The sequence below is a fragment of the Scomber japonicus genome, chromosome 4 (genome assembly GCF_027409825.1).
Source record: "Scomber japonicus isolate fScoJap1 chromosome 4, fScoJap1.pri, whole genome shotgun sequence".
Taxonomy (NCBI): Eukaryota; Metazoa; Chordata; class Actinopteri; order Scombriformes; family Scombridae; genus Scomber; species Scomber japonicus.
This window is the reverse complement of record NC_070581.1, coordinates 7,393,006-7,537,184: the sequence shown is the minus strand read 5'-3', so window position 1 is coordinate 7,537,184 and position 144,179 is coordinate 7,393,006. Positions and strand designations below refer to the sequence as shown.

The window sequence follows — 144,179 nt, the reverse complement described above, 5'->3', positions numbered from 1 at the left end:
GCTCCTTTAAGCGACTCTAAAAATTATACAACACTGGATGATGCCAGCCATGTTAAAAAAGAGCCATATTTAATTTTCTTACAATCAGTGGATAAAAACAGTTGTCTCCATAAACTAGCTGCACATCTTCACAAGTCAAAGTTTAACAAAATGGCAAAGACTAGTTACATAAGGTCTGAACAATGATTTTTTCTCAAGAACTGACTCTGCTAAATATATGTCAATAGAACTGTTTAATGATTAGTTGCTATATATCAGTGTACCTGCAGAGTTCATAATAGCCTGTAGTTAACTCTGAATAATCTGCCAAATGGCAAATAACATAACCAATACTTAATGCCATAATATGTGAATATTAGTAACTATTTGTGTGTCCCCTTTTTTACTAGGAATGCATCACTACTGCATGACCATTTTTTTATCCGCTAACCATCGGACAAAGTCTACTGTTTTTTAACTGGGAACACAATTAGTTCATGATTGACACAAACTAGACACAGCAGACTTCTGGGGAGAAAAATGTTGTCATCATTCAGAGCATATTTACATTAATATTCACATCCATATGTTATGTTAGTGTGCCTCCAGAGCAGCTCTTTCTAAAAGAAATGTTTGCAAAAATGTTTGCTAAATTTGCTCAAATATCACTTTTCACACTTTGTTGCACCCTGTCTTCTTGCCTTTGTTAAATTTACATGGTTATCATTTGGATTGTAAGGCAACATAGATAATGCGTGTTTTGCACCAACATGCTGTTTTTTACTTTTTAATTGTTATGGAATATGAAACCAGTGTTCACCTCATTCATTATGGTCTGGCAACACCAAACAGCCATTTGGTAGGGTTTACTTTACAGGCAATGGGTGGGAAAGTTAGTTTGTAGCAATTGGATGAGCCTCAGTCAACTGGATCTGCAAAATATTGGCAGGCCTGTCTCTGACTCCCTTGAGACAGAATTAAATGGTTGTATATTCAACACTGTCACCAGGCAAACATGCCGATATTGGGCACAATATGGCATTCAATGATAATGTTTATGTATGTCCAATGCCAACTTTAAAAAAATGTTTGCACTTGGCTAGGGTTATGGAAAGTAGTTACAGTTCATAAAAAGGCAAATGTTAATTGCAGGTCTGTGGCAGGATGTAAAATCCTCCCTCCTGCATTAAACTTTAATGTGCTACATGCTCATTCACAACACCAACCTTCACACATTTACTTTTTACCTTTTTTTTCATTAAAGCCACATTTCCTGTATTTAAACTGGACATAAATTGCGAAGTGTGGATATGGAACATAATTTCTACTAGGGATGCTGGGCTTCTTCCATTCATAAATATTAGATTTAACCCAGAAATTAATGGTTTGCCTACATGGACAACCAAGCGCTCCTCCTTCAATTCGTCTAAACTAAAAGGTATAAACTACCACTGCTTTCAAAAAATGACCCTTATGAAGGTTTTTCTGATCCAACAACATAATTCATCACTGCCTTTCTGATGACCAAAATCATTTAAAAATATATTCATATGACCATTTTCTGGTTTTCCACATCTTTGGGTAAGGTTTGGCAACTAAAACACCTTGGTTAATGCTACGGAAAGATTGTGTGTGGTTAAAAGACAAAAAAAAACAATGTTGTTTGGTAGAGGACAAAATGCAATCAACTGTATGAAAGTCACATGCTTTGTGGTCCCAAACATCCACACCAACCATCTCCTTATGAGGTTTTGCGGTGCTAATAACGTCACCCTACATCGCTCCAGATGGACAGTAGTCATAATATGCACAGCCACAAGAGGTCCTCGTCTGGAAAAATGTAAATGTAGGTTGTTTTAAATGTTTGAATGAAACATGAACATGTAGAAGTATCTTTCCCTCATTGTGCCATCGTGTCCATTTTTGCTATTGCCAGCAGCAAGAAGTACACATATAGTATATATAAGTACTTAATGCATTGAAAGGAAGCAACGGAGCAGCAGAAAGAGTGTGTAACAGTGTGTGAGAGAGAAAGGAATAAGAGTGAGTGAAACACAGCGAGTGAATGAGTTAGTGTGAGCATGTGCTCCTGTGTGTGCGTTTGTGTGTGTGTGTTGAGTGTATGGGTCTGCATGGCCACACACGCGCCTGCTCACGTGAGCATGTAAGACAGCGGGTAAATGTGTATATGATGGTGTGAGAGTTGAATTATTAATCAGAGTGTTTTCTTTCTCTTCTCTGGAGCCAGTGTAGTGTACGTGTGTGTGTGTGTGTGTGTGTGTGTGTGCGTGCGTGCGTGCGTGCATGTTGTTTTTTGCTGCACTTGTAAATGTGTAAAGACATGCATTTGTTTGTGGGTCTGTGTAAACCCTCCTATGTATGTGGGGTAGCACCAGTGCATGTATGTAGATAAATGCGCCCACGTGCATGTGTTTCCAGCAGAAGCTAAATAGATGCTGCAGTGGTCGAGTTAAATATAGAACTACTGAGAGAGAGAGAGAGAGAGAGAAAGAGAGAGAATGAGAGAGGGGGAGAAGAGTTTCCCGGGGGATATCCCTGCCCCCCTCTCTCTATCTCTTTCTCTCCCTGAGATTTCTGTCCGGCTTTTCCCAACCAAACGTACATGTTTTAATTATCAGGCGCTTAATAAATAATTCCAAAGTCACCGGGGTGTTTCTAAAAATACCCTGACAGCTGAATAATGGATTCCTTTGACCCTTCTCAGCATTGTCACTCAGTGTGTGTGTGTAGGAGAGAGAGACAGAGAGGAAGAAAGAGAGAGCGAAAGACACTAAAGCTTGCTGATAAGACATATAAAATAAGGGAAAAATGGAAAGTATCTCTGTTATACATCATCCATAAACGCTTCATTACAGAATAACACACTATATACTCACACCTCAAAAAGGGTGTATTGTTAATTCTCTTTTGTTGCATCAGGCTTTATATTAGACTTTAAAGAGAAAAACAATCTGCATTTTTCTGAAGATGATGATCATGATCATGTTATCGAGAGTGTTTTCATACATACAGTAATTTACTATACAGCTAATTAGACCAGATGTCATTTGAATACATTATTCCTGCAAAATAATATCAATACCCTTTGTGTTCTATCAGTAATTTAGTTTGTTGAGTATTTTTCTGATGTTCTTGGAGTGCTGTGCAGTGACCGAGCATGCCAGTGTTTGTTGTGTTGTTCCAGGACTCATCCACAAGACAGCTGGACGTTGATGGACAGGTTGCTTCCGTGGGGACTGAACCTTTTCCGTCAGTGTTGTCAGCAATTATCAGTTTGGGATTGACTTGTCCAGGTTTTTTAACAACATAACTACAAATTGTTGGAACTACTCTCCACTAAAAAAATAGTCCCTGTAAAAACTGTTACCAGTTAATTATCCAGGATAAAGAGTTGTTCATGAAGATTTTTTTTTTATGTGAATTTCAATGCTATAAACACAGCAATCAATATTCCATTCAACTCCATTATACTGACATAGCAGTCAGAACCTGGGCAAATAAAACCCAAATTAAATGCTTTACTGCTGTCAAAAAATTAAACAAATATTTTCTATTGAGGCTTTTAGACTTCGGTATGTACCATGTCTGCAGTGATAGACACTGCTTCCAGTAAATAGGCACAGCCAAGGTCTGATATAGACAAAGGGTCCTCCCACCTATTCTGCTCTACTTTATTACTAAATAAATAGCCGGCAATCAAAATCAAAGCATTATGACATTCAATAATATACAAACTAAAGTACTGCGGGCTTCATAACTCCCATCAACACTCAAAACCAACTTCATACCCCATTTCTAGAATACTAGCTAAATAAACTTTTACTTTTTTCTCAACATAGATCATGTAGATGCAGTTTAATTACTAGTTTGACTGTCCTAGATATTTAATATATTCAGTAGATATATCTTTTTACAATCATATTTACAACCCTACTTTGCAAACCAGTTCAATGGGATGGTAAACACATTTGTGCAATCAGATTTTACCAATTATTTTCATGTTAGTTTTTTTCTTTTCTAATGGAAATAGTGACCAAAATGAGTCACCTTCATAGATGATTAAGAATTAATAAAAATAAATCTATACGCATGGACAACTATTTAAACAATCCTGGAAATGTTTCTGTATTTTTATTATTCTTGTTTTTTTAGATTTTATGTCAGCATGACTTAGTCCCTTCAATCTGAATCTTTTTTCATAGCCAATGCAAGCATAAAAATAATGTGCCTTGGTGTTTGCTCCCAAAAAAGCGCATCACAGAAGAATAAAACATTGTTACTATAGAATTAAACATTAATTGAAAGAGACTATAGTCAGTGCAGTAAAACCATCACAGAATTAAAAGAAATCCTGGCTAAAAGCTTAAAGCTATAAATTTTAACGTGACCTTCTAAATCATTGTATAGTGTTCAGGGAAAAAAATGCATTATTAAAGCAACAAAGACTGTCCACAGCATGTATTTTTACAGTGATAAATAGTGGGGAAAACAACACTAAAATACTGTGTGCAAAGGTTCTCTCCTGGTTCACTGAGATACTCTTCCTCTAGTTATGAATTAGATGGACTGCCAGAGGGGAACGCTCACTGATCCCTCAGTATATCACAAAACTGCTGCGCGTGGCCCAATGAAAGACGATGCTTGGACTTGTGCGATGACACATTATATGGTTATGTGCAAGCCTCTGTGCGCCTGCCAATCCTCTTTTCAGATACGGGACCAGTGCCAGCAACTTCCTCCTCAGCGGGTGAAGGACACAGGGATGAGCGAGGAAAAGATAAAGGAAGAGGGGAAGAAAGAGGGAAGGTAGCAGAACGAGACACCGTGGTTTTAAGTCCACAGAGAAATTAGTTTGGTGAAAGTATGCAAGGTTAATCATTTGAACTCTAAAGTGTTAATAGTCTACGTGTAAACTTGAGAATAAAAAGCAAGTCGGGACTTGGAGAGAGTGGAGCTCAGCTCACATTCCCCAAATGTAATTAAAGTGGAGCGTTCCCCATAAGACTTGCATTCCCTATGCAATTTGACCTACCACCAGGTACGAGGATAGCACTTTTGTTTTTACCCCGTAGCTATATCTCATAATATGTGTGAGCTGACCATCCCCATTCTCTTGCCTTATTGATATATGATGAATGTGAAATATTAAACAGATAAATCTATTACTTAACACATTACTTCTATCTGCATTTATACTACCTGAATACACCTGTCTTTTGATGTCTAGAAGGCTTTCTTCTTGTTAGCTAACGTAACTAATGGGAAGAATGTCTTCTAGAACCCCTTTAGCTAAGATAGCAGACTGCTATCCTGTCAAGCTGATCCATGTGTTTATATGAAAATTAACAGACAGAAAATATGTTATCAATTTATTATACGTTGTTGCCGTTCATGTTGATACCCATAAGACTCACATTCACTTTGCAATCCAGTTGGTCTGCCATCAGGTACGGGCTCCCAGGAAAATGAAGGCTTGATTTACGACTCAAAGGGAGTGCTTCAAGCGATGCACAACCAAAAGGGGAAGACAATAGCGCTTTTGTTTTCGCCGGAAGCTAATAGTGATATGTTAGGTAGCCAACCTCTTTCTTTTGTCTTATTGCTAATATAATATAATGACACGCTACTTATATCTATGTACGCTACATTTTAGTTGCATTGAGTATACTACCTGAATACACTTATCTTTTAATGTCTAGAAGGCTTTCCTCTCGTAAGCTAATGTAGCTAATGGCAAGAAAGGAAATCCGTTAGCTGAGCTAGCAGCCTTACAGCCACAGAATACTGAATCAGTATCCAGTCAAGCTGATCTACTAGTTCATATGAAAATGGAAAGACAGAAAATATTTTATCACTGTTTCTTTCATTTTGTCAAAACATGAACATGCTACAAACCCAGTTTGCTTTTTTCAACACATACTTTCTATCTGCTTTCATGTCTGCAATATTGACTAAATGAATTAACAAACGCACACTTTTTATCCTAATGTCTTCTTCGTTACCACACCACACATACATTGATGTCAGCCCTTGCTGCAGTTAGGCTACTTGTTTGTGTGAAAAAATAGCATTACTCAAACTGTCTTCAAGGATCAACACTGACGAAAATGGGAGGCGATAGCGGCGCAAACAATAATACAATTTTTAAAATGCTGGGGGGAGGAGGTTAAAAATAGTGCGTTTCCACTTTAATTAATGACAAATATATACATATATATATATATATATATATATACATATATTCAGAATTGACGCACAGAGAGAATGCAGTATACAGTAGGATGAAAAAGTATAACAACAGAATGAATGAGAGGGGGAAACAATGGAGAGCTGCCTACATGCCAAATGGGCCAGTGAACCCTGGCGGCTGCAACATCTCGTAAAGTGCCCCCTCAGCAATACACACATACACACACACACACACACACACACACACACACACCACAGGCTTCATCCCAACTCCAATAAAAGCTCATATTAGTGAGGAGGCCGTCCATTAGAGGGATGGAGGACACCAGGCCAAGGTCTAGACAAAGTAGCAGAGGGAAGGGCAGACCTCAGACAGTTTTATTACATTATAGAGCTGGACATGGTGATCTCTTAATGCAATCATGTTCACACCTTTTCACTCTGCTGATCTGTGTTGGACTTCAGACAGCAGGAGCTTATTTCCACAAGGCAGCCTATGGTTTGAGTAATTTATAAGAGCTTATAATTAAGTTTTAAAGTAAAGACTTTAAACAACCAGGAAGACTTCTATATTTTAAGATGGTCATATGAGTTTTTCAAAAAGGTCAAATGTTTAAACAAATCACCAGATAAGATGTAAAATGACATAATTACATTAAAATTACATTAACAGGCAACACCCTGGTAAAACTAACCTAACCAGGATTTAAAAGTAATACATAAAATATCACATTCTTCTTCTCTTCACAAATGAAAAGAATCAAAAAAGCTAAATAAACTGCACCATTGCTCAGTTTTGTACACTCAGGTTTGCCACTATAGCCTTACTTGGTCTGGTATGACCAGTAGCTTATAGTGGCTAATATTAGCAGACTTTAAATAGACAATGCTGTATATGACTATGTAACTAAGTCAGTTTGCTGACTTTGACTCTTCTCTACTCTGCTACTGCTGTGTTTTAGCATTAAGTATCAATAATGATGATGAAGATGATGATGATGATAATAATAACAATGATAATAATAATAATGTATTCATCAGATCATTAATTAAATTCAGATGTTGACGTGGAAACCACTACAAATAAAGGATGATTATTATTATTATGATAATTATTATTATAGCTATTATTATGATGATAATTATTATCATTACCAATGTTAATTTAATTAGGGAAAATTTGAGCCAAGTCAGAGGACGGGTTCAAAATGTTTCATGTCTGTCTTAAAACAAGTCAGGTAACCAAATGAACATTGAAACAGGTTTTTCTTGCCATGATCATTTCTCCATTTTCATGAAATAAAATGATAAGTAGCAAAAATAATACAATGTAATTTAGCCCTAGAATTGCTGCTTTTATTGCACCAGAATAACTGTAATAATTGCAGTGTTATGAACGTAATTATGCGGTAGAACATAATTTCACCATGTTATTACCAACAAGTATTGCATCCTTTTATAAATAGGCTAAAAATAACATGTTTTTTTCCAATTATAACTCTATTGTGCAGTTGTGAATGGACAGGATGTTTGTGGGTGCGAGCTGGAGAGCCATATAAATATTGAAGTAGTGGGCGAGTAATGGTCAGAAATTCACCAGGAGGGGGGAGGAGTGTGATTAAAAAATAGTGCAGGATTCTACTTCAGATACCTTTTAAATGCATTTTGTACAAAGGGACACATTTAAAAACAGCAAATGTGATTTAAAAAGGGATGAGGAATACTATAATATAGGTTCAAAAATGAATAAAAATGGTTTGAGTTGGAGAAATGAAGTGTACAGACTATGGCAAATATGGAGTGATTTTGGACACAGCATATGACTCTATGTTACAAAAATGACATCACTTTAAATCATGGCAGTTTGTGTGCTGCTGGACACTCAGCATTAGGATGATTTTGAGCTTGATTTTCCTTGATTGGAGATTCATTGATATCAATTGTATGTAGATGCATCAATCTGAATGTTAGAGGAAGCAGTGTGTATCTACATGACTGTGTGTGTGTGTGTGTGTGTGTGTATTGGAAATGCATGTACTGTATTGTAACTCAGAGCATACGCCACAGTGTTGGATGGAGTCATGGCTGTGTCCACAGTCAAGCTGCTCAGGAGGAATACTGTGGAGCCTGAAGCTGCTCCCATCAAAAATACTTCACACACGCTTATACATAGCACATTGATGGTATTTTTAGAGCTCTTATATAATCATTTGTGGCTGTTTGTCTAGAATGAAAAAAGGATCCGTGTGGACATGTAGATAAGAAAGTCTGACAAAATTGTTATGTAATAAGTCTATAAATATCTTTAAGGCACTATAAATAAATTGGCGCACAGTATATTTAACTAGTTGGATCACGAAAGTGTCTTGGCAAAGAATTTCCAACTGTTTTCATTATTCTGATCGACTTTGATGCTTTGTTTCTAACAGCTGACAGGCTGCGAGCGCTCCGATGAAAAGAAATGACAGGAAGTGATGAAGTGAGATGAAAAATGATACAGACATAATAGAGTGTAGCAGCAGTAGCCATCCAGCTCTCTTTCCCCTTCCTTATACGACTCGTTTTTCCCTTTCATTCTTCAGCTCTGTTTGCTCCCACCCGTCCTCCCCTCTCTCTGTTCGATCCCTCTGCTTTCCGCCTTTGAAGTTCCTCCCCTCCAAGTTCAGAATGCAGTGTCTTGAGAGAGTAGAGGGGAGGAAGGAAAAGGGGGAAAAACCCCAACAACTTCAAAGGGCTTTTCTTGGGTTGTGGGAAGGTGGGGGTTATTTTTAGACTGGTGGTGCCCACTTAAACACTTGAGTTGTAAATGGAGGAGGGCAGGTAGAGGAGAGGGCATAGGTAGATTAAGTCACGTGAACTGTTGTTGCTCGGTGCTGTAGAAAGTGTTTTTCTCTCTTATACCTTATACCTACAGTAATTCCTTTTAGGAATTAATGTATCATTGAAAAATTGGATAACCCTATGAAAATTGTCCATGACTTTATCTCAGAAATATAACTGTAGAGCTTGAAATAGCTCACAAGGTGGAAATTATAGTTCTAGATACACCTAAAATATACACAGAGAGGGGTGTTATGGATAATCATAGGGCTGATATAGGCTAGAGGTGCTGACTAGAGGTGTTAGTTAGTATATGTTCTAATGTATCTTCAACACAAATTTAGGGCTGGGTATCATTTCAAAAATGACAATACCAGTACCAAGATACCGATACCAATTGAGTACTTCATTCGATACCCATCATGTGAATAGAAGCATTAAATTACATAAAATGCCACCACTCCTCCACAACTAAATTATTTGATTCATTAAACAAATGCATTTTGAAAGTCTTCAAATGATCAATATTTATTAAATTGAAGAACTCTTGCGTTGATTGGCTATGAGCAAGTCCATGTAAATACAATTGATTGCAGGTATCGTTTGATTGGAGACATTTTCAATACTATTTGGTACTCTATACCTTTAAGGTCTTGGCCGAAAAAAATCGATACCTTAAAGGTATCGAGTACCGATACCCAGCACTACACAAAATCTTTAAAAGCTTATCAAGAAAATGCAAAGTAAACACAATGTGTGGCAGCTATTAAATTGGTAAACAGTGCTTGTATTAGGGGCGTGCGATATATATCATCTAATTGTTGTTTTAAGGATGTGCGAGGTGACTTTATCGAGTATGTCCTTCACTTTGCCAAAAACAATCAAAAACAGCCGTCCTTGCATTCATTGCTGCTCGTCTAAAACAACTCATCTACAAGCTACGAAAGCAATGCATTACATCATGTTGATAGTTTGTAGATCAGTCATGGACCGACTATTTATTCATTGTATTAAGAAGTGCTATATAGGGATAGGTATTGTTGTCAGGATATAAAGTGACCTGAAAATAAGGCTTTGGTCATATTGCCCAGCCCTACCTTGCATACCCCTAGTGTTATACTGAACCGAACTTAAAGATGTAGTGTGTACAATTTGGTGGCATCTAGTGGTTAAGTTGCAGACTGCAACCCCCACCCGCTCCTTCTAAGCATGTAGAAGAACCTATAGCGTCTGCAGGACGGAAAAAGGCACTCTCTAGGGCCAGTGTTTGGTTTGTCCATTCTGGGCTACTGTACAAACAAAATGGCAGGTTTCATGCAGTAAGACCCGCTCCCTAAGTAGATATAAAGGGCTCATTGTGTGTAACCCACCCTAACCCTAAACCTAACCCTCTTATTTTCAGGTGATTATACACTAATTGAAACATACTTGTGAATTTTATACAGAGTCTTCCAAGTCAGTTTGACTACATTCTACACACTGCTCTTTAACAGTTTAAACAAGCAATTTGACCAAATTTACAACTGAACAGACAGAATCAAAGCTGAATGTCTGGGAAGTATGAATGCTGATGTGTTTGCTTACTGACCAGCATACTTAATTGAATCCATCGCTTAGCATAGAAAAAAGTGAAGAAACTGCCCAGTCACTGACAACAAATCTTTAAACTGAGCTGTACAAAATGATTTGATTCAACACAATGATTCTAAATGTCCACCTCTAAAGAGTTACTACAATGTGGGTTCTATTTTTTAGCCATTGCATTTGGTTGAAACTGGCAGTTGGGATGATAATTTTATGAATTGTCTTTATTTTTATTTTGTAAATAATACATTCAACTGACCTGGTCATTTGAACTCTCTTCCTTGTTGCCCTTATGGACCTATTTTAAGCAATGTTACATGTACGCATTCTGAGATCTGAGCAATGTGATGATTATGGTCTTATCATGTCAGGTCTCATCTTGTTGTCTGAACAAATGGCCAAATGTTTTTCTTACTCATAATTATTATAATACCTACATAGTAACATTTATTTTACATTGAAAAACATTTGATTCAGAAAACCTGGTTACCACATGTGTTTTGGGGTGTTGAAGCAAATTGGTGACTCCACATTTGCTTCACCAGATATATTGTACTGTTTTTTTGGAGTTAATAAAAAAGTATTTTAAAAAGGGAAATGATGGTTAATGAGCTGCTCTGAGGCTTTAGTATTTTGCCCATCTGGATTCTTCAAGTAGATCAGCATCCACATTTTCAAAAAAAGCCCACACTCAATAACTTTGAATGGTTTTCATGTAAGACAGGGATACATTCATCAAAAATGTTACCTGATGCTCATTACCCAGTTAATGATTTTATCATCTCTCATCTATGTTAATATCTTGTATGAAGGTCATAAAAGAAGCTAATAATGTGATGATTTCCCACGATGATTACTTCCATAGCTCTTCTATTCTCTCATTACTTACTGTATTATCGTCATTAGATCCTTTCTCATTACACTTTCTCATTACGCCTGCAATCATGTTGTCAGAGGAGCAGTCACATTTTTGTACATCTCAGCTTGAAATACGACTCCTCATATTCACCCCATGTTCTGCCTTTCACAGAGAGGTGGTGACTAATCTCATATCCTCCCTCATCTGTTGCCATGAGTTCACCACCCACCATTTACTTGTGATGGATGGCGAGTCGGTGAAACAGAGGGTCTTCAGAGGGAATCGCTAATGTGACAAGGTTCAGCCATATGACTAATGGAGTTCACTTTAATACACTCAGATCCAACACCTTCAGACCCTAAAAGCACAACATGCCTCTTGTTGAAATTCATTCATGTGTAAAGTGCTCGTTTTTTCTGATATAGGGCACAAACATAAGCAAAATCTACAGGCACAAACATGTATGGTCATCACTAGTACTTTTTTTCATGGCATCAGTGAATCACGCCAAAATATGCTTTCAATGTTAGCTGATACAGATGTGTATCATTTCTGCAGCTGCAGGTGTACTGTACTATACCAGCACATCTGGTTGTGCCATCTGTTAATAGTCAAGTGTAATTATTTAAATTCCTGCTTCTGCTCCACTTCTACATATTTTAAAAGTCTCATTCATATCTAAGTCCAATAAACATAACTGAGCCCATTCAAAATATAAAAAAAATATTTATAGATAGAATTATAGATAAACTAATAGCATATATGAAGAATATATTTGGAACGCGTTTGAGCCATGACCTAGCTAACACATAGATAAATGCTAACATCAACATGCTAACACGCTCCCAAACGTCTTATAGTATCTTAGTTTTTACCATTTAAGCAAAACTAAGCTTTACTAGCTGGTTAACTTAAAGCTAGTTTAGCTGTGAGTAAAAGTAAACCAGCTTTTCTTACAGCTAGGCAGCCAGGCTAATTTGTCATTAGATGTGCAGGTATTTGGTTACAAACCAAGGTACTTTACCTCTGTGGGGTTTTTTTTTTACATTTGTGTTATTACAAATGTCAATGGGACAGAACCTGGACGCCCCAGTTTAACTTTGGCTCTCTATCCTCTGTTTAACATTTCAGCCAGCTATTGTGTTCAAATGCCACCCAACATCCATCAATGTAAATGCACAAATGGCACGCACAACACTTTAAATATTCACAATTGCACACCAATTGAGTTCCAGACATGAAATCTTTTGAGCATGTATTGGACTGAAGCGTAATAATCACAGACTCAGCCAAATCTGTCTGACTTTTCATGTGTATCACAAGTGATGTTGCCCGTGGAAAAGACATGTCTGGTCTGGAATAAAGATTCAGTGTGACGCCTGCCATGTATGTTCCCCATTTCCCAGTGGAGGCCCACTGCTTTACTTACAGCCCCTCAGGCACAGGCTGACTGCTATTTAAACAGTGCTGGTGAGCAAGGGATACGGCATAATCAGCTCCCCAGTGATGCTCACTTTGATGAATGAGCAGAGGTGTAAAGTATAGATTACCGTTTTTGTTGTAGTGTCGAAATTGCATGTATGGATTTCCCTTGAGGGCTTTGTAGTCTGTGTGAAAGTGCCTGTGTGTATGATGTATGTAATGCCTGCTTTTGTTTGTGGATGTGAGAGCATGCATGTGTTTCTGCACATGTTTAAATGTTGTCTCCAGGTGAATAATGTATACAGGGCATATGTGCATGTATTCAATCTTTCTTCTGTCTCTACAATTGGAAAGCTGCTGGCATTCACTGACTCTGCTCGCATCAGCAGTGTTTAAAGCTGCAGTAGGCAACATTTTCAGGTAAAACTACAATGTGATCAGCATTAATCACAAAGTGTGTCTGCAAACAAGTAAATCTGCCCATCCCTGCTAAGTGAGACTTGATAGAGCCACATTATTTACCCAAATTCGATTTGAGTGTTGAGTGCAGACACTTCTCTGCACACAGGAAGTGACTAATGGACAGTAAGCAGTGAAATACAAAGCTGGACTCATCGAGATTATTTAATTTGTCCTCTGCCTGTCTTGTGTTCTCATTTTCCATTCCTTCTCCATATTCTAATTGATGAACTGTTGACTCAAGATGAAATTAGCCTATCAATACTGTTTGGACCTAGCTAAAAATATCAGTAAGCCTGGTGATCAGATATATTTTGTGTAAGTCTTTTGGCCTGATATCTTGTTTATCTTAGTTCTTGATGCTTCTGATTGCCCTAACCATGAGTACAATTACATCCTTCCCACCAGTGTTGTTATCAGTTGAGATCGAAACTGCAGTTGTGATTGCTGTTAACTTGAATTACTTAAGAAAAATGTTTAAGAATTCAAGATTCAGGAGTTCCTTTTTCTGTTAATCGATTTACAACAACTTTGGGTAGAGGTGGGTGAAACACATCATGATTTTTCATAATCATAGTTTTGAATGTAGCTGGTTAGCTAGCAATGTGGCTAAGGAGGTTGACCACTTATCACCTCGGGCAAGATACCTGAACTGCTCCTGTTGGTCAGGTCATGGCCCAAGAGGTAGCTTTCTGGCTTCAGTACGTGAGTATATGAATGGAAGAATGTGCATCAAATAGTAAAGCGATGGATGGATGGATGCCATTTAACTCTGTCCACTGAGCTCTGATTAGACCTGAACTGATTCTCTAAATGGCTGAAACGGCCATCAGTCGGTCCCAGATATCTATGAACCACTGAACAAGTCGGAGATGTGGGTAGCGATTATTATGTAATGATTAAATAATGAAGGAAAAATGACACTGGATATGATGACATTAAATCATCAACATCATTTAATATCCCAGTTTTTCATCTGTTTGTTTTCTTACTTTTAAAGCCTATTAGGGGAAAGAGTTGCTTGCAGACTGTAATCACATACTTAGTGAGACCAGTCACCTTTATTTATGTCCTGTTTAGGGTTACAATGTGGTGTTAATGTCTTTATGGACCCTTTATACTGACAAAATTGCTAAATGTAACTTTCTGGATCCACTCTATTGTTCACTGGTGTAGAAGAGATCAATTAAAAGTACTATACGTACCCTACAACATCTCACTTATACTGTAGGCACTAAAAAAAATAACTGCGCTATCACCATCAAAGGGCATGAAGAAAAAGCTGGAATCACTATGAGATCTGAAGTCTCTCTGCCCTGTTTGGCATCCTTTGGCATAAAACAGACCGACCAACACTGCAAACATTCACTTGCTCTGTGTACATTACTGGCGTCATTTTGACTTTGTGCATTTGCTGCAATCTGAGGCCATCAAAAAGTCCTCTTCCTTGTTACCTCGCTCTATCTTAGTCCAGGATCAATTGTACTATCTCTCTATTTCCTCACCCTTACTTCTTACATCATACTTCATCTCCCTTACTCTCTCTCGTCTTGCCTTTCCTGTCCTATCCTGTCTTTACATCCCACATATTCATCTCCCAAATTCCAATACTTACTATAACCGTCCTTATCCTCTGTGTCCTGCAGGAGTGTGCCTGGTGCTGGGTTGCATGATCTTTCCTGACGGATGGGATGCCGAGGTGATCCGGGACATGTGCGGGGAGCAGGCGGGGAAATACTCCCTGGGCGACTGCTCTGTACGCTGGGCCTACATGCTGGCCATCATGGGCATCCTGGACGCCCTCATCCTCTCCTTCTTGGCCTTTGTCCTGGGCAACCGGCAGACAGACTTCTATCTCGACGACTTGCAGACAGACAACAAAGGTAAGTAAACGATTACTGAAATACAATGCTTTAAAAGTATGACATTATTATTTAGCCTTTAGATTTTATTACTTACCCATTATCCATTCATTTTTCAAATCAGCTCTGATTATGTTTGGTCTGCCATTGATACTTTGTTTGATCAATTTCTGTTCATTGAAGGATAGGTTCACAATTTTTCAAGTCTGTTTTAAACACTAGTCAGGTGTCCATATGATGCCTTGCTAATACTCATATGATGCAAGTTATCAGGGACAAAATCCAAATGGCTTCTGTCTTGCATGGGACACATAGTTTACAATAACTGGCAGATTTATCACTCAAAATTATTTCAAATCTTTGAACCACAAAAACTGATTGATTTTGTTTGGATGAACCTTTACTAGCATATTGTATAAACTGCAGCTAGCTTATTATTTTCAAAATGTGAATCATTTAAAAGTTTCTTAAATATGGACTTAATGTACATGAAATAGTTAAACTTAATTATCCTCATCAGTTTATGATCAATGCTGAAGATAAAGATCATTAGCACTTTTAAAAAATAAAATCATTCTATCATAAACATGCTTTGAGGAAAAGCATACTTGGACAAACAGCACAAGCATAAGACTTATGCTTTATTTATAGTATATTCAAACAATATTTTTCCTGGTTTTAAAAGTGACGCTAGGTTGCTGTAAGCAGTAAGTTAGTTAACCACCAATGCTAACAATTGCAGCTAATGTCACAACAGTCAAGAACACTGTTGTCCGTTCCTTAAAGACTGTGTAAAGTGAATTCAGACATTTTCTTCTAAACACATTAAATATGTCATAAATGTATTTCTGAAAAAGGTGTAAAAAGCATTTCAACCATTTAGATTTGAATTGTGGAGCTAGGCTTCACAAACTGTGTTTCAAGATTTCTGTGTTCAGGATTTAGTGGGCGGGTCTGATTAGCATAAACCCGCCCCTGCTGTTGTAGAGGTATAAATACATTCAGCACACACACTACTACTACTACTACAGTCTACAGTTAGCCAGTTAGCTGAGTTAGCCGCCGAGCTAGCCACCGAGCTAGCAGCCGAGTTAGCTGCCAACACAACAACACACTTTTCTTTGGTATGTCAAACTCAGAACACATATTTATTCTTACTTTACACAGACTTTAAAATTCTGCCCTTATGTTTGGAAAGGTGATGAGAAAAAGCATACAACCCCTTAAACTACTGAGATAGTGAGTATCACGCTTACTAAAGCCCCATTAACACGCTTTAGTACATCAAGAAATCACAAACTTGCTACAAAACCTGCTGTGGCTAATTGTGGTTGCTAAGCTATGATTGGACAACAACTGTTTGGAGGAGGGGTTTAGTAGACATTCAATTCACACTGATGTTTTTTTGTTTTTGTAGTTTTGTAGATATAGGATTAAATTGAAAGAATAGAGCAATTAACTACATTTTTGCACCATGACCATAATCTGCTTTCAGTCAGTGAATACAGTGAATAAAGTAAGAATGACTTGGAAAGGAAAATAAATAAGAGAATAATGTAATAACTCAAAGCTTTCAATGGAGGGTTAGTCAGTCAGTCAATCTTCCTTTTTTTCAGTGGGGCCATTAACACAAACAACATTTGCCCAGTTTAAAAATGACTACACTCAAACCTGACCTCAGTAACTCCAGCCAAATTGCTCTCAGTGCTGTATTCAAGAGTGGGAGAGAGTCCCCCAGAGTGTTTCTGACAGTTTTCATGATGTTGCATCAGGACAGTTGGATCACATTGTTTTAGCTTTATGAAAAAGGAGAAGAGGAGGACAGGAATGGCAGAAGAAGGCGGTGAAGGGGCAAGGGTAAAAGATACAATCCAAAACAATAAAAAGTCTCCTTACATAAGGATTATGTGTTCGACTCTATAAACCCAATGTGCAACAAAACAGAAGGAAACAGAGCGAGGCGGAAAAAGAAAGAGATCTATGACATAAGACATAGTAGTCTGAGAGCTATACAGACAGATAGAGAGCAAGATAGAGTAAAGGAGAGAGGAGGAGTGAGAGGAAGAGACTGAGAGATAAAGAGAGAACAGTGACATAAGATGTCTCAGTTCTCCGACGGTCTATCTCCGTGATGGTTTCCATGGTAACTGGAGATATTCCAGGGTGTGGGCGTGTCTTTCTTTTCTTATCTGATTAACCTCACTGACAGTCTCAGTGATTTTACACATTTAATGCATCTAATGCTTCATCAGCTGTGTGAAGTTCCTTTTTTTTGGTTCCCACTTTCATAGAGATCAACGTCCCTTTAGTTTATTTATATCTACGGGCCATGAGAGCATTTGTTGTCCATAGAAGTGACAAAGGTGAACTAGTAAGCTTCCTGTGAGGAAAGACTATATCAGCATTAAGCTAACAATAAGACAGATATGAATATAAAGTTAAATATTTACAGTGCTGGGCACGCAGATGGTCGAGTGGTTAGAGAGCATGCCACATACGCAGCCGACCCTGGTTCAAATCCCGACCGGAGGTCCTTTGCTGCATGTCACACCCCCTTCTCTCTCCTATGTTTCCTGTCTGTCTACTGCTGAATAAAGGTAACTATGCCAAAAAATAGATATATATTTACAGCGCTACAACATTTTAAGTAGAAATACATACCATGTTTCTTCAAATAAAAGATGGTAGTCAGCAGGGTCCCTGATAATAGTCAGGGGCGTGGTTGGCACAAACAAATGAAGGCTCCAAAAACAGGCTGGGGAATTACAAGGGTGGATAAACTCCTGGTACCTGTTACATAATGTGCATGCAAGTAAAGCATAAATAGTAGTTACCTGGATGTAACTACAGTTCTATGAGTACATGTGTAGCCCCTTAGTCGACCATCAGAGAGAGAGGAGGGGGTGGAGGAGACTTTATATATTTTAGGTAGGAGGATAACAGTGCATATTTTAATAATAATGATGATAGCTACACTACATGAGCATGGGTAACCAGGGTAACTTGGTTAAGGTACAGTTAAGTGTTCTGGGTGGAACTCAAGTGCTAGAATTGTACATGTAGGAGATTACACTTACTTACTTACTTACTTACTTACTTACTCAATGTTATATCAAAAACTTAACACAGCAAATGGAAGCAATAAAACAAGGAAGCCTGACTAAAATATGAGTATATATACAAATCAAACAAAGGGAATCAGAAATAAAGGCCTCTCTCTAATATAAGCCTGCCTTTAATAAAGGCCTGGTATCCTCTACAGTTGAGGTAAATAAAGGCCCTGGCCACTATTTGAGATAATAAGGTGAATCAAAACAAAAAGTATGGAAAAGGTGGACATAAGGTGGACATAGGGAGTGAATGAATGTATTTCTTTCATCAGTAAACGATGACTGAAATGCTTAACTCACACTTACATAATCATATCAATGTTTTGCACAAATATGCACTTTTTCTCTGTGTATGCCAACGCTTTTGTTCTTTTTTTGTCCTTGCAGATTTTGCTGTGTCAAGGGTAAGTTGACTTTTGCTTCAGATATTTTGTGTGCATTGTGTTTGAGGAATACATTACAAGTGCCTGTGCAGCCACATTAGCTGACGGTGCTGGCGGATGTCCCTGTTCGCCACTGGTATTCATCAACTATACCACAGACCATGAACAACATATTATATGGCGACTTATTGCTGAACCTGTACTATACAAGAGTACTTTAGCAGTTTAGTATTGCACTCCTGTAAAGTTGGGGGGTACAGATTTTAGAAAAGTTGTCACCTTAACGGGACTTGAAGTAGAATCCTATTTTTCATTTTTCTCAACAAAAATCAATTCTTATATCCAATTAAAAACCAAAACGTACAATTCATATGTATAAATATGGTATATGTATATACTGTATACCGGTGTGTTATTGACTGATGAATGAAAAATGCAGCAGATCTCAGCTAACATGTCAATTATAGGATTGGAACACTCACACCATGCCATGAGTAACTACAATCATAATTTGGCATGGCATGAGTTTTCCATCCAACAGAATGGAAAAGTTAAAAAGTCTTGTTTACCCCAATGACATGTTGACATGACATGATGATAGTTGAAGACATGTTGTCATCTATCATACTGTGCCTGTGTCATCTTGTTCTATTACTGGCTGAAATATTGAAAACTGATCCACAGGAGGATACAAATAAAAGCATTTGTACACAAAGTAACAGTAAACAATGGCAGTTGGCTCTAATCTCAGGGACACATATGGTACTGTCCAAGACAGCACTTTGAATGTACAAATCACCTTTCAACTTTTAAAGAACTACGCAAATTTGTTGATTATATGCATACGAGTGTCCTTTAAACTTCAAATGTCTGATAGTGAAACAGATTTGTAGTTACTTAATAAATTACCCTGATGACATCACTTGGGTTATTTTGTCAAGCTTGACAAAACCCAAGAGAACACATATTCAAACAGTTTTTACCAAATTAGTAGCACTCCCCATGACTTTTAAATCGATATTAATTTGTAACATTGGTGGAATTCTCCTTACTTATAAACCTTTAAATCTGTTTTTTCCAGATTGAGGTTCGGGACAGAAGAGAGCCACGGTATGGAGTGCAGCGTCTTCACTGAGGACAACTTCTATTCTCTTCTATTCTCTTCTGTCGTCCATCTCTGTCTCTTTCCCTTTCTTCTCCTCTCTACTCTCCAATGATCAGGATATCATCCAATCGCAATGCAGACACCAAGTGTACAGGATTCTGTAAGATGTAAAAAGAAAAACAAATCAAAACACACTGGGATAAACTATATTTTGAAAAAAAAAATTATACAAGGTTGTACAGTGCATTTAACACTCGACTTTCTCAACAAATACCTTTATGATGAAAAAAAAGAGATTGACTGTATTTAAAGTCTTGATTTCTGTGAGAAATTCAATCCTTAAGATGAAGAACCATGATGTCCATCCATGATTTGTCGATGATTTCTTTAAAATCTTGCTATTTGATGACTTTGAGTTTGTGTGTTGTATACATTCATAGCTTGAGAAAGCGGCGGCCGTTTGCTTTCAAGATTATTGATACTCCTCGTGCAGTGACAGAGTCAAGACTCGCAATACAGCAGCAAGTACGTTATTGAACATTAAAAAAAACAACAACACTTCAACAGGGACTCGTATGGCTCTTCATCTAAGCACTTTCAAATGTGAGGAATTTTAAAGGAGTACCCCATTGCAGCTTTACAGAACCTAAACATCTCTGGGAGATTCTCTACTGTACATACTGAACAATGTAAATAACATTACTGCTGACAAAAACAGCCGACAACAAAACCTCATCTGACTCTAATGCATTCGAGTATAGTATTTCTACCCTTTGGTTTCAGTGTTCCTCGTGCAGGAAGAGCATCGGAGTATGTGCAAATCCATTGTGTTTATATGACTCCTCACTCCTGATTTGGTTGGATTAGAAAGACGGGGGTGAAATGGATATCTCAGCTGGATATTCCACAGTAAAGCAGAGCACCGTGAATCAAAGTGATTGTGTACGATCACGATTTTTTTGACACACGAAAAGAAAACACTTCCCCTACACCACCATGGCCTCAAAACAAGCCCGTTATTGTAGTATTTTACCCCACAGTACACTGTAAAAAATTTAATTTCTGAATTGAACTGAATTGCAGTTATCAGACTTTTTTTGTTTGGGTTTTTTTGTGTCCGTGTTCACTCCTTTGTAATAACTCACAAAGCCCTTCTCTAGTGTGCAGTTTACTCCAGTTTATGGTTCCAGCATACAGTGAATCAGTTTACTCTACAGATGTCTTAAGACTGTGCGAATACGGCTGTATGAACTGGCCTTCTCTCAGAGGGAAGCCCCAAGTGCTGCATTGTCTTAAGGTGATGTCACTTATATGCCTCTTTAAATAAGCAATGTTGCTTGCAGTAGTCATAGGAATCATAAGTCACAGCGACAAAATAACAGTGAATAATAATTGAGGCAAAAGTCCTTAAAGAGTTCTAAATGTTGCCTCTCTTACATATTAGTCAGCAGAACATAATGTGACTTTGTGTGCTACCAGTAATTACTTGCAGCCATGCCTGATAGAAATGTTGTCATTATGGGCAGGGCCATAGCCAAGATTTTAGAACATATGAGGACATGAGCATGTCGCCCCCCTCCCCACTACCTAAATTAAAATGGTGAAATTGAAGTATTTTGGACCTCAAGCAAGAAAACTTTTTCTTATTTTTATGTATAGAGTCTCTCGTACTTTTTTTTTTAAGGAGATTTGCTCATCCAAGTCAGATTCAGCGAGCTCTCTTTAAAGGAGCAGTGTATAGGATTAAGTGGCATCTAGTGGTGAAGCCGTAGATTGCAACCAAATTAATACCCCTCTCCCTCTCCTTTCCTTCCAAGCATGTAGGAGAACCTACAGTGGTCGCAAAACTCACAAAAAACGTGACAAGTCCTCTCTAGAGCTAGGTTTTGATTTGTCCTTTCTGGGCTACCGTAGAAACATGGTGGAGGACCCACTTCATATGTAGATATAACGTGCTCATTCTAAGGTAATGAAAACTTGGTTATCATTTTTAGGTGATTATACACTAATTAGAACATACATCTGCTGAGTCTGTTCTGCTTGATGCCACCAAATTCTACACACTGCACCTTTAAACACACAAACTTGCATGTTTCCGTGTGATGAATGCCTCCTGTTCATCATCAGGTTTGCAGATTTATGAGATCGTAGTCATGTTAGGAGGCCTTAACGAAATTGATAATATTAATACAGCTGCTAACAATGTGTGTTAGAGAGCAGGTGATGTCATCCAGTCTTTGCCTTGACAGTGACCTGCATAATCCTGAATAAATTGGCAAGCCTAGATGATGATGATGATGATGATACTGTTAACATACAATAATATTTTCAGGTAGTTGATTGATTTAAATTTTATTTTAGTTCATTTCTATGACATATTTGAACTCCTTTTACATTAAGGTGTTACAATTCCTAGGTTAAATTAGCCTTTTCCCTCTTTCCCCTGTAGCCCTACTGAATAGTTTTGTGCCAATGACGAAATGCTAAATATGGTAAAATTGGCACATTTTTATCATATTTTAAGAACAAATCTGTTCATGTGGGTGGTTCTTGCATGAGGCTTTTTAATTCTAAAATTACTGGAATCAGCCTATAAAATATCCCCTATGAGTTACAGTAACTCTTAAAATTGAAAGGTGTAACTCTCCCGTAGTTGTAACACTGCTAAATCCCAAGAAAAATACAAAGGACATGAGCTGACTGGTATTTACAGTCCTGATTATTGGCTCAAAACAAAAAAACATATTACTTATGTAGTGTTAACATTGTGACATGCAACCAAGACCACACAGATTATTGTTGCTCCAACAGCAATGTACCTTGATGTAGCACTCGAGACAATGGCACTACCAGTGTCATTGGTTATTATGGTAACACCCATGACATGAATTATTGCTGACACATTTATGACAGTGATTATTGCTGCAGCAGTAACATAAAATTCTTGTCATTTCTATAAGACATTTCAAAGATGATAGCCTAGACGTGATTGGCTAGTCATACCTAATGGGTTGCTAGGGCAACCAGTGTGGTAACCAGGGAGATACTATAATTTGTGTTTCCCATTTTCAATCTCTTTATTTGGCTCCATCTATCAAAATATCAAAATACTTGCGGGGGCATTCCTAACTCGGGTTATTGGCGCTGCCGGTACGAGGCCTGTGACTGATCATGGTGATATCGGTGACATAGCTCTAAAGTGTGATTATAACATGTGACTAGCTGCAGTAGCCCTGTAAGACAGAGTCAGCTGCTTTGATCCCTAGCACCATGGGGCCCTTATCCCTCTCAGAGCAGCACTTCAGGCTGACACACTGTAACTGAACCCCCTAACGCGCCAAACCTGGGACGAGTCACTGTGGGAATTAAATTAGTTGTGTAATAACAGCACACCGTTAATTGTTTTCATATGAGAAATGGGCATGCTTTGCCCATTCGGGGTAGAAGGCATGCTCATACTGTAAACCCTGAGAAGTAATTGAATCCATTTTACAGAGAGGTTCAACCACACAAGGTGATCTGTACCCTGTGAGACAGCTACAGCCTCTGACATCTGCAGACACAGCAGTTTATCTAACAGGCAACATCACAAGGAAACATTACACTTTATTATTTTTAACCATGTTATATTTTGTTAGGGATGCACCTTTAACATATTAACTGTGGACAAGTCAAATATTAAAATTAAAATTTCCTACAGATTTTGGCTCAGTAGGTTATTTGTATGGTTTATCGGTGCATCCTTTTCATTATATACAGTACATATAATGAGCAGATAGCTAGATGTGCAGTGTGTTTTATAGAATGGTAGCTAGCTAACTCTCAGGAAGCTGTGTACAAAGTACTGTATTAAAGGCTCATTATGGAAATAATCTACAAACACAAGCAAGTCTAGAAACCGAGGCAACACGTGACATTTTTAGTCAATGCTCTCGTGTGGGGATGAATCTATTGTTAGTGACACATTTCGATTGAATATCTCTACTCTGGTTTTCCAAGCTGGGCCTTTAAGACAATATGAAAACAGCCCTTATGCTGAATCTAATGATGCTGTCCATGCAGGCACTGCGCAGACCTTGTTTAAAATGTGCCCTTGGCCTACATCTATCTCATCTACCATCTTAGGGTAGGAGTGCTGGGCCCTAATTCAAGAAATGTTTCTTTAACCTTGAAGTAACTGCGCAAGTATTAGAAAACAATAGAAATAATTGAAACAGTATCTACAGACCTCATCCATTTGGTATTGCAAGAAATATGTTTTTGCTTTTGATATGTACATGATCATTTGAGAAAATAGTGCCCATGCTGAGATAGCATGGTGATTTTTTATATCTAAAGTTTGCATAAAGCGGGCAGTAATGTCTGGTACAGTATATATTGTGATTTAGACATCTCCTATAGCGTGCAACTCTCATTTGGGAATACTTTCATGGGCCCAGGACATGTTTTACAATACTTCTACAAAGGGTGTCAATGAAAATAAGGCCGAGTGGTCACGTCAGGCTTTCACGCATCATGACCTGTGTGATGATTGGTCTGATCTCCTTTGCAACACCCTGTTCCTGAGGACTTGACGATGAACTGAAAAATACCTTAACAAGGAACTGACAATACCTTAACCCTGATGAGCACATATTTGTACCACTCCAGGTGCCTCTAAGAACTCTTGATTTAATTCAGATGTGGTGCAGAACCAGCAAAACAAGTAGTGATACTGTAGTGTTTTGTACTAAAGACTACATACTCAGACTGAGCTCTGAAGCTAGATGGCTTTTACTGCAGATTTGAGGTCAATTCAGTTTCAAGTCAAACAATTAAAGCTAACAATTTACAATGAATACTCAAGAATATTTCCCCCCTCCCAAATTATTTAACTTGATTTGGGGAAACATTTTGATACTTTGAACTACAATAAAAAAAATAACACTTGATTTTCTTATTTTCAGTTTGTGATTGGACTAAGCTGAATTAACCTCAATACTGAATTGCAGAATCAGACATGAAGAATCAAACACTAATAATAAAAAAAAGGACACAGAGTCGATGAAATTCATTTCCAATCTCTAGCAGCAAACACGTGTTTGTTGACTATGTAAATGTCATTGAGTTGTCAATGATTTCATCATCGTTTTTATCATGCAATATCATGTATAAAGACATAATGTTTGGGGTGGAACGGGGTCAGGGCAAAGATGAATAATGTCCAGTGACTTATGTTATAATAGTTGACTTTCTGTTAACTCCTGAAATGCAGATATTGCCAAAATACCATCAATTATCATGTGTTGACATGGAAAAAAAAAAGAAATAATACATTTTTGTTTTGTAACAAAAGAATGATATACTGATATTTGTCAAGTACTTCTGATGAGATCTTTGTTTTATGTGTTGCTACAGAATTTTTCCTTTCTGTTACGGTTTACTTTCTATGTATTTTTGGTATGATGTATGATGATTGTTGTTCTGTCACATCAGACTTAACATTTCAGATTCAATTTTGACTCACTAATGGATGACTGCTTGTTGAAATCTCAACACCCAAAAATGTATAAAAGTCTATTTATAAAGTTGCTTGATAGTGGACAAGTGGACAGAGTCTGAAAGAGGCTTGTTGCTTTTCATGGATTATGATGACATACTGATTTTGATTTAAAAATTAAAAATGTCTAATTAATTCCTATTTGTGAATAGTATTCCAACTCACCATGATGACAAATTTCTGTTATTGAAACACATTTTGAGAAGGTCGAATAAAGATATTTTACATTCAAAAAAACATCTGTCTGTATCATTGAGAGAGTTCATCATGAACAACAAAAACACTGTTCTGATACATACAGTAGAGGTTTATACAGTACCACATATTGTATAATCACATTGTCTACCAATACAAATCCTGATGCTTGTATCCATCATTGCACAAAGTTGTGTTTGAAACAGGACTATTTATGTAATTAACAGCCAAGCCAGAGCATCCAGTTCTGCTGTTGCGTTGAGGGTGAGTCACAAAACCAAAAATATCACACAGGGCCTCTGCACACAGATGCGCACTAAGAGGGTGGCATTGCCTGAGACCGCCTGTGACTTGGGAATCTTTTCCCAGTAAGTACCTGTAATTCATCAGTGGGTTCATCCTCTGTGTGGTCTGCTGTTAGCAGCTACCACACTGGTTAACCAGCAGTTATTTATTCAATTCTATGTTTTATCCATGTGGAAGTGCAAAGCAGGATGAGACTTTAAGTACCACCAGGCTGGCTCCAACGCTGTACAAAGGTATACTTTTAGAAACCCTAAATGGTTTCACTGCCATTCAGCCTTTAAATATCAGTCGATTCGTCACCAGGGACCCAAAAGTACCATAATTTATGGCTGATTGGGCCACCATGGTACATTGCATCAATCACTTTACTTTTTAATATGCTTTAAGTTTTCACACGGGGAAAATGTACACACATAAAAGTAAAAAGAACACATCTAATAAAATACATCGTTAACAATAATAATGAAAATACAATATTCTTCATTATTAGTCTCATTCTTCAATTTAATAATAAATCATTAAAAAGGAATAGTTGTTAACAAAAATATAGTGCATAAACTTAAAATGTTAGTGTGAGACTCTTTTGTGTGAATCATTTCACTAATAGGCCCACTGTTTTGCACAATGCAGGGGGAAAAAAAGTCTAACTTGTGATATATATCTTCATCTAGCCTTTATTACCATTATTATTCCATGAGTAATGTTCAGCATACAAAACACAGGAATAAGACTCTACAGCTCTGTGAGGCAGTACTTAGGCATAGCACTGTTATGACCTAATGCTAACATCATCATGCTAACATGTTTACAATGAAAATGCTAGCATGCTGATGTTCATTATAATTCTGTTTTAGTTTAGTGTGTTAGCATGCTAACCGTTGCTAAATACCACTAACCACAAAGTACATGTTAAGCTATTGAGAATGCACAACGGATTGTCATGGCACTTTGTGAAATACTCACGTAATGTAATCTATAGATTTGTGTACATGAACACATATTTTCCAGTTTTCTCAGAGTACTCAGTAAGATTTCAGTCGGGACTTGAAAATCGTTCCAAATCCCTGTTAAAAAATAAAGATGTTTTAAGGTCTGGTTATGTTTAGGTACAAAAAAACACCAGTGGAGTTAGTTTGGGTTAGGTAAAGGTCATGTGTTGGGTTAAAATGATCACTTAAATGATACAATTACTAACATTACTTCCTTAAAGTTAGGCAACCTTTGATATGATGACATTATAAACACCATGACAAAAAAATGTCCAGACTTGCAGTTGGAAACAGGAAGTGAACAGCAGTCTGCTGCAGTAAAGACCATTTTTTGCCACCTATCTAGCTAGCCATATACCCAATCCACCACCTCCAAAAAAGGAAATTTGTACCATTTGTAGACATCATAGATGGTGTCAGTCACTCAAACATGGTGCAGGCATGAACTATATCTGCAATTAAAATACATTAGTAATCTCCATGTACACTAATCTATAGATTACATTTTGTGAATATTTCAGAAAGAGTTGTGAGACTGGGTTGGAATGCATAAAAAAAACTGTCTTACAATTATTATGAAGTGGACATGAATGTCTCCACCAAATTTCATGGCAAACATTTAGTAATTTTCTAAAATGTTTATTATATTTCACAAAAAACATAAATATCAACCTCCTGGTGGAGCTATAGTAATACCTGTACTATAGGCTAGAAATCCATTCAGTACTTTTATATTTGAACCAAAGTGGTGGACCAACCAACCAATATTGCCTTCCTTGAAGTCATGGCCAGTTAAAATAAACTCTATGAGTAAGACTCCAAACACCACAAAGAAATAACAGACTCTATAACATAATCTCTCTCTTTTTTTTGTCCTTAATTTTATTGTTAGAAATACATTTAACCAAATTGAATACTTCATAGGCAGGGCTTCCCACTAAACTTTGCAAATGACAGGGTACAGTATTGGGTCATGTTGCTTTGAGAGAGGATCATCTGAATCCTTCACAAAAGTCAAATTACACAATCACAGACTTATTTTTCATCGGGTTGCCATTTAATTTTCATTTTAACTTGACATTAAGTGTAGGCAAGACTGGATTGAGTTAGTATTGAATAAAAATGTCATGTTGATTCAACCAGAACATTAAACAACTGCCCTAGCTTCTCTGAAACCTTTCTTATTATTGTTTGATTGATACATCATTTCAAAATGGAGCAGTTAAAGTTCTTTGTGCAATTATATCAAAATGTATGTTGCTGAAAACACAACCTAGTTAGTTATCTCAGAGGAACTGGTGCAAAGACGAGTAGACCATGACATTTGCAGAAGTAGGTGTTGATCTACAGTAGCAGGTATGTCTTGGTTAGAGAAGGTGCGAAATAAGGCTAATAGAAAAGCTTTTGACCTATGGCTCCTTACCTTGTAACACTGTGTGTGTGTTTGTGTGTGTGTGTGTGTGTGTGTGTGTGTGTGTGTGTGTGTGTCTGTGTGGTCCTTTTCTGCTGCCCTCCAAAGCAGAGACCTACTTGACCTACCACACTCTTACAGTCCAGAGACACAACCTATTTCACTTGTTTACAGCCAACCTACCACAGTCATCCTCTCTCACGGGGTATCTGTTGACTTTGAACCACCACACTGTGTGAAAGTTGGCCATTTATCAAGATATTTAACATTTAACTCCTACAGTTCCAGGATGTGGATGAAAGATGTCTATTAGATGAAATACATTATGAGTATCTAAGTTGTCATGTGGTCTTGGGGCTTATCAGGCAAATCTACTTATCAAAAATAATGAACAAAAGATTTATTTATTTATCAAAACAAGAAGTAATGCAGCAACAATGTATTTTCCACAAAATAGTAAAAAGTTGATTCAATAAACTTACTGTATATGTTAAAACAACAATCTCACAATCCAGCTGTTACATCATGAGTGTATTATGCATATATAATGTGTCCTGAGGCATGAGACATTTGTAGGCCTCCCATTCCCGTCCCGTTTGAACAAGTATGATACAGTATGATGTTAGCTGTGTGGTGTGAAATTCATTTTCAATAATCTGAATTCATGAAGGAGAGCACATCAACAATATTGTGTTCTATATAAAACAGATAACAATTGATAGACCTTTCTAAGCTTTGTTCAATTTAATTTTATGTCACAAACTAAAATGTTACATTGCCATGTCCTCATTCACACTTTACTTCAGACGTTTCATAAAAGCTACACTCCAATCCTAATTCCAGCCAATGACTCATCAAATTTAACTCACTCAGGAGACTTGACTCATCCACTGCAAGCGACTCAATCTATCTCAGGTGGGGAAGTTAACTAAACATTTGCCAAACCAACTACTTAGTCCTCATCCTCGAGGCCTTCCTTCTTGTGAAACTGACACATACTGTATGACAATGATGCTGATAATGCATGAATTTTATCTTGTTCAAGTAAGCACACTGCAACTTCAGTGGATAACTTAAAAAGTAGTAGTGACTTAAAAACCAATGTTATGCTTTAACAGAATCTGTATGTTTTGGTTTTATAGTTGTATTAACATTTATATAGCACTTTTTATCCAAAGCACTTTACAACTTACCTCACACACGCTGATGGCAGCGAGTTACCATGTAAGGTGCTGGCCCAGCCATCGGAAAGAAGTTGGCGTTTAGTGTCTTGCTCAAGGACCTTTCTTCATGTGGACAGGAGGAGCTGGAGATCAAACTACCAATCCAGCCATTAATGGATGACCTGCTGAGTGGAATCAAACAAGGGATATGTGATAACAGTGTAACAGAGAGGGTTTCAAGGATGAGGACTAACTTACAGCAACTTCCCTAACCTCTCCCATGAAGTATATAGGGTGTCCTTCAGTTGGGGCTAAGGTCCTTGATGCTGATCAGCTTATGAAAACACTGCTTGCAATGATGTCTTAGTATAAAACACAGTACTTTGTTGCTTGCGAAAAAGGACCAAAATGTTACATCCACCTAGTTCCACTCATCTAATGTACCTACCTTGTACAGGACCATCTGCACCAACCACTTTGGGAACGCAAGAATGTTGACATTGAACAATTCTGCAAAAACTGTGATTCTGTCCATTGGCAATATTCTTAAAATAATTGCTAGGGAAAGATTGTGGTTATGGCAAATAAATTGTGGTTAAGGTATGGTAAGGGTTAGGTGTTAGAACTCTTCGTTAAGGTTCGGAAAATATGGTGGTTACAGTTAATAAAAAGGCTGGTTTGTGATGGGAAGAAAACTCTCTTCTTCTACATGAAAGTTAGACTCACTGCTCCCCCAATCACCACACCCTTACTTTCTGCCTCACTACAATGAATGTTGGCATTGGTTGTGAGCTGCACTATAAGCTACATTTATACCTACAGGCAAGTTTTCTATACATTTCACCTGATCTGCAAGGGAGAAAACTGGGTCAGGAGCTTCTTGCTGCGTGGCGACACTGCAGACCGCTGAGCCACCGAACACCCTGAAAGTGTTCCTGTGTGACTACATGGTTTGTGGAGATGAGGCAAAGGCAGCGGTTTCCTAGCTGGAGCCCCTCAGCCACCACAAGTTCCTTCCAGTCCCTTGATGTCCAGTTTGTTTTTTCTTTTGTCAGAGCGCAGCGTGTCAAGCCGTTACTGGCTGGAGGCTGTGCGAAAGGAAGGAAGAGAGAGACCACAAACTGTCCTGTGGTTAGTCACACATCCAGCTAAACCAGCTGAGTGTGTGTGTGTGTGTGTGTGCGTGACACAGACACAAGACCCAACAGTTTTCCTCTACAGGGTTTAATTTTTGACATTACACTATCGACACATGCATTCATTCACACCTGGGAATTTTCTGACTTTGCCCTAAATATTTGAGGCATTTTCCCAGATGTCAGACTAGATGTATAATGTATATAAAGCTAAAAATATGGGACAAACGTTCTCAGCAGTGCAGCATTCATATTAATATTGTGGTCATGCTATGTGTACTGCAGCATATGTAAACAGTTAATAACACAAAATATCAAACCATGACACGCTCGTCATTTCCCTTCTGAATATCAGATGTCGCTGGCTTTCCAGTGGGAAAAAGTACTGACAGTCTGCTGCAAATTCCTTGTACCTCCAAAGGTTAAGTTGCTTGGAATGAAAGAAAAAATAGATTTAAAAGTTTGCAGTGTGTTTCATACATTTCTGTTGTGTCAGAATGCAGTTTTGTGATCATTTGGCTCGAACCAATTTCCCTCACACAAGGGACAATGTCAGCACAAAGAGTTGTATTTTGACAATGTCAGCAGTCATAAAAATAGATTTAGCTTTAATAGTCAGCATCTGTGCACATCAGGAGGTGGTGGGTTGATAGAGAGAGGGGGAAGGGGGGAATGTGTATGTTAAAAAGAAAGAAATGAAATGACGGTGCTAGATAGTAAATAGACAAACAAAAAGAAACAATAGAGAAAGATACACTTTTTTTTAAATGAACAAAAAGCTGACAGAGGCCACCACTGAATCAATCAACTATCCTGTTAGAGAACCATTGTTTCACCCACGCAGCCTTACATAGCCAGCAAGGGCCAAGGGTAATATTTAGGGATGCATGGGTACACAGCCAAACTCCAAACACACCTCGCTCTGAAACAAACGTTTTTGGGAGGAAACCAGGGAATTAAACATGTGGACATACTTTCTTTTTTTTCTCTCTCTCTCTGCCCAGTAGAGATGTGAGAGTATAAATATTAGCCAGCATCTACCAGGCCATCACAAGGACTTTATTGGACTTCAAGGAACAGTCACATAAGACTAAACCAAACCTCTTGATAGAGAGTCAGAATTAATGCTTAGAGGATAAGATAACTGATAACTGGGAAAAGAAGATTTGACAGTACCAAATAGTAACTTATTTTTCTTCAATTCATTTTGTTTTTTTACAATGTTACATCCAATAACTAATGTTCATGGATGCTCCCTATCGCTGGAGTTCACTTTATGCCTGTCCTTCATCCTTCTGTTGAGCAATGGATGCACAGAAGCCTCCGCATACCACATAAAAGGTAAGGACTATTCTTGTTTCTCTGTAGATTTATCATTCAAAATCATGTGCATCACATTTGTACGCACAAGCCCAGGCTGGGAACACTACATTTCTGTCCAGGGATCATAAATCAACACTTGGTACCGGCTGACCACGGACTCTGTCCTCTATACCCTGACCTTGCATTGAGCCCCGTGAGGCTCTTCACAGCAGATCAGTGCGTTCCTATTGATACCCCTCTCAAGATGACAGAAGTACCCCATAAGGATAGCTCCTACAGGCTGCAGGAATAGGAGAACTCATCGTGGATGCTAGATTTAGGCATTGATATGCTGACCTCTTGAAGCAGGGCTTTACAGGTCCTGCCATAAGGACAGACATTTAAAGCCTCTGAAATGTTTTGTAGCCTGTAAAATATGTACATATTCACCCAGAGGGCTCAAAGTAGGTTAGACTGTGTAGGTTAAACTGGAAAGGAAAGGAAAACATAAACATCTGGACACAAAAGAGATAGATATATCATTGTGGTTCTCATTTCTTTCACAGGTATCTGTTCATATAAAGACAAGTACTACAAACCAGGAGAGACTTTCTGGAGAGGCTGTGACATGTGCTCTTGTCATGAGTTTGGTTTCTACTGCTTTGCGTGAGTGCATCATTCATTTCAAGTCATATTAATTGATTTCAATTACTGTATATAAAGTTTATGGGCATTCTGTTATTGTGGCTGGTTCTCATAGTCTCACTATTTATCTTCCCTTCTTCTCTCCTTTCAGGCCAATGACGCCCACCTCATGGCCCAGGAAGTGTCGCCGCATCAAGACAGAATGTGGATATATGGTCGTTTATAAAGAAAACCCACTGGTGGAGTGCCGAGCCTACAGCTGGATAGGATGAAAAACTGAGAGACAAAACATTATTATTAAACAGTTTCACAGTAAATATGTAGACAGTGTATAATCTATTTATGGTAGTACATACTATGTATACAGTTGTCAAATATGGGTTCTGGACAGAATCCCCTTGTTGATACTATTGTGATAAATATTAATGAGGACAAGTCAAATCATTTTTGATGCTTGTTGTCTTAGTAGAAACAAGGAGAGTGAAAGAGGGGTATTCTCTTTGTGAAAAGGTCAAATTGTCATAATTTGTATATTGAACCTGTCTGTCACACTTGGTGTTTTTTTACAATTCAAAGCTTGGTAAAGTACTGTGTAGCATGAGTGTACATCATCATCAACATAAGTTATATTTGAGAACAATGTACAGAATATTTCAAATACAGTGTTGCGGTGGTGTATGAATGAAAAGTAATGTATTTGTAATAAAAAAAGCTGATGTCATCTATAGTCTGAATTCTGATTTATGATGTATATAAGGGTAAAAGAACAATAACAGTAGGATTGTATAAATATACCTTTCTTTAATGAAGTTTAGCCATAAAACTAAACCAAAACAAAAACTGGAAATTTGCAATGCCAACAGACTAAATTCAGATATCAAGATTGTCCCTATTTTGTGTGCATGGAAGCTTTTTAAATTGATTAATTTTTTGCCCTCTTGGGGGCAGTAGAACCTGCTGCAAAGTAACACAATAGCAAAAATTTGGCAACTTACATGTCAAGCAGATGCAGAGCAGCATTACCATTCATTTGGAGTCTTGTTTCTGTACACCTGATCAATGAAAGTCAAATAACAACTAAAACATCTGGAGCTTTAGCTTCAACATGCTTCTCTTTGTTCACCAGTTAGTTGTTTTTCTGATGACTGGTATTGGGCAGGTAGCGTACAGTGAGTTTTTCCCAGAAAACAGCTGCTTTGAGCTGAAATACGGTTCATAACAGCAGGGTTTATAGGCTTGAAAACCAAAAGTTCAGCACAGCTGAGAGAAACTGCAGACTTGAGTGATAATACTCTGTGGGATGCCACTTTCACATTACACATAGTCAGTTGATCCATTGTACAAATATTTAAAATAAAGTGCGAGAATGTTCCCTATGTTGTTTATACAGTATAATAGCCACCCTACGGGAGCCACCTCTAATCTAGAGCTTTAACTTGAATACAGCCTTAAAAAAGTAAATAGAATATGGAAGTCCGGTGTTTAGTGGCCTAGTGGTAACATGCATAACATGTAACAGCAATGTCTATATTATTTCAGCTGGGGACCTTTGCTGCCTGTATCTCTACTATTTTATCAAATCAAAACCAAAATTAAAAAATTGACTTGACTTACTTTTGCATTGTAATAAATCTGTTTTATTTTTTCAACTGTTCATTACATGGTATAAAACCTAAGATAAAAGAAAAGCATTAGGTGTTGAAGTTCATTACATGTATACATTTTGTTTTCTCTCATATCATAGCACATTCAATCTTACTGTATAATAGCTGCACTCAGAGTTAGCATCACATTGACAACTTCACACTGGCTAGCAGTGTTAGTGCCCGTTAGTCTAATAAACAATACACCATCATATTCTCCTCAAAAGAGCTGCTACAGTACGAATAAGGCTCAAAGGTCGGGCAGTCTAGCAACCCTGCTAACCTCAGATCTATAGGTGAGGAAACACCTTTGCAGCATAAAGTGCTTAATGGGGCAACAGTGGAGAGAAAAAGACGATGTTCTCTGATGTTGAACACCACATTCCACAAAATCTTACAAATCAGAGTGAGTAAGATACACAAACTATTGTCTAAATACCTCTTTTGCATTCTTTTAGTATAACATTTCAAAGATTCCCTGTGGATTTTAAGCATCACACAGATGGCTGGCACATTCAGAAATTGGCCATGTCCAGTTGCTGAGAGCATCTGTCTGTTAGGACTGCAGATAGGGATGAGGCCTGTGGGGCCTTTAGGAAGTTTTCAGGAGGTCAGCCAAGGGTGGCAGAGGCACTGTGCAGCGGTGGCCCTCCTCTCTGGATGATAATCCAACATGCATAGAAGGAAGTCTGAGAATCCAGAGGCCTCCTCTAACAGGAAGTGATATTTCTCCACCAGGACGTCGTAGAGACCCCAGAACCTCAGAGTTCTGACACGTCGCAGATCACCTGAATGATGGCATATTACACAAGGGTGATCATGAGTAGAAATTAACTCATACATTTACAAAATAATGAATTCTTAAGTGCTAAAAAAAATGTAGGGATTGCCACTGCTGCAGCATTTGGTCATTTTGTGACTGAGTTTCTAAATTAAATGTAATTGCAAAGTACGAAAATCAACCTCTTACCTCTTTGAGTGAAGTAGTCTGCGGAGTATTTGCCAGACAAGGCAACAGCTGGCGAGATTTTACCAAGCAGCTCCATGATCTGGGCTATGTGGTCTGAGAGGGAAGGCATCAGACACACACATTTATAGTATACATTAGCATAAAGTACACCAACAATTACAATAGGGGGCTCAATGCAGCTACAGTGTAATCTCATTTAATCCTGTGTGAGTACTTGTCATGCCCCCTATCAGTGTCAGCACACTGTACTGAACAGTACCTTCCTCCAGGGACAAGGACCCGGCGGCTTTAGGTTCAAACAGCGAGTCTCCAGTGACCAACTCAAAGGCCTGAGTGAAAGCAGGAGAAAATTACAGGGTGAGATGTGTGGCCAAGTGAGTTTATAGGGAAGAGCAACCCTACCACAATGAGCAGTGACTCAACTGATTGTTTTTTTAATTGTGGCACTAACTGTTATAGCCTATGTTGTTCTCAGCATCTACTACTCGATGGATTGCCATGATATTACAGCCAGCCATGGTCCCCAGAGGATGAAACCTACTGCTTTAGTGATTATTTTTCTTTAAGAGGCACTAAGAGATTGACATGTGAGCAAAAATCTTCAACAATGATTGGACGAACCGTGATGGAAATTTACTTTGGACATGCATGCCCCTCTTTAAATTTTCATCTGGCATTAATCATCAAGTCAGCATTTTAATTTTTTCAGTACTTTGTTTTCCGACTAAAACCTGCAAAACTGACATTCCCATCAGCATCCGCTATATGTTTTAATGCTAATTGGCAAGTGTTAGAACACTAGCATGCAAAACTGAGATGGTGATCAGGGGTCAGCTCTATGTTCCCACAGGGTTAGGGTTAGGCTTAGGGTTGTATTTTACAACTGCATCCATTACATTCATCCCCCAAAATTTTCCCCACACTGGTCTGGGTCTACAGCACCCAGGGTCACACGTGAATCTTTTTGGCCAAAGTGGGAAACAAACCCCAGTCTCCAGCATGATAGTCAGGCATCAGCAGGATGGAATAGATAGAACTTCAACATTTAAATGTTTTAAATTTGTGAAATTTGAAAATTCAACTCCATAAGTCCCTGGCTATGCCAATGCTCAAAGCCCATGTGCCGTACTGCATCAGATGGATTGGTCAACCCAATGAGGAGAAAAGCCTGGTCTACCTGATCTTGTGAGCGCAAAAAGACGGCCCTATCAGGACAGCGTTGTGCCCGCCCCAGTGCTTGATTTGTAAATTATTGCTCATGAGGGACTTTCATCTGTAGCCTCACAGAGGTACCAGGAAGTGCTGTGGGAACATAGGGTCTAAATTTTAATAATCTCTTAGAAATGTGGGAACACAGGGCTGTGGGAACACAGGGCTGTGGGAGCATAGAGCTGTGGGAGCATAGAGCTGTGGGAACATAGAGCTGTGGGAACATAGAGCTGTGGGAACATAAAGCTGTGGGAACATAAAGCTGTGGGAACATAAACATGCTCCCGGTGATCATTCTAAACATTATACCTGCTTAACATCAGCGTGTTAGCATTCATTTGGATGTTAGAACATCAGCATTTAGATCACTGCACAGCTATGTCTAAGTAGTCTCACAGAGAAGTTAGCATGGCTGTAGACTCATTGGCTGCATTCAGACATCAAAAAGTTTAACCGGCTCCAGTTTCACTGCATTGACGCAGGGCTGATTTTGGTCTGAATCCCAGCTTAGTTGTTAATTTTTTCTTTGTGGTAGACAGCTACATTTGTATTTCATTGCCATTTCTAATATTACCTGATGTAAGATTTTAGAGATCTAGTGGGGACTCAAAGCCTCAGGCAGCCCTTTAACAGATCTGACCAAAACTCAGTCAGTCCTGACTATGCAACCAAACTTTGTTCAAACACACAGAATGTTATTTTAGATTTTAGTGGAGAGCCTAAAGTTTCCAAAGATGTAAAATGTGTCACGATGAACTTTGGGGAGAAAGGTTATAAAATGATTTAGCAGACATCTGTAATATTTCCATTTAATGAAACAGGGGCAGCATAAAAAAGAGTTTTGGATTTGAATATTTCACTAAGTGTTTCAGTGTAGTTTGTCTCTCACCATACAGGCGACACTCCAGATATCAGCAGGCGGGCCGTACTCAGAACCCAGTAAGACCTCTAGTGAGCGATACTGACGGGTCTGGATCTCCTCACAGAAATGTTTGTACTGGTCACAAAGAGAGAAAGAGAGAGAGAGAGAGAGAGAGAGAGAGAGAGAGAGAGAGAGAGAAAGAGAGAGAAACAAAACAGACGGAAAGGTTTCATTCAGGTCTGTTACAGTATGTGCAATAAATGATGATTTCTAAATATCTGAGATCATGTAGTATACAGTTTATCTTGAAAAAGCAAATCAATTCATTAAAGGTGCAGTGTGTAGAATTTGGTGGCATCTAGTGGAACAGACTTGGCAGAAATGGAATATAATATTCATAATGTTTTAATTAGTGTACGTGTACACTTGGAAGGGGAGGAGGAGGGGATGGGTATTCAATTGGTTGAAATCTGCAACATCACCACTCGATACCACTAAATCCTACCTACTGCTCCTTTAATACGGCTGCTAAAAAATGAAGCTGCATTGGAATCAAGTGATATTGTCTAAATTGATTGAATTTTTTTGATCTCCTGAAAGCAGGGTTTCAAATTAAAGTATTTTGCTGATTGGTCCACAGAGATGCTTGACATCACCTTCAAATACCCTGTAGTAATAAGCTAATGGAGAAGATTGATATTCAGTGCCTTAAAGTCACTAAAAACCTCAATTTCAATTAGTTTATTACTTAGGGCAATGGTCCAACATCAGCACAATGGAATTCTAGTTATTAGATTTCAGTTTTGGAGTGAGTGGGGCTCAGTTGGAAAAAGGTGATGTCACATACTTGCATGCACCAATCAGAATTCTTTGAATGGAACAAGTTTTCAAAGGCTTTAAGATCCTATGAGACCAAAATGTATACCTTGTATAATCCCTCTTGTAGGTCTAGATATGCAAGATTTTACAAATGCCAGATACTATAGGCTAATGTAATATGTCAAAATGAAAGCTCAAATAATGGCTGTATGTAAAGCACAGAACAACTACTGACCACCCAGCAGGAGCTGCCCAGGTCAGCGATCTTCACTCTAATTTCCTTTAAACTGTAGGGGTTCACCTGTTTCTTCTCTGAAAGAAACAACAATAAATAACATATTAGAACATCTAATTGTAACAGAGAAAAACAATAAAATCAACACTATCCAAACATTAGATGGAAATTGTGTCATGTATAGTATATTCATGTACATGAGTTTGCTAGAAAATTCTGTTTTATGAAAAATGCAGATACTGGACAGTTATTTAGTCCATCTCTGAAATGATATAATGTGTTTAATTACATATGGAATGATTATAAATAGATGCTTTATTCTTATTTTCTTCTTGCCTTTTTTATGGTATAACATGCCCTGATTATTGACTGTGCTGCATTTAATGGCACCATCAGTTTCAAGCAATATGAAAAATATATAAAGTATACTGAAAATTCAATATAAGCCCAATATCCTCAAATTGTGTGGCGCAGATTTGGCACAGAAGTATATCTGCTTTGTACACACATTAGTTGAATCGTGTATGGATACAGCTCAGCTGTAAACTGTACAGCTCTGAGACTTCACTCTTAAACAATCTTCAGCATCTGTAGCAATAAAAAAAACAACTGTGCCTGTGGACTTGGCCTCCTTCCCAGTTAGTACAGAGACAGAGGAAAAGTTGCTGCCCCCTGCTGGTACTTTGTGGCACTGCTCCTCCAAACACAGCAGGATGTTCTCTGGCTTGATGTCTGTGTGGATGATTTTACAGTGAGTGTGAAGGTAGTTGAGACCCTGCAGAACCTACACAAAACACAAAACAGTTATGATGATGTTTCTCCTGACCTCTGACTTTATCTATGAAAACTGGACACCAGGGCCTAACACTAATATTTCAATGCAAAAAAAATCATGTTCTACCAGCTACTTTTTCATTTGTGTAAAATTCCATGTTTTTACGACATTAAAAAAATCAATTGCTTACTGTCCATTAAAATCATAGTTTGACATTTTGTAAAATATTTATTTGCTTTCTTGACAAGAGTTACTAGGAAGATGAATACCACTTCAGCATGTGTTAAATGCAGCAAAATGTTTAATAAAATACAGTTTTCCTCACTCAAAATATTTAATACCTGAGTAAGTATTTGTTTGACCCATGGCTGTGGCAGTCCTGGATTTCCAAAACATAGCTGCCAGTCCCTCAGGTCAGGCCCCAGCAGCTCCAGCACCAGGCACATGTCTAACCAGCAGGTATTAAGGTCAAGGTATTGGCCAGCAGTATTAAATACATGATCCAATGCAACACAGTGAGCCAACATTATGCTATCTGCATATTATATGTCTCTCCATGTCTGGAAACAATGTTCTGTTAAAGCTCCTGGAAATTCATGTAGTATCATACTTTGATATTGACTGTCCAACCAAAGTCTTAAGTGCTTGGTTTCAGGTTAAAAGTGCAGGGCCAAGAAATGGCAGCTTGTAAAAAAAGGATACGGATCCCGTTGACCCCGACCAGCTTGAACTCATCTAGCAGCCGAACAATCCTTTGGCTGGAGGGGTGACGGCTCGTAGGACCGCTGGCCTGATGAAAGAGAGAAGAAGAGGTGGAAGAGTGAGTCTATTCTAAACGGCAAAGAAAATATGCAAAATCCAAAGAGATGACAGTAAGACATTGAAGGGGAAAAGCAAGTCACGGGTAACTAACACATCGTAGGAGAGTCAGTTCATCCTGTCCTGCCTGGGTGAAGCCTGGTCCGCTTTTCAGCACCTTCACGGCAACATGCTGACCCAGCCTGCAAACACAGACCTCATATTAGACACCACATCAGAACAGCACATACTACATAGAGTACAGAGGAGTTTAGTCTCTTCTGAATCTATGAAAACTGAGAGTTGGTATCACTAACAGACAATTATCATTATAAAACACAAAGTTTAATGTCTCAGTGTTGAACAAATGGAAGGACTTTGTACGGGACTGTACAAAATGGGGGAAATGGTGGTTATTGTGTATTTGTGTTGATTTTAGTTTGTTAAAGGGAAGGTTCCTCATACAAAACTTACATTTTAGGCTTTTCTTGCAGGATTTATACATTTTTCCAATCACAGTCACTATAGGAAATATGACCATTATGCCAGTTTTGGGAAACTCATACAAAAATACACATTTTTATCAATTCCTTGTTTCCTTTTTCTCTTTAGTCTTAGTAGTAAAAAATAGGCAACAGGTCATATAAAGTTGGCCCATTCTGTGATAAGGGTTTTTTTTTTTTATTTTGTATTCATTTAATTAGAAAATAGAGTGTAGCTGGAATATTGAGCTTTTCTGCCATGAATTTAGAAGTCAATGTTACAATTTTATGCTCATAATGTGCAAAATTGAGGGCCACAGAAAATATTTATAATGCCTGAGAGGCTCCATCTTTTTGAAAAGTGAAATGTAAGATTCACCCCCCTGTCCCCATTTTAATCATTTTCATACAGTCCCTAATTAAGCCTACCTGAGGTCCAGACAGAGCCACACAGTAGAGAAATAGCCCCACCCAAGCTTAGACACCACCTTGTATCTTCTGTTGAATGTGTCACCTATGTGAACAGGGTGGTACCCACCTGAGGAGAAACAAGTATGATACATTAATGACATTTTAATTTAAAGGTAGAATATGTAGAATGAGCAGAATAACGCCATCTAATGTCTCGAGATCGTAGTCGCAACAACCAAAAAGTAATTCCAGCAGTCGGGTTGCCAGGTCCGGTGCCGAGTGCGTCAGTCGATTAGCCAGCGTCATATCAAGTGATGAATCATACAGAGTACCGACTAATTTCGACCAATTAATTTTACAACAGTATTTAACGTTAGCCAGTCTTCAACTGGAAGTCTTTCTTTGAGTGGTGTGTAATCGATTAGCTAGCTAGCTCCCAACTCAAAATGATTGCTTGTTTCTGTAGCCTGATCAGCGTGAGCAGACCAGTCAGTAAACTACATGATAACCCATAATGCATTTCGTTCCTACCCAAGCTGAAATCAGCAGGCTGAAGCAGATTTTATTTTAGCTCTAACTCTGTAAATATACCACTTTATCCACATGTCTAACCTTTTTAGGCGAGAAAGTAGCCCTTTAGATCCACAATGTGACGCTAATTTGTCCGAATAACATCTGCTTAAAGTTTTGTTCCTGCGAATTCGGTGCCACTGAAGTTAGCCGTAGCGACTAACGCACTTCTGGTAATTTTCACAAAATAAAACACCCGTTGCCTTTTATTATTAAGAAAACCATAACGATAGAGTTGGTGCTTTTATTGTTGTACATTGTAACGCCAGTGGGAGTAGCAGTTAAACCTGGGGAGCGTACCTATGTTCCCCGATCGCGGCTAACTCGGTTGCTAGCTCGGCAGCTAACTCGGCTGCTAATTCAGCTGCTAGCTCGGCTGCTAACTCATCTGCTAACTCGGCGGCTAACTCAGCTAACTGGCCAACTGTAGACGGGATCATCCCTATGTTCCCCGGTCACATACAAAGCGGGGAACATAGGACCCGGGAAACATAGGGATGATCCCCTAATGATGTAGCAATACAGTCATACTGCACATCAAATTAAATAGGAGAAACTCCGCTACAAGCACGTCAGTATTACACACACCAAACACAACTCAAACACCAAGCATATTAATGATCAAATATCAAAATCCGAATAGCGTCAGAAAGTCAACCCACTCTCCACATTTCCATTGCTGCCGTTTTGATACTTCATGGTACACAAACAAATAGCATCTCATATGAAAGCTAAGACCCTGCCGAGTACAACAGTACCACTATTATTGCGCTAAAAACTCAGTGAACCAGCAGCCAAAGAATACAAAGGTAAACAACCACTTATTTACAGCGACTAACAGATATTCTGTCTTACCTTCGAAGTTTTGTGATGAAAAGTTGTACTTGAGAGCAAAAAACGCTGGTTTTAGTAAGTCCAACACGGCTCTGCTTGTTTACAACTCCATTTCACCCAGTGCCAGCCTACAGTAGCTGCACCGGAACAACAGACAACCCTGGCAACCCGCAATTCCGGCCGCTAATTGGCTGGTACAGTGTACACAGAACGTGTCAGAACGTCATTGTCGAACCCGTCAAAAATTTACAAATATTAATTCAGACTAATTTTTTTTTTTTATGGAAAAGCAATACTTTCATTCTGTACCCCTCAAAACGCCCCGTGGCTGTATTATTTTTAAAAAATATAGCTTTTAATAAATATTCTACATATTCAACCTTTAAATATCAATTGCAGGGTTGCTCTCTTGATCCTTCAGCCATACAAATTAATGAAATTTAAAACCTTCTTATATAGTTTACATTCTTCATCTGGTATTTAGAGAGCTTACAGAAAGAGGACTAAAATGTGGCATTAATGCTATTTCTGGCATTACAACTTCCTCTAAGCTATAACATGTCTGTAGTGAGTAATACATTCAAATGTGCCAGCAGGACACTGAAAAATGATGATTCATAAGCCTATATCAGTTCCTGGACGTTGTCAGAAATCTTGACATTGAATCTCATACTTCTATTAAAAGTGAACATGATGTAAGCTGCTGTATGATTTATTGCTGTGTCAGGTATCTGTGGTATCACTATCCAGCAGCTTATCTGCTCTTAAGAGGTACGGAGAGCTGCACAGCTGGCAGGTAGGAAAGAGAGAACAGCGACCAAGGTCAGGGTGGCAAGTTGCCAAGAAGATACAGCAAGTTAAAGTGGTGATGAAAGGAGAGAGTATGGCCACAAGGGTCAAGAGAAGCAACTCTTTGCATTTATAGGTCACAAGCCAGAAATATTCATTCATCTGTTTTGCTGTTGTATCTGTTGCCAAAAGTTGTTGTCTAATGAGGGCAGTATACTTGCAAACAGTAATGATACTCCCACCAGCATCAGCTGTATTTTGTGTTATTTGCTACATTACGTTGCACCCTAAACTAAAATGGTAAATATGGTCCACATTATACCTATATATACTATATTTTACTTCTATTGTTGTTTTTGTTATTGCATTTGTACTTTTTTATCATTTATTGTTCTTTATTCTTTTTATTGATCTTCTATTTTTGCTATCCACTTTGCTGCAATAATGTAAATTTCCCCACTGTGGAACTAATAACTACTATCTTATGAGTATGTTGGCATGTTGCTGTTAACATGTAGCACATAGCACCACTGTGGCTGTAAGTATGACCTCATAGTGACTCATGTAGACATTTTTACTTTTAGTTCCTTGATTGAATTTGGATAATAATGTCAAATGGAACTGTGAAGCAACTTGTGATAAGTGGAGTAACTAAAGACAAGCACAAACTTATGTCAAATGTGTGCACTAAGTGGATTTGTATCATGTTTAACATATTCATATGTGTTTATGTCTTGTTTTGAGCAGTGTACTGTAGCTTTAGTTGGAAGAAAAAGGAGAAATTGCAGAATTTAACAGAGGCATGTTCTCTGAGGGGACGGAGAGGCTGACTATAAAAGTTTAGAAACGGTTGCAGCAGTTAATGAGCACATATGCAGATGATGGAGTGAGTTAAGAGACTCTGCTGTACCGTAACAGTATTCTCTGGGGTCTTCAGAGGCCGGGCTGTCCTTTTGATCCAGCTGTTCGTGGCATCCTAGGGCCTCGAAACTATTAGACGACCCAGCTTTACTTCTGTAAAACACACACACACACACACACACACACACACACACACACACAGATGTACATGTATGTGAATCAGTGACAGCATCACTCTGTGGCAGACATCAACAACAGCATGTAGTCTCCTGCCTCTGTATATGTGTGTGTCAGTGTCGAGTTGCCGGGGGCAGCCGGGACACTGGAACTACTTTTAGTAGTTTCTCACAGACTAAAACCTGCAATGGAAACTTGTCCCACTGCCTGGCTTAGAGCGGGCGAGCACCATCGGAAGTTGCACTATTTCTGACTCAGCTGTAAATCATTTTTGAAAGTGTGTTCACGCAACCTGATAACCCTGCATCCCAGCTGCTGTGGATATCTACTGTAGAAGATGGCTGGAAGAGTTTCTGTCACATTCTATCTGAAAATAATGACATCCATTAGAATGTATATTATGTACAGTACTACAGAGTGCTTTTAAAAGAAAAACTGCACATACTTTCTTTTATTCCTGCATAATTTGTAATATAACCACCTGTGAAGGCTTGACACTGTGATAGCCAACCTGAAACTCTAAGCTACCATTTAAGTCACCTCCATGATGCTTAAAATAATGTTGGTGTGCTTTATTTGTGCATTGCTCTGCTAAGCATAACTGCTCCATACTGTAATGCTGCGGCCAGGGGAAAAAAGGTTCATGAGCCAAGCCACATATTGATGAGATTAAGCAAGAATGCAAGGAAATGTAATACTGGTTTCTGGTTTTAAAAAAAACAAACAGAACTTATGTGCGTTCAGGATTTAAACACAGTGTCTCTGAAGTTATATTTTCCAGTATTTAAAGTTAAACAATGTGGGGTTTTTTCTATGTCATGAATAAAAAAGTGTCTATACTCACCTGTGATGCTGTTGAGCAGAAGCTGAGTGGGGACTCCTCTGCATGGTGCTCTTCAGCCTACAGACACAGCAGGTCAGCCAGCCAAGCAAATCAAAAGGCAGGTATGTTGAAGTATTTAAAAAAAGGTGGATATCAGCAGCTTGTAGAGGTAAAATATCTGGTATATAAAAAGTGAAGAGCGAGGCAGTAATAGTAGCAATAGTAAGCAAAACTGCACCTTTAATGTTGCACCACTTGAAAACAGAGTTGAGCGCGGTTGAGAGGTTGTGGGGGTATATGGGATGGGAAGAGGAGGTGGGGTTGATGGTGGGTGGGGGGTCCGGTGGATCTGTCAGGAGGCTGGGAACGGCAGTAGCAGCAGCAGTCAGCAGGGTCTAAACATGGAAATCCCCAGCAGCCTCCTCACTGCGAAGGCTTTACCTGCGTCCATGTGTGATTTATATTCCTCTTTCACTCCTGCTCGCTCTCTCTCTCTCTCTCTCTCTCTCTCTCTCTCTCTCTCTCTCTCTCTCTCTCTCTCTCTCTCTCTCAATTCCTCAATTTCCTTGTCATCTACTGTGGGAAAGCAATGAAAGCAAAGCAGTTATAAGATGAGGGGAGTGTCGCGTGAGGCCAAACAGACTGAGAGAAGAGAGGGAGTGACAGCTGCTGATTTTTTTCCCCCCACTCTGTCTCACAGGGAGTTTGACCCTCAGGCCACAGGGATCACAGATTTCTAAACCTGGCTTTAGAATGGGATCCCCGACCTCCATCATGATATAAAGTATCACAATAAAGGCATGGGAACCAATGTCAAATGAGGAAGGATTTCTCTTTTTTTCTCTTCCTTTCTTACCTGTGATATTTTACCCATTAGCAATTGGGAACTTTGACTTCAAGATATTTCAAAGGAAAGTCACATTCTATGTAATTCTAAATATACACTACAAGTCTCAACATTCACTGCTGGATGTGTGTGAGTGTGTGGTCACGCATGTTCGGAAAACTTTCCACATCCCAAGGACTCTGATTCCCTGCTTTCTGTTGCCAACACCGAGCTGTTAACACTCCTTCTATGACATGGCACAAGATTAACACCCAGCCAAAGGGCTGCTGGGTAATAAAGAGCAGGGTACAAAGAGGGAAAGTGAGATTGGGGTTGAAAGGAGTGAGACTAGGTGAGATGAAACATGCTGTGTGTGTGTGTGTGTGTGTGTGTGTGTGTGTGTGTGTGTCTGGCTTTAATGTGAGAGCAGTTGGCCTTCACCTTTCAGATATCAACGGCCTCTCAACCTCACGTGCATGACTGGAACAGGTTCTTATCAGGGCTCCTTAACAATTTGAACTGAAGCACACTATGAATGAAGTGGTGCACTGAGGGCACTTCAATGTGTTTGAAAATACACATTCAAACTAGTCCAAAGACTAGGCCAAACACATTTGAATTTTAGCATGTGTATTTTTTTTATATTTAAACTAGAACATTTTGCCTACTGCTCATTTGAATGTTCAAGCTTCACTGTGCAGAGTTTGACACATTCATCTGCTGAAGGGTGAACATGTATCTGGTAAGGTGTGTATCTATTTCAGAGGTGTACAAACTATTCCATAAAGGTTCATTCCAACCCAGCAAGAGCACACAGCTTGACTCATTTAATCAGCTGATCTCAGTCTTTAGACAGTTGATTGGTCGTGTGCTCTTGATTGGTTGGAACAGAAACCTGCAGACACATTGAAACTTGAACTCAGTGACTAAACTTTTAAATGATTATGATAAATATTTGGTTCGTCATAGACATTCATTCATGCATTGACATTTCAATGAGGAAGAAGTAAATGTCACTTTAAGAATAGAATTAATTACATCAGATACAAATTACTATTCAAACCAGAGTATTTTTATGTCTTAAAACACATCTGGGGTGGTTAGGCAGGGTGCCAACATGCTCATCAGAGTTAGGTGACTTCATTTATAATGCACATTATTATCAAGATTAATAATGACATAATGCTTTACAAAAACCAAATATAAAGACATATAATGACAAATGACAATGTGAAAAGTGAACAGAGTAACTTTATGGTGATGAACACAGTGAATTGGGTATTAGCATGCTATGCCATAGTTCATCTGCTCTATGGAGCATTTTAGCATCTTTTAGCTTACTGTTTTGGTTTTACATCACATAGGTTTGCTGTTTTGGCTCAGTTTTGCCACTCTTATCCGTATCATCTATAGAAAAACTACCCAAAAGAACAGTGATAAACTCTAAGTTACCTGCACAGCACCAAATGGCAGACAGACAAACTAAATCAGCAAATTTCCAGTGAAGATTGTGAAAGAGACAGTTACAGAGTGAGGTAAGGTGATAGAGCCCAAAACGGAGCTAAAAGGAGAGTGAATACTGGACTTACATTTATCAACTCCAAATAATGCTAATGTTGCTTCGTAACCGCTGGATGTGTGAATAGACAACTGTTGCTAGCAATATTGCCATATCAAATATATATACGGTAATTTAATAATATGTCAAACTTGTTCGCTGCCCCCAAGTGGCCAAAAAAACCCCACTGCAGGTTTAATATATAGACTTAAAAATGTCCACCTATCCTTTAAAAGTCAAACGTGTAAGAATAAGCAACACAGATATAGAAGACTGAGAAATAGCAGGTGGTCCAGCAGGTCCAAAAGCCAAAAATAAATAGGGTGTTTGAGATGGGGTTCATATTAGAGAGGGTGTTCCATAATGTAACAGCCAACAGCTTTACACTGTGTCAGAAGACTCCAGGAAGCAGAAGGAGGCTTAGTTTGAAAGCTTTAGTGACTTAAATGGGGATCAGCTGATTGAATGCCTTAAAAGCAAACAATAAAAGCAGCACAGACAACGAGCCAATACACACACCACATTACAACCCTGCAACGAGTCTGATTTTTGTGAAGCTTTTAATGTGTTTGTGTGAATTCAACTACAGTGAACCATCGTTTGTGAGACTGCAGTGTAACATTTTAATAAAGCAACATCTCTGATACAAAGACTCAAAGACAACTTTACACATTCAGCTGTTGTAGTGCACAGCATTAGTATTTGCATGTTTGTTTGTTTTTTTTTGTAATCCATCCTCCTGTGTCCTGTTATTGCCAAGTAATGTTGGCTGAAGCTGAAAGGCCTGTGCTTGCTGTTACTGTTCTCTATTTACAGAGATGTAATAAGGCACTTCCCTCAGGAGCAGGAAGCATGCATGTGTGTGTGTGTGTTTTTTTTTGTTTGTGTGTTGTGGACAGACATGAAAACAGCACCTGCATGGATCTAGATCATTGGGTTAGTAGGGGATAAATATCATATACACATGCTTATATGACCATTTCTGAAAATCTGAAATTCATACTAATATTTTGTGATATAACCCGACATTTATTATAAGTTCTTCATGTTGTTAGTGTTGGAGGAGCAGCACACACACACACACACACACACACACACACACACACACACACACACACACACACACACTCTCCCTGACCTTCACATTGGCCTATCTGACCCTCCAACCCCTGTCCACCCTACACTGAAACGTGGCCTGCATTCATTTGCTGTGATGCTGCTGCTAATTTAAGAAACATGCACACGCTGAGCCTGCTTGTGTGACGTTTAACGGTTGGATGCACACACACACACACACACACACACACACACACACACACACACAAACACACACTTAATACTTTCAAGGCTGGGTAAGATTTCACAAATTAGAGACTTTATCACCTGCCAGTCACAAGAAGAAGGAAAACCGCACAGTCGTCACTTGATACACACACTGACCGAATGAATGTTTAGCAATCACTTTGCGGTTTAACTGATACTAATGATACTTTTAACTCTTGTCTCCGGCCAGATCAGCACATGGAGATTGTTTTGTTTTGGGATGCCGACATCTAGAAGGCCCGTGCATATATAGGTATGGCATTACCAGTTGTGTAGCTGTGTGTGACAGGTGTTCACACTCCCACATTTACAGACCACTGAGAGAGAGGAGGTCCAAATATGGAGTCTGTAGCCTGGCTCACTGATGATAGAAGTAGAAAAAGTAGTAGAACAGTAGAAGTATAAAGTTAATACACATTGGAGACACAACTCTTTTTAAATGGTCTTGTTTTATGGAAGTCGTAGCAGGAAAAACACAGGTATAACTAATTAATATTGGCTGCATTCCATTTAGCTGCATGCTGGCTCGCTGACACACCTACTGTACAAGGACCGAAGCTATTCATTAAAGTTATTATCTACACCTCTGCTCTCCCCTCGTTTGACAAGTCAAATTGTCTGCTGTATTATTCTTTTATCTTTTTCTTTTCTTTCGCCGGCATTGTCATGCAACAGCAACTATGCCGTCCCTCACTATGCACTCTCTCTCTCTCTCTCTCACAGCCAGTCAGTCACTTTGTTTTGACCTCTTAAAGACCTTTCTCAAACAAACTAATGACTGCGCTCCATCTACTGTAGCTGTATTGGTTGCAAGGTTCAGGTATTGTGTATGCTGTCTCGCTGGCATTTAAATTGACTGGAGCTATTTATTGTTCGAGAACCGCATTCAGCACTCACACTATTATCGTCACTCTTTATTTTGTCAGTGTATTAGAATGTATTATGGAAAGTCAATGGGAGAAATGTTTGAAAGTTACCTCGAAAAGTGCTGAAGCATACTTCATAGACAATTGGCCCATGTACAAATGCTTAATATATTAAAACATGGGAGCAATAGTGCCACCATGTGGTCAGTTATTGTGTGTTTTACATTTTGGCTAATAACTATCAACTGATATAGGTCAAGCTGAATTCCATCAGAAAGTTTTTTTTATTTTGTAAACACATTTTTGTTTTACTTTCGTTGGTGAATATTTCATCTAATCTTCACTAAACATGGAATATACAATATTCAAATGACCCCGAATAAAATGTTTTGGGTATCACTTACCATTTGTGTGGCGGCTGTAGCTCAGGATGGAGAACGTCATAAGAACGGAGAACGGTCATCCACTTATCGGAAGATCGTCGGTTCATTCCTGGCTCCTCCGTTCCACATGCTGATGTGTCCTTGAGCAAGATACTTAATCCAAACTGCTCCCAGTGAATATTAGTCTCCCTCTGATGAGCATGTTGGCACCCTGCCATCAGTGTGTGTGAATAGGTGAATGTGACTTATAGTGTAAAAGCACTATTAGTCAAATACATACATAAATACTTTCCTTGCCATCAGAATGATTTTCAGAATCCAATGCACAATGTAATAGCAAAACTACTTCAGACATTCATTAACATTGGGACCACTTTATTGCATCACATCACATTAAGTTGTTGTTAGGTTCATCCTATCAATTAGTTAGAGAGTGCTAAAGTCAGGATTACTTAAGAACAGTATGTATCTACAGGAAAAATGAAAAAAAAACATCTGAACTGAGTCCTGCATATTATGCTAGTAAGCCACTAGTAACACTCATGTGCATGGCAAAGAATGGTCATCACTTTCTCTGATGTGCATGGTGATCGCTTGCAAAACTTACATTGGAGACTGAAACTGTATCAGAATTTTACAACAGCTGACTGTAAATTTGATTTTGACTTATGATAACTCACAACTATCTTGAGAGTAGATAGACAAACACCAATAGGTACAAAAATAACAAAGGCTCTTGTTTTTTTTTTCTGAAAAAACCAACCGAACAAAAAAATATAAACAAACTTCCCAAACAGATTTAACATCCGATTGGGAAGGCCATGAATGTTTCTTTATCTGAAAATACTAAGCAACAACATATGTAACAAAATAAATAAACAATAAATTAAATTACAAAAAAACTAATAAAAGACAGGGAGCGTAGGCACCTTTGTTTCATAGTCATTTTGTCTGATCTGATTTAAGTCTTGAAAGACCTGAAAAGGAAAAATTGATAGAAAAAGATAAGAAGTGCAGCGTTCCTCTGCTGTTACACTGTTCAGATATGGCATCCATGTAAGACTCCAAAATATAAACTGAAATTAAAGCTTTAAATCAGGGCATAGCTGTTTTGTTAGCAAAACATGTGGATTCAGCTGTTTAGTGAGGAATTGATAACTAGCAGCAATTCTGCTCTAACAACCATCCAGTGGATGCAGCAGTTTCCACTATTTCTTTCAGCCTAGACAGGGCTCTAACATTGAGTGGACATAGGCATTTTTACAGAGAGTGCATTTGCAGGTGGAGCTGAAATGACTGAGTTCACTGCAGTCAAGTGACTGTGACTTCATCTTCATGTGAGTAAGGGTTGCATGAAAAGTCAAACATAAAGAGTATATTTAGTAGAGACAATACAATAGCTGAAAAAACTAAGATTCTCCAAAATGTCTTAGCGATATGGAGGATCAAACCTGCCAGACTTACCAGAATAAATAAATGAATAACAGAATAACTGACAAAACATACATTATGTACACAAGACCAAGTGTCTACAGCCATGCTAGCAGCTATGTGATGCTTACTTTGGTATAGAGTTGCTTTGTCAGTGACACATTGACAATGCTAACATACTGATGTTTAGCAGGTATATTGTTTACCATGATCACAATCTTAGCAAAACATGTTTGTGTTCTAACATGAGCTAGTTAAGGTTTAAATGGCTTAAACATCAGCAGTGTTTTCATCAATGCAAAATTTCAATACACACAAATGCATATGTTACATAAGTAAAGCTGAGACTGTTGGGAATGTCATTGTCAATTGTAATTTTGACCTGCTGATGGCACTAATAGAAAAGGGGATTGCTAAAATTATTAAAATTAATCTTGGGTGGAACATTGTGAGCATTATCTTCCATAAGCGCTAGCATGGCTAAATACAAATACATATATAAAATGCGCAAATAGACAAATGACAATAAACAAATAAATGTGTAGTGACTTATTTACACATTATTTATTTTACAGTCACCCCAGAATTTACACTGTTTTTATAGTATTTTTTTAAAGACAACCTGGTTCCTTGACTCCCCTTAACTTCCATACTTAAGGACTTTTTTTTTAAGTGGCAGCAAAGGATAACATAAGAACTGTAGTATTCATTTACTGCCATATTTTTCAGTTCCTTTCTGCATTTGATTTATTCATTCATTCATTTATACATTTACTTATTTCCAAGTATTTGCAGGCAGGCTTGGTCTTGCATTAACAATAAGGTCATGTGTTTTTTTACTGAGCTGGATTAGATTATAATAGTGTTAATTTTTTGTCTAGATATGGTTTATTATGTGTAGCTTTTACTTCCATGGTACTGTTATAAGGACGGATCAGTTTAAAAAACAGCTATAGGAACCTTTGCTAAATGGTCTTGGGGACAAATATATTAAACAACATTTTTTACAATTGTTTAAAAAATGTATAAACATCTGCAAAATATTAGCTAATCAACAGAAACACTCACGATTGCAGTAGGTCAACATGAGAAAGCAGGTATTCATGTATGTACTAATAAAAATCAACACTTTTACAAAACACTGGTTTTCAGTTCCAACTACATGAGGCAGCATCTATAAATAACAGTTAAAGGACAACTGGTGGTGAAAAGCTGAAAAAAATTAAAAAAGAAAGCCTGTCCTGGTGAAACTGTTTACACAAATCTACAAACTGTCCAATAACAGCTAATTGAACTCACATAGAGTAAGACTCAGAAGAACGATTTAAGGAAGCTAGAAGCAGAATGAAAAAACATCCTTCAGATACGATGAGCGGCGATTCAAGCCTCCACAGCACTTTGTCAGAATCTATTTGTCCCTTGTGTAAGACTTTGACATCATGTGGTAGAAAACTTCACAGCGGTCCATGTTAAAGTTCAAGTCCTCCTTTTTTTTCCCTTTTCCTCCATGTTCACCGTTTGCTCATCCAGCCCACCTACGTTTCTCATGCGTCCGCAGAAGGCTAATAACTGTAGCTGTAAACTTGCAGGAATGTTCTGTGCAGTTTGTCAAGGAAATCTTTGAATCCATCAAGACAGAGTCAGAGGAAAAACAAAATTATTATTTTTTTTATCTTATGTCTCCCTTTAATTTGAATTCAACAAAACAGGAAATCCCTTTGCGAAAGATAAACGTTCAGAGGAGGTTCCTTTGTTTTGATGTGCTTGATTTCACATGTTTCCCCCCTCAGAGCAGTGTCCTTTTACTCCCAGTGTTAGACCTGTGGAAATTTCAAGGGAGTCTTACGTCCTGGACACGGGACAGGGAACATGGCCAGTGTCAGCAATCCTCATCAGATTATATCTAAATCTGTCAAAATGACAGCGAAATCACATTATGTGCCACAATGATCCTTTGTCTTCAGTGTAGAAAGAAAGAACGTTTTTTTCCTCCAGGAGACAGGACCTTTTCCCATTTATGTCTTTAAATTTAACGGAAAAATCCATTCCTTTCTCGAGGGTCATAGGTCTGTGACTTTGTTTTCTACAGCAGCAGCAATCTGTTGGAGCCTGTAGCCGAGCTGCATCTTCTGGGCTGTGGGGTCTTCTTCCAGAGCTGTGATAATCTGACAGAGGATGAAAGGGGGTGGATGAAAAATGTTGCATATTTATTTAAATAGGCTTTCAAGGAATAATGAATGAGCGGAAGGAGGATTTGGGGGTCATCTATGTAACTGACTGTTCCCTAACCTGGTTGTCCTATCATAGCCTAGCAACTGTAACTAAGATTTCTCAACATGCTCAAGCTGTGTGCATGTTAGAGTGATATTCAGCATTTTATTACCTTTCAAAAACCAAAAATATAAGGCATCGATTAAATTGTGTGTTTAACTAGATTACTAACACTGACCAAGAATCCCATAACTGCATTAGTTTGTGGGGGGGGGGGCTCGGTCATGACTCTTTTTCCTCTGTGTGGGAACCTGTCCTAGAAACTATAAGAGTTAAGATTAGTGTTAGTGTTAGTTTATTAGATTTGTGGGAAGTTGACACTCTAGCATCCTCAACCACTTTTACCAGAGATACAGTGTTACCTTCGCCAAACACATTACTTCATCCTAAAAGCATTTTCTCCTGAGACATACTGCTTGAAAATACTAATGATTATGTAAGCAGTCAAACAAGGTTATATTAAAGTAAAATAACAGTCCTTCTTACATTTGTTTCTCACGATGTTCTCATTACAAGGACATAAGGGAAAAAGAAATGTCTTCTACATGGAACATCAGCTGGTGAAGATAGTGACTTTTTGCCTTGGGCATGTAGCTTTTAGCACAGTACCATTTAGTAAATATTTTATATGTATAGCCCAATATCACAAATAACAGCATAGCCATAAAATACATATTTAAGACCTCTTCACAAGATTCTTGTTTTTAAAACGTGTCAGCTGTCACATTGAAAAGTCAGTCAGAGATACCTTTTTCAACCAACTCTTAGGCTAACATGCAAGCTAGCTATGTTTAGTCATTTCAGATGGTACATTTGAATGAATTGAATTGATGGTAAATTTGCTACTGTTATCATCAAGGCTGGATTAGTTTCACCCGGGTTAGCTGGGCTAGGGTTAGCCTCCCCATAATCTCCTCTTCTTCATTTTTAGCCTTTTTGAAAAAGCTACTTATCTTCTGGACATCTTCTTTGTATTGTGGCTGCTTTTTTCTCTTCCTTTTCTTTTAGTTTTTTCTTTCTTTTGGCAGCCCTGCTGGGCTTTTGGTTACCACCAGCAATGTCTATTTTCTGCTAGTGGATCATTTTTCCCACACACTCATTGATACAACCTAGCCACATTGCATTTTAGACTAGTCATCACTTGCCCAGCTGTCAACTTTTATTTTATTCTGATTGGATAACACTGCTGTCGGGTGAAAACCTTGTAAGTCCATATTTTGTTTGGGACATACTAGGTTTGCAACAGCAACCATAATTATCCACATCTGAGGGCCCCTTTCTGCTGAAGGGTCATTAGTCATTTGCCCAGATTGCCTGTAAGGTAGATCTAGTCATGCTTATCATGGTAAACTGTATAAATAACAAGAATGGAAAGCTTGACAGTAACTGGGGGGTGGGGCTCAGGGGAAAATAACATGGTTTGCTTATTTACTTATTTTGGCAATAGATTACTACTGGTCAATGTTTATATGTAGTCTAGATTAAAATGCATCTAAACCACAATCCGGTCTAACAGGCTAAATAACTCTTTTATCTCTCAGACCATCAGACTGTTAAATGTATGCTATGTTGACCCAGCTGGTGAATATGGTTTTTTAGCAATGCATACTCTAGTTTTGCTGTTGGCACATGATGTACGTATTATGTATCTATTGATATATTTTATTTTATCTGTGTGTTTTTTTCTGGACATAGAAGTTGAAGCGTAAATTTGTTCTTGTACATTAGTGATACTCACTTGATCGTAGTATTTGTTGATGTACTTGTACAGCTCATGTAAAGCCACAAGACAGTTGACCTCAGCAGCATAATTCTGTATCGGGAGAGTGAAAATAGAAGAAGTGAAGAAACATCAGGGGGTGGAGACTGTTAAATAAAAAACGCAATAGTTGCCATTCATATTTTATCTCAAGCTCCACATCTAGGTTGTTAGGCAACCAACCGGATGGTAACTGCCAGGTTCTGAAATGATTTACATGTTCAACCTTTGTAAAGGAAAATGTTTTTTTTGCAAAGTGGGAAAACAAGAGTGGGTAACATACACGAGAGAGTTCTGCTAGAGCTGAGTTCATCTCCTGGTCGCTGGCAGAGATGGTCTGTCGAATGTCTGCATAGTACCTGAAGAGAAGAGAGAGAGGAGATGTAATAAAAAAAGGAATGATTGGTAAAAAGAACACTGTGTCTCTTCTTTTTCCATTATGTTATTATTTGAAATACCACACACTGTTTTATACCATCTGTCATACAAAGCCTAATGACCTCATCCTGTATGCAAAGTACACACAAAGTGATGTGAAACAGCCTTACTGCAAATTGCTTAAGGGTGGAGTAATAGACTTTTTTAAGAAGTGGAGCTATTTACATCACAGCAAGGCCAAACTCAGCTCAGTCAGTCAGAAAAACGGAGCTGTCTCAATTCATATTCAATAACACTGTCATTAGATTGAGCTGCTAACCAGGAATTGTTTGTTTGGCTGATGATAACTCATTATGCCATAATTAATGTTGTTTTGCCCAGACAGTGTTTATATCATAATGTGTTTTGCAATTGCAGTTATTAATAAATGTGTGACTCCATATAAAAATATGTTGTAATGGCACAGTTGACACATTTTCAGTTTTTGTTAACACTGTCAAAAAAGTGATAATTCTATTTTTTGTTTATTATTGAGATCATACTAAGTGATGGTGGTATACTGAGGTGCATTACATTGACTGGTGTTCCTAATTATTTGTCCCACTTATGTATGTTAATGGAGTGGACAAAATATTAGGAACTTCACTCTATATAATGCAACCTAGGTGTACCTAATGAAAAGGCCAGGGAGTATTATCACTTCATAAAGTTTAAATGGTGAACATTTCACCTATTTACACATCCAGAAAACATAAAGAAATATAAGCATTCATTTGAAATGAATGTTTCAAATGACCTGATGAATTTAAATCCAATATTGTGTTGTAATTTGAAGGGAAATATCTAGTTCATTATCTGTTCATTTCACCACTAGGTTCACTATCTTGTTAGAATATCAGAGCCTGAAAATGACTGACTACCAGAACAATGACCCTAAAATGCACAGGTGAGGGAAGCTTGTGGGCTCATTATAAGTCACCTCTTTCACATTACATTAGTCATTTTTTAATATTAGTGATTTGTAATATTTATTAGAACAGCTTTAACACAAGTTACAACAGATGTTTTATTGGACAGATGTGGCGTGTGGGCTGTTGAAGAAACAACTGACCATAATAGGAAAAAAAAATACTATATTGAGGTTAATATTCTTAATATAAAGTCACTCTGGGCAGATTTGGTGATGAGGAGTAACAGAAAAATCTCAATTTAAAGAGTAACATTCTTGAAGGTACCAGGCATAAAGACATTGGTACATAATCATGTTTACTGTAACTGCTACTGTAGTAAATAATTCAGCCACAAACTGCAGGGCGCCAAAAACAGAGAGCAGAGAAAGTGAAACTGATGAATAAACCATGAAACAAAAATTAGACGTGTTCATTAAAGGGCCACTCCACTGATTTTACGCATAACCATCATTTTACGTACCGAGCTAAGTAAGTAAAGTCATTACAGGGTAAATAAGAAGAATCTGAAGTAAATATAATTAATCATACAGTACTTTGTGAAGTACTACAGAAAAAGAGTAGTACTTTATTTTATGTAGCAGCCATCCTTTAAAAAGAAATTAGATTTATAGGATTAATAAGGCTTATAAAGCAGGCATATTTGTTCCATAAAAATCTTGTCTAGTGAAGCTTTAATACATCACCAGTGTAATCTGCAGAGTTTAATGTGCAGCAGACAGTAGTAAGTGTAGCAGTCTGCTTTCAGACCATCCATGCATGGAAGCCTCGCAGGCTTAGTCTACCCTCTGTCTGGCACTGACAGATTGTCCTAGGCCTCACTCCCTCCTTCTTTCCCTCTCCCTCCTTCCTCTCTCTCTCTCCTTCCAGAGTGTTTTTTATGCCTGGGGTCAGTGGGGCGACTTGGCTGCCATATTCCTACCTCTCCACCATCTGTTTGTAGCGAGGGATGTCTCTGGCATACAGCAACTTGTTGATGGGAGAGTCCTGTGCGAGGAAGACAAATGAGGAGAACGTGTCCTGAATGTCATACTAACAGGCATTGTAAAAAGATTTCTTGAGTTAAACGTGCATCGGGTGCAAAACACGGCTTTAAGGGCTCATTACAGTCATTTTCCTAGTGAATGGATGATTAATAGTATTGGGTTATTCACATTTTAACATCTCGAAACATGACCAGTAAAGACCTAATTTTCTTCATGGCATGAATAGACCATATTATATTTTTCCCTCTATTTAGGAATTCTCTACATGTCTTACAATAAAAGTACCACATCGTTGAAATCCTAATTAACCCACTTAACATTCCTTATCCAAGGCCATTCTCTACAGGAATGCATCTTCAATATTTCCGAAACAGAACAACTGTAATGGTATTATTGTGTGTTGGCTCACCCGTCCCAGTTTGTGGTCAGCGATGGTGCAGGAATCCATGAAGGTCTGAGCGATGACAGACAGCACGGCATCCACATGGTCCGAGGTCTGCACGTCGAAAATGAACTGTGGGTTCTTCAGGATGTTGATCCAAAACCGTAGCGGTAAACTGTTGGAAGCGGATGCACAAGTTAAATACATATCCACTGTTTACAATGTATGGGATACCAATATTGACATGAGTAGCAGAGAAAAAGGGACACTTCTAATGAAACTTTTTCTTCAGATTGCAACCATGAAGGAACACAAGAAGGTTCTTTAAGGGGGCTTTCACACCTAACATATTCTAGTCAATTCGAAAGGGTAAACTCTGCTGTGTTTGCCCACTTTGTTGGAGCTGTTTAAACAACCGGACTACTCGGACACTATGGTGTTTGGGGTGTGAAAACAAATCAGAAGACAGTGTGTGTGACAGTGTGGCTTGATTTTACTATGAATCCAAAAGCTAAACTACTATCATATTCATCAGATCGTGAACTGTTAAGAGCAATCTACTAAGAGAATGGTGTAAGCTAGGCATGTCCAAACTATTCCATAAAGGGCTGTGTGCCAACCAAAGAGCACACATGATTCAACCAATCAGCTGACTGAGATCAGTTGATTAAATGAGTCAAGCCTGGTGTGCTCCTGCTTGGACATGCCTGGTGTAAGTCATGTAGACCTGTAGTTAGGTTCATTTTCATATTTCTAATCATCAAAAAGACAAAAGTTCCTATATGTCTGTGCTGAATAATTGTGTAACCATGGTAACACAAATGCACAAATCACATGAAGGTTGGAACATAAAAGATAGTCGCACATACAAGATGCATGTGACATTTATGTTCATTTTAGTGTCTAATTTGAACTTGCCTCCCAAAGGAAGTTGGATTTAGGACGTGTGTACACAGCCTCTTTCAAGAGACCTATGGCTACCCATAATTACTGTGTAGTTGGAGTACAGGGGATTTTTCCTCATACAGATAGTGAAAGGGCAGATTTATCCTACAAACTGTATTTTATCAGTTCCTCATTAAAATGTGAGTGAAATCAACAACACAGTAACTATCCATACAGTTTGTACTAGTGACAACAGTATCAAAGCCCTTCCATTTCAAATTCATCTTAAAATCACCACCCAGTAAAATGGTATGTGATCAACTGTTGTCCATATGTTCTGTGTGGGTAGATTTTACTGACACACAAGCTTCTTAAACCTTTGGATGAAATTCCCCTTGAAACGTGTTTATAACTTTTCTCACGTGGCGGCCCACCAGAAGTTGGCCCGTGACCCATCCTTGTCTTCCAACCCCCCGTCTCCAAACATCAAAACCTTTTGTGAGTTGTTGCCGTCGGGCCAAATACCTGTTGGTTTTCCAGATGTGGATGGTCTCAGGGTCGTTGATGTTGTGCTGCAGAGCCTGCTCATCCAACAAGTCAAAAAAGTATTTGACGGCCAGAGGTACGGGACGACTGGTGCTGAGGATCGCGGTGAATAAATCGTCCACGAATTTCTGCAGAGTGCCCTGAGACAGCAGACGGAGTGAAACACGTAAATAAAGCATAAATCAAAAGATAAGATTCTCTCCTTTAACAAAAGCTAACAAATTAATAGTCTATTCTGCCAGTTGGACAGATAACTTACAGTACTCAACATGTGTAAATAAACAAATTAATCATTTTTTATGCTGATGAAGTGTCAGTATAGTCTAAGAGCCACAGTCATTATGGTTATGAGGAAGAACCTTGTGGGAAATCTATTGCAAAATTACTTTCTGCCCCCTTAGAGCAAAAATAGAAGTATCTCCTGTGAATGATTCCTACCCTGCTGAGGTAAAGTTTCTGGGTCCCTATATCCTTCTGTCTCATACCTTTTGGCTAATTTAGTAGATTTTTAAGTGTCAAAATTTCCATAAGTATGTTGAAACATTTTCAGATTTAGTCAGGACATAACTGGCATTTAAAAGTCAACACAGAAATAAAAATGTGCAGTTAAATACTGTCCATTAGTAGCAAATATGAGGTGTTATCAGAGCCTTGCCTAACCATCCAGATCATAAAAGCATTGTATGCCAAACCATGTACCATACAGTTTGTTGTAAAAGACATGAAGTGGCCATGGCGAGGTTTTTTATTTGCTGTGGCTCTCTTAAATCGTCCACACTTCACTTCTCGAGCTGTTATGATCTAGTATGATTGCCGTCTTGCAGTGCTGGCTGTCAGTGAACCCTCCATCTTATCAGAGCCAGATTTTTGTTGTTAGCTTCCATTTGAGGAGCTGTTGTCCAGGTTATAAGAGGCAAATAAATGAATACAGGAGGCCCAGATTTAAGACATACATTTGTAAGGGGGACTGCATGTGTGAATATATGTTGTGTTAAATGTTCTTTATAGAAAATAAGCTGGGGTCATGGGTAATGTTGAGTTTCTTTTAATAAACATTTGAATGCATAATTTTGATAACTTTTACCTTCATGGAGAGCAGTCGTGTGAGATAGATCTCGGGGATGGCCTTAGCTCTCTCTCCGCCTCTCTCCCTCAGACTGCCTCTCCTGTGCTTGGGCAGCTCAGACTCCTCGCTGGCTTTCACCAGATGCCATAGCCTCACTCCTCCTTCCTCCCCATCATCCAGCATTGGGGTCTCTGGTAGGAGGGGACAAACAGTCAAATGAGTATATTTCTGTAAGTTAACTCCTGTTCAGATGATGTCAGTGCTTTGAATCTTTGTGAAACTATGGTGGATTTTGTGACTGTAACCAAAAATTCTTAATGTTACAATCATTGTAATATTAGGAACACAAAAGGGTAAAATAATACAGTACTTTTTAATAATATTGCTTATTGTCCTACTGATTTGTAGCAATGTTTAAGGCTAAATCTCAGCTTTACACTTTTGATTGAGGCTATACACCTCAATCAGTGTAACATGCTGTAATTATACACAGTCAAACAGTGACCTCTCCTGGTTATTTTGACTCTCTTCAACTGACTGCATTAAAACGGCTGCTTATTCACACTTAAAGACATGTGTAGAGTGTGTGTTTGTGTATGTGTAGAGTGTGTGTGTGTGCATGAGACTCACTCTCTCCAGGCATGTAATCGTGGCTGTCATGGAGGTGATGTTTGGCGTTCCTGGGGACCAGAGCGACTGTTGCTCCATCAGGAACCTGCATCACACCATTGTATTACACAGTGGGAAATAAAATGGTCTTAACACACATGACTTTGATGAATGTGGGCTAATTTCAGAAATTATTTTAACAGCTGTATTATTCTGCACATGGTAGATTGATGTGTGTGTGTGTGTGTGTGTGTGTGTGTGTGTGTGTGTGTGTGTGTGTGTGTATGTTAGTGTTTGTGTGACTTGCACTGACCTTGTAGTGTTGCAGTGTATTAAGGCGCTTCCATGAGCCTTGCACTACTGATGTCAGGTCCTCATCTGATAGGATTAGGTGACCTGCAACACCTGCACGCCACTCTGGAGGGACAATGTGTGTGTAAATCCATGCAACTGCACATTGTATATTACTTCAGACTAAGTCTCAATGATAGAGGATCAAAAGCATAAATGACACACATGTTGCTCACTGTTTTTAATAGTTTTTGGACAACAGTGGTGCTCTATGAAACAATACTTGTTAATAGGATCAATTCATTGATACTTCTGTTCATTTCATGGAATCTATTGAACATAAGAAAAACAAATCTATCCTTTAATATGATCAAATACTTCCTAGGAACAGCTGTCCACATTTCACTGTATTAAGACAAGTGGAGAAGAGTGATATAGTGAAATAAACCACACTTACCAAGGTGTAATGAGTCAATGTGTGGCCTCTGGGAAAATGATGTCCCTTTCCATGTTTGTTCAAGAAGTTTCTCCTTAACTTGGGTGATGGTGTCACAGTCCAGGACCTTAGCGGGCACCGTCTGGGTAGTAGTGCCTCCGGTCGTTGCAGCATTCGGCGTCACGACATTAAGGGTCTGGAAAGATGTAAAGGAGGGTTGGTTACAGCTAGAAACATTGAAACACAACAGTACTGTATGTGTGATTACACTGTGTGAGTATGGCCTGAACAAGTTGGTTATATTCTTATATGTTGTGTGCAGCTGCAAAAGAGAATGAAGACATAAAAGTCATATTTTTAAGTAATATACCCAATCATTTTCAATGGTTGTGTGTTCATGACTTAATATATACTATATACTGTATCCTGTATGTATGTGTGTTCTAACCAGGGTACGGTACTCCACGTCCTCTCGGAGCAGCCGGTTGTCATTCAGAGTGTACTTGGCTTTTCCTGTCACAGCATCCACGGGTCCCTTGTCCACCTGGTGCTTTATTGCTCTGAACAGCATGTAGAATGACTCCCCTGCTGATTCCTGGCCAAGCAAAGATGGAAGGTCAATCCATTTAAGAGACACTCGATGGGTTCTCTTAGTCAAGTGGTATCTATTACTTTGCTTCAGACCTTTTATCCCACAGATTGAACTGAGCTTACCTTTATCAAAGCTACTTAAAATTGCTGAATTGTGGATTAGAATCAACATTTCGTAACATGTGCTCTGCCTTATGATTGTATCTAACTTTTCTTCTCAAAAATCCACATTCAATTTAGATAAATTGATTGATGACTTCTCTTCAGTAAAGGCCAAAGGTGATTTCAGTTTTATAGGATTATAAGAAACATAAGAGCATCACAAGTTCATCTTTATGTTATTGACCTCTATTCAAGTGGACACTACATACCCTCAGAAAGGTGAATAGACAAATAGACATCCAGTTCGTCAAGAGCTTCTCAACCACCGATTCAGTTCTGGAAAAAATTAAAGTACACATGTAAGCAATCCATAACAATCAGTGGATAAGGGAAACCCCTTACCCACCAACAAAACTGGACAAATTTGCTCCCTTCCTCACCTCCTGAGCATCAGTTTGGGGTTCTTGGCAACATACTGTTCCACCAGATCATTAAGCAGGGTCTTTAGGATGTCTGTGAAGTACTCCAGTTTACCATGCAGGGCGACAGTTAACAGAGAGGCCACATAGGCGCGGTCCCTTGGGGAAAATGTCCGCTGGACCTCAAGAGTGTGAATAAACTGAAGGGACAACAGGGAGAAGAAGATCATCAAGTTATTCAGAAAAGTACGGTTTTGGAAAATCTCCATTACAGTTTCTACACCCAAAAATGTTTTAATTGATCTGTTGCAGTAACAAATTCACTAAAAATGATTATTTAATAACTGTTCGCTGACCTTGGTGAGAAAGAGTTTACTATTGAGCAGGTTAGACAGCTGAACCAGCCCTTGCTCCACGGTCTGCCTTCGACTTTCTGGGACGTCCAGATCTCGTCTCAGTGGCGACTCCTGGTGGCCTGGGAAGAAAATGCGCTCTGCGTACGCCCGGTAATCCAGGAAGGGAATCCCTGAACCCACCAGGTCACTAGACATGTCCATCATCTCAGTCATCAAGTCTAAAGGAAGGGATGTAAATAAAAGGCTCAATTTTAGGACAATGGTTGAGCTGATGTTATTTTTAAAAGTTGGTAACAGAAGGTCTGGTTTGGTACCTGTGAACTCCTTCTTACAACGGTCTCGCACACTGGTTTCCAGGTTTTCTAGCTGTATTTGCACCTTCTTATAATCCCTCATGGCCTGTTTGCTCTTCCTCCTGATCAACAACAATGAATTGACAACATTACTTTAAGAAAAGTCTTACTACATAAATAAAAGTAGCCACCTACTGTTCAATGCATGATGTGAGTATTATGGTTATCAGTGGAATTAAAGTGAAATAACAGTAATGTATGTGTTTACCTGTATATAAGGACTATGATGAGCACAATGAGAGCCACTATGGAGGCTCCTACACCAACTCCCACCTGGGCCTCCAGGGGGAATGTGGACTGGGCCTGGCTGTCGTACTGCACTCTGCCCAAGGAGAAGTTCAGGTTCCCCATTTTCACCTAGAAAGCAAAAAATATTTTTTACACAATAAAGGACAGACAGTATTTGTGTGGCCAGCAGCATACACACTGTTGTTCCTTTGCACAGATTTACTGCTATATCCTTTACCCACTGAATCTACACTGAATGTGCACCGAATTAGAATTCCAGTTGCCCAACATCATTTACTCACTGTGAACTCAGGCAGACTGTCCAGTCCATCCAGTTTCTTGTTAGCCATGACTGATGGTTGCTGGGACGGTGGCTCACAGTACAAGTGGTTGTGTGTCAGGGTCTTCACCGAACACACTCCTTCCCCTATCCGAGCCTCCACTTCATGCTTGTAGATGGCGAGATCCAGGTTCTCTCCCTACAAGTAAAAGATGACATACAGTATGACCTTTCTAGTTCACTTTTTATTACATGTTTAGGTGATACTTGCAGCACTTCTTTCGAAACTGTGCTTATAAAAGGGACTTTTTTTTAAAAACAGTCAGAAGTAAAAAGAAGGGGATGAAGGTTACTGGCACCCACTTCAACAGAGATGATGCTGCCGGGTTTGTGGTGGTAGGGTTTGCTGGGGTCATTCTGGTTCAGTGAGTAGAGCTTCGGGTTGGGCTCATAGCTGAAGGGTTCATTGCCCACTGCGCTGAAGTCAAAATGGAGACTGTCCAGCAGAAAATGAACTTTGACCCTGGCTCTCCTGGCCTCTGGACCCACCGCCGGAGTCGGACATAAAATGAGGAAAGAGCTGTTCACTGTGCAGCGAGACTCATACTGGAGTAGAGGAAAGCAAACAAAGGATGACGTGATAGGTTAGGTATAAGATAAGATAAGATACATTTATTGATCCCACAGTGGAGAAAATTCATTGCTACAGCAGCTCAAAAAGATAGTGATATAAGAAAAAAACAATAAACAAATGTTTACAACAATCAAATTCAAAACTAAATAAAAGGACCCTAAAATGCAAAATAAAAGGACCGTAAAGTACAATTATAACATATATGTATATATATATATGTAAATATATATATATATATATATATATATATATATATATATATATATATATATATATATATATATATATATATATACAACAATAAAATTAAAAACTACAAAAAGGAAAAAAGGACCAGCATTGCACATTGTACGTTCAGATCATCACAGTATGAAGTGATCACATATACATTACATACCTGTTTGACATGACAGAGGGTACCCTCGGGGCAGTCCGCCTCTGGGACGATCCTCCTCCATCTCTTCAGTGGACCCTTGTGATCCCGTCCTCGATTCAGGCTTCCTTCATTCCTCCTTTTGATGCTCCTTCTCTTCCTTGGAGGGAGAGTGTCTGGAGGACTGAGGGTGACCCTCATTTTGGGCTCTTGGACCACATCCAGATTCTGACCAGAAACTCTGATGATTCTGCCTCCACTGCAGGGCAAAGTAGTGGAAAAGAAGATCACTGTAGTTAACTTATCATATTTCATCTGAGGATAAAATAATCTGTTGTTTTAGAAGGGTATTTACCAAGCTTACTGCAAATGACTGTCTTTGGTATAACATCTTATAACCACAATGATATGATTTAGTTGGAAATTTAAATAAGCTCAGCCGCAGTTGATCTTTTTTGAGTGCAACTATTGTGCATCAGTAAATAATACTAATGTTGGGCTGTTTTAAAGCATCTGGAAAGTAAGGGCAGCGCTAAAGTAAGTGTTTCCTGTTGCTGAATTTAGGAATCCTAACTGCATTCATCTTGCAAGAAGAAATCAATATGTAATGAGATATTATAATAATAGCTTGATGTTGTCAGCTCAACAAAGTATCAGGGATTGAATACGTTATGAAAATTGTGGGAGATTTTTGGTAAAGCTTTTAAATTGCTTTGATTATATTTCTGTAAAAGAAAAAAGGATCACTTAATATGTATTACTGGCTACCTTTGTCATATGGACATGTTGGTGGTGTTGTGAGCCATTGAAGTCGAGATGAAATGAAAAATGTCTTTTTAATCCATTTAGATCACATCCCTGCTTATAATGTTTCTACCGCTGTCCGTCCATCGCTACTCTGTTTCTCTCTTCTATAGTCTCTCTCCTTCTCTGTGTCAGTGTCATAGATTTTACACCATAAGATTTAAGATGAAGCTTCCTAAGCCACAATGTTCAGTCAGCAGTAATAAATCAGGTGAAGTGGCTACTTGAAGTTCCATCTTTTTCCTCCCATAATAAACAGAAACCCCTGAAAATATACCCTTAAAGCAATTTCCAGTGGTGCAGCTTTTCTTTCATTTTACCAGCACAACACTTTGAGGGTGTCCTTCAGTAAACAGAAATTGACTCAATAGCAACTACAAAAGGGATGACACAAAAGTTGATTAGGTTCAATTCTTTTTTCACTGTTAGACAATACTACTCTCATGCTCTTATGTATTTAAGTGATATGCAAAATCAAACATGTGTGGGATACCTGGATAATCTTATCGTCTAGGCCCACAATCTCTCAAGAAGCAAATAAGGTAAATCTAATCTAATCTTACAAACAAATACATCAGGATCCTAACTCTATCCTAATTCTAACCTTTGAGTCATTTAAAAGCCTGAGCACAGTGGAGCCTTTTTGGCCATCTGTAACTAATCTAGACTAAAAAGACTTCAGCTTCTTCTCTGTAACGGTCAATGTGAGGGGGGGGGGGGGGGGGGGGGTTAGTTTCTTACTTTTTTTTGTGGACCCAGCATCAAATTTCTGCTTTTAATCCATTTTGAGAGAATATATTAGAGGATTATGGGAGTAAGTGGTGTAACCATAAAAACGTTATAACCAAATAATTCAACTTGTTAAAAACACTAAATTCTCAATAAAACACCATATCAACTAGTTTGGCATGATCTTACATTATAACTTTTTATATTAAATAAAGTTAATGGAATACAATCGTTCTAAATATTACATTTAATCTGGGGAATCATGGAAATCAGGAACCATTTACATTTTTTATACTAAGTAATTATTTGTATAAGTGCACTTAAATACACAGTAGGTGGACAAAATATTTAATATGTATCATTCTTTTGTGGTTACACCATTTGACATTTTCAGGAGCATTCAGTCTTTTTGGTAAAAAATGGTGCAAATGTCTGTGCTGTTAAATTGTACTGATTTAGTGTCTTCATCTTAACTCTCAGTTGTATCCAGACCAAGCTTAACGGTGTCACCATAGTAATTTTACTATGTGCAGTGCTTTTATAGTTAAAATACAGAATACATGGAAAACTATGTATTGCTTTATTAACACTGACAAGCACCTGAGAAAGCTTTTAGATGGAGCGGCCATTGTGATGTTGGGATTGGGAGTGTAATGATACACCAAACCCTGCAGGTGGCGCTCGGCTCCACCAAACCGCACAGTGATGCCATGCTCCCCTGTTCGGTTACTGCCTCTGGTCAGACAGCTGATCTGATCCTCCAGGATGTTTAGCCTGAACAAAGAAAAACATTTTTTTTTTTAACCCACTTTCTACACTTTTTATTACACAAATAAGTGTGTGTAAAAATAAGTATCAAATTAAAAAAGTGTTTTTTTTTACTCTTGCTCCAACAACTGATTAAAACAGTTGAAACACTTACACAATACATGGCACCCCTCCAATTAGGACGCTGACTTCATTCGGGTGTCCCGTCCTCAGTCTCCGGCCCCTGATGGTAAGAGATGAGCCCCCCGCCTTGGGCCCTCTTTGGGGGAAGATGCCGCTCAGTACGGGATCCTTATAATGAAGTGACAAGGAGAAAAAGAAAGATAAAGGATGAGATGCAAAGATGCACAAGACAGAGGAAAAAAAAGTACAATCAATAATCCGATACTGAGTGGAAGATTTATCGAGAAGATAAAAGAGACACCGGGGGGGGGGGGGGCTGGGAATACTATAGGGTTGCCTCACAGCCAGCCAGTAACACTATTAATTTGCTTGTCAATTGCTCGGGCCAATTAATTAAGCCTGTTGTCGAACCTGCAATCCTTTTACTATGATGTAATGTACATAAGGAGACAAGTCGCTACTTTATTGCATTGCAGGGGTTCACTTACATTACACAAGGCACAATTTCAAGTGAAGCCTGATTGAGAAAAGCCACGTGGAAGCTGTTGTCTCCTTAATTGATGTAAATGAACATGGACATTTAAGAGCAAAATCTGTAAATTCATGTCAATTCTAATCTCTACCTGTGCTTTATGTAGTTGTGTCACAACACAGACATATCATAGTTGTATCACACTATTTAAATGAAGCATTTCAAGGAATCACTTACAGATTTAAAAAAATACAGTCTATTTAGGTTCACGCCCAAGAGCGATTATTATGTTCTCACATATTTAACTGAACCTAACTCAGGAGGAAACACGCCAGAATTAAAAATAACGACTGCCCGTGAACTGGGTGTGAAAATGCCCAAGAGACCTCTTTGTTTTTATAATGCTTGTTTAATCACGTCCACATAATTATACAATTCTGCAGGACAAAGTCTGAAGAAGCAGTTTGCATTCACTTAAGTAAAAGGTTGTGGTTACGTTTCTATAGATTTAAGTTTAGGTATATCAGAAATGCAGTTTGTGAGGTAGGGGGTTATAGAAATACTCCAGCGTATGTTAACTGTTATCCTGTGTAACCTGGTTTCTCGTGCATGCAAACAAACAGACTGCTGCTGCATTTACCTGGAAGCTGAAGATCTGAGCTGACAGCCCGAGTCCTCCCCCTCTCACTTTGACTGAGGCCTGGCCGCTCTTCTCTCCTCCGCTGCCTGAAGTCTCACATACTATCCTACAAGATACAGGCATAGAACTGTTACCACTACGAAGGATAAAAACATTTCATAAGTCATTCATGTTGCGGCGTAACAGTATAACTCGCCTCGACGAGACTTCATATCTGCTGTGGATGACACTGCAGGGAACTCCAGCCACTGTGACCGAGGTCTGGATGTCTTCAGCTCTCTGGCCGAGATTAGAGCCTGAAATAGTCACAACCGTCCCTCCCTCCACAGGACCGGACACGGGGTCCAACTGAAACATAAGACAAAGTATGTAAAGTATACCCAGTGTTCTTCTTGAATAATAAAAGATCACAATCCACACACAGTCAGACAGCAGCAAATTGTACTGCCTCAGATAGCATGACAGCATAAAAATAGATGTACAGGAGGAATGTGATGACAGTCAGCTGATGGTTTGTCAGCATTCCTGAAACTAAGTGTATTGCTTGATTCAAACGTGGTATTTCAAGTTTGACTGAAACAATGCCCTCATTTATTTGCCACAAGTCACAAAGCAAATGTGATGAATACTGCTGTTTAGTCACTTAAAAATGGCACAAAACTATATTAGGTTGTCCAGGTGGGTTTAAGTTGAAGATGCCATGACTCAGATGGTCCTTGGTTCAGGTCTGGCCAGGAACAGTCATTCCCCATCTCTCTCTTCCTACATTTCCTGTCATCTCTCTACTGTTAAGATGTAAAAATATGCAAAAATACAAAAAAAAAAGCATGCAAAGTGAGAAACAAATGAAACAAAAGTCCTCTCAAGCTGTTTTGTCATGTTTCGGCTGGGGCGGTTCTTTCAATGAAAGTAGTAGAAGCAGAATGTTGGAGCGGTAGATGGATGAGCCTGTTTTTCACTCGCTGTGAGTTAAATTTTCATGTGGGCCAATAAAAACTGAACTGGATTGAACTGCAAAGTAAATTAAACAAAGAGAGTTCCATCAGCCCATTTGAGTTGCACACACAGCAACGAGAGAATACAAGACACTGCACTAAAACCAATCCAGCAGTCATAACGAGATAAAAACCGCCAGACACAAGAATGAAAATCATTATGAAAAATGAATTCCTCTACAACTTTTTTCTTTTTTTCCCTCCTCTCCTGGCAAAAAGAAAGGGGTTTAAAATCTTACAAAGTGAATGACAGGTGCAGGACAGGTGTGTTTGATCTCATCAGTGCAGGAGTCTTGGTAGATACAGCGAGAGCTCGAAGCGCCGCCGCACCAAACGCAGCCGTACTTGGGGTCAGCAGTGCGACATCGGCTGCAGTCTGACCGTCCCACCGAACAATTAAACAGAGTCACTGAAGAGAGGAAGAGAAAGGGAAGTCAGTGAGGAATCAAACAAACATACAGTATCCAAATGTAAACAGTCTCATCCTCCCTCTCACACAAATACTACAACTTGGTCCCCACCGTAAAGATCCTCAGCGCTGTCGATGAGAAAGTTGTTCTTCCTCCTCACGTTAATCATGGCTGCATATTCCTCCATCAAGGCAGAATAGGCATACTGAAGCACAAACAGCAATCAACAGTTAAAAACAGCATAAGCAATGCAAGTTATGAGATGTATGAGCTGATGTTATGCACGGGCGTGTGCAAAACCATTATAGTGTGTGTCAAATTATCTGCAGAAGCATTGGTTATGAGAGCTAATGAAACACACTCATGCAAAAACACAAAAGTATGTAATCAAGAGATGGTAGTTTATTGATTTGCTGTTATAGCACGCTTCTGGTTTATTGATGTAGTGTAGGGGTTGTTTGCGACCTCTTTTTTTGTTTGATTTATGCAAATTTACAAGCATTATGAATGGTGCCTGATGGGTTCAGGTTTAGTTCAACTAAATGAGGCAATAAGAATCAGATAAATTCTCTTTTTTAATACTGCAACTGCAGAATAGGGACTCAAATTATGTACAAGACTATTATTAAGCCTGTTCCAACATCATTGAAGAATGACCCCAGAATACCCCTCAATTATACAAGCATTAGTTTCCTTAGTACAGTTTAAAAAATTGTATTCTACTATACAGAATAACAGGCACACAGTATTTAGAAATGGGACAATATTTTGTGGATGAGCAAAATGGATTTAGAAAGAAACAATTATACAATAATAATCATATACACTCAGTATCATCTATTATAAGAACTAGGATTGTCAAATAAAAAACATACTTATGCATGTTTTGTTGACTTTTAAATTTTAAAGTTTGATTGGTTTAACAGAGATCTGCTTGCCTTTAAAATGATGGCAGTGGGGGTGGATGGTAGATTCTATAGCAATGTAGACCTTGTATAGTTGCTCAGTTGCCTGTGTTGAGATCAATGATATGTCTACTGACTGGTTTGATTATATGTGAATGACTTAACTCAACGGCTTAAGGGAGCTAATCTAGGCATATGCTTAGATGATACTAAATTGGGTAATTTATTCTGTGCGGATGATATACTATTACTGGTTGAGTCTGATGCACAGAATATGTTAAATGTGGTTAGTTTGTGGTGTTATAAGGGTTAATCAGAACAAAAAATTATGCGTGCAAAAATAATTAGTTTTGGTTCAGTAGCTTTAAAATATATAAGTGTATATGAATATTTGGATTTCTTTCTTGATGAATTTATGACCTATGAGGTTGGAATTAGGTCCCTTGCTGACTCTGTTGGGAGAGCTTTGGGATTAGTGATTAATAAACTATAAGGGAGTATGTAATTATCTTGGCTATTTTACATATACTCAATTTTACAGTGCATGTGTCTCCCCTATACTGAGTAATGTTGCAGGGGTGAGGGGTTTAAAAGAATCTAAAACTATAGAAACAATACAGAACAGAGCTAAAAGACTAGGGGTCCATAGATTTGCTCCAATCCCAGCAGTTCAGGGAGACATGAGCTGGGTCTACCAGGGTCCATACAACAAAAATGTGAAATGTGAAATCCGATTATGGAACCATCTAATAAAAATGGCAGAGGATACAATCAATAAGTAAGCGTATGTGGAGAACACTCAATTTCCGAGGGGGTGGATATGCTTAATATATACAGGAATAATCTGTGATGTAATGCAAATTTTATGAAGAAAAATGGCTTGAAAATGTTTTGTCGAAGCCAAAACTATGGACATATGTGCATATGAAACAGAATTTCGACCCTGAATTATATGTTACATCTTGTCTTCCCAGAAGCCAAAGATCTTTGGTTTCACAGTTGAGAGCTGGTGTTCTTCCTCTGACCACTGAGGTTGGTTGATTCAAAGATATTCCAGAGGAAAACAGACTGTGTGAGTTGAGTGAGATGGGTGAGGTGGAAAGTGGGTCCCATTTTCTTTTGCACTGTACAAATTATGATGAGTTAAGAGACTTAGTGTTCCATGAAATCGCTCGACATAATCTTGAAATATTCAGATGAGCAAAAACTTGAATGGCTGTTTAATTTTGATGTGTTTAAACTGTATATAAAAAACCTTAAAAAAGAAGGCAAGTCAGTAAATTAATGGTTTTGTACTACTCAATCATCATGAAAGTGAAAGTTGCCTTAATTGTGTCCTTATGTTCTTTCTCTACTGTTTGACAATGTATCTGCTGTACTCTAATCCTGGCTTGTTTGAATTTGTGGTGTCTTGTAAGCCCCATGCAGGCTGGGCATATTGTTGTATGCGTGACACAACAATAAAAATGTCATTCATTCATTTCATTCATATGTATAGTGAGCTACTGACAGATGGTACATTTGCTGGCAAAGGACCAAAAGGAAATAAAAGGATCCATCCACAGAAGCCTGATCCACAGGAAATTCAAGAACCATGATGTTACAATCCTGAAAAGTATTTAATTAAAATGATGGTTACGTATGTAATTTAATATAAACAATTATGGTCTGGCCTATATGGAAAACCAACCAGGCCCGTTCTTGAAAGAACAGACACAAACACTGCTTGAAGCACGTAGCATCAAAGAATCAGAACATTGAGCTCAATCACCATGTTAGGAAATGTCTGACCTGATGTGGTTGGCAGGTGATAAGGAAGACTGACTGCTGAGTGGCATCCAGCTCCACAGAGGCGTCCACCACCACTGACTGATTCTCAACGTCCAACACGCACTCATACTCCAAATCCTCATCCTGAAAGATAAAACATACCACGCATTTTTAAGTTTACACATAATACAACATTTTGTATTTGACCCATGTCAAAATGTCTACAGTACAGTAGATGGTATAAATAGAGTTCCCACTGTCAAAGTACAGCACTATCGACGCAAAAGCTACAATTCATACTATTGATTTTTGAAATAATGGCTCATATAATAATGCCCATTTTGTTATGACAGTGAAAATCTATCCAAAACCACAGTATGCATTAGAAATCCCCATGGTATAAAGCATTTAATATAAGCTTTTACATCATTGTAAAATAAGACAGAAAATGTATGCATGTCCCAGGACAGTTACTTTTCAGGATATGTAAGCAAAGCTGCCCTCATATGCCCTCAATGCTGGTAAACAAAGCTTCAGGACTTGCCTGTCCATGACATCCCAGCCCTAGACCTTATAATTCTGAAGCTATATAAGATGGATATGTTATATGAATAAGCTGTGTGAATACAGACTAGGAGTAGTACTACATTACTACTACTAAGGATGGTTACATTACCTGAAACAGGTTTAGGTGTTGTCCCACCAGAGTGATCTTCCTCTCCACATTGACAGGAAGGAGAGAGGAATCCTGAACTTTCTCCACACATGGACATTCCTAATGGCACATTAATAACCATTATAATATCCTATATATACACATAATGGAAAAGAAAATGCAGGCGTACTTTATGGACCGTACAATTGGAATTTTCTTCTAAATGGCCAACATTATGTGGAACCCTGCTCTGTGAATATGTCATATTTATGGGCACTTCTATGAGGTTGCTCCACACTTCCAAGACAAAGTTTGCTTGTCTGAGACAGACTTAGATGCTTCTAACATCTGTTGGAACAAGTGGCATTAGGTAGTTCTGTTACGCAATTAGGCCTGGCTCAAGTTCCAGTTCATACCAAAGATGTTTGGAGAGGTTGAGGTCAGGGCTCTGTGCAGGCCACTCAAGATCTTCCACATTGATCTTCACAAGCACACTTTGTATGGATGTTTCGCTCAAATCTATTTGTGGAAATAAATAAGGGGATAAAACTAATAAGGGGAACTAATGACCTTAGCATGAGTCAATTATTAGCTTGAAACCATAACATTACACTTACACTATACTATACATCAGATCAGACTACATTCTCCTCCCATCTACCAAACCAGACTTGCCTGTTAGATGGTCTGAGATGGTCCACATACTGTTGGTCATTTACTGTATAAAACGAGATCTGACATAAAATTCTCTTTCAAATTTAAATCAATCTATAACCGGAGACAGAAAGTCAAAAGACTAACAAAGCAGCTACAAAAGCAGCCGCAAACGAAATATGAAAACTTCAAAAAAATCAAAAAATCAAAAATGCAATGGTTGACAGAAAAAACACATCAGAACAACAAAATATTAAACATACAAGTAAAACAGAAGGAGGGAGTTGTATGATCAGAAACAGCAACCTTCCTGAGTTTGCAGGTGGAAATTCATGGTCTGGATTAATACAGCATTTGCAGCTTGCATTGAATGAGGTGAACAGAAATGGCATGGAGAGTGCAAGCTAGTCAGTAAGACCTGTCAGGTTACTGCCTTGAGTTTCATCCTAGCATCTGGGATTGCATTGATTCTGTGTCTATCATTTGCCTTTCTTGTTGACCGAGAACTACTGAATGTAAGAACAAAGGAAGTGTAGTGTTGAATATTCAATAGTGTCTGCATTACAATGTGGACCACGTAGTTTTATATACTGACTGCAGATCAAGGCTTTAATGTTCCTATGCAGTATTTTAAGGGAATTTGTGTAACGTCCCTGGGCAGGATTGTAGGTGCTAGCTGTTTCCCCCTGCTTCCAGAGCTCATTTAATCACCTCCTGGGTGTAGCTTCATGTCAATATCTAACTGTTCCTTTTAAAAGTTAAAATTGGCCTACAGGGAATTCACGTAAATCACTGCAATGTCTTTTAAAGTTACTAAATCAATAGTTTCTCAGGTTACTGGGGCAACATTTCTACACCAGCTGCACACACGGCTTCTACACTCACCAGAAAGTAAGAGTCTGTCGAAGAATCAGATTGGTAGTTTGCCGAAGATTCAGAGTTGGTGTCAGTAACTGTATCAGGTGATTGTGTGTAGACGTGCAGTTTTTTGCTGGGTGTTGGCTCGAGTGTTTTTTCCTGGGGCACTTCAACTTCACCCTGTGGTTTCTCCCACTCCTTCAACCACGGAGGTGAGTCATTCTCTTCAGATTTTGCCAGAGGAATGCCATCCTTACCGTTACCATTAGAAAGGTCTGTTGAAATGGTGACTTCATCGATGGTGGTGGAGGTTATATCAGAGGAAGAGACCACGGCTTCACCAGATGGCTCTAGAAGATTCAGGCCAGGGTCTACCTGGCCACTAGTGCTGCTGGGTAATGTAGTGTGGGGAATTTCGCCAATGATATCTAAGCTTTCAGTCTCTATCATTAAATCAACACCAACTTTTTCTCCCTCTGAAAAACTTTTGGTAGTGCCAACATCTCCATGTGTCGCTCCCTCCACATCAGAGAGGGATCCGCCTGCTGTGCTCACATCTGCGTGTATGGTGGTGGCCTGGGTGAAGATACTGATGAAAGGGGAAGTTGTGGCAAGGGTAAAGGGCGGTTTGGATTCAGCATTAGGCGTCGTGGGTGGTGTTACTGCGGTGGTAGTTGAAAGGACAGCTGTTGTGATAGTGGTAGATGCCTCTGTGGGTGGTGGCTGTGTTGTAATGGTTGTTGTTTGTGTTGTTGTCGTTGCTGTTGTTGTTGTTGTTGTAAAAGCGAGGATGGTAGGGGGTAAAGGGGTCATTTTTCTGGTGGGTGGTGGGATGGTGGGTGTTGGAGGTTTGAACTTGATGATGGAGTAGCACAAGTGAGCAAATGAGGAACGGAGAGGACAAGAAAAAAGGCGAGGGGAAGACAAAATTAGGATAAAACAGAGGGGTACACAAGTACATTAAAAAGCAACTTATATATGATATTAAAAAATTATTTGTGAAAAAAACTATAATAAAAAAGACAAACAGAAATGGAAAATTACTCCAAACATGCACAAACTAATATGTAAAGCATGGTTCAAGCAGCAGAAAAAACAAAAAGCTAACCTGAATCAACATGAATCAGGTTTTCTTTTTTGTTAATAAAACAAACCTGATTCTTTTCATATAGACAGCATCTCAAAACAATCAAGCACCTTCCCTTTTTGAACTACATGTGCACTCACATTTCGATTGTAGATGGTGACTCCTCGACTGCAGGTGTGTTTGTGTGTGCAGACATGTTCGTGAATACACCAGTTACACCCCCAAGGACTGCTAACACACCCTTGACATCTAGCAGAGCATACAAAAGCATTAGCACAGGCAGACCAAGAAAATAATTAATGATAAAAAATGAGCAACCATATAAAAGTTTGAAAGCCCTTACAGCATCTCATATAACATTGCATTATCTACGTTTCAGCCTTTTCTTGTAATTGAACCTGGCTTGATAAAATTCACTCTCAGACATCCAACGTGAGAACAGGTTTAGATTACAAACTGATGAGAGATCATGATGTGTGTGTGTGTGTGTGTGTGTGTGTGTGTGTGTGTGTGTGTGTGTGTGTGTACTCACGGCCTGCGTCCAGAGAGCTGCTGGACCAAGCTACAGTTATAGAAGGTGAATTCTGTCTCTGCTACCGTCACATTTAGGAAACGCAGTGACAGGATCACCATCACAAACTCTGCATCAGAACAAACCAGATTTAAGGGCTTGATTGCTACCACACAAACTTTAATTAGAACTCATGAATACTGCATTTTTTTTACTCTTATTTGCATTTTAGTCCTGTTCAATGACTTGACTTGCAATTTAAATTTGGAAATAGTTATCGATGCAATGCTTGAACAAATACTGTGACACTCACCATCTCCATGGTCAATGGGAGGCAGACTTGTGGCATCAGGGGTGGAGCATATAACACCAGTGTTAGTGAGTGAGGCAGGTGTTTCTGTGTCCTGGAAGAAACAAGAGTAGGCCTCTCCTTCTCCAAGACTGGGGAGGCCTTCTACTGACACCGTGATCTGAAAAAGAGGGGGAAGAATGGAGAATGAAAAAGATGGAAAAGGAAAGAAACATGGCAGAAACTAATTATTTTGTTGTCTGCAAGAGCTGCATGTTTTATTATGTAAAAACAAATGATAATATAAAAGTTTCTTTCTATGATTCTATCCATTGTTGGTTCAACTCAACCAGTAATTAGATGCCACATATTAATTTTGCACAGATTGCACTGAGAAAATAGAAAATATTTTTTAAAGCAAAAAACATACAATTTGTGAGACGGATGCACTCAAGAAACAGGCACACAGTAGGCAATTACAGTGCATTACTCCCACCCCAACCCCCCAACTATATTACATCAGTTTTCTCCCCGCGGCTGATGTTGTAGAGGCTTAGGTGCTGGATACTGAGGCACTGCTGTGTCTGGTTGAAGCTCCACAACCACTGACCCTTCACAGACCCTCGCTGGCACTCCCAGCGCTGGCCACACCTGCAATACCAAAGAGAAGTTGTGTGTGAGACAGATAAAAAAAGACTAAAAGAATGTGTAAACACCATAACCCAAGTTTTCCCGTGATTTTTCACACTGACTCACCGCCCCTCCAGGACACACCAGCCACAGTAAGGGTCTTTGGCAGACAGACAGGACTGACAGTCCAGGTGATCTCCACATTCTGCCACTGGACGTTTCTCAACCTGCAAAAATCACATGTAAGCGAGGGACAATACTTTGATTGATTTCTGCGGTGAATGGGTTACATAGCAGTGGTATGTGACTAGTTTCACCATTCTGCTCTCCACTGTATAACAGAGTATATAATAAAGTAGAAATTCATCTGAATAGGCTGCTGCATTAACAATATCTTTCCTTTTGTAAACTCACAGGCTCACATGCTAACATAAGACTGAGTAAGCTGAAAAAACATTGCTTTAATATTATGTGAGTTGTTTATTGCTCATAAGAAGTACTTTTAATATGCAGCTCTATTTCTTAAATGTACTTCTTTATTTTAATATTATCTAATGTCATAGTGATGTTATAAAACTTGTAATCATTAATTCTCAACAATTGCTTTTGTTTTCAGTTAGCTAATAAGCTTACCTGACTGCTAACGGCTTTACCGTTCAGTAACAGGTAATATTTACGATATGTAACATTATAACTCTAGAGACAATGCTTATGTTTTTCCACCAGTTGGCTAATGACGTGGACTTTACAATGTGGCTTAAAGACAACGTGGTGTGGCGTTAGTTTGTCCACTGTCCTCTACAGCTGTCTGCTATTTTCACGTAAGTCAAAAGTAACAGGTTAATTTAAATCTCAGTAATTGTTATAAAGTTGTTTGATTTGAAAAAGTAATTAGTTACATCAATAGTTAGATTACTACCACCACTGGTTACTATCTCCTACTATTTCAGTGGGTGAGCTTAACTGCAACAAAATGCTAGTCAGCGATCATGACCTTGGTAAGCTAGTCAGCTTTGCCTGACTTATGAATTCAAATTAGCCAACTTCAATAGCACAGTCAGTTAGCTAGCTAGATACATTAATACTAATTGAGTCTTTTTATTTTACAATTGAGTTTGAAAGCCAATTCATTTGTTTATTTTGTTTTGGAAAAAGTTTAATTTAGAAATGTAAGAGACTGATACTTATGAAACCAACTCATTACTATGGAATATGATGTCATTCATGATTATATATCAGGATTTCATATATACACCACCTTAGTTTTTTGAGTTTTAAGCTTGTACATTGTTGTACAATAATGCCAAAGTGAACCTACAAGAACAGGTACTTCAAGTACGTTCAGTTTGGCATAATTTAGTCATAGAAACATAGTTTTTTTTGCTTTTGACTGTTGAGGTTATAATGAATAATTGAAATAAATAATACTCTACCTGTTTTAAATGTAAGTGTTTTTGTTATTTGCACATGGCTGCAGCTCTACATTTGGATAAAGACATCCAGTGGTGTTGAAGTGAGGCGGCCTATTTGATGTATAGAGTAGCAGTTTCCCATAGCCATTCATCAGCATCTATAGCTACCCACACAGACACTCTGTAGGGAGTGTGCCAACACAATACAGGCCACTTTCTCTGATCAATACCATTGTTATATCCGACCTTACACCTCCTGCTGACTGTTGTACCCATCACAGTAGGGTTAGCAACCTCTGACCTCAGCAGCCAGCTGGCCTCTGTTTTCTTTAATGCTCTTTGCCTCTTTTTCTTTTATCCCCATTTTATGTGAGAGAGACACAGCTTGAGGAAGTATCAAAGCCTGAAAAAGTCTGACAAACGATAAATTGTCTGACGATGAATGACAAGCCATGTTCAGTCTCGTGTATGGAGACATCTGGGTGAGTGGTTGAATGGACAGACTCACCCAAAAGGCTACGGCTGTTTATACATCTGTTGAGTAGTTTCACACATGAAACCTGTGAAAGCAACTAATCTGTCTGGATTCCACAAATAATGACATTTTACCCCGTACAACTGTCCAAAAGAGTGTACTACGGCATCATCTTAAAGACTCACAGTAGTTTTGGTCATGATGTAGATGTGTGCTCCATTCTGGTCCAGTATAAGGTCACTGTTAATGGGTGAGTTGGGCTGGATGGTTGTGTTCGCATATACCTCCACTTTGCCATTTTGGTCCAAATATACCTGGAAAAAGTACACCAGAAAAAGAGCAGACACTTCAAAAGTTGTGGCAGTTGAGATATGATATATGATGACTATAAGTAGAAATGGATTTATATCTAAAGAGAATTTGTTTGAACCTCGTCTGCTGCCTGGCAGACTGGCAGACAAAAGTATATTCCTCACACTGAAAGACTAAAATGAAGGGCTAACTTAAAAAACACACACACACAAAAGAATATCTTCCTCAGCTTGCAACTTAAACACAAATCAAATAACACTTGTGCAGGATCGCTGCAGAAGTGGCCATGAATGTGATTACTGCACAGTCAAATCTAATATGAAGCACAGGAAGACACCTCTAGCTTAAGTGATTCCCAGGCCTTCAAACTCTCATGTTACCTAATGTTAATCAGATTATTAGCAGAGGTTGTCTTGCCTCTTTCCATGAGGCTCTCGCTTGATCACTGTGAACAGCAAGGAAAATCCGTTGTCCCATTAAGAGGATGCACTCAACACTTACTGGCATGAGACATTCATCAGTAATGCTTGATTTAGATCTTTATGCAATTTGTAATTTATATTATTTAATACAGAATGCTTTGAAGATGCCTTCTTGTGATATTAATACTTAAATTCCTACAACAAGTATATGTCAGAGGTCTGTGGAAGATTACAGCATGTTGACAGACAGACATTTAGCAGAAAGGTTTAGCAACTTTTAAAGACAGTGCAATAAATTGGATGAATTCCCCACAAAACTATCCTGTTTAGTTCTACAATTTGTGGAATATGCTTATTTGCGTTCTCTCTTAGAATTACATGAGAAGATTGATACATGGAAGGATTATATCTGTAATATGAAGCTGGAACTAGGAGACAGTTATCCTGGCTTAGCACAAAGACTGGAAACAATGGCTAGCTTGAGGTGGCTAGCTTGGCTCTGTCCAAAGGTGAAATAAACTGCCTACAAACACCTCGAAAGCTCACTAACACATTCCTCTTTTTACACTCTTTTTATAAATGTTTACACTTACTCACATGGATTAAACAAACAAGATAAAACGCTGGTGGTCACTCCTTAAACTATGCGTCCTGTCTCTGTGCTAAGCTAAGCTAACTATCGTCTATCTACAATATGCTCAGACTGCTGCACATCACTATTTATACATCCATATAGTTATTTATTTTTATATATACATACATATATTTATTTTCATGTATGCTGCTGGGATAGGAATCCTTAACAAAGTTTTGTTGTATCGACAATAAAGTATCTAGCTAGCTAGCTGTAACTACATAATAAATCAGTCTTCTCATCTGACTCTCATAAAATGGCCAGAGGGCATATTTTCCAATATGTAGATTGCCTGCAACTTGACTGAAATCAGGTGAGTATTTGACTTTAGGTAGACTGGCCATCCCAAGTATGCAGTCAAAAATCCTTTCATACACACACACACACACACACACACACGCAGACAGTCCTATATCTGGATGCTGTGGAATTTTTTCCTACTGTGATACGATAATCTTGTTACAATAGCTTACTTCACATGGCTATTGGAGTGCTGCTTTGATCTGCTACCTAAAAGTACTACATCTGACTCTATGTCCCTCTCTCTCTTTCACACACACATCAAGCAAGCACAAGTGCGCACGCACGCACACACTCTGCAAAAAAGACCTAGACAATTACTCACCCCACAAATGCCTCACAGCAGAGTTATGTCTACAATCCTCTTATCTAGAACCCTATATGTAAGTATCTGATTGATGTTGATTTTGTTCAAAAGGTGGCGATACACAGCAGTTTTTTGGACATTACAGAAAAATGTAACAGCGCTCAGACCTTCAAAAACAAGGCAGAGAAGAAAAATTGTCTGGGCAATACATTCCCAAAACTTGAAAAGGGTATCACTGCTTTAAAGCATTAGCTCAAAAATGCATCAAGTTATAGTCTCCAACAATCACATACCGCAGTCCGCAGAACAAAAAGCAAATGTACTAAGCATGGGATCATGATGGTATGCTCGTCTGTGTATGTTGGAACACTGTGAAAGTTGGAACGACTGGAATCTTTCAAGCTGCAGTCACATAGCGATGTAGAAGTATATGGGAGCTGGCACAGACTTAGAGGGAAAAAAAATCTCTGAAATTGGTTGCAAATGTTTTATCAAGTGTAAGGTGTGTTTGCACTGCTGGGAAATGATTCATAGACCTCCTTTAAAGGACTACACTCTAACAGCCATGTGGGCAGGGCTGATTATTGTGCTTTATGGATCACAGTATCACAGATCACATAAAATTAAGGAACTGCCTTAATAGGACATTTCCTAATGGGCCGAATATTTCCATGATGCACAGATCTTTTTATCCCTGTGATGCGCTGGTGATGTTTTCAGGGCGTCTCCCTGCCTTTTCCAACCAGTGCATGCTGGGGCAGGCCTGAAGAAACTGGAACAAAGAAAAAGAAGTATGACAGTGCATGATATGAGGAGCTACCTTGTGAAGAGTCCCTTTGGAGTCTCCCAGGAAGGCGATGCTATGTCCCTCTCTGACACTGACAGCCACAGCAGTGAGACGGGCAGCCGATGTGTGCCACACGGCTTCAGCTTCCAGAGGCTTCCGGCTTGCCATTGGACTTGGGGTGTGGTCAGAGCCGCATGGATACGCCTGAAGGGTATTCTACAACATATGACCAAGACAGAGACTTTAGTCAATACGAAACAGACAACTTGTCATTGATTTTCTGTAATTTGTCTGCATCTGAGAATTCTTTATTGGAAACAGCACCCATCACTTTTATTCTATTATTCTTGTTTTATTGATCGTAATATGTCAAACACTTAAAGCATCGGACTAACAAGTTCACATTCATGTCTTTTTCTTCATGTCTACCATTCTCTCCTGCCGTTGCCTCAGAACCTTTGAATCCTCTTAATTCATCATAAGAGGATTGCGCCATAGATTAAAGTGAACTCATACAAAGACATCCAACTCGCTTGCTTGGTTTTGCGAAACAACCACTACAAATCCTGCTTTCCGGTCTCCAAGCTCTGGCCTTGGATAATTGGCCCTGAAGGAAGAAGTAGAATGGGACATCTCTTTTCATTGTCCTCCGAGTTCATTTATTAAAAAAATAAGATGGCTTATCATTGTTTTTCATAGGGAGCTATGATCTAATACATGTTTCCCATCCTCCCTTTCTTCAAGTATGTCATTTTTACCCTCTAGATTGTTTTTTTCTTTTTGCCCCATCAATCCCCATGTCACAGTATTTCTATTCCCTTATTTCCCCCCTCCCTCCCTCCCTCCCCTCCTCTTTCTCTGTCTTCTTATGTCAGTGAGTTTCAAAAGAACTCCCATCCTTCCATGTCAGAGCTCATTAAGCAGTAGCACAGCTGATTCAGGGTTAGTTTGGTTTATTGATCCATAACGATCCCATTAAATGGTTCTGAGGGCTGGCAGGACTTGAGCGGCTGCAGGGCAGCAAAGGGGGGTCACTGGAGGGCTGCAGCTGGGCAAAGCTACTCCTGGGGAATCTGGGAGCTCTGGGCTTTTCGACGAGAACCTCATTACATGGCTTGTCTGCCTAAAAACCACATCATTCCTCCCGGTTACTCAGTTTAATCTAGCTAATCCAGGCATCCTTTGTTACTTGGCTCTGCTTTTGCTGTGTTTTGTCTTTCTCTGACCACTGAAACCAATTGAGTCAATAAACCTCAGGTACATAAAGACAGCAGGAAATGATTCATAATGATGGATAGTCCTAATGTATGTACTATAAGGCCAGTGTCCATGCTGTAACAAGCACACAAAGCAGAAAACACTGTAGCATGCGATTCTGTTAAGCAGAGCAGAGAGAAACAGTAATTTGAGTCTCATACAAGTATGTTATCGACAAAGCCATTGTTTTAAAATCCCATAGCGTCAAATTATTTGCTTTACTTCCATCAGAGAGAAGGTCAGTATCAACATCAGGTTGATGTTGCTGCTAAGACACAAAAACAAAGCTTCCTTTATCTACTTTGTTCTTACCGGAGGCAGGATGGCACAGCTGGACTTAACCTCGTACTCTATGTAGGCCACCTCTCCTGTTCCCTCCACGTTTCCATCCTTGGTGTAGCAGAGGTCACGGGTGGAGTTGATGTGTTTGTCAAGCTCATCCAGAGGGTAAACGCACAGAGCTGAGGCATCCAAGGGATTGGTGTTTGTGGAGCTGCTGCGGATGGAGAAGACTCCCAGAAGATTTTCACCCTCCCGTCCTCCACCTTGTCCCACCTGTTGCAACAAAGATGTGGAAAAAAATTGTTTAACAGTGTAACCTTGATTTTAAACAACTTCGGAAAGCATGATCTGGAATTCACACACCCTGATACATGATGGTTTTAATTGCTACAGCTAAGAAATTCAACTATATTTTGAGTTGTTGCTCCCTTCAAGGCAAGTTTTTCTGAGAAGTCTGTTCACATGTTGGTAACATTTGGAGAAACATGTATACATGCATAGATGTACCTGGGCTGCCTGGAGCAGGTTGTAATTCCTGGTTGAGGATGGTGATCGGCAGACAAGAGGAACTTCCACATAGGAGTAATAGGATGTGTCGTCAAGGCACACTCGGGCAGCATAAGTCCGGTACTCCCTCGATACCGACTTGATGTCACGACGGTAGAACATGAAGTACACATATGCGCGGCGTGTGAATGCTGTCACAAAATGGTGGTCGTATTCTGACAGACGGCCAGCTACGGCCAGTTTTGCCGTCTCCTCATAAGAAAAGACAGGTTCTGACGAAAGGTGGCGGGTGGAGATGGGCGGATGGCTGGCGGTATAGCCCCTACCCACATACATCACAGTCCTTTCCCCGCCGCGAGGCCCCACCACTAGGCCAATGGTTGACACTGTTGGATCATTGGCTGCAACGTACTGTGTGTCCACAGGCCTCTCAGTGGAGAAGAGAACATTCTTGATTGATGCCAGGCTGCGTTTCTGGCAGGTGCCCTGGTGGACGCTGCCGCAGGTGATCAACTCCAACGCCTTTGGATCCACCAACAGTAATTTGTTGTGATTACTGGTTTTCCTGGCCTGGGGACAGTTGGACTCAGTGACTGGGGGAAGGCACTCTTTGCTGTCGCTCACGGGACCAGTCATCTCTTCTTGCTCTAGTCGGAGTCCATCTAATCCATCCAGCTGGAAGAGGTGATCCCTGGCTCCCACGTACACCGTCCCCACAGAGGGGTCCGGGTGGAGCACCAGGTGCTGGAATTCGGAGTCATTGCGTGAAAAACGGGGGTAGGAGCGACCATGGGCAGTGGCAAAGATGATGAGGATGAAGAGCAAGAGTGCGGTGGAGTTCAGAGCCTTCCCATGTAGCATGGCAAATATTCTAAAGATAGAACAGAGTAGGGTTAGAGGTCTACACTGGCAGATGTTTGAGTTAAACATCAACATTGAATAAGGCTAAAAGCACTTCCATATAGAGTTTAGTGCAAGTTTAGGAGTTTTAGAGAGCTTAGGTTTAGGAGGAGATAAATGTTAATATGTGGTTAGACCTTCTTAAGGATTTAAGCTAGGAAGAAAATGCTCATACATCAAAGCCTTGACAAGAAATTGTTTACTTTTACCTACAAACACAGATTGATATTAACTTCACCTCTGATTTGAGTACACATAACTCAGTTTTCCTTACTGTCAACTAATCCCATGAAAATACCAAAACCAATAATTACTTCATCCTACTAACAAGTATTGTCTATAAAGCCTGAGAAGCTGCCATAGAGATGACATGTTCCTTTATTACAATGAACCCAGACAAATCAATCCCACATAAAGCATCCTTATGGCGTTAATACATGCCAGTGCCCCAAATTTGTGACTGAAAATAGCGTCTACTAACAAATGCACTAATCCTGCATTTAAATAACGTTTAACACATTACATTTTAAAATACTGTGCCCAGCTGTTAAAGATGTTTTGGTATTATTTAACATGAAAGCATATTCCTGTTATAGACCTGTTTTTCCTAGATTTACATACTTAGATAGAATGAACGGATTTGGGAATAAGTCTGACAGTATGTGACTGTCTAAAAATATAGCAAATATATAAATGCAATTTTCAAGGTTCAAATATACTTTTGGGAATAAACAACTCACCATCGATGTTCTTTGTTAAGCTGAAGACTTCCTCCACCTTATCACCTGGAATCATATCCCATTCCTTTCTTCTCAGTCTCTGAATATCGGGGGACACAAAGAGGCAAAAACATGAGTCAGAGGTAGACCAAAGCTAGTTTTAAGATGATTCTCTCATCACATTACTCATCAAAAACGTGACCACATTGGTAATGTTTATAACTTCACTCCTGTGTGGAGGGTTTTCATTGGAATCAAAATCGCCAGCAGTCACAGTATCTGTTACAGCTAGAGGATTCAAGACAACAACTCTCATTTCCCATCTCCATAGCCATCACTCAACACCTCGAAGGAGAGTGGTTTGTGGACAGTGAGAGCCTTCCCATTTGTGCTAAAACCATTTTAATTATTGAACAGGTTTTCGCAGACCTTTCACTGACCTCACACAGAAAGGTCACATAGGAATAAATAAATAACTCCTGTACACCATAGTGTATGAAGCATGCTTTAAACTGAGGATTTGTAAGAGACAGATGCAAAGACTGAAATTCAACAGTAGCGAGTATTATTTATGCCCCAACACTCTGTATAATGACAGAAAGAAAGCACTTTATAAGAGTGTGATATAGAAAAAAATGCAATATTGTGCACCATTACTTTGACGTGTGAATACATTGCGGAGACATTAGACATGCAGTGCCATCTCACCTAACTGTCTACCCCCCGGGGGTTCAATCAGGACAAAGAAAAGCAGAGTTGAAAGGGAGGAGACTGTGAATCTGTGTGTGTGTGTGTGTGTGTGCCTCTGTGTGTCTGTGTGCATAACCACAGGCCATCCAGGAGCAGGTGCATGTGTCTTAGTACGTGTCTGGTAAGTGGGTGAGTGTGTCTCAGCCCTGCTCTTTACTTATTCATGAGCAGAAGAAGTATAATAAGTAATAACCTCCACGCCCACTGTCAAAAGGGTTTAAGGAGAGTGTGTGTGTATGTGGCGAGGAATTGCCATTACAGTGTGTTAAACAGGGCTGAAAATCCGCACAGTCCTTTGAGACAGAGAGTCTTTATGAAATATATATCTAAAACAAACCAATTCTTTGTGCCTCATATTTTATTGAGCCAAATCTGCTACAGCTCTCACATATAATCTTTTTATACATCTTTTTAGCAGCATGGCTCTAATGTCGGTCCGTCAGTCCACTACTTTGGTCCAGACTAAAATATCTCAACAACTACTGGTTACATTTTTTACAGTCATTTATGGTCACCAGGGCGTTAAGACTACCAAACTTTAGTGCTAATTGGCAAATGTTAGCATGCTAACACACTAAAAATGGCAAATGATTTTACATGCTTAACATCACCGTTAGCATGGTCACTGTTAATATAGTGTTGTTAATTTATCCTGCTAATTAAGATAGAATAAGTCAGTTTACTGTCTATTATCTTTTTTTAACATAAAAATGAGCCATCACAACACTGACAACAACAACAAGAGAAGTGCTGAGAATAGTAGGGTTTCGTCAGGGGAAGGGCAAATCTTTAATCAGCAATTTTCTTGAATTGCAACTAAAAATGCACTCTGGCTAATAGCTTTCAGTTCAGCTGTATATTTTCTGCCTTATCCAGCTGCTGTTACAGAGAGAGCCTGGGAACAATTCTACACATATTCTCACTGCTACTTTGAGCAAGCGTCCTCACCTGCTCTTTGACCTGCCAACATGCAGCGGTCAACATATTTATAGCCTATGACGACCCCATCGTCATGGGAACTTCCTCTTACCAGCCAGCAATGATGACTTCCTATGAGCTACCATGAGATCAGACTGCATGACTGTTGTGTGGGACAAATTGGAGATGGAGGGAAAAGAACTGAGACGTTAGAAACACAGCTCCGGTTGATGTGAAAAAAAGAGGGAAAGTCCATTATTGGATATTACTCTTGACATCTAAGACCTTTTAAGGCTATTTAGCATTTTCACATCATCCATCGACTACGTTAAACTTGTAAGTGACTCTTGGCGGAAGTTTGTTGATCTTCAGTAGCATGGATCAACAAGCATTTAAAAAGTTTTTATCTTGATAACAAGCACAATTATATCATGTAGATGAGTTTGAATCCTAGGGGTTCATCTGTGTCTACTACATCTGGCACAGATGTTTCACTTACTACTAATGTCGAGATTGAAATCTTCCCTTTTACTCAGAGTATGGAAATGTTCTGGTAGAAATACAAATACCACTGCACCCCTTTAGAGGACCAGAGGGGCGGTTTCTCTCACGCTGTTTACCAATAATCTCCAGAGTTCATCAGTTGTGTCAGGTATGCAGCATGTTTGGCCATGGGGAACAGTCCAACAGCCTATAAATAACTTCTGGTAGACCATTAGGCTGTCATCTGAATTGCAGAAGGGACAGAGGGTTCACAAAGCAGCTATAGAGTACAACTTCACATGGAAGCCCAGATATAAATATAAATAAACTAGGGCTTTCCCCAGAATTATCAAGAGGAGTCTCTGAAACAGCCATTTGAAAAAAGTCTCAACTTAAAACCAGAATAATGATAGAATAAAGATGACCAGACCATCCCAATCAACAATAGTAGAAATGTGTGTGTGCCATCAAGTGTATTTATAGACATCTATAAATTTCTCAGAATGTGGTCCCATTGGTGAACTTTTGCCCCAACCATTCCTATCTGTCTCGCTTTCTCTCTCTGTCCATGTTTATTAATCACTGAGAGACTCTGCTGTGCAAGTTCATTTCTAAAGCTCCTAATTAGCCGTGACAGCCCACTGAACGCCTAAGACCCCATAAAATATGTGGGGTCAGCAGCAGCGGGACAGTGGGGGACATTGGGCTCGGTGCCATAGAGCACTGCCTTGCATTGTTATGTTCTGGTGGGTTGGCTGGCGTCTCGCCTCGGGCCCCAGACTCTGCAACACTAGCATCTGTGGATTCCATCCTGAGAGTACAGTTGAGAGGGTAGCAGGGTGTCCGCTTGAGAATCAGCAAAGGCCTTCAGTGACCACACACAGGCTATCAGTGAGAAGATATAAAACAGGCGAGAACATAGGCAGTAAACATTTGGAAGTGATTTTAGAGTAGGGAGTGGAAAGGGTTGGCATGTGCATTTCAGTGACCTTCATGAGACTGATAGATTTACGCAGGAGCAATGTCATTAAAAAGCTTGAAAATGCAGTTCTTGGTGCCTTTATTTTTTGGATAGTGGAGATAACATTAAGGACATTGAAGAAGGACTCTATAGTCTTCTCCTTTTAAGTAAAACACAACAAGTTCAATTCGAAACCCACCTTTGCCCTAAACCACAAAGTAAATTATCTACATCGTACATATCTACAGTGTAACTCCAGTCAAACCCTCATGATAGATCTGATTTTAGTGAAAATGTGCAGGTCATGCAGTTGTTACCAGTGGTTTTGACAAGTTTAATTTGTGGTAGTGGCATTGCTTCTCATTCACAGTGTTTGTTTTTTGTTTGTTGGTTGCAAATTGCAACTGAATATCCCTTCCCTCCCTTCCTGTTCCCTATCCAAGCGTGAAGGAGAAACTACAGTGGCTGTGAAACTGATGAAAAACATAAAAAGTGTGGAGCCAGTGTTTGGTTTGTCAGTTGTGGGTTACTGTAGAAACATGCCGGGCTCTGTGGAGGACCTGCTCCCTATAGATATAAAGGGCTCATTCTAAGGTAACAAAAACTCAATGATTCTTAAATTCAAGGAATTGCCATTAATTTTCCATGTCTACCAAGTCTGTTCCGCTAGATGCCACTAAATTCTACACACACACTGCAGCTTTAACACGATGGTTTCCTCCGTTCTTGGACTTTCCAGTTTTTTCCAAACACTCAAAGATCAGTATTCTGAAGAAGGGAATTGGTTAATGGTGTAAATAAACTTGTTAAAGTTTATCAAAGTTCAACTTTATATGGAGGCAGAAGACACTAGATTCAGGGAAGCTTTCACAACTGTCTGGTTTAGTTGGTGTAGTTGAAAAGACAGGGATACATTGTTGCCTTTTAGTTCTGGTCCTCTTCATGTTCACACTGGCTTATTATAAACAAACCGAGAGGAGTGAACATGAGGTCAAACTGACTGACCGATGAATCATTCATTGGACAATTCTGGCGACTGTCACTCTGCATCATCATCTACACGGACCCAAGAGGGGAAATCCAAATCTGACTGACAGTGACTAATGCTGCACTTTGCTGCGCCTTATGTGTTTGCTTATCTTGTCTGGTGTCACAAAAAACTCTGAAAGAAATATCAAAATATGAGAATTGTTGCTCTGCAGCTGGACCACACAAAGGCAAAACTTGTGCTACAAGTGGATAACTATTACATGCTCTTTGTGGAAATCACAGGTTTTACAACTACAAAGTCCTGCAGTTGATTTGCTATGCCTTTACACCACACAACAAAAAAGCACCCAACTTCACTAGGAACCTTATCCAACCCTACCCCTATTCATATACAGTCTTGGCCCAGTTGTTTATTCCACACCAGAGCTTGACTGACAGCTGTCACATCAGCCCATATAAACCCAACTACACACACCTTTCCTTCCTTTCATCCACACCTGCCTGTTATGTATGAAAGCCTCCTTAGACTGTAAAAAAGAGCCCACTGTTTATTGATTATTAAATGCTGGTGTGACCAAGCTCTATGACAGATACTGACTTGGATAGTCAAGCACAACAAAATTATAATGCTCATTCTTGCTATTTTTTTCATCATGTCCAGCTGAAGTTACAATAACTGGAGTCTGACTTCTTTAGACTTCTTTAGACCCCTTTCTGCCAATGAAATCTCTCCTGATGGGATGACAGGTGACCAAAACACCAATAAACAACCTTCCACCAGTGTGAACATCAAACACAGATATCTAGCCAAATCCGCCTTTCTACTCCAGCTCAGGTGTCACACAACAAACTTAAGGTGTAATCCTCGCCCTTCATATCACTTCCAGTCCATGTTTACATCTAGCGAGTACATCCACATGCAATGTAGCTGCTGGTTCTGTGTTCCTACTTTCGACAGTTAGATCACTGAAAGCGCTAATATTATGAAAGGCAGATGTACACATGCTTGGCCCCTCTCCATTTCCGTCGCCTTGTTTAGGGTCAATGGCCATCTCTCTCCCCTCAGTTCACATGCAGACACAGAGGGTCTCTCTCTCTCTCTCTCGGCCCCTCCGGTGTGCTGAAGGGGCTCTCTGTCTGCTGCTGCTGGAGGGAATAGTGTCCCTTTCACTGCTCCCTGACCAAGTGGCTGCAATGAACGGACACAGGATAAAAGCCACTTCCCTTGGAAAGAGAGTCGACCCACACATTCACATAAGTGCCGAGACACAACATAGTATTTCATGTGCGCACACACACACACACACGCCCACACGCACTCACCCAGCCCGTTTTATGACAGGATCCTTTCACCCTGGAGACAGTAGTGCTCTCCCTGGGAAAAGCAGGTGTTAAGCTTAGCTGCTTGGTACAGCATGACACGCACGACCTGAGTTCCACTGTAAGAGACGTTCATCTGTATATTATATATATGTTCACCAGTATATTATTGATGATCTTTCAGCAAATTATCATCGATGACACTATATGGCAACTTCATCCATGTGAAAAAACAGATATAATGTACTTTGAGCTTTATTTTTCATGGAGTATCCAGGTGTTCATCACTAAAAAAATGAATAGGAATTTTTCACACAGGAAATATTGATGTCACAGTAGGAAATCCATAAAATTTAAGATGGCCGAAACTGCCTCAGTTTCAGGGTCCTGGTTGTGCTCATGCTGGCTCACTGTCACACTGTAATGACTTACTAGGACACTTGAATAGAACAGAGACATCGTTCATTTTGCTACTATGACACGTATGAGTACTATGACGAGGCAAAGTATCTGCTGTGAAAACGACTTGAATTGAATTCATTATTCAGATTTTTATAACAACGCTTCAGAAAATGAGAAGACTTGTGAAGCAATTTGCTTCACAAGTCTAGATTTATTTCATAATGGTAACTAACCTAATAGTACTCTAGCTGACTCCTTGACCTCTTAAACTTCAGTCATATCATATTACTTAGCTTTTTTTAGCAAAAAACTGCTACTAAATTTTGTCAGCTAGCTCGTATTAGCTACAACAATTAGCAAACAATAATAATAAACGATAACTATTATGTATTAGCCAACTAACTGTTGCTGTAAATAAACTCATTGCAAACACAGAAACTAACCTCTCCCCTTATTTAATTTATTGAGGCTGCACACGCTACCTACGTAAGCTAACTAGCTAAGAAAGTTTGTGAGTTTGGATTACTAGTCAACGTCAAAGTGAGGGGCCAGTATTAGCAGTTAGCAGCTAGATGGTCAATTCAAAATTGCCTCCGTAGCATTTTGATATATTCTTCAAAGAAAGATATGAAACTAGTTAGTTGAGGCTGCTAGCACAGGCTCACCACTGCCAGTTAAAGTGGCATTATTTAATAAAATTAGGAAAAATACTGTTATAAAGTAAGAATAAACATTTGAAAAACAGCATTTTGGGAAAAAATGATGATAAAATGAACTAATTAATGAGAAAAGCACAATGATGAAACACCATTGTATAATAATGAGGTGAATTTTAGTAATTAATTAAATTATTTGACAATGTAACCATTATTTATTTCTATTTATTCATGTCATTGTTCATAATGGCATATTTATTGAATGTTTTACCACTTCAGCGCCATGTAAATTTTCACATCCTCCAAATTTTGGAATCTGTATTGCATAGATTAATATTTTCCTAAGGACAAATTATGACAAACTAATGATAGATCCAAAGTGTCTCTCTCGCAGCAAATGTCTAAGCGTCAAAGTGTACATTAAAACTTTTTCTATTTTAATTTTTAACTTGGAACAATGATGGCAGGAGACAGAGAATTTCAAATGGCTTCTCTGAGCATGTGACAACAAATATTTTGACCTTCTGACCTGGACTAGGTGAAAGAAAGGGGAGGCTGGCAGTTTTATGGAAATATGACAGACTGGAACTGATGTAATTCCTTAGTTGAACATTCAACAGGCACAAGTATCAAAGACCAGTCAGGAAGAAGCAGGGGGTTGACAGGCTTGATGAGATCGAGAGAGAGAGAGGGAAAGAGAGAGAGAATGATTGACAATAGCAGCTGAGACCCCAATTTAACTTTTTAACCATCAACAGGCAAACGGGTTTGGGACCCAAGTGGCCCTAGAGTGCAGTAAAATATGGCCACTTAATAAGCATGTCTGTAGTAAATCTAAAAGTGCATGTTTGAATATAGTTTGATGGGAATACATGGTTCTCACAGCCTAAACTACCTCAAATGGTAGACTGAGGAGGAAAACTAAAATAGGACCGTATAGTTAAATTATGATAATAATAGTGAGGAGCCCTTTGGTAAGCGGGTAAAGTTTGTGTATTTTCTTTATCTATGTGTGTGTGTGTGTATGTGTGTGTGTAAGACTGAGACTGTGTTAAGTGGCCAGTGGTAGATTCTTACAAAGGGCCTCTGCTGACAGAGGCGGACCACAACAGCACGGACAGCCGCCAACAAATCCTGCCACAATTACAGACCTCAGTTCTCTGGCCTCCCATAGGAGCGTCAGCCAGTCGGTCACACGGAGGATGACGATGTGAGAAAAAGGGAGGAATGGATGACAAAGCAAAAAATGTAATGAAAGTATATTAACAACAAAAACTTGTTTAATTGTTTGCTTACTGGGTTGTAGGTCATACTGCCTTACTGTAAGTCATGTTTAGGTTAATATGAATGTATAAACTAAACAAACTGAATGCAGGAATGCAGAATATCCTTAAATAAGAAGCATATGTGATGTGGATGTACCAAACCATATGGAAATAAACAGCCAATCATCTATAAACAAATGGTTTCCACACTTTAACCTAACCTAACCCTTTTCTTTTGGAGTGTAGTTGCAGTACCTTCCTACCCTTTCATTGCAGCAATTAAAACTGAGTTATCAGTATTCCACAATACTGATAAAACACGTGTATAAGAGTTTGTGTCATGGGCAGGTGGAGCTGGACAGGGGACATGTTTTTATCCTGCTGGTGCACCTGTTCACACTTAGTATAGGCTTAAGCACACACACACTCCCATTATGCAGGTGTGTGTATGTATGTGTGTTAATAAATGGTGAATGGTGTTTGCCACAAGCTTATTTATTGACTATGATGCTTTAATGTTAAACCTGTAGATTTGGATATGTGATAAATAATACACTCACATGCTGTTTTATTATGGCTGCAGATCTTAGTCTACGGCTGTGCTCATCCTGTGCTCCATGCTTTCCTGTAGTGCTCAAATGCATTTATATTCCATTCAGAAGCTTTAAAACATTGATTCCTCTATAATATAAAATATTCATGACTAAATGTGCAAAAAAATCAAAGTTAAAGCTCAAGGGAGGGCATTCTTGGTTATTATTTATTAAGAGTTTAACACATAAACTGCTAATTTGCTTGAATGGGACTGTTTAGGAGGAACATATGGAAACAGCTCTAAAACTGTCATTAGATTTGACTCAAATGTTGCTAAATCCTGCATAATGAATGCAAGTGCATGACATCACCTTTTATATTTGGAGCCCCATCCAGTTCAAACCAGTGAGAGGAGCTCAGATTCATACAAAATGACTAAAGCTATTCTAACTTTGGCAACCAATTGTGAGCCTTTCACTTACATTAATCAAAATATAAAAGAATAGAGAAAAGTTCATTCAACTCAAAAGACAGAAAGTTTACCCCATTTCGGAGTAACTTCAACTCCAAAGCTACACACACAGTAAAAAGAGAAAAATGACTGTTAAAATGAACAGACAGGCCATTAGCATTCTGTCTACAAAAAAGACAAAGCAAGCTTAAATAGCCTCTCAGCCGCTAGTTTGCGGTTTGAATTCAGACTGACCATATGCTCAGAAGAAGCATCACGTCATCGGGGGACGCGCTGGTATGGTCATTGTGTGGCAGAATGTTAAGGAGGTGGCAGTGGGACGTGCATGCGTATTCATTTGTTTGTGGATGGTCTGCATACATTACCACCTACGGCTTGTACGGCCACATCTCCTCTCCAAGTCATACGCGCGCACACACACACACACACGCACACATACGCACACACAGCCGCCTCTTCTTTCACAGCACTCAATAGCCTGAGAAAGCCCTTTGTCGCCCGTCGTTGTCGTGACGACGTGCCTGGGTCGGGTGAATAGAGAGTGGAGGTCTAGCTCTCCCAGTCTGTGGGCATTTTAATCAGCTTGTCACACTGTCTGTGGTCTAACAACGCTTGTGCTCTCCTCTGTCCCTCTCTAAGGACAGCGATGCTTCTTAGCTTTTGTTTCTCCCCTCCCTTTTTATAGAATAAAATCAGTGTATTTTATGATTCAAGGAGCTCTGGGAAACATCAAGCCTGATTTTCTGCTGTTTTATTGAATTACAGACTCAACAATGAAAAAAAAAGTGCCATATCCAGCCACAAGGCCAGTGATACTGAAGCAGGGTATTATTGCTAATATGCCTGGGCTGAGAGTAGAAAATCTGGTCTGCTTTCTGCTCAGCCTCCACTTTAATAAGTTTTATGGTTATGAAAACGTGCAGTGTGACTCCTCAAAAGCCCAGAACAAGCCTAAAGAAACCCCCATCCATTCTCAGAGGAACTTACTACTAACTGTTTGGAGTTTGGAATAGGAATCTGAGAACATGGTTTGTTTTATTCATGGACGGGTTTTGGAGCTCATGACCCCTGGCAAACCTTTGACTCATAACATGTTAAGCGGAGCCAGTCCTGCGTCCCCTCCTGTCTCAAATCCTCGCCCCTGTCTCTCGCTCTCTGTCCCACCGTGCCTGGTATCTCAGGCGCCTATCTGGATGCCGAGCATTTTCTAAATGTTTAGTCAGGGATGGGATTCTTTGCGGCTGTTGTCCTCGCACAACGGCTTGTGATAAACACTGCAGCATTATATCATTACATCATGCCAGAACTAGGGAAATATACTCTGGAGATTAGACGAGATCGTGTAGCTATTTAAAGTCAAACTGAAATTTTAATTCTCTCTCTCTTTTTTGTTTTTTTTTATAGTGCAGTTTTTGCGCCAAAGAGGTTAAAACTGTTTTGGAGATACTGTATTTGTGTCTAAGCTTCAAGCCTTTGTGTGGGTGTTTCCCACGGCAGCCGCTGATTGACATTTGACAGGCGCTATTGCTAGGAGACATGCTGTCAACTTCCATGGTGCCAAGTACAGCCTATGAACAGTTAGATCTTTGGATGCCCCCCCCCCCCTTTACTCAATAAGCCCATATGGTGTAAGTTATGTACTGTAAGACGTGTCCCTTAAAGGACAGGTTAAAAATTAAAAATAAGTCTGTCTTAAAACAACAGTCAGGTGTCCATATGAGCACTGAAAGAGGTTTTCCTTGCTGTAATCATTCCTCCTGTTCACACTGCCTAAAAAATACATTTAAAAGTAGATGTGAAGCTTATGTAAGTCTTCAGAAGTCTGAGTCATATCAAGTAGATATCTGCCACGTCTTTTTAGAATCAAATTTCCTGTTTGTTTTTCCTCGGACAGTGTTTGCCTGATGAGCTGTGGTGGAAGTATAATAACAAAAAGAAGGACTTCGGCACTAAGACTGTAACATTGAACAATATCTACTTGAGTTGACTCATTTAGGCAGCTGAAGCTTCATATTGGTTTCAGAACAGCACAAAAGGTTGGATTAAGGCTTGGATCACTTTCATTGTAAGTACATTATGAAGAGATCTTCTAATGGCCTGTATGAACAGGAGGAATGATTACAGTAAGTATTTTGGTATTAGCTTTATTTAGTCAGCAGAGTTGGGAACATTGACCTGATCTTGCAACCCTTTTGGCAGCTTCATGAAAGAGCTGTTGTAGGGTGTGTTCGACTAACAATGCTTGGTCTGTCTGGAGAAAAGTCAAATATTATTGTGGGAATGGATGCGTCAGACTTGAAATAAATGAACATTTCTATTAGGATTTATTAGCATCACTCTGAAATCAATCAGTTTGAAATGGTTGATTTCTTTCTCTCTGTGGGGGCGAGACTCATATAAAAGCACCTTTTGTTTTTATGGGTATTTGTTTTTAGTTCTTGGTTGTTAGGGGCTACCTGACACCGGTTGACTGTTATACCCAAAGGGGAAAAAACAATACAACACAACGCTTGGCCTTAATACCTCACTGGCATGGCTAGTCACCTCGGTGTGTATGCTTGCAAAGACTGCCTACTTTCATCCCAGACGTGTTTCATCTGCAGCCAGAGCACCCATGCAGACATAATCCCACTGAATCCCTAAAAAGGGAGCAGTGACAGGCGTTCCTAATTCACCTTTCATTCCGGATAGCACTTTACAGTCCTAAAGGGTTTTCGCTCATTGGGTGGCTACTGGTGGATACATCCTGGTCCCAGTGTGGTCCTTATATAAAGGTGGAAACGGCTGGTTAAACATCTTTAAAATCGTCTCGCTTTCATGACCAATTTCCAGCACCAATAAATTTCAAAACCAGAAAAATCATTCTACAAAGAAATCTATAGAACAGATATCGGGAAAAATGTCATAGGGGCATATTTTCTTACAACTGGGGTGGAACACCTCATTTAAAAATCACTTTATATTATCTGACACCTCTTCACAGATCTCTAATGAAAAAGAACAAAGAACTGTAATAATTCTATGATTTAGAAGGTTTGACGTACATCTTCAGGTTTCAAGTCCAAACATTAAGATAAAAAAACACTCATTTAACACACATCTGATTTTCAGACCTTTAAGACAACAACAACACCTACCACAGAAATCCAGGTTACAGTCATTAAATTGTCACAAGTCAAACACCAGTCATCCAATCATAGATTACAAACCGTAAATTAGCTCAACAGCCGACCTTTCCATTACCAAAACCACAAAGACAAAAGTGAAAGGAATGTTTGTGTATAAAGATCTACCTTCATGGTGTCCGCATACCTGGCCAACAAGCTTACTACCTCCAGCAGTAATCTCGCATTACACCCAAAAGCCAACGAGTATAGGCAAGTAGGTGTTTTCATAGGATTCAATGTCACGTTAGCTAAACTCTGGTCATTTTACCAACCATTTCAATCCTTGATTATCTGCATACCACATCATTTCAAGGTTTTGGGGAGCCATTTCATTAAAATGTTGAGATTACCACAATCAGTGACCACTGATTTTGAGACATATTACAGGAAAGCAGTTGTGTTTTTGTGTTCAGGGAGAAAAAACAATCAAAGTGCAGCAATTTGAGTATAAATATTTGTACTGGATATATGATGATGATGTGTTTATTTTCATCAGTGTAGAGCTTGTGGCAGGATTTAGCTGAATTGCTGTGGAGGAGTCACCAGTGTACTGTTGAGTGACCACTGGGTTACTGAAAGGTTAATGAAGCCTACAAAAAGCTCCAATTATAATGTTCTGATCAGATTTGATTCCCCATGCCCTTTTTAATACATTTTTGACTTCAAGCTGGTGGTTTTGGAGTGTAGGCAGGTGGGAGTCATATCCTGGCCTTCTGTCAACAAGCTGTGTGACGGACAGCTTCATTAGAAAGAAAATGGACGCCCCCGGAGACACGCCTTTACCCCCCCCCCCTTCCCCCCCTCCTCAGCTTCCTGGGGTTAGGAGAGAGGACAATCTGAGCAGGTCTTTTAGAGTGGGAGGTCTTCAATTGTCAAATGCTTAATAGACTGTGCTCTCTCCATCTTGCTCAGAAACACACACTAGAGAGTCAGACCTCCACACACACACACCATTTCCATACAGACATTACCCCACTATCTCAAACCCTGGCAGAAAATCAAAGATGATTGATGAGTAGAGCCTGGCTGTTGAAGTTCTGAGGTGTGTGATTGTGATCCTGGGACAAAGGAATTATTGCCAAAGGTTAAGCATAGGATAAAATTGTCAGGAAGGCAGGCAGAGGCATTAATCACATGGACAACACTCTTTTCATTCACATGTCCGCACTCTTCTAATCAATCTGACCAACAATGTCATTGCCGCGTTGTGGGGATTCAGCTGAGAGGAACATCCGGTGCGGTAAATTCCACTCGGAAGTCCAATTTAGAGAGTTGAACCGCCACTCAGTGGTTCTTTAGCATGTCTTAAAGCATAATTAAATATGAAGGAGTCAATATGCCGCCATACTGCCACCACCAACCGCGCTACCAAGAGGGTGTGTGACTACAAATCAGTAAATCTCGACAAATGCCAACCAAACTGCTCCAGGAAGCATTAAGAGGTCTTTGTTCGAGAAGGGGCACGGGCATGGACCCAACACTAATATGGCTAATGGCTTAGGGAACCCCACTGCTTCTTTAATTGAAGCTGGCTCTCCCACATCCAGCGGGGAGAGAGAGAGGAGAGAGGGAGATAAGAAAGAGCAAAGGAGGGAGAGGGTATAAGGAATATGGTTTAACTCTGATCTTGAAAAAGCAAGGAGGGGCTATGGAGGGGATATGGGAGGTGTACGTGTGGGGAGAGGAGGGGTGGGTGGGCATGGTGAGGTGGGTGTGGGGCAGTCAACATAAGGACTGGGAAGCCAATCAGAATTTCCCCTCGAGGTCTCAGGACACCTGGGATCATCAATGATTGATCAAACTGGAGGATTTAACCAAAGGAGAGGTTGGTAAAAGAAAAAAACAGTGACTGAAGTGGTAGGAAATACAAAGGAGTGTGTGTGAGTGTGTGCATGTGTGTGTGTGTGTGTGTGTGTGTGTGAGTGTGATAATAAGAATGAAAGAAAGAGAGAGGGAACAAATTCTAACAAGGGAAAGAAAAGGAATGAGCAGAATAAACATCAAAATCAGCCAAAGGGCCAAAGTGGAACAAAAAAGCACCCTGAACAAAAGTCCACCAAAAAAAAAAGAAAAGAAAGAAAGACAGAAAGAAGAGCCAGATTCAGTTCAGTTCAGTGTATCTAAACCTATGAGAGGCCACTGTGGAAGCAAACATCCTCATCAAAGCCAAAACCGCTGTAGCCCTGCAGAGACCCTGCTGCCTGCACACATGGTTGTGGCTGTGCTCAGACCAGCGAAAGACAAACAGAATCTCAAAAACCGATCCACATGGACGGGAACATAATGCTTAGGTACACACACACACACACACACACACACACACACACACACACACACACAGTGCCCTCTCTGTGACATACTATATTGTGCCATTTTTACAACAGCTTTTATCATTATATTTGTTGTTTATAGTCCCAGAAACTACAGATATGGGCACAAATCAACTTAAACTAATTAGTTAACAAAAAAGCTTGTGAAAATCAGAAGTGAAAATGAAAAGTTATATTTCTTGCTTCTCTCCTGACTTCTAAACTAAATGCCCTTACTGCAAACCTTTACTGTACTACTCGCTGTAGCCTGAAAAATAGGCCTGTCACAATACTTCCTGTCTTTGTTGGACGATATATTGTCTCAGAAATAATCGCGATAAATGATTTTATTGTCATTTGAAGATAATTTTATACCACTGATATAATGATAATGTAATAGAATAATAATACAAGAGGGATGGGGGGTGGGATTGGAGAATGGGCGCTAAACGTTTGTAAAAACACAGATTGCCATTATGGGCTGGGACTGAGTTATTTACCTTTAATTCCATATAAGCAGCACCACTCACTTCTGCAGTCTCCACACTGTTACATCAAGTGACATGTTTCTTAACTATGATGTAGATTATTTTGACTGTAAATGACCTAATTACACACTAGCAATCCAAATCCACTGTTGAAAATAGTGCCCAAAAAGGCCCTATGTACTCCTATTTAAATAACTTTTGCTATTAGAGGAACATTTTTTTATTAAAAAAAAAAGCAACAACATGAAAACAATATATTTGCAAGCAGACTGGAGAAGTTGTACAGTTTCGGGTGATGGACATTCGGAGACAACAACGAAAATACAAACCATCTTCCTCTTCTATCCTTTCACCTTCTCTAGTTATTCAAGCAAGAATGCAGTTTTGTGCAGTGTGCGGGGCTCAGCTATCACATAAAATCCAAATTGTGGTAAAGCTGCTGTTGTGGCTGACTGTTCATCCGTGTTAAAAGGATGATGGTACCATTTCCAGCGGCGTAGAAATTTCAGAATAATTTAACCTTTCATTTCAAGACTTTGACCTTCCATTTGAATGTAGCATGTTATTATGCTGTTATACAGTTTTTTGTTGGGTTTTTTTTATTATTAACCTCAAAATTTATTCCAACCTGTTTTTTCTTATTGTTTTAGAAACCTGAGAAATGACTGAGCAGTGAAACATGTTTTTCTTGGTTCTCGCCGGCTTTCGAGTAAAGCAGATTGGCTCCGAGGGGTTGCCTGGCATTGTTGCTGATTCTTTGAATAAAAGGCTTGAATCCACTCCCTATGTCAGGACTGCTGCTTAGAAATGCATTATTAATGAGAATAGTCTGACTGATGCTTGGGATTAATTACAGTATCTTTGAAAGCAGGCCCTTTTCTTTTTTTTCCTTTTTGCTTGACACAACCAAGCCAGCAACAATATTTTTCATCTCATTCAACTTCAGAATAAAAGTATGTTGATACTGAAAACACCATATTGGACTTTAATGTCTGGTTAAATAATTTATACTCCACGCTCTATAAAGCCCATCCTACACTTCTGGCAGAGCAACAGTTGTACTGTGCTGTTGTCACCTGCTTTGTCACACAGTGGAAAAACTAAAAGCTTTTTCTTTATAACCCAACTTGCATCCTTTTTTGACAATAGGCTCGCTTACAGATGCAGCTGGCTGTTACACGACCAACATGTGTTAAAGTGCTTCTAGTGAAAGAGTTGATTTATTCATGTGTTTCATGTATTTATGAATAATAAAGCATATCATGTGTTTTAACTGTCTGATCCAACTACATGATGCTATAAATCATGTGCTCATATGAGTTCCAGTTCCTCCTCAGACTTTCTACTGCTTTATAGTTATTTGAGGTACATATTTATTATTAAAAAGCCACACCTTTTTTAAAAAATGTTTTTGTTCCACCTCAATCACATGGCTGTAGTCAAAAGAAAATCCCATATCAAATTCTTGCACTGTAAAGTTGTAAAGAGGAGCAGTGCTGAGGTAGGATAAAACACAGTTGAATACAGCTAACAAAGAATCAGGCTTATTTAACCAATACCGACCAATACCATATGGCATAATTTAGTGGATTCATGGATATACTGGCACAGACTGGGAGGGAAGTCAGAGAGTACTGAGACAGACTAACTCAATATTGGTTTGAGTATTTTAATGGGATTAAAATGCAGAAACATGCCAGTTTTATCCTAAGTGAGATGGTTTAAGTATGTTTTTAACCCTACTTTAATTTGCTGTCATACTGCGGGTTGATTTGATGATTGCGGTACAATTTTTATTGCTAATCTTGCAAAAAAAAAAAAAACGAGGGTCTTGACAAAAGCTCATGACGGGGTAATCACCATGTGAATGTGGCAGATCCTCCATCCTCCTCATTCATCATCCCAACGCACATGCAAAAAAATTCTCATTCTTGCTCACCATGAGTTGTTGTTGGTTTCAATTAGTGGACCCAACATCTGACACCGGGCCACAGGAGTCTCTATTGATTGGCTGAAGCTATAGAAATATATGTGTCAAGGGCAACTGGGGTCAAACTGTGCGCCCCGGAAAAAGAAAAGATGCAAAGAATGACAGGAGGGAGGGACAGAGGGAGGAGAGAGAGTGGCAGAAGGACATGGGCTATCTAGACATGCCTCTATAAGATGATGGGGGGGGGGAGGAAGATCCATTTAGATGGGAGACAAAGCAAGTAAAGGCCACAGTGTTTGAGTGTTTGAGTGTTTGAGTGTGTGCATGTGTGCGTGTACATGTGTAGAAGGGGTATAGGATAGTCTGCTTTGTGAACACCAGTTATACATACAAAGCAGGGACATTTTTGTAGAGTGAGAGATTTTAGATAGGATTAGGGTAGGCAACAGTTAAAGTTTTTTTAAGGATGACTGTAGCCAGAGCAAAAGTGTGTGTGTGTGTGTGTCTATGCGTGTGTGTGCAAGCTTGGTAGGGGGTGATTCAGCAGCTGGACAAACAGACTTGATCCAACTACTGTTCAACTAATGGAGAACACTGACGGCCTGAAGAACACACACCCACGCATATGCAATAACAACAACTTCTGGTCTGTTTCTCATATTGCCGTCACCCACTTTCATGTGAAAGCATGATATTACAATAATAAGCATGCTGCATAGCTTGTGGGTTAATCCTGGTGGGAGGTATCATTTGTGTAAAACCAGAACAACAGAGGGGGGGAGGGCCCCACCTGGACATAGAAGCACAGTTGAGTAGCTACCATCTGTCTATAACCAAAGGCACTGTGGAGTCAAGTTCAGTAAATCGAGTGTCTGTGAGGCAAAGTCATGTTAAAAGTTGTCTGAAGGCGGGTTATTGATACGATGTTTTAGCCATGCTGGTAGTGTCTCTGAGATGGCAATGTCTGTCCAATCTGCAAAATATTGCACCAGCTTTTAAATGGTTGCCATGGCAGTTTGGATGGACGTTCATGGTACTAAGAGAATAAAATCGTCAGATATCTAATTTAGCACAAATTTTAGCATACTAATACATTTAACTAAGATAGACAAGTCTACATTAAGCTAGTTCAATTCTAAAATGGTGTTTTCAAGCAAAAACAACATGCGTCCACAGCACTGGTTTAAGTTAATTTCTGCAAAACTGTCCATTTTCAGGAGATAAAAACAGTTTTAGTCTGGATGGCAAAACAGAGATAAAAATATGTGTTTATGAATTTAGTCAGCTTAGTGTTGACATGGTCTAAGAGCGTGAACATGGTACACATTATACCCGCTGCAGACTGCAAAAAAACAGTCACCAATCAGTTGTGTGACTTTCTACATAACAATAATTGACTTGAGAATTTTCAGTCAGGATTTAGAGCACAGTAGAGTACAGTACAGAGACAGCACTGATGAAAGTCTAACAAGTCTCTAAAGACTCACCAGCTGGTCCAGAATGCAGCTGCACGTGCACTGGCATAAACCAGCAAAAGAGATCATATTACTCCCATTTTAGCTTCTCTACACTGTCTCTCTGTAAAATCCAGAATAGAATTTAAAATCCATCTTCTCACCTACAAAACCCTTAGTGGTCATGCACCATCATTTGTAGAGCCCACTAGAACACTGAGCTCCCAGATTTCAGGCTTACTTGTGATTTCCAGAGTCTCAGAAAGTAGAATGGGAGGCAGAGCCTTCAACTATCAGACTCCTCTCCTTCAGAAATAACACCAGTACACTCTTGGTCCAGGGGACAGACACCCTCTCTATGCTCAAGAAGAGTTTAAAACTTTACTTTTTGACAGAGCTTCTGGTTAGGCCTTGGATCAGCCCCTAGTTATGCTACTATAGACCTAGGCTGCTCCCTCTCCATCTGATTCTGTACACATCCATTAATGCATGTTACTAACTTGGCTTCTTGCCCAGAGCTTTTGTGCTGTCTCATCTCGCAGGTTTCTGTGGATCATGGTCAGGGACCACCTGATTATGGATCGTGGGCTTCCATGGGTCATGGTTGTGGACCACCTGCTGCTGTGGTCCTGCTTGATGCCCACGCCTGCTAGTATTATCATTATTATTATTATTATTATTATTATTATCTGTCATATTTCTAATATTATTGTTTCCTGTGTGTCTTCCCCTCCCTCTTTTTCTCACAACCCAAAAGGTCAAGGCAGATGGTCACCCACCTACAGTTCAGTTCTGCTTGAGGTTTCTACCCATTAAGGGGAGGTTTTTCTTTGCTGCTGTCTCCAAGTGCTTTTTCATGGAGGGCTTTTGGGTCTTTTGGGTAAATTAAAGAGTACAGTCTAGATTTGCTCTATGTGAAAATTGCCCTGCGATAACCTCTGTTATGATTTGCTGTTTTATAAATAAAATTGACTCAACTTGACTTGACTTGAGTAGCATTTAGCTCAAAGCACCACTGCAGGCTCCCTGAGAGACTCACAGAGCTGCCAGCATGGCTTTTATTCCCGTCTTGTAATAACCTACACAGACATCACTTGGGGGTTCTGCTCTAAATTTAGGCACAAGCCGAACACACAGTATCAAGAAAGTCACTGTAAACTACTATATAAACCTTGTACATTCATTCTATCGTCTATTTGCACTGAACAAACTGCTGTTGTTGCTTCAGTAAACATAAAACCACAGGCCCTTTTCACATTTTAACATGTCACAATAGCAGACACACAGGTGTTAATACTGCTGCTTTGGTTTCTGGGTCCTGGTATTGCATGTTGGCACACTGTCAAGTTGGCTCAACAATGAAATCTCACAAAAACAGGCACCTACTCCAGAACAAGTGGCATTCATCAGGTCAAATCGAGCAATTTACAACAATTTTGTGCTCTTTTGGGTGTTTGTTGAACTTTTCATGAACTAGCTGGATTATGATTACTAATGAAACGCTTGCCTGTTCTCCCTAATGGCAAAAACATACGAAGCAGCCGATTTGACTAATTTGACACGACTGATGTGTTTTCAGTGTAGTCCAACCACTAACTCTATTGTTAACATTTCTTCAGTAGTGCTGCTGAGCACAGAGAGGCACAGAGAGTGACAGAGAGAAAATTTGGCTGTCGCACATTCAGGTCTCTATAAAGATCTGGTTTCTGTGTTTGGGTCATTTCCTCCTGTTCTCTCACTGTGTGGTCAGCTGTGCTCTTACCACTGTGAAAATCTATACTCCCCTACTACACTGAGACCTTGTAGTGTTTGGTTAGTCTCCCGCACTGCTGAGCCATTCCTTCATCTAAACAAAGAACTGAGTATTAATATCTTACTTTTCTTTTAACAGGAAATCATTTTTCTTCTGTCTTGTAGCACAGAAAGATTGCCAAACATTTTCTGGTTCCAGCTTCTCTGGTATTTGCTGATTTTTTTCTGTTGTATATCTTTGTAAACTGAGTATGTTTGACATTGGGCTTGAATAAATTATGACAGGCACTTTTTTATTTACAATTGTTTGACATTTCATAGAAAAATAATCTAACTAATCAACAAAAATGAAAATAATAGTTATTGTTGCAGCACTGTCAACCTCATGAAAATAGCTAAGCTGTGCCAGTGACCTTCCAGTACCTCTTACTTGTTGCCAGTTGAAATCATTTAAAGTCATAGATATTAAATATTTTAGAACAAGCAAAACGTGGGTAAAAATAACTATAAGTTTCCAATACAAATGTTGCTAATTGTTGCTACTTGTGGAGTGAGCTGTCATATTTCAACACAGTTTGTGCTCACGAAACAATTCAGAAGAACAATTTTTGCCCTTACCAGCTTGTTAACATACTGTATATGGTTTATGCAGCTCATAACCAATGATAGACTTGAACGTACACAATCCAGTATAAAAACAATTTCCATGGAGGCTCTAGGTTTCTTATGTCAATAATCTAGGCTTTATGTTAATAAGCAGGCATGTTTTGACTGTGGCTGACTGCCAACTGGATCACAGAAATGAGGCAGACTTTTGACTGCCGTGGTCCAACCGGTCAAACAAACCATCTAAATGATTTCCTCCTCTTTCTGCTGCAGCTGCTGCGTTTGGAGCAAAAAGGCATAAAATCATGGTTTTCTCTGCTTCGCTCTGCCCACGGGCCAAGGTCCTTTACTAAATTATACCGCTGAGCAGAGAACAGTATCCCGCTCCACTCCTCTCTCCTTTCCCCCATCTAATAAAACACTGAGCGAGCAGCCACTCACAAAGGCTTGAAATAGTTTGGCAGAAAAGCATCTATCTGTCAGTTCCCATGAGCCACAGAACAGGGTAATTTAAAGCCACTTTTCAGGTTCAATACCAACCTTCCGGATAAATCTCACATAGGATGAGATCAGCATTTCCTGCTGAGCTACCATTTAACAGTAAGTGGAGTGCCAACATTTGTAATGTCACTTAACAAAATGCATTAAGACAGTGAGAGCTATATCATTTATCATTTAGATTACTAAACCATTTTAACAAATAGCAACTTGGTTTGATGAAAAAGAAATTATCAAGACATTATTGTACATAACTCCCTGTGCCTCCTTTTTTTTTTTTACAAGATTGCCGAATGTTATAATTATGCAATAGTAAACAACATAGTGGTGTGTTCTAAATACCTTTATGAATTTAAATGCTAACTCGACTGTTTTCCAAGCAGCATATTGATTAGATGTGCCTGATTCTATATCTCCCAATTGTCAAGATCAATGCTGATTATGAAATACACTAACTTCTACCTCATATGGCAGACTCAATCATATGTATATAGAGTAAAGGTGTTCCCAGTCATGAAAAAAACAATAATAGAGGCAATTATTTCCAACTGACTTTAAGAGAAAACGGAAAGATTAATGAAAGAAATGCCTTACGGTTTCAGTCACTGCAGGGTGGGCCTATATGCAATAATAATTAGAAATTGTAAGACCATGTGACAGAGCATCATAATCAATATATATGTCTTAACAAGAAGTCAATAAACACTGAGGTCAATACCTGTCACACCATCATGTAGGGAAAAATCTGTAACTGACATGCACCACAACAAAAAGAAGGTCACATTCTCACCTAGAGGGCCTGGTCTCACCAATAATTAAACTGCAAAATCTGATGGAATCTTCATGATAGGTAGATTTCCTTGTTGGGAAAAGAGTAAAAATACAAAAATCTTTCACATTTACATTGAAATTTGATGCGTGAATTTGCGCCATTGACCAATAACAAGCATCTAAATAGTGCTGACCTTTGACAGAACGATAAGCCAGATTCCAAAATGGAAGAATCTATTGTAGCTTATTAGCTGTGTCACCACACAGTTTTATATAATCTCCACTGATATAAACTGCTCCAACAGAGACATGATTTACAGTTGTGTGACAGCAGTCGATGGTACAAATCAATCTTTTGAATAAACTGTTTGAACTTATTAGCCCATTAACAAGATAACGATATTGCTAACAGACAGTAAGGCAGTTAGCAAGCTTTTAAACCGTATAAGAGCTTTTCCCCTCTTCAATAAAACTTTTATTGAATCAAATAAACAGCCATGAGAACAAAATGCTAAGGGTAAAGGGGTTAAAAGGCAGAGTACAGAGAAAACAACAAAAACAAAAATAGTGCAAGCCCATCTAGCTAGTGTGTTAGCATTTAGCTCATAAGCTCCAGTAGTTCACTGACTAGCCTTGTGAGTCACTAAGTTTTTAGAACCAAATATGATGTAGAGATGAATTGAGCTAAAGTGCTCTAGCACCATAGCACTTGAAACACTTGAAAGAGTAATACCAGTGTTTTATGTATATGGTTCTCTATTGATTGGTGATAAAACCTCACAGGATTGTTCATTTAGATATTTGGTAACAGTTCCATGTTGGGTCTCATTCAATGGCTTTATAGTGGACAAATATAGATAACAGTAATAAAAAATAAATTCATTTTGAAGTTTAAAAAAAAAGCTCACATATGGGTTTTGACAGGGCTTAAATTAACCAGTAGCCAGCTTTATCTGCACTGGACAGTGAGTGGACTTCACACTGGGTGGTTGGCAGACTCGCCTTGGAGGTATTATGGTTTAATCTTCAACCTTATTACTTTCCTCAGCTTTTCATTAATCAGCGGGGGACTTAGGAGGATTTTACTTTCAGTGAGATCACAACATAAAATTTCAAGTACTGAGCAAGCTGATTCTCTAATGTAAACACTACAAGAATCCTCTTAAAACACATCTGCATGAAAAGAGAAATGCTTCAGAAATTGTCAAGAAGCAGAACGGATTCATTTTATTTTATCCCCAGACTTTATAGAATTAACGTCCTACAGTGGAAGTAATAGAGCTAGAGTTGATATTTTTCTGATTCCTTCATCAGAAAATATGTAGCACGAACAAAGTTGATCATGACCATTTTAAATGTTAAAAATAAGACTTAAAACTCAAACGCCCAACTGTCAAGGCTCCAATAACCCGATTAATGTTCCTGACTGTTTAACACAGACAAAGTAAATGCCAACAACATGGTTTGCAGATAATCAAGAGTCCTAGACAGATGTGTCCCCGCAGGAAAGGATTCTTCTCATTTCACCCCCTACTCCTAAGTAGCCTAAGGGGATTTGACCCATCCACTATCTATGGGGATCTAGACTGACACTCTGAAAATCCCCTTCACTGCTAATAAACCTGAGGATCAGATGGACCCCCACATAAAGTCCTGTGGACAATGAGAGTAGCAAAGCTGACTTAGCAATAGCCTCAAGACCTGCTTCCTGTGTGTGCAAACATGCAATCCAAAAATCCATTAGCTCGATTGACAGCAAAGTAAAGTGGTCAAGCTGGGTTTGTTTGATCAATCAATTCCCAGAATGTTATCTTGACTCTTGTGCAAATGATATTGATCATTCATTGATTGGGGGTAATTCTCAATTCTTGTTAGCAGATACAATTAATACAAGCCTCAATCTATTGTTAGTTTCCATTAAAAACTAACAAATACCATTTAAATGTTGGGTTAGTTGGGGTGTTGCTTTCAGGTAGTGCTAGGAATGAGAGCTGACAGTTGCCAGTACCACCGAGGCAGACAAATGCAGCGGCATTTCTTCAAGAAAGGGAATGCTCCACCTGTGAGTCAGTCACATCGCTAGCATAGCTCCACTGAGTGCAAAGCAACTGTGCAGAGGCCTGCGACTGGGTGTCTGGGGTAACAGATTAGGGAGTAGGGGGGTAATGTTTCCGGTTACAAGCAACTGGGCCCACATATGTAGCTGCCCAGCAGTCTAACCAGCTCAATGGCTCAAATAAATACAGAGGTGAAACAAATAAAATGGGATCTCTATAAATTACTATTCTGGCTGGTCAGTTGATCAGCACTACAGGTTCACCAAGTTCCAATCAAAAGCAAACAAGTTTCCCATAGACAGACCCTCTCATTATTCGCTAGAATCTACATGGAACATACACTTTCTCAGTCCTTGGGAAACATCACATATGAAACACTGGAGTTTCCACATTAACAAGATCAATATTTTATCCCTGTTATCTCGGATGTAGTGATGAATTACCCGGATTACACAGAAGGAACATACGTATCCTAATTCTATAGTGGATGGGGAGGGTTGGGACCTGACCTGCAGCGATATAGAAAACGGCAGCTGGGGGTTTAAGGTTTTGTCTAGAGGTTGGGCTGCAGGCAGGGCTGAGGCTCTCCAGGGAGCTGGGTAAAGGGCCAAGGGGCTTGTGACGAAGGCCAAGGACTGTGGCATGGCACATGCACAACTGTCTTGAGGCTGAGGGCTGCTTCAGTACAATAAAAACCACACCCTCTGGGTTTAATACGGCATGCCTTCCTCTGATCTAATATAAGCAGATTAGATTTTCAAAAAGGATTACATTTGTGAGGGTTAATCTTGACCATACTGTTCTATTAGATACTTTTAAAGATTCAAATAAGGATTAATCTTGCTCATGAAATTAAATTGATTCATTTTGGATGTTGCTCATTTTTAAATAAAAAATGTCATGTTTAACTCTAAACATTTCTGTATGTAACTATCTAACTGTTATATTTGTAATCCACCTGTCCTCAAGAGAAGCTGGTTCACATAGCAGGGTAGCAACTGTCTCCAAGAGCAGGGTGAGCCATTAGATTATGGCACGCAATTGCCTTGGGCCCCAAATGACTCCTTGAAGATATGCTCCCAAAAATATCAAATACAAAATTGCTGTCAGTGTACTCAGAGATGAGACGACAGTATATTTTTCCAGCTTTCCACCCCCACATGCACCTGTGAGTGACACTTCAAAGAAATGTGGAAATTGATCAAGTATCTTATAAGAGTGGAGGAAGAAGGGGAAAGCAAGCCACTAAAATTGTCTGCTAACAAAGAGCTGCTATGCAACACTGCTGCAGGGTTAAGTGGTACAGCTTTGTGTGGTGACAGGAGTGCCAGTGACAAAGGTGACAAATACCTCTTTCCCTGATGATGGAAAGAGGTGTTGCAAACATTGTAGCAAAGAAAAGCTACGTTGATAACTTACTGTTATACCAACTCTGGAGCTTGTAACATGTCTGTAAAGTTATAGTGCTGTATATCCAGAAGGGTTGAGTCAAGATGTCAAGGTTCTTTAAGATGTTTCGTCTCTCATCCAAAAGGCTTCTTCAGTTCTGAAGAAAACACAAGCCTTTGGCAGCATTCAGACCAAAAATGGCCCTGTGTTAAAACAATTCAAGGGGATGCAGTGGTGGGGGCGTGTTATTTGAGCTAAAGGTGAGCCAGGTTCAGTTTGAGTTACAGATGCATTCATTAAAGCTCATCAGGAGTCAAGGCAGGATTCTATGGCTCTTGAAAGTTATCACAACGGAAACTGTTTTATCTTTCATCGTAACAATCACGAGGTAAACAGTCAAATAGGGTGTTAACGTTAGAAAGTAATCCACCAGGAACATGAGCTTGCATATATTTGACTGGCCAACACAACTCCTTGCCATATGACGTCAGGTTGCATTGTAGTAAAAATTGAGACGGACAATATAACTTTTTGCCCAGCAGTCTACGGTGGCAGCAGCGCGATGTCAGAACTGATGTTGGTTTGAACACCCCCTTTAGGGTAGGAGAGGAAATATCTATGGCAAGTTGACATGTTTATGCATGTCTTAAAAAAAGAAGAATAGAGTTGTAGCCTTCAACTGAACCCAAAACAAGTGCCTTAGGGTATGCTTTCCAATAAGACCTTGTACAGTATGTAATGCTGAAGTGTACCTTAACGGGTAAACACCTTGTGAAATAATGATAATTGTTGCTGCTACAGATAACTCACAAACAGACCATGCAGACAGATTAACTAGAATGAGTCACTCAAGGATCCCTTAGCAGCTTCCCACCAATAACACACATGGAAGCACCAAAGCTGAGTCATGTTCTCTGCAGCTGTGAGCAACTGGGAACCCCCATCGATGTGTTACCTAAACTGACTGTATTATTAGTTCAGGCTGAATTAGTGTACCTTTAAGCCATCAAGAACTACTTTGTACCCTTATAGTGTCATGTTACATCTGTGAATGATGTGCTTTTGACAAAACTCTACTCTACCTCTGTGTGTATGGTCAATAGAATGAAAGGATGAAGGGGATTTCAATTTAAGTACAGTGGATAGAAGCTTGCTGCTAATGAAAAGAAGTATTTATTAGGCTGCCAAGCTGACTGTCAGCCAAACTCCCTCAAGGGCTTACTGAATTCTGGGATCCAATCTACCCAGCAGATAGCGAACGTATCTGAACCAGGGTCAACCATTTGTGGGGCATTTTGACTATGCTTATAAAAATGATAAAAGAAATGGCTTGAAGTCACAGTGTGATTGGCAGAGGAGAGAAGAAAATATGGTTTGGACAATGCCATTCAGTTGCCTTATCTTCCCAGGGATGCTTGTGGCCACAGTAGTGCCCCAGCAAGTGTTCCCTGCAAAATCTCCACTCCCACACCCAATTACAACACAAACACACACACACAGAAGAATGTACCATGAGGGACCACCAGCTGTTGCAGTGACCGAGGGGAACGCCCAAAATACTAATGATTGAAATCTGCCATGCACTCTCTCACATACACACACACACACACAAACTGAAACACACCTAATATCAACATGTTCAGACTCTTTACACACTTTTTTTTTCAAGCGTTCCTCCGGTCCGTTGGTTACAGGAATCAAACAAACAGTTACAGTTGACATCATACCACACTCATCCGACAAGCTACGAACACAGTAATTCATTAATAAGACAAGAGCTCATCAGAAACTCAGCAGGTCATCACATCACCATCCTACTCATTCATTTCTCATTGTCCTGACTGTACACCATGCAGCTGACTAAACGTCTGCAGTGCTAAAAATATATCTCACATCCTACTACAGTATGTGACACCTGAGATGAACAGAATGCCGAAGAGGGTTCACTTGGCATCTCATTTCAAAACCATTTACACTCCTCTCCCATCATTGTTCCCACTCATTTTCCAGTTCTCACGCTGCAGAGAGGCAAACTACTTAACCTACAGCGTGCCCGACACTTGACATCTATAACTCATAACACCCTGTCCTTGCTGCATTCATGCCCAGTAGTCTTACTTTTACGATTCATAGAAAGGGTAGAGAATGGTGGTTTCAGCTGCGGAGCATTGCTTTTCAATGACCAGCTGCAGCTGAAGTGGCCTTCGACCCATTCCTCTGCTGCGTGTGTCTAAACAGAGGTTTGAGGTCCGGATGGGAACCTAACCACTTCCTGTGTGCCACCTAATGAGAGAATCCCACCACAGCATGATTTCAAAAAGCTCTGAATGGAGAGTGGCCACACACTGTAATGGGTTATTGTTCGGAAGATTGTGAGGCAGAAAATCTATGGTTGTCTTACAGTAGCTCACAGGGCAGAAGTGACAAATTGGATTGAAATCTGTCAACAATCCAAATTTTCTAGGCACAAAACTCAGTGATAAAAGCACGCACACTTCCATTCATCCCCCCCACAGTACAGCACAGTCAAGAGTGGGTAATGTGATATCGGGCTTCTGAAACAGACCCTTAGCAAGCAGATGGCCTGCTATTCAAAAATGTCTGGATGCTGGAGCTCTGAGCAAAAGCAGAGGAAAGGGAAGATTGAGGTTCAAGGCTTTGTCGACACAAGAATCTTTACAAAGGTTGTGTATGAAATGTGGCCTCAAAGATGAGACCAAGAAGAATATTTGGAGAGGATGTGAGGCTTTGATTTTGATCAATTTCTAAACTTTTCATTCAAGATAAAATCTGACAGCTGTTATGAAAAATCCAAACCAGCTGCTGAACTGAACTCCATCTTCCTTTTTTAGCCATTTCAACTAAATCAAAAACACACCCCTGGAGCAAAGACTTTTCTGACTTCACATTCATATGGCAGGCTGGGTCATCAGGTGCAACACAGAGATTGATCTTCTGGGATTCAAGTCTCACCTACAGTAGTCTCTGAACAGCTGAAATCATAGCACGGCTCACTAAACACGCACTCCCTCTATGACAGGAAGCATTTAAGAGTCCTTTGTCAGCTTTATCTTGAACCAGATAATAAATTAAGGAAGAGGGTCAACTTCTAAAGCGCTTTCATTCCACTTCGTCATCCCCCATCAGTGACATCCATTGCAGATCACAGTAGGACCACACATCAAGAAACCATTGAACTCTTGTCAAGTTCAACACACACTGTCTAAGAAGATCATTTCTGTTTTCTAAACCGAGCAACAAATAGGCAGCTGTACATGTCCAGCAGGTGAAGAAGGCATGTAACATGTGGCTCACACACATTCTTATATCAGCTGACAAAAGAGTGTGTGCATCGGGTGTATGTGGGAGACTTGAAGCCCTTACCATAGTCCCATCCTAACTGTATATCCATTGAAGTATGTGGACTACTCTTTGTGTGATGTAAGATTATAGAGTATCTTGATGAATATGGTGTTATACTGAAAAAGAAGACTGTTCACTGCTGCAGCTGTCTGGACTGTGAGGTTTTTTATACCAAAATAAAAGCATAACTTAGAACCATTGTTGGAGAATGGGTTACAATATGAAAGATCTTCAAGCAAAACTGATGTGAAAAGGTCATTATTTTTGCCCATGCCTGTTTACAATGCTTACAAAGTCCACCTTTTCTTAATTGTTTTATTTTAACAACAAATGATCTTGAACTTACATTTTGGGTCAGTAAACAGGTTGAATCAGCTTCCCATGATGTTGAGTGAAACAGAGCCTCACATCCACGGCAACACGCACAAAGTGATGAGATCCAGCTCCACTTTCCGATATTGTTAGTTTTCCCTCAAAAGCCGGCACCGCAATTTTGGGAAAGTTACAGTTCTGCAAATAGAAACAAAACTCCAGAGTCCAAAAAAGTGTGAGTGTGTGTGAGAGAGTGTATGTGTGAGCGTGTTTGTGGGTGGGTGGGTGTGTTCCCCTCACAGGCAGTCTCTGTTGTTTGGCAGTGAGCGCGCAGGACGGGCAGGTCTCTCCATCTGAGGGGGTTTGAACAACAGCCAGCGCAGCGGACTGCTGAGACAAGTCTCAGGCTGGAGCTCAGACTCTGTGAGAATCCGTGAGACAGACAGCAAGAGGCAGGAAAAAGACGGCGACGCCTTCAAAATAAAACGCTCCAAAATATAACACTGCAACAGCGGGGATGTAACAGAAAAAACAAGGTTAAAGTATGGCAATATATGCAACAATGAAGTTACTAACAGTATTTAATCCATATCATATAATACATAATAATAGGCTATATTATATGATATTACACTGACTCACCAAAAGTTGAACCTTTCAGACACAAGTGCATAATTATTCTGCATTTGAATACACATAACTAGCTAACTTTATATATAGGCTATATGTAAGTTGTTTTGTGTATTAAATTTGCTATCAAGATTGTAGAGATGTGTTAAATTGATTGTTTTATGATGATCATAATAAGCCTTGTTAGATCTACTTTGATCAAATGTCAGCTGTTTGGTGCTATCAAACAATATACTGATACCCTTAATCAGACAATACACTCAAGATACATGCAAAGCAATAAATAAATAAAAGTGTTATTTTTTATCCAAACTAACGGGCAAGAGAGTATTGAAACACAAAGACTCTCAGCTGGGGGCTTTTATTTGGAAAATTCTCTTCAGTCATGTTGCTGTGTTGCAGCTGGCTTGACTGTGAGGCAGAAGCTTTGTGCAGTGGGACCAGTTCAGTTTGGCACGCTGAACTCATTGTTGAAAAATGAGCAGAATTGAAAATTGCTTCTTGTGTGATCCTTTCTATAATAAATGAATAAATAAATAAATGAATAAAGATAATGATGATCATCCCTTAATTAATTACCAAACCAAATAAAACATTAATTTATATTTTTACACAATACTATATGTAGCTTATTGTCACTGATAGTCATTGTGCTCTGTTGTGGTAGACAAGTGGAAACATTGTATTGTATTCATCTAAACCATTAAACTCAGTTTTAAAATCCCTCAAGATATGAACAATGACTCTGGACTAACCAAGTCTCTGGGCCCGACAGAATGACGCGTGACTGCCCTCTGCTGGTCAAAGGTTGATTTCTCGCCCAAATGTGACATTCAAAGGTATGACACACACACTGGCCTCTTCGTTAGGTATACCTGTGTACTCTCATTCAATCCATTACAACAGCTCTGCTATAAATTCTACATTTATGAAGTGTATACATCTTCAGTTCTTGTTGACATTGTTATTATTGAGGTCATAGTAGGTGATGGTGGTGTATTAGCGTGCATTGACTGGTGCTCCTAATATTTTGTCCACTCCATAAAGGGGGGGGGGGGGGGGTATTAGAAACACCATTCAATATAATGCACCTCAGTACACCACCACCACTTAGTACGGCCTCAGTAATAAACATAAAGTAGAATTATCCTCTTTCAAAATTGGAAAATGTATAAGCTTCAAAAAAGTAGAAATTATAACAGAGCTGTTGTATTGGATTGAATTAGATTGCACAGTGTGTGTGTGTGTGTGTGTGTGTGTGTGTGTGTGTGTGTGTGTGTGTGTGTGTTGTAGGGCACATAAAAGCACTGAAGCAACAGAACTAAATCCAAAGGGGAAGAGCAGGAGAGAGCAGAGTGCAACTGGGTGTCAGAGAGAACCTCCTGCTTCAACCAGATTTAAATAACCTGAGAACAGCATGGGCCCTCAGGCGTTACAAGCTATACTAATAATAACCTGCAGAAGAAGAGACACAGGTTAACACCGGATCAAACCCCAAAATGTCGCCAGGTGACACCAGTAGGCTATATATGGTGTAGAATGTATTTTGTTATAACATAAAAATAATGAGGGCTCATGATCTACATATCTAAAAAAACAGGTTTATTTCTCAGTATCTTTTTTTCCACAACACAGGGAGTGTCAGATAAGTTATTCTCAGTTCTGCCTGTTTTGACTTTACAGGAAAGGCAAGTTAGTTTGCATAACTAATGTCAAACATAATACCAATTCAACGTGCTTTACATAATCCTAAAAGAAACACAAGTATAGGACAGGTGAAGCTATAAAAGGCAACATGGTTAATGAGTAAAACGTACGGTTCAGTCATAAAGCCTTTTGGTCAAAGTATAGCTCCTCCTTGTGTTTGTCTACCTTTTTTTGATACGAGGCGCCCTTTGTTGTCAGTTTGTGTCGTGGTTATAAAGTTGCCAAAGCAAACTACAAATGTCATCCCAGTTTTTGTTTGACTAAGATGAATGACTGACCCCTGATATTTAATGCTGGTGATATGGACACATTACTTTCTCATTTGTTTGGCAGGAAATGACTGAAATCCACTTTGTCAAAGTCAAAGTTTCTGCCAAAACGTCAAAGTCTCCAGAGGGTATCAATCAATTGTGGTTATGAACGTTTACTTTCCATCAAGATTTACAGTAATCTACAACAACTGAAAGAACAAGACAGAAGAGTCTGACCATAGTCTATACAGTGATCATATATTTACTGTGACAGCCTACTCCTACATTTTTCCTACAGCCTTTTACTGTAGTAGACCAAGAGGGAATATGTGTGAGTTTATGCTGACATATATATATTTTCATAGCATTTTTTTTTAAAGTAACATCATTATCTTTACCAATCATTATCTTACAATACCAGAGATGGAAAGTTAGTACATTTATTTAAATACTTCAATATAATCTTGAGATATTTATTCTGCATAGTTACCATTTACCTTTCAATTAAACATTGTACTCTTTTTTTAAAAAAAATCATGTTATGTGCTTATAAAAGCCCAACTTTTTTTTTTTTTTTTTTACATAAATCTACAAATACCTTTGGCTCCAGTCTCCTTGTCATATTTGTTGTTGTTTTTTTAATTAAATTAAAGAGTACTGTCTAGACCTGCTCTATGTGAAAAGTGCCTTGAGGCGACCTTTGTTATTTGGCACTATGTAAATAAAGATGTATTAATTTTAGAAGTTATGTGTTTAAGTCCACACAGCAGAATTTTATCTTATTTTTTTAATCTCATGACCCCACAGATATATTTTATGACCCACTGGAGGGGCCCGACCCTTATGTGGGGAACCCCTGGAACTAAACTACCAAACCATAGAGCGGTTAAACCTCCAACAGCTGCAGCAGTAAAATCCTACTTACAGTATCATGCCTTAGTGTCAGTTTTATTTGTATCAGATTGTTAACCATAGTAACAATCAAATAATGTCAGATATACACATGTAAAGTCACACATTTACTTTCAGTTTTGATATCATACATTAAGCTGCTGATAATAACAGTAGACCTATAATAGTAGATTTTATTTCATCTTTGTATTTAGCTGTTTATTTTTACTAGGGTAAATTAGGGTAATGTGGGGCATTGACCAATGTGGGACAACTAGGTTCCAGTGTATTATTATTAACCTATCTGATGCAGAAAGCAAAAAAAACATGTAGGCCAACAAAATTAAATGAACAAATATGGGTACATTTCAGAAAGTGTTGGTGTTGTATAAATCAAAGTATTTCTAAGCCTAAAAAATTGTGTCACTGATTACAAAATCTACAAATTCTGAAACGATTTGACACAAGGAACATTAGTATGTGCCATTTTCCAATACAGTACAATATCTAAAAATTCTCTGATTTAACAAGAAAACATCTTAGGGATTTCATAATGATATTAGGTGTTGATATAAAGTATTTGATTTATATGCAAATGTGGGGAACAAGTCAGAATTGCAAAAAATGTCCCACATTACCCTGATCCACTCTATTTTGTTATATAAAAACACAGGCCAGGTGAGATGTGGCAGCATGTTTTTGGCAACTGAAGGTGTGACAGTTTACCATGTGACTGTGGAGGGAGGGGGGGTTCGATGGAGGAGGGGGGGGGGGGCGTGTCCTCTCTCCCTTTTTACCTTTGCCGCTATCTCACCTGTTAGGTTGCAGTGTAAGGGCTATAAACACGGGTTATAACTGAAACGCTCGTCTGGTAATCAAAAAGGAAAGAGTGCCATCATGCAGTCTCCGGTGAATGATTCCTCCGCCAGAGCGGGTTTCCATACAGTGGAGATCCAGAAAACGACGTGGGAAGTACCGGAGAGATACACGGCGCTACGGGCGGTCGGCTCCGGTGCTTACGGGACAGTTTGGTGAGTTTATCCGGGCAGGGCATCAGGTGTGCTGGCGAGGAGCGAGCCGCAGAGTTTGTGTCAGTTTCTTTTTTGTAAGCAGCAAAATGAAAAGTGTTAGTGCCTTTGTCTTTATTAATCCCATAAAAAATGTTTAATCCTGCCATCAGGAGAAAAGTGTAGCTTGTAATTAACCATATAACTGCCATAATACGCAACATAAAAGGAAATGCAGTATATATAGTATAAGATGTATTTGTTTCCTGTTTTATACTGATGATAAATCCCACACTCTGGTAAAACTACCCCTTAGAATATGTGTATTTACATATAATATACTCATTAAGGCTTAACCTGGACCATGTAAATGATCCACTCAACACATAGTTTACATTAGTAGATTGATAATCATGATTAAATGTCCAAGTGTGTTGTAATAGTTATCTTTCTTTAGGGCATGCTGTTTAGTAAACTTCAAATGTGCTTGCCATCAATACATGCTTTGCATTACAAATGATTTTCTATAGGCTGTCTAGAATTCATGTAGGCCTTAAGTCTGCATTCCACTCTCAGACTATGCTGCATGCCATCCAAGAGGCCTAGATTACATCTGCTAACAGAAGCACTATTGTCCGCCTGGGGCAAGTCAGCAAGTCAATGCAGGTCCTCCAATACAACAAGAATCTCCTCCACAAACACAGGGCAAGCCCCCGCCCACAGGAATACAAGCTGTCTAATGATAAACCACTGACTGACAGTGACTGGCTGACATGAGCTTATTACTGCTTTGATATCTAGTCAGTATATATTTAGATGTGGGCCAACAGAGGGGACTTTGGCCCTGACCGAGCTGGATTATTTATCTATAAGAACAGCAGGGATTTTAGTAAACAGGTCCAATCTACCAATGTGTCTTTTCACTTTACAAACAAATTAACAAATTATTCTCAATGTACTGCAAAGAACAAAAAACACATGACATATGACACGATTAGTCAAATAATCAACTAGTCATTTGTCAGAAACATAATTCCATCTAAGTCATTCAACAAGAAATGCTGCATTTTCTACTTTATATGATTTTAAATTAGGTATTGTTGGGTTTTAGACTGTTGGCCTAGCAAAAGAAGCAAATCTTCTGCTTTTTACATTATTTTATGGACTAAACATATACAACACATGTATTCATTTGCTCACTGTGTGTTCCCATTTAGCTCTGCCATGGACCAGAAGACCAAGGATAAGGTGGCCATCAAGAAGCTGTATCGGCCCTTCCAGTCCCTCATCCATGCCAAACGGGCCTATAGGGAACTCAGACTGCTTCGTCACATACAGCATGAAAATGTAAGAACTTGAGAAAAGGATCCAATCTACTTGTTCATTCTTTATTCAGCCAGGCATGTAAATCTAAAGCATATACTAAGGAAAACGATGTATTATAAATGACATAAACTGACTAAAAAACTACACTTATATAAAGTCACCTCTATCAAAATGGCTCAATTCATTAAGATCCATGCTAGCTGGTGTAGTTTTAATCTTGCTCACAGTCTTCCGTTTTATTTAATCTGTCTCTTTCAAGAAAAGTAGATTTTGACGACAAACAAACTTTGTTGACCGTCCAAACAAAAGCCCATAATCTCACAGCCAAGCTGGGAGTGTTGTGTATTGTTTGAACTCTCATGGTTCAGTAAGTTTTGCTGTAAAACCTTTGAAGGGCTACAGGCACTTACATAACCCTGGAATTATGAGTTAATCTTTGCAAGTCACTGAGTTCAATGAGATCTAACTAAGTGTGTTATTTGGAGACTATTAAACCAAAAGACTTATGATCCCTTTTATATCTTATTTTGCTGCTTTCTACTATTTTTCAGAATAAAAAGAGGAACGGACTTTTTGTTTAGTATGAGTGTAAACGCCATCACCAGAAAATAAAGTCAGTACTGGAAGAATGATTTGATATATACATGATCTCGGGGAAATAACTAAGACCAATCTGATTATAACTTTAAAACAGAGATGCAGTGACACTAACTTTTGACCCTCTTCGTAAATGTAGAGTTTGTGTGGGTGTTCAAGTGTTTTACATTAAACACAATCTTCTCCATGTTTTTCCTTAAAGGTGATCTGCCTCCTTGACGTCTTCACACCTGATTCCTCGCTGGAAAAATTCCAAACCTTGTGAGTTAGGAGTCAGGAACCACATTCTTCTGCTAGTTACAGCAGCTTATGAGATCCTGTGTGTGTGTGTGTGTGTGTGTGTGTGTGTGTGTGTGTGTGTGTGTGTGTGTGTACACATGTAGGAAAAGTTCAAGCAAGGATGTGCAAGAACAAGCTTATTCATGTTTGTTTTGGATGGTTTGCGCAGTTGTATTTCATCACCATAGCAATGAGCACTCTATGGAATATCGTAGGTATCCACAGTATTTAGACTATGGCTGTTGGAACAAATTTTGGTATTCGGATATAATTTGAACTGTCAAAAAAATCGAATGTTGAAATTACTATTAATGTGTATTTTTATATAAATAGGTTGGCTAACATTAGCAAATCTCAATCTTCTCATCTTGACATCCCTGTGTGTGAAAATGAAACTACTGTCACTTTTGCTCAGTTCATTGAAAGAGGCAACAATAAGAAGAGGAATGTTTTTTTAGATTGAAAATGCTCATTAAAGTTGACAGGTTAACGTTATTTATCTATGCCTTAATTTAATTATTGCTTAGCAAGAAAGCTATAGCCTATTTCTTAGTAATGTTGAGATGCCCTTTAGTGGACAAAAATAAGTACATGTTGACAGTGGCATTGGCAATACATAAGCCTGTGTTTAAGTGCATAGTAAATTCAAATGGGATTTTATATGAAGACTGACAGGCCTAATTTAGACCTGCTTTACAGTATGTTTTTTAGTTTTTTAACTATTGATTTGTTTTTGTTTATTTTCTCTCTCTCTCTCTCTCTCTCTCTCTCTCTCTCTCTCTCTCTCTCTCTCTCTCTCTCTCTCTCTTTCTCTCTCTCTCTCTCTCTCTTACTCTTCTTCTCTAGTTATATTGTAATGCCCTTCGTTGCCCAGGATCTGGGCCACATAATGAAAAAGCGGAGGTTAACTGATCGTATCATCACATACCTCTTCTACCAGCTTCTAAGAGGCCTCAAGGTAAGTGTTCATTTATGACATGATGTTTTATTTAAAGCCCATAGAGCCACTGAAGTAATTGCTTTTGAAACCAATGTACAAGTCGAATATATACATATAATAAAACTAGACAAGGTTATATTTCCTGAGAAAGAAAAATGTAAGTGTACGCACATATAAAGATTTGCAGTTGATACATTTGAAGTAGTTGAAATAGTTGAAGTGGCAGTCGAAACACAAATAGTGCAAGAAGTTGAAGTAGAAATTAACATGGAAGTGCTAAAATAAGCTAAAGTTTCAGTTAAGTTTAAGTACTGCAATCAAAATACAAATAGAGAAAGAAATTGAAGTGGCAGTTGAAATAGAAATAGTACAAGTTGAAGTGGCAGTCTAATTAAAAATAGTGAAAGAAGTTGAAGGAGCAGTTGAAATACAAATACCGAAAGAAGTTGAAGTAGTGATTAAAAGGGAAGTGCTAAAAAAAGTCGTTTCAGTTGAAGTTCAAGCACTTTATGAGGTTTAAGTGTTACTTTGAGGGTTAGCACCAAGTGAAGCTGAAGTATCAGTTGAAGTGAAGATTTGGATGAATTGATGTTGTTGATGCTGCAACTTAAGCAGGACATCAGCTCCCCCTACAACAGGACAGTCCAGTTCATCATCCACATGACAGTGAACACCACATCAATAACAAAAAAAAAAAAGGAAAAATACAGCAGCCACTCACTCTCAACCCAAAAAGCCTAATTCAGTGTTTTTAGACAGAGCCAGGATCTACGACCTAACATGTTACTGCAAACCACCCCAGCGTATGCTGCAGGCCACAGCCTGTCAACTCCAGATGGACTATGCCACTTTCAAAGAGAACAGATGCAATCTGCAAAAATGTGGGCGTTTGACCGCTTTACCCTTATTTATGCCTTTCCACTGAAAGCTAGTCAATGTGTAACTAAGAGTGCTCTGTGGAAACAAAAGGTAAAGCACGTTTTAAAATGGAAACAAAAAGTAACTTCTCCTAAATGGCCTTATCTCTGTGTGATTGTCACCATCAAGTGCTCCTCTATGGGCTGGAAAAACGCATAAAACAGCCCTCACAATTAACTGTGGGTGGAGCCATGAGCCTCTCAGATCATGTGGGTCAGTATGCTCTGATAAAGATGCTGTATGCTGTTTTATACTCTGTGTTTCAATATCTGTTTTCCTTCTTTACAGTATATTCATTCTGCAGGGATCATTCATCGGGTTGGTATTTTGAACACTTCATAACACATCACTAACCACTGTGTGTGACTCATAATCAGTGTTTACTACAGTGCACTTAAAGAAATAGTTTGTATTGATAGCTCATACCTGTCCACTAAATTAGCAGCTACAGCAGCTGGTTAGCTTAGCTGACTGGAAACAAGGGGAAACACCTAGTCTTCTCAAATCTAACAAAACCTGCCTACCAGCATCTTTAAAGCTCACAAATTAACATGTAAATATCTTTTTTGGCTGGGTTCAGTAACCTTCTCTTCTGCTTGCCTGGCAACTTCACTGTGGTGGCACTCAAGGAAGTCACTATGTCAGTCCAAAAAAATAGTTCCAAACACATGAGTGTCCCCCATAAAACTAGATTGTTGATCAGTTACAGATTAGTCATGATAAACTTTATACTATTAAGAAATGTCATGTGGTTTTGTTTTAGGATCTGAAGCCTGGTAACCTCGCTGTGAGTGAGAACTGTGAATTAAAGGTATGTTTAATACCTTTTTGGTATTACAATTACAATTGAATTAACATTGGCTCTAACAAAAAATGCATCAAAAGGTGTCTTGAAAAATCGATTATGGCTAAAATTGGCATCATTTCATTTGAGTGGTGAACCTAACTATTTTCAGATCCTGGACTTTGGTTTGGCAAGACAGACAGAGAGTGAAATGACTGGTTATGTTGTGACCCGCTGGTACAGAGCACCAGAGGTCATATTCAACTGGATGCACTACAGTCAGACAGGTAATATTATTACAGCTTTAATACAAATAGTAATGTTTTATTTGTTACAAATATAACAGGATATTATAGTGTATGACAAAATATTAGCTTTTTGTTATTAAAATTATCTCTCTGCTGCCCTCCCTCACAGTGGACGTCTGGTCAGCCGCCTGTATCCTGGCTGAGATGATTACTGGTCAGGTGCTTTTCCCCGGACACGACAGTATCCTCACACACCGTGCACGCTGGACTGTAATAAAACTGTGTAGGCTCAGTTACAGTAGCCAAAAATTCATACTAAATTCTTTTTTAGTGTTTAAAATAAAGACTTTTTGAAAACAGGTGCAGCTTTGTAAGTCTTAAATGGTGCAGTCCCTTTATTTTACTTGTTAGCCTCACTTGTTAGCCTGTGAAAACTGCTGAATGTCTTGTGTGGCTCTCGAAGCAGCTTTTTAAAATCTAGGAAAATTACCCTTTTGATTATTAAAGCCTAAAAGCCTGTAAATCTGTCAGCCTTGTTGAGGCGCATTATAGGAAATGTAGGATCCTGTATTTTTGGAGTTTGACCCATACTAAGATCTTGGCTTCTGCTGCTTCAACTTAATGGAAATGCAATACTAAATTACTGGAGTAATTTAAATAGATATTTTTTTGTATACAGATATGTCACCAAAAACTCAACCACTACAACTGTAAAGGAGAAAATCATTACAAGAACTATAAGAAGGTGCTATATTCTGTAACAAAGTATTGCCTTGTCATGTGACAAATACGAGACTTGTAGAAATGCAACCTATTATAATTGCTGATGTCTCCAATTCATATGACTGCTCTGCTAAAACCAGATCTACAGTATGTGGATTCTGTGCATTCTGAGGCCTCCTTAACCAGCCTGTTCAGGTATTGATCAGCTGAAGAAGATCCTTCGTCTGACAGGAACACCGGATTCCTCCCTGGTTCAGAAGATGCAGAGTAAAGATGTGAGTTTTGTCTTGTATGATGCCTTAACATCCTGGCTAACATCAGTATTTCGTAGCCTACCAGGCTTTTTCTAACCTTTGCTATTTATGTCCTGTTCTGTTCGTAATCATAATGTCCTGCATTGGACTAAAATTAAACATTATTTCCTGTTTTCCAGGCACAATCATTTGTTCAAGGTCTTCCTCCACTGAAGAAGAAAAACTTCAAAGAGGTGTTTCCGTCCATGGATGAAAATGGTATGCTGACCTGTGTCTACTTGTTGACTACAAACTGAAATACATAACTTTTTCCAAAAATTTAAAAATATTTTAATTTGTTTAGACTTTACCCGATGTCTTTGCAACATTTTCTCTACTAAGTTATTGGGACCATGAACAGTGTTAAACGTAAATGTTACCATTTGATGTACTTTGCTAGAGTTACCATATAGCCAAGTTTCATCTACAATCCCTAGTAGGATGTCAGATGTGTCCAGTTTCCCTACTAGAATTGTGATGTACATTGTTTGGAGCAGTTTCACCTGCATAATTTCCCCTTGCTATAAATTATTAATCAAGAAGAGCTTGAACAAGTATTGAAAGTGACTTCTCAGATATCTCACCTCCATGGTTAAGAAATGGCTGAGAAATGTTTAAAAACTGAAAAGTGTTTTCCGTCTCAATGCCTCCAGCTTTGGATCTAATGGAGGGGATGTTGCTGCTGGATCCAGAGACACGGCTGACAGCTAAGCAGGGACTGTCCCAGCCCTTCCTAGCTGAGTATCATGATCCAGAGAGCGAGCCAGACTCTGGGCCTTATGACGACTCTTTTGAGAGCATGGAGCTCGCTGTTGGGGAGTGGAAGAGTAAGTATGGCTGCAAAGACTGTTACAATGAGGTTGAGTTTAGCCAGTAACTTCTAAATGTGTGATATAAGTGAGAATAAATTAAGTATTTTTCATAAAAGTATATTAGATAGGTTCAGTACTGGGACAGATGCAAGCAGTTCTGTGTGAACTTTCTAATACTGCTTTCCTTTTTTTTATCCAATCAGATCTCATCCACTTAGAGATCATGACCTTTGACCCTGACAACCCCAGCATGACAGCCATGTAGGGTACCTTGTCTCACCTGACCTGACGTGCTGGCACCTCTCAGTGTGACAGTGTGTGTATATGTGTGTTTTTGTGAAAGGGAGAGAAAGTGTGTGTATGTGTGTGTGTGTGCGTTGCTCTCTATATTTGCCACCTAAACTGCTGGTGTAAAATGTTATTTCTTCATATAATGTGAGTTAATGTTTGTTCAAATCATGTTACACCATTATGTATGCTACTGTAGATAGAGTACTGAAAACACGATGGCAAAGAACTCTTCGGATTCAAGTTATGGGTTGAGTTCATGAATTACTGAAGACTACATGAACAGTTTGTGTATGTCTTATGTTGTATGATATTCACATGTAATGGGTGTGTAGCATGGGATTTTTTTGTGACATTTGCTATCCTGACTGTTGGAAACCAGTCTCAGTCAAATGTTTTAAAATAAACTTTTTTTTAAATGTGTTGTTGTGTTAAAGGTGCAGTATGACATTCAGCGCCACTAGATGTCACACTAGAGCACCAGCATCTCAGACCAAAACTATGCGCATCCTTTTACTCAATGAAGTTGGGAGAGGAAAAAAGACAGCTCACAAAGCTGCTCAGAACTTTATTATTCCACTATATCTTTACATAGCAAATAGTTGTTTGCTGTCGACTAATTTCGTGGGCTCACATGGACACTTGTAACATCAATAAACATTGTGTGAGTAGAGTAACCAAAATCTGTACAGAAATAAAAGTGTTGCTACTTTATCATAAAAAGTGCTGAAGTAAAAGTGAGTGTAGTCATTAATTGATTAGTTGCCAATGGTAAAGAAGGAAATTTACAAATTATCTTATTCCTGTCTCTCAAATTTGAATATTTTCTAGCTTCTTTAATCTTCTATGATAATAAACTAAATATCTCTGGGTTGTGGATGGATGGTCAGGACAAAAAGACATTAAAGGACATAATCTTGCATTGTGGTAAAAACGTATTGACATTTTTCACCATTTTATGGACCAAACAACTAACCCATTAATAATTAAAATGAATGCCCAACAGATACTGGATTTGTGGGGCTGATGTCAATATTAGGGAGTGAAAAAAAGTCTGATATTGATATATTGGCCAATAATCTTATACCAAACTATAATATAAAATATAAATACATCATTTTATAAAAAAATTATGTATGTATTTATAAAATATAAATACATCAACATATGTGGTTACCAAACACTTTTGACAAATATATGTAATGGATGCATGATATTTTACAGTTTAAGAATAAATGTAGTTTTTATAAAAATTACATCAGTGCACTGAAACTGTAAACATATATATATATATAAACACAGCATACATACATATATATACATATTATTAGCCAATAATGAATGACCATCGATATACAGTATATGTATATAGTCAGGATCTAATTAAATAATACAATAATATTATTGTTAATATTAGTTGCAGCCTTATTTATGGTCAATTTGTTATGAAATGTTGCACCATCATAGATACCAGGACAATGTTCCCATTCTCCATATTGTAAGTACACAAAATACTACTACTGAGTGTATCAGTCACTGTTGGTCCTCTAAACTTATGAAATATTAAATCCATTAACAAAGCAAATATACACTGACTGTGTAACTATATTTCAAAAAATGTGGATATAGCCGGATACTGCACCCAGTCAAATAAAGATCAGAAGTGAAAATTAGCCAGGTACAAAGAAGTGGACATGTAATCTGAAAAATTGCATTTAATAACAGTGAGACAATAACCTGAATAAAATCATAAAACAGTGGCATTTATAGCTCAACTAATCATAACAAGAGCTTTAAAATACACAGACTGAATAGGGACTGTGACAATAGCAGAACTGTTACTTATGTAATTAATATATCACCAAGAATAAATGTGTCTGTATTGAAAATGATAAAAATGTATGTCTAGCTAGTAGTCACTAGGGGGCAGCATTACATCATAAAATACGATCTTTGAGGCGGACACAGATGGGTTGATTGTGTTCTTATGAAAAACCAGTATGTCTAAGAGTGGAATTACCAACACTCAAATTCTTACATCCAGCACAGAGAAGTAGACAGGCAGGCATGTCATTTCTTAATGTAGTACATAATTATACTACAACTCAACACAAGTTATTATTAAATAATTAAAATAATTTGACATCAAAGCAGCAACACACCCAGAGCCAGTGAGAGAGGGAAAGAGAGAGAGAGAGAGACAGAGAAAGAGAGAGGGGGGCAGAGAGAGATAGAGAGAGGGACAGAGACTGAGAGAGAGAGAGAGAGAGAGAGAGAGAGAGAGAGAGAAAGACCAACTCACACAGGTAGTTAACAGGGAAAAGAAGTAGTTATTGTAATGCTAAAAAAATAAGCTCAGTGCTTTCCTCCCTCTCTCTCTCTCTTTCTCTCTCTCTCACTCTCTCAAAATGAACTTTTCTGCTGCTCCAGTCATAATCCTTGACATCAGCTACACGTGGCTCTTATAATGTGTGGTCTTCCTGGCTGCCTGTGGGAACATGTTATTGGAGACCTGTTCTAAAGCCTCATGCCACAGGACAAACTTTCCCATGAACCCTTCAATCTTGTCTGTGGATGAAAACTCATTGAGTTGTTGACCACCAAGTCAAAGCATGACAGCATGTTTTTCTCAAAGATCATAAAGACTGGACAGGACATTCCACTGTAAGTCGGTGTACCTTTGTGAGGAGGATAAGGCTTTAGTGGTCAGCTACCATTTCAGTGCACAGTTGAGAGAAGAGGTAAGATTTGATGTAATTCACCATCTACACAGCCTGACCCTGCACCTCTGCTAACCCTTGGGCATGGTTTTGCCAACTAGCGCATTACACCTATAGAGGAATGACGTGTTTGCACTATTAAAAAGTGATAATAAATCGCTCAATTGTGATAAAAATAAATAAATAAAATTGTCAACATATATTCATGCGGGTTGTTTGTTGCAAACGTCAGACATGGGGGACAGACAGACAGATAAAGACATAAATAGAACAAAAGGAACCCGGAGAATTGCTTGTAGGATATATATATTTCATTTGATCATTATTATTATTATTGCTATTATCATTATCATTGTATTCTTCTTCTTCTTCTTCTTCTTCTTCTTCTTCTTCTTATTATTATTATTATTATCATCATCATCATCATCACTATCGTTATAATTATATTGCTGTTATCATCATTTTATTATTATTATCATTATTACTATTATTATTTTTATTATCACTGTCATTATTATCATTATTATTATTGTAGGGTTAAGTAGCAGAAATATTTAAGGTAAGTGCAAAACCATAAAGAATCCCCCTAGAAAAATATTTAGACCTATATGGGAGCTAAAACCCCTGAAAGAGAGAGTTTCTTTCTTGTGCTGCCACTCTGGTACTTGAGGTAATTAATTGTTGCAATATGGTGCAGCCTAATTTTAAAAAACATAGACACCACTAATTAATAAGTTTGAATGGTGGTTGTCAAACCCAAATTGTGTTTCTTCGATATGTTCCCTGAGCAAGAACACATCCTCTGTGCCAATCTCTTCCCGATTTGTGATAGAGGTTTTAATATGATCAGGGTCTTGATGCTCTCATGTGTTGTGTTTGAGAAATATTACATGCAAATACTTACAATATTAAACTGAGGTTCAGCTTCATGGAAATGCTGAGGGAAGTCCACTGGCAGGCTCTCTTCAGCTTTCCTTGAAGGTCCTTCATGGTACTTGCTAAAATGTAAGAAACTTAATAAAACAATTTTTTTTTTTAAAGTTTTAAGCATCAGAAAGTGTATTGTACTTTACTCCATGTAGACAGAAAAACCAAGTGTAGAAAAGTGTGTCATCTAGTTGTTATCAAATGCTTACAGACATATGAATTATAGATATGAATGAATGAATTCCTTAGCCAAATGGCACACATACCTTTTGTAAATTAGATGGGAAGTTAAAGACAGATGGTTTGACTTCATGTCTCAGCCGGATAATCTGCCCTGCTCTCAGCTATTGTGTCTCCACAGCAGAGTAGGACCCAGATAAGACCCAACGGACTCTGACCGCGACATCACAGAAGTGACTCGCCGAAAACACAACAAAAAAAACGACATGAGGATGAGGAGGTAAACATGGAGGAGCTGAGGTGGTTGCTGCGTTTCTCGTTTGTGTGTTCGTGTACATGGCGGTGGACGTTATAAACCTTTTTTACGGTGGTGTCGACGCCTTCTACTACCACTCCTCTTCTGCTGAGTTTTTAAAAATGCCGCTTATTTTGGTGCTTTCTGTTGACGTAACATCCCGCTTTGAGTAGACCCAATCAGCACCAAGTCAACCTCAAGCCCCACCCAGGAACTTTTCCGGGCCGAAGGGTATTGCTTTGCAGGTATAAAGCCAGACAAATAAACAACAAATGCAAAACATTTCAAAAGGTAAGAGAAGTTTTTGTTTCAGACCATTATTCTACCCTGAGGCAGATACTTGTTTAGGCCCGTAAAAGTTCCGGGAGAGGTTCCTTCATGGAGGTTCCTGCACTGGAGACACACACCAACGGCCCGGCCTGTAAAATTACCCTGAAGTTCCTGCAGTGGAAACGTTATGTCTGTGGTTTGGAACTTTTTCTAAATGTGTCCTACGGATAGTAAATTTGCAATTTGCAATGACTGCAAAACAGCATAATAAATATGGCAGTGCCAAATTGGCACTTCTTTTTTTTGCACAGACAGTGTTTACATCTGGAAAGCCATGTTGCATTTATGTACTGTATGAATCCAGTGGGGCATCACAATAAAATTAGGCATAATGTGTCAACTCCACAATAGGAGATATGTTATGTTGTTACCTAACAGTTTTGGTGTAAAAAGCCTGCATATAACGGTATCAGGTGCTATCGGAATCGTAAATTAAGAGTTGGACAATATCGGATATCGGCAGAAAAGCCAATATCGAGCATCACTAGTTATCGGTCACCCTGACTATTTCTTCTACTGTTGTATGTCTTTCCATTTGTTTGCAGAAAAGTCTCTCTTTGATAGAGTCATTATCCACATCTGACATTTACCAGAAGTTGGGCAGCTCCAGTTATGTCAGTGAATTCATCTTTCTATCACCTGTAATTTTTTTAGTCCTTTTTCATCAGAAGAAGGGTACTTTCACCCATCTGGACCCAGCATGACACCTGCAATTTTTTGCATGCAGTGAGGATGAGTGTCTCCACTATTGTGTGAGGTTTCTTCTGCTTTGCAATACGCTCTGGTAGCATATAACTTGTCTCCATTGCCTTATCAGACACTTTCACACAATCCAACCTCACACTGCATCCAACAAACAGCCTTACTGTCTCTGGGTCACATCCTGTGCTGTTTTGAAGCAGGCCAGCTTTCTCTCAACTTGGATGGGATGTTTGTTATCCATGTGGCTCTTCAGCTTGTTTGGGACCATTGTCCTTTCTTGATATGCTTTCTTGTCTTTCCTTTTAAAATGTCATTAGTTGCAGCCCAAGAACTGTCCAAATACACTTTGTTATATCTAAAAAATCAAAAATCAGTTCTTTAGTTTGGATACATTTAAGTACAAGAATTTGTTATTACACAGGACACAGAACAGTGATTGTCAGAAAGTATGACATACAGACAGCTGTCCTCCTGAGTGCTCAGCATCCATCAGTGTAAAATAATGAAGAGTTAGGATGAAAGGGCACACTCTAGTGGCGAGTCTATGGATGTACAATATCCTCTTCTCTCTGCCAGTGAACAAGTCCAAAATTCATATTGAATGCTTGGAAAAACAAAAGCCTGGCACAGGCTCGCAGTCAGGGACGTGCACATGATTACAGAGGGGCAGGGGCTCAAAGTCAGAAAAGGGCAGCATGTGCGTGTGCCAAATTTTTTGGCATTGTGGTGCAGGCATAGTCAACATGAATCTAATCAACATGAATCAAGTTTAAATACAGATGGTAATATTTCAAACACAGATAACCTACAGCTTATATTCACAGAATGCTGAAATTACTATATTATTATTATTATCATTATTATTATTATTATTTTGTTAGCCCATACAGTAGTAGCAAAGTCACAATAAACTTTATCTAAACCTCGGACCTGTACTTCAGACCTGTAGTGAGGGAAATCCGCCGTAAACACGGTGTATTTTATTTTGAAAATTAACCCGGTGTTTTATTTTGTATTTTGTACACGATTTCCTGTCCCGCACGATCTGCTCTGTGGTGATTTGATGTCCAGCAAAAATAGATGACACATTGACTAAAATAGAGCGTTTTTCTACGTTTTCTACGTTGAATAAGTGGACGGAGACTAGTTAGACCATAACTCACAGCCAGGTTCAAGTTGCTCCACTGTCACGTCTCCTCAGTTATCCATGGGGCAGCTGCTTCTCACAGTGTTAATATTCAGTAAGTAATATAAAAAGATTTGTACCACTGCATTAGGCTACTTATGTTCAACTATCTATAGGCCTTTTCTGTCCTTCATGCATGAGTTGCACAGTTGTATTTTGCTCTTCCTTTCACTGATGTCTTTCTACTTCATTCTTGCATTGTTATTTTACTAGTAATATTATGTAAACCAAACATCTTCCTTTTGCATGAATGAACTCTTATCTGATCTTAACTCTTATCTTATCTTCTTTCTTCACATCTATGTGACAGACAGAAGCCTTGCAACATGTCACACCCACTCAGAGCTCCTACATCTTCCTGTGATCTCTCCCTTTTCGTGTCTCTGTAGGAACATGTAGCGTCCATTCGTCCTCGCTCTCACTTTTGGCAATCGTATAAAAAACACACCTCACCACTTCACTTTCAGCGTTCTTTTCACATATGAGTCATAGGTGTGGCAGCTTTTTAATATCCTCAACCATCGGCGTAACCAGTTTGCAGCAGCCAGATTGACTTGCTATCTGTCTTCACAGTAATCAGCCTATTTATTAGAGGCTCAAAACAAAACAGGATTTAGCTTGTTGCATAGATACGTTTGAGCGGGTGCAGACATGCTATGTGGTGTAGAAAATTAATTGAGCAGATAAAAGGTGCTTTTGGAGCTTTGCTTGTACAGCAGTTGTGTATTTTAAGTTTGCTTTATTTACTTTGTGTTTCCATGTCAGCATTTGTTCCTGGGAATTTTAAAAATCCAGTTCTTTCACCTTTAAAGAACCTGTTGCTGAAGTGATGAATGATGAAGACAGATGTACATAACATGTTTTATGAAGCTGTGGGTAGAAGTTCATCTTTCACAGTCTGTGTTTTAATTAACACAGCAAATGTCTTTCCTAAGAAGTATATGATCTGTCAATGTAAGCATTAATGAAACCGTGTTACAGTAGTTCAAACCAGGACTCTGTCTGTTTTTTCACCCAACAGTTAGTTTTGGAGGTTTGTTGGTCAGAGTGGTGTTTGGCTCCTTTGAGGAACTTCAACTGGAGGGATTTTCTTCATTTGGAGCAGTGACATTGGGGGGTTAAATAATAATAAAATAATAAAAAATAATAATAGGAGTATAAGCTATATGGCTGACACAGGCATACCTCAACCAGACACTACCATGCCTGTCAGAAAGCCGCTTTCACTTCACATATTATTTATTTTTCACAAATGAGTACACATTTCTTAACCTTTGTCTGTCTAAACTAAATAGAAATTTAATAAAAAATGATAACTTACACAGTTTCAACAGCTATGTTCATTCAGCCTGTATTGTTATCGGGTCATCATATCAATCTCAAATAGGTCTTTGTGTTCCTTCATTGTTTTTGTTCCTTTTCTTTATGTCCCTGGTCTATATTTGTTCTGTCTTATTATCAGCAACTGTGAAGTACTTTGAACTCCATTAACCTGTATCAAAGGTGCTATATAAATTAAGTTTGTTTGATTGATTGATACCTTATCTGAGTCTATATAACAGTTAGTTGCAGTTAAGTTGTTTTTTAGCTACAGTGTTTTAGCATTATATTTAACTAGCCATTGTGTGTATTTAAGACCATTTGACATGGTTCCCATTTCAAAAGGGATCAGTGGGAAACACTTAAAACGTCAGCTGGAGAAGCCTGATGTTTATTTCTGTGTGAAATCGAAAACCCACTGTTAAAAAATGTATTGTCAATTGTTAACTTTCTATCCACCTTCACTATGTAGCTACTGTGCTAGACTGGAGAACTTGACAGCCATAGCAACAGTAACTAAGTGTGGTGGGACTTTGCAAACAGTCAACTATAAACCTAAATCATTTGTATTGTTCAAAAGGTACAGTACACCAATAATCACAAAAGACAAAATGAATATGATTATGAACTCAGATTTATTCCAGCCATTTAGATGTTACACATTCAGTTACAATAAATCTGGTTGTGCCAGTCAGCCAGCCTTATCCATGTGTTGTTATTAGTCAAAGTGAAAATAGAAGTAAAGCAGGATCAAAACACCGTTTGCATACTGTAGCGAGAGATAGTTCTCTCTCAGAACAGGAGAAGAAAAAGTGGATCCCAAAAACTCAACTATAAAAGTGTTTTATGTGGCTGCTTTTGGTGATGTCAAAAATGCATAATGACAGATGTGAGACAGCAGTAGAGACATTGCAGAAAAGAGGAGTTCCAAGTGTGGCACTATATTGGTGCACTCCTGTGCTAATCTAAGACTGCTGTTGTCATTTTGTGAGCAAAAAGAGTTGCCTTGTAAGGATTCTCTGTCATGATACTACAAGTATCCTCAAGTCTACACGACAGCATATCCAGCAACCAAAAGACAGCCAGGCTGACTGATTTAAGAAAGAGTGAACTGACTCAACTCTCTGCTACTCACTGTTGTTGGTCTAATAATCTCTGCCTCTGCTTGTATTTTGATGTAACCTCTTCTGAGGCTGTTGTATGTTTGCAAGGTTGAGGGAAGCTCTTATGAATGGTTGTGTGGGGGATTGAGGGGGAGAAAAAGGGAGAATGGAGAGGAAGACGACTGCTGTGTTTAGTAACGACGGGAGGAGCTGAAGCTGGAGCTGCTGCTGCTCATTCTGGAGCCACCGCCAGACATCATGCCGCCGCCGCCGCCGCCCATGCTCATGCTGCTCATGCCGCCATATCCACCTCCCATGCTGACGGACATGCCGCCGCCCATGCCGCCGCCCATGCCCATGCCCATGCCCATGCCGCCGCCAACACCGTAGCCGCCACCTCCTGAGGAGCCACCTGGAGATGAGAATAAGATATTTTTAGATGGATTTTCATTAAATTATTAAATGAAATGATGAATTGCTCACTTTTAGTTCTTGATACTGTATGTCAATACATACCGAAGCCTGAGCTTGTGCTCTGTACGTGGACTGTTGCGGATGCACCACCAGCTGCAATCCTGTATAGAGGTACAAAAATTAGATATTTAAGCAATGCACTCTCTCTTTCTTTCTCTCTGTGTTTCAGATGAGTTCAAAGTGACTAAGACTTTTACCTGGACTCCTCTCCTTCCAGAAGCTTCTTGTAGGTAGCAATCTCAATGTCCAGAGCCAGCTTGACGTTCATGAGCTCCTGGTACTCGCGCACCTGGCGGGCCATGTCCTGCTTGGCTCTCTGGAGGGCTTCTTCCAGGTCCTTAATGCGGGCCTTGGCGTCCCTCACTGCGATCTCACCACGCTCCTCAGCCTCAGCAATCTGGGCTTCCAGGCTGACACGCTGAGAGGTTGGAAGGATAGCAAACACTTTAGATGTGATGCTAGTTTCAAACATAATATGTTCAGGAAACTAATATCATATAAAACCTTTTGTGCACTCAAGTGTAAAAGCTTACCTGGCCCTTGACTGCCTCAATCTCGTTCTGGAGGCGGCTGATCATGCGGTTGAGCTCAGCAATCTCAGACTTGGTGGAGCGAAGATCATCTCCGTACTGACCGGCAGAGGACTGCATCTCCTGGTACTGTGGGGATAACATTGAAAATAACCATTATTACTGATCCATACTGTTCCCTGTATTTCTAATCACAAGATGTTTGGGGCTTTTTTTCATATCGGGCTGGTGAGATGACTTTCCCTTTCAACCTACCTTCTGCTGATACCATGACTCGGCATCGGCACGGCTGCGGTTGGCGATATCCTCGTACTGAGCCTTGACTTCAGCCACGATGGCGTCCATGTCCAGGTTGCGGCTGTTGTCCATCTCCACAATAGCTGTGGTGTCCTTGATCTGTCCCTGGAGCTCACGCAGTTCCTGAAATGGAGGTATAAGAATGATGAATAAGGGTAGCACTAAATCTCTGTCTCTATTCTTTTATCTATGTCCTCCATCTTATTGCAGATCATTCATATTTTTTCTTACAGCCTCATAGACAGCTCTGAGGAAGTTGATCTCATCCTGAAGGGCATCAACTCTGGCCTCCAGCTCAACCTTGCTCATGTAGGCACCATCCACATCCTGTTGGTGGAGAAGAAGAAAGTAGGTTACATTGGATGCCAAACAGTAACTCATTTAACTGTTGCTAATGACATGGCGAAGTGAGATTGACTTACCTTCTTCAGGAGAACAAACTCATTCTCCACGCTGGCGCGCTTGTTGATTTCGTCTTCATATCTGAAAGAAACAATAAGAACAGAAATTAGCTGATGGAAAACAACTGTGGGCAGCAACTACAGCATTCTTCACAGACACATGGTTTCTTCTGCTGGTTTGAACTCACTTGTTCTTGAAGTCCTCCACCAGGATCTGCATGTTCTTCAGCTCTCCCTCCAGCTTGACCTTCTCGTTGCCGAGCCCATCGAGCTGTCTGCGCAGGTTGCTGATGTAAGCCTCGAACATGCCATCGATGTTGGAGCGGGTGACGGTCTGGTCCTGCAGGAGGCTCCACTTTGTCTCAAGCATTTTGTTCTGCTGCTCCAGGAAGCGGACCTAAAAGGAAACATTATTTGTCAAGTTTAGATCCACTGTCAGCCCAGGAAAGGTAAACATGACTAAGGCAGATATTTAGATTTGTGTGGTTGAACACTCTCAGTTAAATACAATTTAAAGACGGTTATTATATTTACTGTCTCTTCTTCATGATTTGGCACACTCACTCTAACAAAGATGTTTGTCTTTGTTGTTTAACTTTGCTCAGGTGATCCATCAATCCACACAAAAAGTGTTTGTACGCACTAATATTTGCAGCTGCATGAAAATGCAGGGCACTCAATCCGCTTTGGAGTCCCTGCACAGTATAGTGAGCTCTAGTGATCCAGTTATCTCGGAGAAGCATGTTTGAACACTTTCTCTAAACACACAGAAAATGTATTGGAAGTGCTCTGCCAAGAGGGGTTTAGCCCGTTCTGGGTGTGTAGGTAAATGTCCTTCTTAAGGCAATTCTATTTTATGGAGATATAAAATTAAACATTTAACTCATTAAAACTATTACAATTAAAACAACTGTATGCATGCAAAATTTAAAAAAAATATTTCACTGTAGTAAGGAGTACACACTGGGACCAGTTCACCTGTATGAGGACAGGTAAGGTGTGGTGTGTACACACGGCAGAAAAAACTAAGTGAGCATTTTCTCACGCAGGGTGTGGTTAACCTGTTTTTTTTATTTGTGCATGGGTGGATCATGGTGCCTCATCTTCTGTATGAGGTCTTTAATTATACATGAAAATGAGTAAGAATGAAAAAAAAAACAATTATTGCATTCTCCCTAATCGTACGGAATATATGACAAAAGTGCATGCAAAGACGACTTCAAACTTCAAGCTTAAATTGTAAGTATCGTGCAGTGTATTGCAAGGCATCCCTTGCACCATATAAGGCCTGCGAGTCCTTGCTGCCATGGAAATCAGTGATAACCTGATCCCTTCTTCCCCTCACACAGAGAGCCATCAGTCATTAGATACAGCCACTCTAGTGTTTCCTGCCTCTCACTACAGAGACAGCTGGCAAGGGGCCAGTTATGATTAAGTTTAGTTTAATGTAAAGGATACACTGTTTGGCTTTGAGAACATTGCTTTAGAAGTAAAGTGCCTATACTGCAGCTAAGACATGTTGCATCCAAAAAGACTGAATAGATTATAGTCATAGGCTACTAAGAATATTATACTTTGTAGTGTTGGTTGCCATTGTTCTAACAAGACTAGGTCTAGATCAGCTGCTGTGTAATATTTAATGAGCCCAGGTGGCCAGTTGCAGCAATTCAATTTTGCAAAAAACAATTAACTCATTCATGTCATCATCTATTGTATGACCAAATGTTTTTAGACCAAATTTTCAAAACATTGTGGATTGGAACAGAGTACATGGCATGTCAATTTAAGATCGTAGACAAGATTTTCTTTTACAATGGTTTGGGACGTCAGTTTAAGACAGAAGATTGCCCTTACCTTGTCGATGAAGCTGGCGAAGCGGTTGTTCAGGGTCTTGATCTGTTCTTTCTCCTGGGTACGGACAGTCTGGATGGTGGGGTCAATGGAAATGTTCATGGGGGTCAGCAGGCTCTGGTTGACTTGGACATTTGTGATGGGGGGAATCATGCCGCCTCCACCACCACCCATGCCAAAACCACCTCCCATGCTGTAGCTGGAGGAGCTGAAACCAGCGCCGCCGCCGGCACCGCCACCGAAACCACCGCCGAAACCACCCATGCTTGACCTCATCATTCCACCTCCAACGCTGGATGATGAGACAGAGTAGGATGGTCTCAGTGTAACGGCAGATCTTGAGGAAAATCCTCCACCTCCACCTCCCATTGACATACGGCTGCCACCACTGCTGAAGCCGCCACCACTGCTGAAGCCGCCACTGCTGCTGAAGCCGCCGCCGCCACCGCCGCCAGAGCTGTAGCTGGACTTGACGGTTTTCACGCTCATGGATCTCATAGACATGGCTGCTTTAGTGTCTATAGAAAGGTACACAGAGAGAAGGGGGAGCAGAGAGATAGAGGTTTCGCAGAGCAGTGGAGACCACTAAGAGGTGAGTCAGTTCCCTCTAAGTACCTTCTACAAGTCCGTGATGGGTTTTTATGTGCCTCTGAGTGAGGAGGAGGCATCTCTAAGCTCCACCTCCTCTGCACCTCCACCTCCAGCCTCATCCAATTACCTGGATCCTGAAAAGTGCATTTGCAGGCAGGTAGATTGACTCGGAGCAGCTCAACCTGTCAGACTGTTCAGTGCCACCCCTGTAAGGTGATCAGGCCCCGACACACCCAGGTGCTCGCGGAGGAATGGCATCAGAGCCGCAGGGTGAAAGGGAAGGACAGATATATTATCAAAGACATTTTTACTTCAATAGCTGGGGAACACACGCAAGATAAATCAAGTGTGAAAACTTTAAAATGTGAAACATGTAAAGCATCAAGAAAAGATTAAATCATATGTGTGAGTATAAGTCTGGTGCACAGTGTCTATCCATATTTAAATTCTCATGCTCTGAAAGTATCCTTTTTGTGCTGCTTAGGCATACAATTCTACTTTTCTTATTTCAATTCAAATCCAGGATTAAAGGGATTGGGGATTTTGCATATTCTCTTAGATCTCCATCCTCTTTCTTGTGATTTTGCAAATCAAAAAAATTAAACAAAATGGAATATAATATATATTCTGCCAAATAAATCATAATGACCTTTGAGTTCATTATTACCTTTTTTTATTAAATTTGGGACAGAAATATTCAACAGAACACAGTGTTACTAGTCTAGTATACATTTAAACCTGAAAAAACTATCTGCATGGCTACATACTACCAAGGGTAAATGAAAGAAAAACGTTTTTGTAATTTAGTGAGCTTACCCTTTAACCATATTGTGACCAAACCAGTTAGAGGGCAGAGGCATTTAACCATTGACCATTAATGTGGACATTTCTAATTTCTTTTTTTTCAGCATCTAGCATCATTTTTGCAGATTTATGCTGACAAATAGATGGTGCATGAGGAGAGGAGACACATGTGACTAACTAATAAAATAAAAGGAAGTTTTGGAATGTTGATTTTGTTATTTGATGGGATACAACAGAAAAAGCTGTTCTAGATCTAGTAGGAATATAAAGAGTAAGAGATTTGGTAGGTTTTTGCAGGCAGCGAGGTACTGACACTCCCACACAGAGAACATGTCTAAGACTGTATGTTGAGTGGAATGAAAACTTTTTCTTCAAATACTAAAAAAACACATTCATTTGAAGTAGATATAAGCCTCGACTTATTTAATTCCACCACCGTGTTATTTATGCGTTCAGGCCTGCACCTGGTTGCTCGAGGGTGCTGCTCATAATGTCCTCATCACTCATATTTTCTGCCAGTTTGCGATCATCACTAAGGTTCACTATTATTTTTTAAATTCAGTGGAATATGGTGAATATGTTGAACTTTTTGAAATGTTGAAAATTTACAATGGAAATTTACAATGTGTTTTTTCTACTGCATTAAATGTCAGCTTGCAGCTGCATGTACAGTACTTCAGGAGTTTAAAGTAAGACCAGGTTTCTGGCTCTTACAGAATTAAAACTGTTGATACTTGTTGAAACCCATCTCAGCAGCAGTATAGGTGTTGGCCTGCCAGTTTCATTGTAGTAGCCTCTTAATAAGCTGTAGGGCAACTAGTGAGTCACACCCCTAAAGAAAATACCAGTCTACTCTTATCCAACTTTCTCTCGTCTAAGAACTGCGGTTATACAGTATGCAACATACACTGTTTGTTCCTGCAATGTTACATGAGTAAATTATGTTTTAGGGGGAACATATATCACAAAATGTGTTCATATCTGCAAAGTTTTTAATGTTAACACTGCTTGCATGTGCTTCTGCAGATGTTTTCCCTATAATACATAGCTACTAAAGCATGGTTTCTATAGAAGATTGTTGCATGCCACTGCCATGCTTTGAAATGCCATGCACTGAGAATGAGCACTGACCCAATGAACAAAACTAAGGGAGTTTACTATCATTTCTTTGCTCCGGTCAAAATCAGTACTCAGTTTGGTTTCTTTACCCACAAGAAAAAATTGAAGCAAATCAAAATGCACCACTAAAGAACTAAAGAACATCCACATAAGAGTGTTCACTCTCCTAATTAATCGAGAATGTGAAAACAGGAAGAAGGTCCTAAAGGAAGTCCTATCTACACACATATTTTGTTGCTATTCCAGATTGGGCCTCCAGTAATGCTCCAGAAATCTACTAGCAATTGTTAATTTCCCTCATTCACATCCATTTAAAAGTGCTACTGAAAGTGTAGCTGGCTTCGGGAGCCATTTGGCTCAATTTTGCAGAATATGCCCTGTAGTCAGGTTAGAAAGTCAATAAAATAACTGATAACTTAAATATTAATTCATAAGATATATATAGTATATATATAGTTGAAATGAGACATTTAGGTGAGAGGATACATTACACCAGTGTACAAATAAAAACTAGGTATCATAGATACACACAAAGTGATCTTACACACACACACACACACCAAAAATCGTTACTGATTGCAGGTCAGGATTTCAGGGAAATCAGAAGGGTGTTGGTGGTTGTAAAATGCAGGCAGAGTTAGGAAATAGGACATGATTCATGCATGCTGGTTTATAATAAACTTATTATGAACAAAACATTGCAACAAAAACAAACATACTTCACATTCATAAATTATCCCCTGTTACATTCGTGACCTTTTGAAAGTAACCGACAGTCATTATATTAAATATCATGACATTTCAGCAGGAGGCTTTTCACCTCTCCTTCAGGTAGTGGCACCTACATGTCCGCTACAAGTTTTTTTGATCTTATATGATATGACGGGTGACATTTTAGGTGTTCTAGTCAGTACATGTAGAGGAATGTTCACAAGCTCATTTTCTCTGTGAGAACCAATCATAAGGTGGGAGTTTACTCTACTGAAACTTGGCAAGGGGACCTGCTGACAGAAGAAGAAAGAGTAATTAAAGGAGGATCAGTTGATTTTGTCATGGCATTGTTGCTATTTTTTAATGCCAGTTAGGTATTAGCATCTGTCTTAAATAATGTTATTTAATACTAGTAAAGTATCATGCTGCTGTAACATGTTTCAAATGATTTTACTGGGGTATTTTGGACCAAGGAAATCAAATCTTTTAGGTCATGTGCTTAGGTGTGGGAGGTGCATTAGTGATGTTCAACAATAATGATAAAACTCCTGATCAGCTGACTATAAATGGTTGATTAAACAAAACATATGTAAGCTGTTTGTGCAGTGTGATGTCAGAACATAGTTCCAACATGTCTGGTGAAATTAAACCATGCACAAAATCTGAGTTACAATAATCTAATTATCAATTTATTGTATGATAAATGGACATGACCTTCATTATTTTTTTACCTCAATATTGCCACACTTCAGATCAGCAGCTCAGAGTCTATTCATGTCACATTGGTTAAACAAGTAGTGTCCTCCATTCCTCACTGTGTACGTTCTGAGTGGAGACTGTAGAAGTGAGCAGTGCTGCTTATATGGAATTAAAGGTAAATAACTGCAAATAATGGTAGTGTGCGTTTTTACAGAAGCATAGCACCCACTCTCTAATCACACCCCTTGTCCCCTTTGCATTATTATGCTATTATCATCAGTGTTATTAAATTATCTTCAAATGACAATAATATCGCTAATCACAATTATTTCTGAGACAATATATCGTCCAACTAAAGACTCCTACTTGTAGTCATTTTCAGACATGTCTTTTGTTTAGCTGAATATCACCAAACAAAACCAACACCTGTCCATAGTATTCAGATGCTCAGCCCATCCACAGTGGATTACTATGACAGATGAATGGATGCATGCATGCATGACCTGCAAAGTCAAGGATTCAATTCTGTAGCAGAAGCAGACATTTCAGGCCGCTCATGTGTAGAAAAATGCATCAGCATCCTTTTGGGAAACATATTTGTCTTGATGGTGAGTGCTCCATTCAGTTTATCTGTATACTTTATGTTACTACTGTACCTACAGTATAGCTATAGAGTACTGGCAAGCTGGAAAACATCACCACATACAGTAGGTGCCCTGATCAAGAGATGCATGCATTAGTGTATATGCTACACAAGAGTGCAAGAACTAAATATACACACAGAAATAGACTAAACATAAAGTAACACCAGCACACTTATTACAGGGCCTGAATATAGGGACTGAGGCGAGTTTTCTCTTTTACAAAGAACTGGAGATGATATAGCTCCAGGGCTGAAAACACAATGCCTCAATGTTATGATAGATAACATCTACCTCTTTAAATGTAACACACTGGGAAAGAAAATAAGGTGTCATTAAGGTAACTAATTGCTATAGTAGATAGCTTAACATGGAATCCACTAACACCAACGCAAACTACACTAAGAAAGAACTGCCTGATTCCTGTGTATTACACCATAAGTGGGCATCACAGGTTAAAGGATAGATATGAAACTTTTCAGTCAGCTAACCAGATGAACAGTGAAAGAGGTTTTCCTCACTGTAATCATCCCCCCTGTTCATACAATCTATTAAAAAGATCTCCTTTAAATGTGCTTTCAATGGAAGTGATGGAGGACAAAATACACAGCGTGTCCACACAGTCATTTAAAAGTAGATGTGAAGCCTATATGCAGTGTTGGGCACGTTACTTTGAAAAAGTAATTAATTATAGTTACTCATTACATTTCCCAAAAAGTAAGTTAGTAACTGAGTTACATCAATGTCCAAGCAATTGATTACCAGGAAAAGTAACTAATGTTAGTAGTAGAAGTAACTGCGCATTTTTTTGGCAGTAACGGTAACAGCGTTGTAACGGGGGAAACAGTCATTAATTTGATTACTCGTTACTGAAAAAAGTAACGCTGTTTATTTATAACGCCGTTATTACCAACACTGCTTATATGAGGATTCAGCAGTGTGAGTTAGTCATATCAAGTGATATCTGACACATTTACAGTCTTTTTAGCATCTAATTCCCTCTTTGTGTTTCCCTGTTGAGCTGTGGGGGAAGTATACTAACAAACAGAGGGACTTTGGCATTGGCAACAGTGAAAGATATATACTTAATTTGACACATTTATAGT

General features: G+C 39.1%; 5 protein-coding genes across 5 annotated transcripts in view; 2 read left to right on the top strand and 3 right to left on the bottom strand.

Annotated features, from left to right (window-relative positions):
• LOC128357494 (LHFPL tetraspan subfamily member 4 protein-like) overlaps window positions 1-19,823 on the top strand; it is a 27,118-nt gene extending 7,295 nt beyond the window's left edge. The window contains exons 2-4 of the mRNA XM_053317853.1: window positions 14,980-15,216; window positions 18,693-18,709; window positions 19,770-19,823. Coding sequence (XP_053173828.1) covers window positions 14,980-15,216; window positions 18,693-18,709; window positions 19,770-19,823 — 308 coding nt within the window. The remainder of the gene's footprint in view (window positions 1-14,979; window positions 15,217-18,692; window positions 18,710-19,769) is intronic.
• A 14,902-nt stretch (window positions 19,824-34,725) lies between these two features.
• On the bottom strand, window positions 34,726-45,510 carry si:ch211-220i18.4 (SRSF protein kinase 3). The gene is made up of 14 exons (XM_053317351.1): window positions 45,436-45,510; window positions 44,990-45,132; window positions 44,759-44,815; window positions 43,787-43,890; window positions 40,702-40,810; window positions 39,906-39,993; window positions 39,695-39,782; window positions 39,334-39,440; window positions 38,833-39,001; window positions 38,218-38,294; window positions 37,191-37,298; window positions 35,352-35,421; window positions 35,093-35,185; window positions 34,726-34,910 (listed from the first exon to the last, which is right to left on the bottom strand). The coding sequence occupies exons 1-14, from the start codon at window positions 45,508-45,510 to the stop codon at window positions 34,726-34,728; spliced, it is 1,473 nt and encodes a 490-aa protein (XP_053173326.1).
• Window positions 45,511-51,785: 6,275 nt separating this feature from the next.
• On the bottom strand, window positions 51,786-115,014 carry LOC128357186 (plexin-B1-like). Its single transcript, XM_053317447.1, has 39 exons — window positions 114,533-115,014; window positions 85,673-85,751; window positions 84,033-84,903; window positions 83,556-83,798; window positions 82,020-82,202; window positions 79,410-79,538; window positions 77,464-77,564; window positions 77,226-77,358; window positions 76,732-76,888; window positions 76,440-76,548; window positions 76,048-76,156; window positions 74,848-75,675; window positions 73,330-73,428; window positions 72,675-72,797; window positions 70,090-70,183; window positions 69,808-69,977; window positions 68,770-68,921; window positions 68,574-68,679; window positions 67,493-67,629; window positions 67,171-67,344; window positions 65,062-65,296; window positions 64,394-64,636; window positions 64,053-64,229; window positions 63,731-63,879; window positions 63,484-63,584; window positions 63,170-63,387; window positions 62,835-63,013; window positions 62,664-62,730; window positions 62,150-62,296; window positions 61,723-61,897; window positions 61,288-61,391; window positions 60,996-61,080; window positions 60,384-60,556; window positions 59,279-59,439; window positions 57,896-58,043; window positions 57,423-57,487; window positions 55,438-55,513; window positions 55,134-55,208; window positions 51,786-53,289 (listed from the first exon to the last, which is right to left on the bottom strand). Exons 3-39 carry the CDS (start codon window positions 84,891-84,893, stop codon window positions 53,185-53,187), a joined length of 6,591 nt encoding a protein of 2,196 aa, XP_053173422.1. The 5' UTR covers window positions 84,894-84,903; window positions 85,673-85,751; window positions 114,533-115,014; the 3' UTR covers window positions 51,786-53,184.
• Window positions 115,015-118,874: 3,860 nt separating this feature from the next.
• On the top strand, window positions 118,875-126,169 carry zgc:171775 (STKc_p38 domain-containing protein). Its single transcript, XM_053316877.1, has 12 exons — window positions 118,875-119,008; window positions 120,202-120,331; window positions 121,110-121,168; window positions 122,033-122,144; window positions 123,333-123,362; window positions 123,808-123,855; window positions 124,001-124,115; window positions 124,246-124,317; window positions 124,995-125,074; window positions 125,233-125,311; window positions 125,746-125,919; window positions 126,108-126,169. The coding sequence occupies exons 1-12, from the start codon at window positions 118,875-118,877 to the stop codon at window positions 126,167-126,169; spliced, it is 1,095 nt and encodes a 364-aa protein (XP_053172852.1).
• Window positions 126,170-135,146: 8,977 nt separating this feature from the next.
• On the bottom strand, window positions 135,147-139,439 carry LOC128357534 (keratin, type II cytoskeletal 8-like). The gene is made up of 9 exons (XM_053317897.1): window positions 138,512-139,439; window positions 136,846-137,054; window positions 136,679-136,739; window positions 136,488-136,583; window positions 136,215-136,379; window positions 135,963-136,088; window positions 135,627-135,847; window positions 135,472-135,530; window positions 135,147-135,367 (listed from the first exon to the last, which is right to left on the bottom strand). The coding sequence occupies exons 1-9, from the start codon at window positions 139,010-139,012 to the stop codon at window positions 135,147-135,149; spliced, it is 1,659 nt and encodes a 552-aa protein (XP_053173872.1). The 5' UTR covers window positions 139,013-139,439.
• Window positions 139,440-144,179: the final 4,740 nt, after the last annotated feature.

Excerpts from the sequence above, each read along its gene's own strand:
- si:ch211-220i18.4 (XM_053317351.1), bottom strand. The coding sequence starts at position 45,510 with ATGGAGGTCGGGGATCCCATTCTAAAGCCAGGTTTAGAAATCTGTGAT. Across the intron at positions 39,783-39,905 it reads AACTGACTCTCCTACGATGT|GCCAGCGGTCCTACGAGCCG; the intron begins GTTAGTTACCCG and ends CTCTTTCATCAG. Across the intron at positions 34,911-35,092 it reads AGACTACTTCACTCAAAGAG|GTGATCTGCGACGTGTCAGA; the intron begins GTAAGAGGTTGA and ends GCCATCATTCAG.
- LOC128357186 (XM_053317447.1), bottom strand. The coding sequence starts at position 84,893 with ATGCTACATGGGAAGGCTCTGAACTCCACCGCACTCTTGCTCTTCATC. Across the intron at positions 65,297-67,170 it reads CCATCTAAAAGCTTTCTCAG|TGGAGGCAGAATCATCAGAG; the intron begins GTGCTTGTCAGT and ends TTTGCCCTGCAG. Across the intron at positions 55,209-55,437 it reads CTCTAGCAGAACTCTCTCGT|AATTATGCTGCTGAGGTCAA; the intron begins GTATGTTACCCA and ends CTCCCGATACAG.
- zgc:171775 (XM_053316877.1), top strand. The coding sequence starts at position 118,875 with ATGCAGTCTCCGGTGAATGATTCCTCCGCCAGAGCGGGTTTCCATACA. Across the intron at positions 125,075-125,232 it reads AGAAGATGCAGAGTAAAGAT|GCACAATCATTTGTTCAAGG; the intron begins GTGAGTTTTGTC and ends CCTGTTTTCCAG. Across the intron at positions 125,312-125,745 it reads TCCGTCCATGGATGAAAATG|CTTTGGATCTAATGGAGGGG; the intron begins GTATGCTGACCT and ends CAATGCCTCCAG.
- LOC128357534 (XM_053317897.1), bottom strand. The coding sequence starts at position 139,012 with ATGTCTATGAGATCCATGAGCGTGAAAACCGTCAAGTCCAGCTACAGC. Across the intron at positions 136,740-136,845 it reads GTGGAGGACTTCAAGAACAA|ATATGAAGACGAAATCAACA; the intron begins GTGAGTTCAAAC and ends TGTTTCTTTCAG. Across the intron at positions 136,584-136,678 it reads AGTTTGTTCTCCTGAAGAAG|GATGTGGATGGTGCCTACAT; the intron begins GTAAGTCAATCT and ends CTCCACCAACAG.